The sequence below is a fragment of the Phaenicophaeus curvirostris genome, chromosome 8, assembly GCF_032191515.1.
Source record: "Phaenicophaeus curvirostris isolate KB17595 chromosome 8, BPBGC_Pcur_1.0, whole genome shotgun sequence".
Taxonomy (NCBI): Eukaryota; Metazoa; Chordata; class Aves; order Cuculiformes; family Cuculidae; genus Phaenicophaeus; species Phaenicophaeus curvirostris.
In genome coordinates, this window is record NC_091399.1 from 36,793,490 (window position 1) to 36,903,124 (window position 109,635).

Consider the following 109,635-nt stretch of genomic DNA (forward strand, 5'->3'; position numbering starts at 1 on the left):
GTTGGAGTAAGTTTCTTCCTTTGCTGTTGATGGGCAGCTGTGATTTGTTTTTAACACCGTTGCAGTCTTATGACTCTCAACAACTATTTCTAACAGCGTTGCAAAGCCAAACAGCCTTGGTTCTACTGAAACAGTAGCCAAGGTACTGCAGTGCAGTTTGAGAGCAGATCCTTGGCTTCTCAGGAAGAAAAGGGGGGCTGAACCCCACAGTGAAAGCCACCCCTTATTGCATTGTAATTTGCAGATGTAAAACTAAACTCTGCAATTTCTTCCCCTGCACAGTATGGCCTCCAGTGCCGATGGTTCATTGAATACAAATCAATTAAATAATTATAGACATAACAAAGCATGTAGTCAGGAAATAAATCATAAAGCCAGTCACGGCAGTACAGTTTAACTAAGAGTCAGTCTATCCTTTTTCTTAAATCTGCTCTGATGCTGTATCTGTGTATATATAGATATAAAGCAGCAACCCCATCCCTGTTGTAAAGGCTTCTCCCCTGACCTCACTGCGCTCTGCCGCATACCAAACCCTCGCTGCCATCAGTGCCTTCTGGGCGGTCCCAGCAGCATCGGCTGCGAGTGTGTGAATCAGCTGTTCCGGGAACTTCCAACTGGGCGAGTTAGGAATACTGCACATGAAGGTCTGCACACAGTGTATTTATTCAGTTTTTCCAGCTTTATGTGTTGTGGAAAAAGTAACCATGGCCAAGTTTACATCAGTGGCAGATCACACAAAATACAAAACCTGTGCTTGAATAGTGATGGTCACGCTATCAGGGTGAGTGTGGCTCAGTGCTTTGCCTGCTCTGTAAAGTGCAGGGTTGCTACAAAGCAACAAAACTGAAATATTTTTGCAGAGATTCAGAATTTTTCTGAGGGTGCGACTCTAACCAAGGCATCTGAGAGCTCTGCCCACAGCCTGGCCTTTCTTTTTAGAAATGTGGGCCTGGGAGCACTGATGTGTAGCAAGGCAGTACATAGAAATCTTTGTCCCTAGAAGCTGCAAAAGCTAAAAAATGCAACATTCCCTTCTAGCAGGGCTGAGCGAGACTGCCAATGGAATAATGCGTGAAACAGCAATCAAGATCAAGCAGAACAACTTCAGCTTCTAGTCAGCCTGTTCCCCTGTGTTCATCCTGAGATTGTGGTGCCTTCCTTCCCACCCGTATGAAAACATTAGTTTTGCATGTATCTCTTTTCTTTGTCCTTGAGGTGGCCTCCAGGGGCGATAAACTGCGAGTCACACGATCCACCTCGTGTGGAACTGGAAATGGTTCTTAACAGCCCCAGCTGTTTCTGAAAGGCAAAATCCTCGTATGCCAGGAGGTCAAAGAAACAGTAACGGCTTAAATAGCCAAGGCATCTATGAGGAGTGTTTGCTGCAGAAGCTTAGTCTATAATTTTGTATTTCCCTAAAAATGATTGAATACCAAATTTTACAGTATTTAATAATTGCCGTTGCGTAACAGCTGTAACTTACTGTTGTCCATCATCACCCTTAGTGTTCTTTTCTGTAGAAGTTTTATTCTGGTCTTCTAAGACTGTACTGAACAGCTTGATTTAGACTGGCATGCAGTTTGTTTACAGGCTTTCTTCAGATCAATAATTATTTAATTTCCAGCGACAGAGGTTACAGGCAGGTTATGGAAACTATTGCTGGTTCAGGCTCACCCTCCATTATTGTACAAAGTCATCAGCTGGTGAATCTCACGCATGCAACAACCAATGGCACGGAAGGTGTAAGTGAGAAGGGTGTGGAAATTAAAGAGTAGCTCACAAGTCCCTTCAAACCATTGCTGACCTTCTTTCCAATCAGACCACACAAGCGTTAAAGAAACATTTTTATTAATTAAAAACTCCCAAAGCTTGAGTGCACACATGTTTAACCACACACTGGAAAACATTTATCATTTTGGTTCTCAATGTTCATTGTAAAAATCCATGTAGCTGTTTGAGTAACGGTACTTTGCAGAGGCAGAAGGGCTGCTCCACTGTGTGTGTTTAGGTTGAACCTTCTGGAAAAGAAAAACCCCTTCTGCTGCACTGTCAGCCTGAGGGGCCGGGTGCGCTTCTTGGGAGCGGTGGGTTAGAGGGTCGTAAAAAAGCAGAGACTGTATCAAACAGTGGTGACCTAAAAGGCAAATGTTTTAAGAGCCACATGTTTTAACACTACAGGCTTGAACCTCATACCTTTGTAATAAGGTGCCTTGGGCTGACTTCAGAGGAAACGGCTTCCTGGCTGGCAGTGATGCCCTGGCTGTGGCAGATGCAGACCAGGAGAGAGGAGTTTGTAAACAAGTCAAACATGTTAAGCATTTGGAATAACTCCTTGTAGGAGAGCTTCCCCTGGCTTTTGAGCCCAATCATCATGAGAAGTCATAAATTTGTAGGCAGGCTGTTGCAAAATGATGCATTCATTTAACTCGCGTTATACTGGTTTTTGGGGGGGGATTAATTAAATGAGCATACACGCCCCCGCAGCAGGAAGCAGCCTTTTTCCACTGGAGGCCTAAGATCCAAAGTTCATCTTTTAACTGAGTTTCTCCTCACCCAGTTCTTGGAGGCAGGGCTAGACTGGTTTGGTTTTCTTTTTTTTTTTAAGAATAAGGCACTGTAGTTATTACGTATTTATAGCAAGCACATACAGAAAATACAGTCACGCAGAGAATGCAGTTTACTTTCCATGCTGCAGCAAACCTACTTCAGCATTTTATACACACGCTTACATAAACTGGCCATGATGTATTATTTATATTGAGATTATCTGGTTGTGCACGTTGTTCAGTTTAAATACATGCCAGACATTTTATCTAGATGTGCACCTGCCGAGTGCAACGAGCAATCCTGAGCTGGTATTTGCCAGGGAGATAGGTTTACACTCATTTCTTCTCTCCTTTTAAGTACAGTCAAGCAGATGTAGAACTTCGGGTAGATGTGGAATGCATTTCTCACATAATGCCTGCGTGGAGATAAGGAATGACTGAAATAAATAGCAATTAGGCAATGGCATCACTGCTCATGTGCTCGATGCAGAATTCTGTGCCGGTCCTGTGCCCAGTACCAGCCTCACTGGATAAAAAACGGACACCCCCCTCCCCAGTGGTCTCCCTTGAACTGTGGTAACACCTTCAGACGGTTCAGAGAAATGCCGTCGTTTTCATCTGTACAAGAATTTGAAAAGTAATTGCTAAAAAATCCTCACTGGTGAGAAGCTTGACGTGAGCTGGCACTGCACGCCTGGAGCCCAGAAGGCCAAGCGCATCCTGGGCTGCATCAAAAGAAGCGCGGCCGATAGGGTGAGGGAGGGGATTCTCTCCCCTTATTCCACTCTCATGAGACTCCACCTGGAGTATTGTGTCCAGTTCTGGAATCCTCAACAAAAGAAGGATATGGAGCCGTTGGAACGGGTCCAGAGGAGGCCACAAAGATGATCAGAGGGCTGGAGCACTTCCCATACGAGGACAGGCTGAGAGAGTTGGGCTTGTTCAGCCTGGAGAAGAGAAGACTCCGAGGAGACCTTATAGCGACCTTCTGGTACCTGAAGTGGGCGTAAAAGAAAGCTGGGGAGGGACCTTTTGCAAAGGCCTGTAGTGACAGGACGAGGAGAATGGCTTTAAATTGGAGAGGGGAAGATTTAGACTAGACATTAGGAGGGAATTCTTCACAATGAGGATGGTGAAGCACTAGCACAGACCAGTCACTGCTGCATCCTGTGGGACTCTGGAATTATGCTGAATGGGGAAAACGAGCTGCTAAATAGGAGCAAGCTCTGCTCTCCTGCTGTGACTTTCATCCCTCCATTACTCTGTTCCCAGCCTTTGGTTTGGAAGGAGTAAGGAGTAGAAGGAATCTGTGGCATAAGCAGACAATAAATATCAGGGCAATGCTAGCTCATGGACAAACTGGGTTTTAAAGCTTATTTTTTTCTACTTTTCTACTAGGTTATTTGTGATTACAATATAAAAGTTAACCTTTATTGAGAAACAAAATGCCAGTGAGCTCACCCCCCACTCAGCCTGTAGACCTCTTCCCTACTTGAGTACTTTAACTTCCCAAAGGAGAGATGTTCTCACACCATCCATGGAACTAATATAATCTGCAGACACTCTCATCTTTAGGGACTTCTTTGTCCCAGGAGACTTTAGGAAAGAGATGAGCAACTGCTTTTCCCATGCACGGGTAACACGGTGACAGGCAAGGTCAGTTGCTAACTGGGCTTTTGCTTACAACATGGGAACTAAGACGAGTGGTCAAAGGAGGAAGAATAAAACCCCATCAAATGTGTGTGTGTGTTGGTTTATGATTTCTGCAGGGTGAATGGTAAGAATGCTGATCAGCAGCAGGGCCAGGCTGAGGGGCAGGTGCAGAGATGGAACAGGAGCACCAAGTGCTCCTGGGGAAGAGGGGGTTGGAAGAAGGCTGCTGCTATTCCAACCAGGCCATCTGCCCTGCAGCCCCCTATCCTATCGGAAGGCAGCACCACTTGGAGGCCCCTGGCTGGCTGAGCTGTTCCCGCAGGCTCTGTCTGGCCTGCCAGGAGGGAGCCAAGGAGTCTGCCTGCGCATTAATAACACAGGAAAGAAGGGTGCGCTCAGCAGCTCTGCGGGAAAGCAAGAGCAAAGCCCCGGCCCTCAGCAGCACGGCAGGGCCACCGCAGGCTGCCCCCTTGGAGAATTCCAGGGCATCGGTCGTCGCACTTGGGAAAGAACAATTGAAGTACATTCTCTTGACATTTGTTACGTGTATGACAGCTGAACGGGCAGTCTTCAAAAAACATCCAGTTAGAAACAGGATGAGGAGATGAGGAGAAATGCTGTCAGGTGTTTTAGAGAGGGACAGTTTCTACAGAGTCAATGTCATTTTGCTTAACAACCCAGCAATGAGAAAGCCCACATGGAGGTAACGACTGCTTCCCACTGAGCTACTGCAGCCTCGACTCAGGTCTACACACTGGATCGCCCTGGAAATGTTTTAAATGGAAGCACCTCAGCCCCTCCAACGGTTCTGCCTGCACCGGCAGCTGGAGAAGACAAGAGCAGGCCAAGGGGCCACATACCTCAGTCAAGGAGCGACTTCAGGAACGCAGAGCTACCGACAGTCTGCACATACTCTGTGGAGGAGGAGAACCCGTTTTGATAAACAGAACAATGGTGTTGTTACAGAATCCATGAAAATCTCTCACAAACACGAGTTAAAAGCTCTTAATTTAGGAGGTTGTCTTAATCACTTGCGAGTGCATGCACAGATGCTACATAATCACCAGTGATGACAAAGCAGAACAGAATATGTAAACAGTATTAGAAGCTAGTCCTTCTTTTTTTGCTATTAATAATAAAAGAATAAATAAAAATCCATATCAGCCGATTCAGCAGAATCCAGTCAAGAACTGCAGGAGAGGAGGCATCATCCCAAGTCCTCCGAGAGGAAGGCAAAGAGAGAGGCAACCACACCTGAGCCCCATACTCAAGGAGGGCAGGGCCAGGGTGAAGGGCTGAGCAGATGGTTGGAAGAAGTAGAGGAGAAGGGTGCAAGGGCAGAAAGGAACTCTGGGAATGAGAAGATACAGGGAAAGGGTCTGGAAGCAGGTGCATTTGAGTGCCGAGATTGCCAAATGGCTTTCTGCAGCAGGCGATCGGTACCCTTAGTGCCGGCTGACAGTTCATACTGCGTTTTGACTGCACCACCACAAAACAGTGAAGAGAGAATTCAGAATTATACGTTTGATATTAAACATACTGAGAACAACAAACTGTTTTCAGCGAAGAGAATCACACATCGTGGTTTTGTAATATTTACAGCAGCTTATGCCTAAAAGGACTCCTGCTGTGAGGAAAGGAGCTGCAGATAAACCTAGACAGAAAAGGGGAACGTTCTCCCAGTTTCTCAGTTCTCTCCCTTCGTCAGGCTGCGATCTTGCTTCCTGTTCATGGTGTGAGGAGGAAACCTGGCTGTGGATCTGACAGGAGGTGTCAGGAATGTTACCTGGAGCTACCCAGACGAAGCAGAAATTTTGTCCTAAGCTGGGTCTCATAAGATCACTCCATAAAAAAGAATTCAGCTTTGCCTCGGGTACAACTTTTCAGCCTTTTACCTCATAAACACCATTTCTTTACACAAATTATCATCAAAAAAATACCACTATTACTTAAAATAGGAAGCTGCCCAGTCTTCTATGACAAGAACAGAAAAAGACTGAGATTTAATTACAAGTTGGTTTCTTTGTACTAAATGTAACTTCCTAATTCGCTCTTTATGAGCCCTTCAGTCACTGCTTGCGGCATTCTGACTACGTAGTACTTAGAAGACCCAAAGCAACCATGCCAAGATCTGCATTTCACTCTGAGAAGCTGTCTTAAAAATGGATGCTGCCCAGATTCATATAAAATGTCATTAACTCCGCTTTCTCTCTGAATACTTACCATGACAGCCCATTTTGACAAAACTGCCCTATTAATAGTAATATTTATACAGACAGCATTAAGATTTAGAGATTCAAATAATCAAAAAATATTACTTACTACTCATATATTCCAAAAACTTACAATGCTTGTTGGAGTATTTTAAGCTTTTTGGGGGCTTTTTTTAGGTTTACTGTGGGTTTTTTGTGTGTGAACTAATGAAGATAATGAGCTCTTCAAAAACCTAACAACCCTTCTCTCTCTTGATATTTTTATATGCAGAACTCCCAAGTAAGTTAACTACATAAAACCAAAGAGAACATCAGAAAAACTTCTGTATGAAAGTTTGTTGTGAGCCGAGCTGCCAGGAGAGGAAGGGATCTGGTGAGGCAACCAGAAGGATGTCTGGGCTGCAGGACCAGGCTGCCCGTGCTCTCCTCCTCGGCTCAAGTGCTTTAGGGTAAGGCTGCCCTGGGGAAGTTGCCAGAAACCTCACTCCTGCGCAGGGGCCTGGCAGCAACCCTGCTGCCCTTTGCCGTCCCTGCTCCACAAAAATATTAAAAGGGCAGAATCTTCCCAAATTCCTTTTCCCATCCTACTTCCCCTGCCATTCTTTGCCAAGTTTGACTGCTCTAAAGCATTTACAGATCTAAAAAGCAGAGAGAAAAAAAATGTTCACCTGTCAGGTGATATAAAACCAATCTTCTACTAAATGTGCCAGAATAATTTTTCTCCACCTCAACCACAGTTAAAGCCTTCAGTCTATTCATTACTGTCTTTTTACAGTATTTTTATTTAATAAAACCTATTAAGACTACCATACAAATCTCTTTACTTATGCTTTTATCTTTTAACTGATCAATTTTTATATTGCTGACATCCCTTCTTCACCATTTGCTCATTTAAAAATTCATAGTATATGAGCTATGTCTCTGGAGAAAACGTCTATAAAATTTGTTGCAGCTGGCAAATGTGTATGAGTCAGTGATAGCACATGACTAAATGCTTCACAGAAAATAAAATTTGTTTCTGTAGTAAGCAGAACTGTTTAAATGTTATTTATTTTTATGTTTCAAAGAAAATATATTGTGAAGTGCTGCATTGATTTAATACGCAACAATGTCTGTGTACACGCTGTACAAGGAAAATTTATGAAACCTTTGCACAACTCCTTTAATTGAATTTTCCAAATCTCTCACCACACACAAATAATCAATATCTTCTGCAGAGAAAACCAGTCAGAATTATTACAGTCTTTCTTTTCAATTTTGTTGTCATCAGCACATACAGAGCACCTGGATATTTGTAATGTCTGGATAGCAAGTTATTTACACCTCTTAAACATATAATTGCTACTAAGTGAGTCCAAACTAATGTTTCTTTTCTTTTTTATTTAAAATAATTATATTCATGGGAGAAAGCAGTATTTATTCTCATGCGGGAGTTGCTACGCGTAGCTCTTGAAAGAACTACAATTCTTTTGAATTTTTCATTAAGCTTAATACTCTGAAGTCTAGATCCACTGCAATTAAACATGAATGGCTCTTGTGTCTGTTAAAAGGTACATAGGAAAATAGAGTATAAACACAAGCGTGAAATTCATGAATAAATGTGGCTGACACCTAAATACAAAATGCAGGTTGACAGTTCTGTATGTATATACGTCCAAGGCCTATAGCCATACGTCTCATGTGCATTTCTGTATCTGCCACAGAAGTTAATAGCTTAATATTTCATCTACATAGCAGAGGATGTTAAATCATTGGAGAGGTTTGCAATTTGCCCCTTCTTCCCATCCAAAAAGCTTATCATGTCAGTGCCCTCAGACTCGGAGGCTTCTCAGATCTCATGCTGTATTTTAAAACATGCACTTGTATGGTGCAGGTGCAACCCAGCACACCCAGAACCCACTGGGAAGGAGAGCAGCACGAAGGGTCAGAGACCTGTGCGCCTGCTCCTTTCCCTTTCGGTGGCTTTCTTTCCCTACATGAGATTCCTCACTTGACCTAGGAAAACCACCAACATTGCAGGTTTTTGGTGCCAGGTGAAGTGGGTTTTGTTCCCTCTTCTGGGCCAGAAAGGATTTTGAATGGTTACAAACTAAACCAGACTCACTTGTGCAGGATGAGAGAGGTCAGATTTAGCCCGAGCAACAACAGCTTTTAATCCATGTAATACAAATTAGAACACAACACACGCTTCCTAAAGCTGCACGTTGGGGCAGTCTCATGGTTACTTTAGACTGTAAGTGCAGGAGGTCAGAACCATTTCTCTGGGTCTCTCTGGGTCAACAAATGCATTCTACTTTATTTTAGAAAGAGGTAGAAATATATTATAACATCAATTTACCCTCACTCAGACCCTAGACTCAAGCTATTGAGTTGCTTGTACACAAAGCCCCAGTACAAAGCCCAAATTCAAATGGACATCAATTAGGATAAACTGTGGAATAATGTATTCTTAACATTTTGTCTGTTTTGAGAAGCAACTCTGCTTATTAAGGAGGCGTCTGTATTTTGCAGTGTTAGTGAAACGGGATTATCTCTTTTCACAGCCTTCAAAAAAATTGAATAGGTGAGTGGGAACTCAGTATTCCTCAGTCTCTACTAATGAAAGCAAAGCTGGACAGTTTAATGTCAAGTGGAGCTAAATGAAAATCCATCTAGGTAACCCTGATCTAGTTTCTTGGGAAGCCACCACTACTGTTGCAAAGAGTGCAAACTTCATCACTTGAAAGGTCGGAATAATAAGAACCAAACTTAATAGGGGTAATCATATTTGTCCATGGGCTTGGCAGGATGAACAACACCGCAGAAAAGAAAGTATTTTTTGTTTCATTACAAGATACAGTCTGAAAATAGTTTTACTTAACCCTGCAAGTATTTGATCTTCCATAATGTTCTCTTGTTTCTTTCTTGGACAGCAGACAGAGTGACAGACATGATTTATGTCCATGTTTTTCTTTTTGGGAAGCCAAGTAATTTGTAACAATCACCTTAAGTAGCTTTCTTATTTAGAATGTTATCTTCACTCCTGAAAACTGTGAACCTCTTACATCTTCCTTTAAAATATGCATATCACAACCTACACAGTTATTCCCAGTACACACAAAGCATGTTTTGGACTGCAGCATACTGACTAGATTTCATCTCTTGGCAGCTTCTTTATAGTTTGCTTACATTCTATTCAAAAACATTTTGTTTACTGTAAATGCTAGTCATGGACAAACAATGATGCCATTTTTTGTGCTGGTCACACAAAACGATATACTGAATCCCACATAATGCTGCCCATTGAGAAAGGAATGTTTTGTATTAAGTCGTTTTAAGTAGAGGTTGTTTATGTAAAGTAAATAAATTTCATGCCTCACCATGTGATGAAAATGTGACATTCCGCCTGTATCAAGCCACAGAACAGTCATAAGCTTTAAGTCTTGAGCATAACTAATTAAAAATAATTAGGAAAAACCACATCCAAAACTAAAAGGCAAAGAAAACATCTCCAAATGGTTTCCTTTTATCACATACTTCTTAGTCTCTCCTATTCCTGTTATTTTCAAGACTGCAAAATTGAATTTATTCCTTATTAAAGCAAAATCAACATTGAAACTTTATCAAAATTGGTCAACTTACACTAAAAATTCTGTTTTCCATCCTACTTTCACAAAATATCTCATTTCTCATCTAACAAGACTGGATAGAAGTTTAGTGTTCAGGGCTAGTTTCTAGAGCAAAGACAGAACTATAAATGTATATCCTGGTGACCATTAAAGCGCAGTGCACAGGGGGAGCAATGACTGTTTAAATCTGCAATGGCCCATAGCCTTCACCATTATCAGTGCCAGTCAGGGGCTGTGACTACTGGAACAAAAGGACACAGGGAGCTGTAAATCAGAAACAGCAGATTGCACAAATGAGCCAAATTCCTTAAAAAGTGATGTCACTCCTTTTCATTTTGTGGTAATCTGCTGGAGCTGTGGAGACTTAAGTTTGATCAATTTTCTTTCCTTTAAGAGAATTCCCCACAGCAGAAAGAACCTAGACCTGTGGAAGAGCAGAGACAACCAAAATTAAAGGGACTGTGTGTGATATGAAGCAGTCCTGCTGCTTGGGGCAGTGGGTAGACAGGGCAGCAGAGATGCCAGCACTGATTTTGATTCTGCTTTTGCTCTATTTTAAGATAGAATGCACAAAGGTAATAGAAATATCAGAATATCAGCAGTGAATGTCTGTAGATTTTACTGAGTGTGAGAGAAAAAAAAAAATCTTGTGTGTATCTCCCCGCCACCTTCCCAGCTAGAGAAGGCACTAAAGTGGCTATGTGGACCACGCTATATTAAATGCCACCAACTTCAAATATTTTCACAGCACTAGTTATGAAGAAACCTAATAGTTAAGATTTCACAGTCCCCTGGAGTGTGCTAAATACCTCACAATACATATAAGGTGAAAAAGGTTTTGCTGCCAAGACTGTATGCTACTTGGCCTCCACACTGAAAATACGGGGGGGGGAGAGGAGAGTGAGGAAGAACAAAGATAACTGATACACATAAAACATATGCAAACTCACTAGGACCTGACTGCACATATTTCCAGACTCTGCCTCAAGTGCAAGACCATTAATGGTTCCTTCTCCTTGCACAGTTTTATGCAGAAATACCCAATACAATGAAAATAGTTGCAAAGATGAAGTTCATGCACAGGCGGAGCAAAAGTTTAGTCTAGTCTGCATGCACAGAAGAAACACATTTGATTATCACCATTTTCACATACTAAAGGTTACCCAGCTTATTTCAAGTGGAAAGAACGAATCAACTAAAAGGAATAATCCAAATATCTGTTACACAGGAATTAAAAAAGTTTCTTACCTCGGGCAGGAAGATTTCCCTGGTTTCTTTTCAACAGCTGCAGTTGTTCTGCTTGGCTCACTAGTCAAATAAATAAATCAGAAATCAATAAATATTGCCACAGAGATTTTGAAGAAAATAATACCAAATACTTTGAAAGTGAAGAAGGAGGCATAGGACTTTTACCTATGTAATTATACTCAAAAAAACCTAGCAAAAAATTTTCAAAATTAACACAGTTTTGAGAAGTTGTGCATACAAGCCTCATACCACATTTTGTTTCCATTTCTGTCTTCTAATGCTGCCATGGTACTTTGTTTCTAATTCTAAGATGGGGAAAAAGGATCCTTTCCCATTTTGAAGGCAACAAGAAGCTAACAAACAGTGGACATAAGAGAAGGTGTCAACAATAGTTCTGCCATCTCCTCTGGGCACTCTTACTGCCCTATCCAGAGTATAGGGTAGTAATGTAAACACAGGCTGTCTTCAGAAAACTTCATTGTGTAAGAAAGCATCTGCTTATATGCATTACAGTGGGAACTAGTACACTGTATACACATGCAAAATAAAAACTGACTGAGCATTGGAATACAAGTCAGGAAAGAAATGGTAATCTAAACAACAGGAGCTGCTGGAATTGTGTGGTGCATAAATTCCACTGCATGCATCTCATGCATTAGAAGAGTCACTTGATAAGAAAACCTCCCTAGCACCTGTGGCTTACTGTCGATTTGCTTCCACCTGCAAACAAAGCAGCCGTCCCAGTCACCCTAGGCTTTGCTTTCCTGTAGCTAGTTTCAGCGTGTTCACGCTGCAGAAGACAGAGCAACCAGACAGGTTGTAGAACAATGTATACTGGCACAACCTCACATTTGCAGCAGGTTAAGAAACTGCTTTACTATCTTTGCATGTTTGTCCAGAGACTGGACACAGGGACTACGTATATGTGTACATTATTCATATTCCCTGGTCAGCTGGAAATGAGATTCTCAGAGGCTGGCATGAAATGTCTACAAGAGCAACATCACGTAGGCAAACCTCTGAGAAGTAGCATTAGGTAACTGCTGCCTTAGAGACACACCTGTACCACAAACTTGTCATGTTGGCACAGGAAAAAGGTGTTGCTATTGCGAGAACAAATGAACAAACTGTTATTAGGCATAAAGACTGGGGCGCCTTGAGTGCCTACAGCTACCTTTCACCATGTTAAATTGGAGAGGAATGACCTGGAAAGGGAGATCTCTGCTTCTTCTCCCTGAAATAAATAAAGAGTTTTTCTGCTGCTATTACCCATAATGCAAGTTTTTTGCATTAGATAATATCCCCATCATGCACCCCCCTTCTAGCTGCAGAGGCAGTTGGGAAGAGAAGTATGAAAACGCACTTTTCACTGTTGAGGATTAAATGTCCCAAGAACCTCTGACTTGGAGTAAGGATAAAGAGTTTCCTAAAAATGTACCCATGTAAATGAAAATCTTTGCCTTGCTGGGTTCCTTTGGAAAAAGTATTATAGATGTGCCATCTGTAAAGTGCCCTTATCCCAACACAATAAGCATCTGGTATGTCCATCATTTAAAGACAATAGCGGTTTTTAAAGCCTGGAAACCTATATTCAGCCTAATCCTCCTAACAGGCAAACAAACAAAACAACTTCCTTGCAAAAAGAGAAGAAAGGCAATGCAATCAAAGTGGAACCGTTTAGCCTAATCACTATCTAACTACCCACTAAGTATCTAACTATTTACATAAGAAAAGGTGTTGCTCTTGCAAGTTTTTCCTCCCCATCAGTGCCTGAGTTAGAAGAGCGGGCCGCTGGGGCTGCCTTCCTTTCATGTCCCTGGTCGGATGCACAAGGACACTTAAGGTGTGTTTGTGCTGACCGAAAGAACTCGCACATCAGAGTCCTGGGGTGGAACGCTCGATTATACCTCCGAGCGGGGCATGGTTGTAGGAAATGTCTGGAGTGATCGTTGTTAAACTGTTATAAAGGGGATAAATATTATTGAAAATCCTCCGTACTCAGCACTTCGGTTTTCTGCAGCTCAGCACTCAAGACGGCAGCCGAATCCGAGACACCAATAACATTTCCAAGCTCTCTGCTGCCCTCCAAAGCCTGGAAAACACACATTCAAGACGCGGTTCAATCTCATTGTAAACGACCTACTCAGACGCCTACAACTTACTATAAACATCTGAAGGAAAGAACTGTCCGCAATTTTTCATAAGCTATAAACGATGCGTGAGGCTCCACCTCACAGAAAGTCAACGGGATTAAAAAGTGTAAGGGTGCAAGAACACAGCTACTTCTGAAAATGGCATCCAGGTGCCTTCGAAAGTGTTATTTAAAAATCTCCTGTTATTTACGCTTCATTTGTAAGTCTTCAGCTGTTTAAACAGATTAGCACTTGATCCCCAGAAAGCACTCTTGGCGCATGGACAAGCTTGCCAGAATATGTCAGTAAAATGGAAATCTGCAAGCGTTTAAGATTCCATCAACCACTCTCCTTGGCATTTCATGGTAGACCTAAACCCATACAATATCAATCTCAGAAGAAATAGAAAGAATTTTTCAGTAAGGTTATCTACATAAACATTTCAATTAAAATATTTTAAATTACTGTCAGTCATTTTTTGTAAATAAAATATTGTCAGATCGTGTATGTAAGTAAAATAAATCAATACAGTACTTTGAGTACACTGAATTATTTGTCAGATATTGATATACAGCAATGAACCTTGTGCTAAATTTATCCAGGAAAGAAAAACGTGACTAAAACAGAGAAGTTATTTGCATTTTAGCATGTATTAAACAGACTATTAAATGATGAGGCATTAATGATAAATTAAATAGTGCAATCACTTCAACACAAAGGGATATTTCACCTTCAAGGACATAAAAATCTATGCAGTAATAAGTCATACCTCAAGCTATGAACAACAGTTGATAACTACTTCATATGCTTTTATTCGTGTACAAAACGAGAAGTGATAACAAATAAAAATTGTGTTCTTGGAAAAGCAACTCCTCTACCTTAAAAACAAAAATCTACTTAGTTCTGGGTTGGTGGTTTTTTTTCTTCATTTCTGGATTTCCAAGACAAACGTGTGTGGTTTCAAGTATTTTATTTGCTTCTTTATTCCTTAAAACTCCAATGTTGCATACAATATTTTAAGTTTTAATCCAAATCCTATATTAAAACACATTAAAAAAATATCAGTGTAAACCAGACCTTTAGGCTTCTCAGATTTTCTCTTATTTTCAGAATTCTGACCAATGAACTTTTCACTTTGGACTGCAATTCCATGAACCTGCATAAAGTTAAAATAAAATAATTTAATTAGCCACATCAGGACTTGCAGAATATCAGTGCTTACAATGTTTGTCAGAGTTTCTCCACATTGTAATCAGGATGGATCTAGGTAAACTGTGAACAGATTGGCTGTGCAACCTGATTGTGCCACATAACATCAAATATAACTTGCCTTTGGTTAGGATTTGTATGCGAACAGCCAAAAGTACATATATCCTCATTTTAAGAAAAGCAATACTAGAGGATTTTCTTATGATCATGCAGGAAGACAATAGTAAAACTAGGAATTTAACCAATCTGTCCCTAACAACAGGTGAGCTCACCAAACCCAAAAACTGTTTAAGATCATTCAGTTGTAGCCACAGGGAACAGGAGAAGTTAAAACCAAACCCAACAGAGGTAACATTGCAGGATGTTTTTTGTTCCTATCTCCCCTTTTAAGACACAAATATATTTTACTACCAGTGCAGAGATGTACAGCCTTCAGTTTAATGTGTTTTGCCATAAAAATTACAATAACATGCACTCAGATTAGATCTAAATGGCAGACTTTAATGCATGATTAAGGAGTTGCACTGAATATGTATTGGAAAAAAATCCTTCCATGAATGCTTAAGGTATTTTCTCTGAACCATTTGCAAACCAAATGGAGACAACAGAGGAATTAATCTATTTACTACTTCCTCACACATAAGGGAGAATCAGACTTATAAGAAACTTTACAGTTAGATACAGAACTACAGTATGAGAAGACCTTATCACTTGTATTACAACACTAGAACAGAAGGCTACACAAAAAAGAAAATCCTAATGTCAGTGTCTTGTACAATGTATGTTCCAACTGTAAAAAATAAAGTGTACGAAAGTTCACATAAATATTACCGTGTGGGTGTTATAAGTGTGTTTTACTGGCATGTCACTAACTGCTAGTCTGCTGCAAATCTTGCAATTTTTAATAACCATATTGAATTATCGAATGCAAACATTTACATGTCAATGGAGACTACAATTACTTCAATTGTTCTGTTTACAATTTTCAGTTTTCCACCGGTATAACTGTTAAGATTTTATTTTTCACTACCTAACATGCCATCCAAACAATTCTACTATCCGTCCAGCTCCATCACTTAGAAGATACTTACTGTCCTACACTGAAGAAATTTCAAGCTAACGGTGAGGGAAAACATCCCTTACAAGAAAAAAAACTCCAACACACAGAGTTCAAGTGCAGTCAAAAGAAAGAGCTACAACTTCAAACATAAGAAACATAATATTTAGTTGAATAAATGTCCCAAATATTGTTAGTAAAAATGAAAAGCATGCATAAAATCTCTAGCCTCAAGGGAATTTTCATCTGAGACACCAGGTACAACTATGATACAAATATTTAATCCACACAATACAGAAACAGAATAACAGGATCAGTGTATACTGAAGAACATGATGAGAGAAACCCGCTTAGCTACAACCCCGCGATTATTTAATGTCAGCTAACAAACATGGTGATACTTCTTCCAGTAACACAAGCTGCAGCACCGCAGCTGCACTGCGCCTTCAGTGTCAACAGGACTTAGAGCACGGCCTGTTGTCAGAAGCAGGAACTTGAGGAAAGTACAAAGAAGCTGGTCAACAAAGAAATATGTGGGCAAGGGAGGTCTGCATTACATTGCCAGGTGAGCTCTTCATGACAAACTAGGGTAACAGGAAATGCACCTTAGATTTTGGAAAGAAAGTTTTGGTTTTTTTTTTGCCAGACCTACAGAGAGGAGAATTCAAAGAACAATTTGAATTGGATGCACAGGCACTGGGCCTGAATGAAATACAGGACACTCGCATTACACAGAGTGATAAAAAATATATAATATCGTAGAGGAGAGAAGAAATGTGGTAAAGCTATGCTGATGCTGAGCTTTCAAGACTTTCTCAAAGAGATGTCAAAGACATACATCAAGAGGACAAGTTAAAGTATCATCTAAAAGACAGGACAACACAATAGGATAATAAAACTTCAAGAACACAAAATGTAGACAGTGTTGAAGGATAACAATAAAGAATTTTTTAAAAAATTTTTGCTAATAAGAGATCACAAGAGTCTGGTAAATGCACTTTCAGTTAAATAAAAAGGATGGAAATGGATAGAGGACTATCAAGGATAATAAATACTGTATTAGTAGCAAGAACTATGAACATTCTGTTTGAGGAAGGAAACTTTCAGATTTTTAGAGCTTAAGCTCTAGTCTAGCTAAGTAGTTTTCCTGAGCACATACAACTTCCATATTATAAGAACTGGTAACTTCCACGACTTCCTAATTGGGTACCTTCCCTTAAAAGATGAAAGGCATCCTTGATACAATCCAACATACATGATTCACAGCTTTCCACTTTTTCACCCATTCCTATCAAAGACGAAACAAATATTTCTTTTGTCCAACTCTAAGGGATGGATGTGCTTGTTTTGGCTGAAATACGTAACACATTTAGCCTGACACCTCAGTGTTGGCATGGAATATTTCAATTCACTTTTCAGCTGAGATCTGGCAATGTTATGAACAATGTTATAAACAATTAAATATTTTTTTCACAACAGAAAAGATCAAGCCATACTAACAACATGAGGCACTAGTAGCCTTACTTCTAACATACTTTATCACTTCTCCTTTCTCACATCTATCAAGTTTAGGAAAGCAGTTCATCACATATTTCACCTGAAACATTTAAGTGCTTTACTAACTGAGGACTGCTCAAAGTCCATTAATGTCAGGAAGCTTACAGCTTAAAATAAGATTGTGGCAGAAAAGACAAGAATTTTAAAAGATTTTGCAAAGCAAACACAAGGTTTTGCTATGACCATCTGAGACTAATTTTTAATCAAAGAGTGTCCTGCATTACTGGCTCTGTGTCTTAGCCAGTTAATCTTTCAAAAAATAAGGTAAAGAACGTACACCTGTAGAGGAGTCTGGAAAGGCAAAATGTACCTTCCTTTCAGTAGTTTGATTATGATACCTCACTGTGCAGTACTATGAGTGTGACTCCTGTAACTGGCAGTGCCTTTCACCCTGTGAGAGACTGAACTGGCTGGACCATTGTATTGCGAACCCTGCATGAATCTGTACCTCTAGCTCTAAGCCTGCCACCCAGTGCCTCCGAATATCCAATCCTGTGGAATGAGAAGTATTAAAAAAAGTAATTGCCATGAATTTAATTCTGTATGAAATATAATCTTTCATAAGTAAAAATCACGGCAGAAGACACTTACGCATCCTCCTCTGTTTGAGGCTGCCCTCTTCTGGATAATCTGCTTTTTGCATTGTTCTGCTTAGTTCCATCTCCTATCAGGTTCACAGGAAAGAAAATAAACAACAATGACGAAAATAAGAAACTGAGTACTTGAAGAACTCAAAAAAGGTGTTAGTATGAACCCTGAATGTTGAATGGTCTTTTAGGAAGAGAGAAAACTCAACACTCATGAAGCAGGACGGATGTCCTTGTAAGGAAACATTCTAAGGTCACTATAATTTACTCTTTTGACCTCTCATCACTTCACATTACATTTATATTTGTGGAAAACTTGGGATTATATTGGGCATTAATAACTGGAAGTTAGTATAATTCTGACACAGTCACCACGTTCTACTCGGAAACTTTTTATGCTATTACCTGTCTAAATATAACATATTAGCACAGAGCATCATCATGAAAATGCTGCAATGACTGAATAATGAAACCTCCATATTCCTTTCATAAGAACTGCTTGGTCCCAACTCCATCTTGTAAACAGCTACAAAAAGAAACTGCTAATTATTTCTAAACATTCTGACATGCTATATTGACAATATAAATATTTTAGCTCATCATACTAAGTGGTAAATCCTATGCCAGTTGCCATTATTCTGCATGGTGAGCTGTATTTCTACATTTCAGATCCATGTTTCTGTGAGGAAACAGGAACAGGGTATTACCACAGAAATCCATTCCGATGGATTAATTAATGAAACTGAGGCTCACGTGGTGTTGGTAAACTGGTGGGCTGCCTTTCTGCCACTGTAGGTTGGCCACTCTTAAATGCCTGGATTCCAAGATAAGTGTCAAACACATACTGCTCTCCCAGAGCAGGTGGACAGGGGTATGTTTGCAGTGATGCTGATTAGATGAAGAAAGTTAGTGCTGCATTAATAACATCTTTGGTTCACTGGTTGCTGTCTACTTGAGACTGTTCAACAGACCCTTACAAAGGCCTCATTATGTGTACTGTTAAGTATAACAATATACCTCTTATTATAAAAGATTTTCTGAATTTCCACCTCTTTCCACAATTTATCACAACCTATACAATTCAGACAGAAAACATATTAAAATAAAAATAGGTTAAAACGTTGCTTTAAAGTGATTACATTAGCTTGTCAATTCTGCTTGTCTTCCAACAAGCATATCAGGAGGCTGATGTGCCAGCAGAAAAACTACTGCATCCCTCCTAACTAATATGTAACAAATAGCATATACTGTCTCATTTGATAGGATCTCACAGTACAAGACTGATGAATCTACTGAAACCTGAGTAGCCATAACTATTCAGGGTATTGTGCTCCACAATCTATACAGTCACCTCTTGACACTTCCAAGTGTTCTATCTGCCTGGGTTCCAGCAATAGAGAGGTCACATCTGAAGAGCAGAAATAATTTCTATTCAGTTGCAGCTGAAGTTGAAAACATCACGTAACATGCAGGTTTTGTAACTTCCACCTTAAGGATTTCCCCCCTCAACAGTCACACACTCCGTCTCCCATCTCCTCTTGCAGAGTAAAAGCTCCCTTTCTGGATGCAGTTCTGTTCTTCTGTGCGGTGGATTTCTCTTGGACCCAACTCTCATTAAAGACAAAATGGTGGAGATCTATGCATACATATGAAGTGGGAGAGGCATCATCATGCTTTCATTCTTTTATTTCTGATAACAGTCTTCCCTTAAACAATCATCAGTGCATTCGACAATTAGTGACTTAGAATTGGATACCAGTAATTCAGCTTTAGAGTTCACTGTAGTGAACAAGCAATTGTGTTACAAGCAATTTCCATCTGTCTCCTCAGAGCGATAAACATGTGCAACTTTGTGTACTTCATGCAATGCAAACTATGATTTCATAACTAACGGCATTAACTTTGTAATGATTTTAATTTTTTTTTTTGCTTTTGGTTACAGAAAAATAGAATATAGATTATACTCCAACACCTTACTTACAGCTGATATGCTTAATTATTAAAACACTACAATACTTAAAATAAAAGTCTTTTCAGAAGGATAAAAGAAGTTGTGGGTTTAAAAGGACAACCTGAAACCTGTGATATAAGAGGAAGTCTTACATACCACCACCTTGTAACTATAAGAACACAGTAAAAAAAAAAAAGAGGGCTAGGTGAATAATTATCCACCTAAATGTCAGCCATTATCATGTGATCACTCTTTTTATAGGCAAAAAGAATGTTCCCCTATGTCCATACTTAATATCACTATGGAAATACAGTACATGTTCACCTTTCCCATTGACATCCTGATAGACAGGCATTTTAATGTGACATTTTGGCCCCCTTTCTGTTTCACTTAAGAGAGAAGGCATGCAATACAAATGTACAGATGCTGAAATAAATTTTGAAATTTGCAGTCAATTTAAACATTTGTGTATTGTCACATGTTGCGTCACCAAAAATGCATCTACTAAAGGAAAGAGGTCATTAAAGCGAGGAGTTGCAAACGTGTAGGGATATTCAGGAGAACATATGTAAAGAGCCATCGCATTTTTTATTTTGTATCTGGTTGCCATCACATTATACAATTTTAAAAGCTTTTTGCAAAGGTGTTAAAGTGCAGTGGATATCCAGCCAGGCTGAGGTATAGTTTCACATTCTGCAGACAGCCACAAAATTAAAATCTGCATTTACGCATAAAAAATCACAAGTTTTTTTTCAGAAGTGCTTTTGTGATGTGGCAACACTAGCAGAAAGCTTCTTGCTCCCAAGTGCCTCAGGCTGTAGTCAAAGGGGTCACAGACTGTTCTCATCTGATTCTCCACTCAGGATACAGGCAATCTTAATTCAGCCATCAGCAGCAGCCAGGTACAACATGCCTCACTGTGCTCAAACCTGAATACTTATTGCCACCACTCTGGGTGAGAACGTAGGATGACGCATCATGACAAAACAATTAACTGAAGTTTGGGATGAGCTGACCTTTCCAGGACATAACGGATGGCAGTAAAGGCAAACCAATTCATTGCGCTAACAACAGCCATAGCTCTGATCTGATGGAGAATGCCCACTGGCAGCTCTTCTCATTGAAAGGCATTGAGTTGATGCATGCAAACACAACATTCCCTTCTTACTGATGGAAGCAAACTAAGTCAGAATGCGGCTCATTGAAAGAGTTACTTTTCAGTGTCAGAAAGCCGGAAAACAGTGGGGTTAGATTGCTGCCTGACTTGGTATAAACTCCAAGGCAGAAGTCCAACACATAGCCAGGAGGACCTGTGGGAATACTTTTAACAATGGTTTAAGCAACCTCATTGAAGAGGAAAATAGTCCCGAAGAGAAGCTGTTTATAGTCTTTTAAGAATCCAGGGGCCAATACTTTAAAGGGCTGATTAAATCTCAGTAAAGATTTCTTGATATAAGAGTAGGGGCGTGGAAATACCCATAGTGCCAAATAATCATCTTTTTAGGAATCAAGAAGTAGCCATTAGTTTTGAGAGAAGGAATTGTTTGTAAGGCAGGGAAGGCACTGTGGCAAAGTTCTTTACTGCCTGGTAGACAGAGGTTTACTCCCTCCATCCCAAACCAGGAAGTGTAATAAATAAACTACGTCTTTCATTGCAAATGGCAACATAGTTCTCAAAAGGCCACAAAATTAAACACACATCAAGGGCATATATCTTAAATTTTATGAAGGCAAGGATGTTCTAAAGTACAGATCCCTTTCAAGATATGCGGTTTGCACAACTAGTTAAGATATGCTATCACTCACTGAAAGTATACAGAGGAATTAGTCTAATCCTAAAGGCTTCTTGAAATGTCAGTTGTTGAAATAATAATTTTTCTACTAGTTCCAGGGACAAATACCCAATTCAAAACTATTGCACTAGAGTAGAGGAGCAGCTGTCCTAGGCAGAACTAGAATCAGCAGAGAACTTGGTAGGAAGTTGTGAATCTTCCAGCTGGAAGGGAGTGCTCATGAAAAACTGTTTTACAGACACGTAATGAGGACACAAAGCCAGGCCATAATGAAGACTGGCAGCACAATAAAGGATTAGGATATAGCTGTTCCGTTTAGTTTTCGAGCATGACTACTAAATAGGAAAACAAAACAAAACAAAACCCCTGCACGCAGACCTGTAACTACACATAGCTAAACTGCCAACAAAACATCCAATGCTTCCATGCCTCCTCAAGTACTCGACTATTTTTAAATAAGGAAAAGGGACATAATGCTCTCAGATTGTAGTATTTTCTGCTCTAAGGATTTCAGTAACTTTCATTTTTTAGTTCAGCCAGTTTTGACAGAATCCCAAAATTTCATGATCACATTCTTTAAAACAAAACAAAACAAAAAATCCCCTTTATCCTGGAGGAAAAATCCACTTTAACAGACCCATCATGACAGCACACAATGCAATAGCTAGTGCAAAAATCTGCAGACATCTAGATAAATTTCAAACTGTGGTTATTCTATCCTGCTCAGAATATTTCTGCTCATCATAATTCATGAATGTTAGTAAGGCCTCAATTACTGCACATAAATTCCAAAATATATGGGGCATAAAAGGCTCTTTAACCCAACAAAAAGGCATAACAAGAACTGATGGCTGAAAATTAAAGCCAGACAAATTCAAAATCAGAGAGATTTATTTTTTTAATAGCGAAAGTAATTGAACAAGGAACTTGCTAACAAGGGAAGTGATGAATATATTATTGTTATTGTTGTTATTACTATTATTATTATTATTTGAAGTCTGCAAATCAAGGCTTAACCTTCTTTCTAGGAATTGTATTGCAAGGAAATAAAAAGCTTTTGGGCTCTATAAGGGAAAGATGACAAGAAAGTCTTTTAGTATTTTCTTTTTTTTTTTAATATTATAAAGTTACAACAGGTGACATAATGGTTCCTTAACACTTAAAATGACTGCAACCTACACAACCATAAAAGCAGGTTACCTACTGAAAACATATTTCCTGAGCAGTTATAGTTTGTCTGCATCAAAAGCTGTGACAGTGTAACTAAGTGGACATATATTCTGAAGTGAATTGGAAATAATATAGAAAGCACATTTCCTAAGAGCAAATGACATTCAATGTTACATTAGATTAATTAAAGATTGCCTTGAAGTGCTTTACTGTGAAAAACAAGAGTAAAATATTACATAAAAGAATGCAAACCAGAACAGTTAAGCTAACTACCCTTTTAGCTTTGATCTGATAAAATCTATGTTATTTTCAATATTCATAGAAAAAGACTCAAGAGCTGAGAAACGCTATAGGTATGTATGCGCGAATACAAGCAAGCATTTACCCATGAGAGTCCAGACCTCAGCTGTGTAAAATACAACAATGGATTGAACTGCCTCACAAGAGGGTAACCCGGGACTTCCTTGCAATAATCTGAAGTAACACACAGCAACCTCAGAACATCTCCCCCATGTAATCCAAAGAACAACAAAGTCACCGTCAGTAGCATGTATCAGTTCTGCCAATGGTAGCTGGGACTGAGAAAGAAAGCAAACAAAGGACATTCCTAGAACAAATATGCCTTATTAGTGGAATCAATGGAATTACTGACCAAAATGCCAGTGCAGTTTTTTTCTAAGCCAAAATCAAACATTTTTCATGCTGATCAAAAAGAAGCAATGGTTGTTTCGTGAACACCCAAGATCTATAATGAAAAGATTCATGCTTTAAAAATCCACATCAGCTTCTCCAAAAGAGGTGAAAATTCGTTAAGAACAGAAAGAACTCAAACATACCACATGAGACATTAAGTTACTAAATCAGGTCCGTAACCAGAAAAATATTGCAATAAGAAAGACAGAATGTTCAACTAACCATGTGATGGGTGAATTTGGAAGTCTTGTGGATTCTGAGTTGTGGGAGATGAAAACGGACTCATTTGGCGTGTTCCTGTTGTTGGTGAGTAAGAGTTAAGAGTTTTCTTCCTGGACTTCTGAGGTGTCACATCAGATGGCTAAAATGTAAGAAAAGACAAAGAATTTAGTTGAAAATTGGCTAAAGACAAAGAAGCACCCACATCTATCTAAACCAAAACCAGCTGTAAACTTACTTTCTGCAAACTAAACACATTTTGGCTTCTGCCTTTTCTCTCAGCAGACTCACATACTGCACTTCAACTGGGCAAAGCCTCTCTGAACATTTACTATCTGGTAATTGATTTTTCTAAGTAATTCCTAATTTTATGTACTCCCATTTATGGAAAGCCTGTGACCCACATTGTGTTGTGCTGACCATCACTGTTTGCCGGATGCTCTCCAAGCCTCCCTATCATCTATCATCAGTTTTACTCAAAAAAAAAAAAAAAAGCCTTTCAAACACCAGCCTCCCAGTTTACAGTAACAAAAGTATGCGGTTTTCAGAACTTTGGTATTCTGGCATAACCACACAGGGTTTGGTTTTGGTTTTGTTTTTTAGCTTTTTTGTTCATTTGTTTTAAAAGCAGACAAAACCTGGTGTTATCCTTCTTACAGTACTGGGAATTTAACTGTTTCCAAACAAGACCAGCCACATTCAAAGAGAAGGATGCAAGCAGCATATAACTCATTTCGCTGTATTAACATGCACAGAATAAAGGGTCACTCTGCGCAAAACCACTTTTTCCGGTCACTTTCAAAATTCTCTCAAGGGCTCAAAGAGGGGCTGTCAAAGCAGTGATACAGACACTTTTTTTTACAGTTCAGGGATTTCCCCCCCCCCCCCTGGGAAAAACACAATCAACAAAGCAAATCTCATAGAAAACCAGAATAAGATATTTCTTAATTTTTTTAAATGGTTACAATTCTAGGTATTTAGAGTTTGAGAAGCAAATTGCCTTTTCTTAATTTTTGCAACTGTAGCAAGTAAAGGAATGACTCATCTACTGCCTAAACAACTACCCTTTTATACCAACTTGAGCCTCATTCCATCTGTAAAACCAAGAATATGTCATTTGTCTTCACGTCACTCTTCACAGTCACTCAATGTCATGCAGTATTTCTTCATTGGAAGCTTTATTACACATGATTTTTCTGTAATCTCTTTTAATAAATTAAATAATAAATGGAATTTAATGTTAGAAGAAGCATAATAGACGAGCATATTACACTGTTCCAATTCCATGAGTGAAATAGGATGTGAGGGTCTGGAGTTTATGTTCATTAAAGAGCACACAGTACTTAAGCCAAGCTGGGGGAAAAAATAAAACTGAAATAACCAGACAACCTGATATTTGCATTTTGCTAACTGACATTTCCCCTGCAATTTCAAATTAATAACTATTCTTTTCCTTTCCATACTTAATCATATGTTGTCTTGTTGCTCATGCTACTCCTTTTAAAACCAGATGAAACAAAGGGCATACAAATCTTTACGTCCAGTAAGGATTCCTCAGCACAGGAATCTTCTGCATGCTCTGGGCAAAGGATCTGCTGGGGACATGGTGGTGAGCAAAGGCACCCTGGGTCCAGAGCACAGTACAGAATGGAAAGGCAACTCTGGGAAGGCCCAAACCTCATAGGTTTAAGGTCTCACAAATATCCCCTGGAAAACTGAATTACAGCAATTTTAGATCTTAAAAAGGGGTGTACAGGTGGCAAACCCACTATTTTTAAGGTCAATAATCAGGTTCATCAGGTAATGTATAAAAGACACAAGTCATATCAGGATGCGGGTTATATCAGATTGGAGAGTTACACATACAAAGGGGACTTAAAGGCCTTACAATGCAGCAGGAAAAGTCTGGGAAAGACTCATTTCATTACTGAGCAAATTAATGATAGAAAACATTAATGTTTATATAATTAATCTTAAATTGTTGACTTAAACTTTCTTTTTATCTTATGGGGAGGGGGCAGGGAAGGAACAGCTTTAAGACAGAAAAACAACTGTGTGTAATCTTGGCTGGACTACTCATCTACAAAAGCATTACTACAGCCCAAGAAACAGATGCAAAATTACAGTCACAGCTGCATTCTGAGCAGAACAAGTTGGGTAATGGTACACTAAGCTGCTAATTAAATTGCTAATGATTTTTTTTTTAGTGCCACTGCGGTATTTTGCCACCTTTGTTTCAACATTTTTTTTAAAAGTATCTAGAAAATTTTTAAAATTGCAAGTTGCTGTTTTGCAAAATAGCAGTGAGACCTCCAGATACGCGCTGCTTATAAACAACTTTCTTCAAAATGACACAGATGTGGAGATTTTTTGGGAACTCATTTGCTGACCAGCTATTATCCTTCTCTTTACATACTCTTCAAAATTTTTCCTTCCTTAAACACTGCCATCCTCACAAGCTCCTCCGTATTGATGTCTGTAGCAACACCTACTGTTGGTAGGAGCAGATAACAAACTGACATATGTCATGACGTGCTGGTACTGGGAAGATGCTATAGCTGCATTTACAAAAACAATAGCAACAGTACAATTTTATTTTTATTGTGATAACTGTGGTGAAATTTATTGCAGTGTTAGTACTTTATTGTTTCATTATGCCAGATTAGCTAAGGGAGGTAATTATATCCTTGACATGAAAATGCCTTTAATGTTTTCATTTCAATTTTTGCAGTTTATAATTACGCAGATTACAGCCTTATCATAATTCCATACATGTACAATTACACAGCAGAGCACTGGCTTCCAGGATAAAGGAGCTAATTTCTAATAAATTATTTCACCACGGATCTTAACTCATTCAGCACTTGGTTAAACAGCGATGGCAATAAAAATACGCATATTTCTCCATTATTTCCAAGTGATTCATGCAGATATGTATTACTTAAAGCCAGGCAGCTCTATGACAAATAGAACACAATAACTTTTATAATATTTTCAGAAATAATTTTGTGTCTTGTTTTTCTAGATAACATCCAATCTATAACAATAGAAATGTAACGAAGTATCATGTGTATATACGTGTACATATAGACATATATAAAAACCCATATGTGTATATATATACAGTACAGATTATTCCAAACACCAAAAAATACTTACATCATCTTTTTTAACAGTATCCAATTTTAATGCTCTCTTAACTCTGCAAGAGAGAAAATGGACAAGTTTTAGGGTCATCTAGACACAAAGATTTCTGGTATTAAGGTCTATAATCAGTAATTTTAAAGACATTTGCTTGGTTTTTACATTTTTTATTCTACACAAGCAAAGTAATGTCATGCAAAGCAAAGCGATTAATTGATTAACATACTGTGTAGAAAAAATGCTGCTTGTTTAGACAGATAAAAGTGTTTGCACAAGAAAATCCAATTCTCCATTTTATATTAGAGATAAAAATCAAGACACTGGAGTGAAATCGCACTGTATATTTGTCTCTTTCTCAAAGACTATAAACAATGAAAAAATGCAAAAGCATTTTCATTTACATACCTTCTGAGCAAGGGTTGAAATTATTTTGCCATTAGCAGAAATAATGCATTAGGCATTTAAAACACAGGTACAGCCAAGGTGAAAAAAGTAGTTCTTGCTGTCATTTTAGCTCTTAATATGATTCAGTGCTACCAGACTATGACTTAACTGGGGAACAGATGCTCTATGTCTTTACAGGTCCCCAAACCATAAGAAACTATTTTCTAGTCTTCTTCACTATACTGATTCAGGAACATGCCAAACGCTCTCTGCAAAATCTGCTCTGCTGAACTGGATGCCCAGCTGTTAATGGCAGCGCTAGAAGAGGAAAGCTGAATATTTATAATACTTTATATCGTACAGCTGTCTTCTAAAGAGCAGTCATCAAAATTTTATTGAATGCAGACTAAATGCTCAAAGGAAAGAAAGGTCAACATAAATTAAGCGTATTTTTCCCAGAGACAACTAAAACTTTTTAAACACATTCCTAAATCTTAACAATAGTTTAGAGCATTATATGAAACAATGAGAAAAAAAAGAAAGCTTTATAAAAATGGCCCCCAAGGAACATATATATAATATCAAATTAAAAAAGATTCAGAAAATACATCATATTTCAACATTTTTAATCTTGGAAAATAGTGTTTTGACTTGTAAGGAGTTAAGATGACCTCATCCTAAACACATCTGTTTAAAATTTATATTACTATTCCAAAACTGTAAATTAAAATATTAGAAAAATAGAATGAAAACACATCTTCGAAATATAACTCAGGCACCAGTCTTACATTAATGGTCTTTTACAACTATCTCTATCGCAGAAAGGGGAAGTATTCTACCTTAAAAAAGCCAGATAAACAGGTAATATTTAAATTTGCCCTTGAACTTCTTGCCAAAGGGCAGTTAAAGCTGTAACAGTTTGATGGAATTCTTTACAAAAGTATTTCTTTTAAACAGAATCCCATATTGCTTAAGGAACGGAGACTCCATTATATCTTCAACCCCAGTGGCAGCAGAGAAACATATTTATTAATACATCTACTCTGAAAGAATGCTCTGGAGGGCAATGCATTTGCATGTTATACTAAGGCATGTTATGATGGAAACTTTTATGACAGACTTCAAAAGAATCTGGAAGCCAAAGTGAAGCAGAATTGGGACTCAACATAGCTGTAAGGTGAAGATAAATGAGAAACTACATGAAAATCCCACTAAATTACAAACATTTAGTAAGTTTCTTAGAGAGAAAGTTGTGGACTGGTCAAGACTACATTCTTTAAAGTCTGTCAAGTACTGTGTACAGCAAGAGCTGCAGATAACCCAAATTTCTCTCTGCTGGCCTGCAAAAGCCCTGCAAATACCCTGAGTTATGGTAGTGAAGAGGCATCCTCACTCCAGGCAAGCACTTCAGCATTGAAAGGAGCTGCACTAGCTTCAGGTCAACTTTGCCTTGCTTTTTCCATTCCATCCTATCCAGCAGCCTGGTTTTCTTGCGGGCTTATTTTTAGAGATTCTTTCTGATGCCGTAAGGTGAGAAGGTAATCTCTGGCAACTGCGATTCACTCAAAATCATTTAAAATTTGTGCTCTTGGTCTACACACAGTCCCTGGCTAGGACCACTGAAACAAAATGCATCCAGACATCTAACATGAAGATCCAGTTGGTCAAAGTGTCTTCTCCTAGACCTTCCAAAATATGAACATGGGAAAAACCCAATATGTACATCTTGGGTGCAAACCAAATTCCTGGAGTATTTTAGGAAACACCAAGGAAGAACACCAGCTCTAGTTTGGTTTATCATTTTTGTATAGCTGGAAAAGCCTTGTTGTGGCTATGGAGTAAAATCAAAAGTCAGAGCGTGAACAAGAAAAGCAGAGAGAAAGATGAAGAATATATGATGACAGTACACAACAACTTATTTACCTGAATCTCCTACCCGTGAATTAGTTCAGAATTCCCTGACAGCGCTTATTTTATTTTCTTAAAACTATGGGAAGCATGACAGAACGTGTTTAGGGCTAGCTGTACAACCTGCAATGATTATTTTGCCCATAATATTCATCAGGTTAAAGAACTACCTCCTTCTATAGATTGTTTTTCACCCGTCACTCTAAGTCATACTGTCAGTTCCTTGCTAAAACCAGGAAACTTTTACTCACTAAACTGTGCTTTGATGAAACCACTTATCTGCTTAACAGGAACTGCTTAACAGTGAGGGTGTGGGCAAGCAATTTAAACTTTCAAAAAAGAAATAGATTTCTTATATTGTTTTTAATTCCAGGTACATTTACCTTTCCTTCACAGTTCATTTATGAATGAATGCAATGGTAATGGTCTGGTACAGATTCAGTGCACAAAACCGATGATACAGAATTGAGGACTTGATTATACCATTTAATTAAAAATACCCTAGAGAGTACTGTAGTGTATTTTGAGGCCATTTCAGTTAGCATCCTCTTGAGTTTCTGCTTTCACTGAGGAAAAAAAGAAAACGCCACTGTGCTATTTACATATTGCTTTATCTTCAAAACATGCCAATAAAAATGTCCTATTAATTGGAAAAGCAGAAAGAACACATGATCATTTTAGACAGAATCATAGAATGGTTTGGGTTGGAAGAGACCTCAAAGATCATCCAGCTCAAACACTCCTGTCGTGTGCAAGAACACCTCCCACTGCATCAGGTTGCTCAAAGCCCCATCCAACTTGGCCTTGAACACCTTCAGGGATGGGGCATTCAAGACTTCTCTGGGCAACCTGTGCCAGTGCCTCACCACCCTCACAGTAAAAAACTTTTTACTTAAATCCCATCTAAATCCTCCCTATTTCAGTTTAAAGCCATTACCCCTTGTCCTATCATTGCACTCCCTGATAAAGAGCCCCTCCCCAGCTTTTCTGCAGGTCCCCTTTAAGTACTGGAAGGCTGCTATAAAGTCTCCCCAGAGCTTCTCTTCTCTAGGCCGAACAAGCCCAGCTCTCTCAGCCCTCATATGGAAGGTGCTCCAGCCCCCTCACCACCTTTATGGGACTCCTCTGGACTCACTCTTTGTCCTTCTTGTGCTGAGGACTCCAGAACTGAATGCTTCAAGGGAGGTCTCATGAGACCAGGGCAGAGTGGCAGAATCCCCTCCCTCACCCTGCTGGTCACACTTCTTTTGATGCAGCCCAGCAGACAGCTGGCTTTCAGGGCAGCAAGCACACATTGCTGGCTCATGGGGAGCTTCTCATCCACCAGCACCCCCAAGCCCTTCTCCTCAGGGCTGCTCTCAATCCATTCTCCACTGTATCTGTGCTTCAAACTGCCCTGACCCACGTGCAGTACCTTGCAGCTCAGCCTTGTGGAACTTCAAGAGATTCACACAGGATCACCTCTCAAGCCTGTCCAGGTCCCTCTGCATGGTATCCCTTCCCTCCTGTACGTCAACAGTGCCACAAGCCTTCTCCATTCAGCTTACATGGCAGTTAAACTCAGCACACGAAGCGTGGAACAGTCTTAAAACACCAAAAATTATCAAACCCTGTGTATTGATATTCCTACTGCCTGGCAAGATGACTTCAACTTCCAGGGGTCAAGAGAAAGACTGGCAGAAGCTGGAATGTATATTAACTCTAACAGAAGTTATCTTTGAAACTGCATAAGGAGCTGTAAAGGGGGACAATTTCCCAAGCTTGTACACAGGCGGCACAGGTCTTACGGCCACACCGCACTGCTGTTGAAGTCAGCATCTTCTTTATTCTTCTTCAATAGAATAGAAGCCCACGATTAGCAAAGACACACAGAGACAGCATCAGGCTTACCCGGCTAAGGCTTGACAAATCGCAAAGAATAGGAGAAACAGGAACAGTTTATTAAGCCGAGAGACGACAGGAAGGGACACAGCCCGACACAAAGCGGGGGCAGGACGTGTCACCCCCTGCCAGTGCTGGCAGCGCAGACACCAGGTGTTAAACTGGGCACAACCTGCCCACGACACAGCCCCGTCACTGTCCCGCAGGCTTCATCCAGAGACGGGCAGGGATGAACAACCTCCCCTTGGCCGGGGAAGCCAGGAATAGGCATGGAACGCACAGAGAGCATCACCGCCCCAACTCGCCCGGACGAGGCTCTGCCCCGAGGAGCAGCCCTTGCAAAGCGTCCCAGCCCCATTCAGCGACTGGGAGGCAGAGTGAGAAACAGAGCCCGCCTCCCGGCTCTCCCATCCCCGCCACCTCCCGCACCCCGCCTCGCACCTCCCGGCCCCCCCGGCTCCGTCCTCCCTCTACCCCTCCATCCCCTCCCGGCCCCTCTCCCTCAACCCCTCCGCACCCCGCTCCTCCCGGTCCCTCTTCCCGCATCTCCTCTTCCCGCACCCCTTCCCAATCCCCTCTCCTCGCGGTCCCGCGTCCCGCACCCCTTCCTTGGTCCCTCAACCCCCATCCCCTCCTCCCTCTCCTTCTCCCCCCACACCCGCTCCGGGTCCCTTCTCCCTTCTCCCCCCGGTCCCGGCGCGGGGAGGCGGCTAGAGCCGTGTCCCCGCCATACCCGGTACTTACGACATGGCGCCGCTCGCCGCCCTCACGGATCTCCCGCCTCGCCGCGCCGTGCGCAGCCCAAACGCCGCCGGCTAGAAACGGCGCCGGGCGGGGCGGGGTCCCCGCGGCCCTCAGTGCCGCCGGGGTAGGAAAGAGCTTCCTTGGTGGCGGGGAGAGCGCTTGGATTTGCCGGCAGCTCGGCCGCCGCGCTCCCCAAAGCGGCGTTTCGGCAGCGAGAGCGCGGCCGCCGCTTCCCGAGGGCTCGCTCGGTGGGTGCCCGAGCGCCGGCAGCGCCGCGGCCCGCGGGAGAGGCGACTCGGTAACGGGAGGGGGGAGGAGCGGAAAGGCGAGTTGGGGTGTTATCAACTCGTCACTGGGAGATGAGCGTTTATTCTTCTACCTGGACAGGCTGGAGGCGGGGGGGCTGTGAGAACCTCGTGAGGTTCAGCGAGGCCGAGTGGCAGGTCGTACCCTGGGTCGGGTTTCGATGCAGGATGGGGGTGATGTGACTGAGAGCTGCCCTGCAGAGAAGGACTCGGGGTGCTGCGCCGTGAGGAGCTCGACACGAGCCGGCAGTGCGCGCTCGCATCCCAGAGACCAACCGTGTCCAGGGCTGCAAGCGTGGCCAGCAGGGCGAGGGAGGGGATTCTGGCCCTCTATTCCTCTCTTGTGACTCCTCTTCTGGAGTACTGTGTCCGGTTGTGGAATCCCCAACGTAAGAAGGACATGGAGCTGTTGGAACGGGTCTAGAGGAGGCTACAAAGATGATCAGAGGGCTGGAGCACCTTCCATGTGAGGACAGGCTGAGAGAGTTGGGCTTGTTCAGCCTGGAGAAGAGAAGGCTCAGAGGAGACCTTATAGTGACCTTCCAGTACCCGAAGGGGGCTACTAGAAAGCTAAGAGGGACTGTTTACAAAGGCTTGTGGTGATAGGATGAGGGGCAATAGGTATAAACTGGAGAGAGGCAGATTTAGACTAGACATAAGGTGGAATTTCTTCACCATGAGGGTGGTGAGACACTGGCACAGGTTGCCCAGGGAAGCTGTGGCTGCCCCATCCCTGGAGGTGTTCAGCGTCAGGTTGGATGGGCCTTGGGCAGCCTGGGCTGGTGGGAGGTGGTCCTGCCCATGGCAGGGAAGTTGAAACTAGATGAACTTTAAGGTCCCTTCCAGCCCAAACTATTCTATGATTCTTCTCATTGACTTTAACCCACTTCCATCCTGTGTGGGTAACACCATTGCTTAATTATAGTGACACCCATCTGCAGTCACTGGGCTTTGTCACTGTGTCCCTGTGGGGTCCTTCTAATGCCACTGTAACATTAAAGTGTCAGGCAGGCAGCCTGTGGATTACAAATAGGCACGATAAGCGATTATTATCTTTCTTTCCCAAGTGTAGAAGACCTGTATAACTCAAAAAGGTGTGAGTCATTTAAGCCTCCTGAGTAAGAATCCAGTGAGTCCTGAAGGGGACCCAATGATGTCGTTGTCTTATTGCTGAACTCGAGATATTCAATTTATTATATGGGAATATATTTGCTGAAGTTAACATTGGGTAAAATAGTAAGAGAGGCTTTTAGACCCACAGTACGGCACAATTTAATGTCCCTCTGTGATGGCCACCTAAAAACCTTTATCACCCTTGGTAAAAGCAGAAAGCTGTTGTTAAAGTTCACTGGCTGTTGGTGAGCAAACAGTATTAGTTACTGCTTGGAATAATTTTTATAATTTAGAAAAAATGCATTTCACATCTTTTTCCATTAATTTACAATATGGGTAATGTTCTTCTACTTTAAAAGGCCTGAGTTCCACAGATTTTTATGCATATTCAGACTTATTTATTTCTAATAAGTATATTTAGATAATTCTTAAAAGTAGAACTACGTGTGCTTAACTTCAGATGCTTGAAGGGTAAGGTTTATAATCTTGATCAGTTTTGCTATTAGCTATGTGTTTTATTAAGTTAAAACTAAAAACAGAAACCAAAAGCCCATGCTGGTATAAATTAGCACCAGAAAAAGAAAGCTTGTAATCATTTTGATAGTTATTATGTCACTTTTTTAACACTGAACTATATGGTGTTTATGACATTATGCAATATTTCTGCTTAAGCTATGTAAAGCTACACAGTTTTCCAATAAATCAGTCTTGGAAATACGAAAATCAGCTTCTGAGTGAGGGAGGAGGTACGCAAATACAAATACGCAGTTCAGTACAAACATGCTTATATGTATGTTTCACTGGAGGACAAAGGAGGCTTTTCCTGTGCTGTTAACACCAAGAAATACAGTAAGTCCCCAATGATGTGATCAGTCAGTTGTGACCATGCAGCCCTAGAGCTCTTTCCAATGAGACAAGTACTGCATCCATTCTTCATAATGTTAACTTTGTTATTCTTGTTTGGTGAAAAAGTCCTTTAAATAATTCTGAGCCACCTGTGGCCATGTTTAAATTACCATTTTTTTCCTAATGTGATGGTGATCTGTAGCAACAATGAAAGTGGCACTGGGAGCAAACCATTGGTGGGTATGGCATGTTCAGTAATTTACCATTGTGATGAATTGTGCTGAGCATAGACGGTGGGAGTAAAGTCATCAGAGGCAACAGGTGCATTTCTGTGCAAATTCTCCCATTGTTTCTGTCATTAAGAGAGTGTAGCTAACACGGCAAGAGTAGAAATTCTAGTGGGAATGTGCGGTAAGGACAAGTCCTAGTGGTTTATTTCTAAACATGGTTTTTATCACAGATAACTTGAAAATCTGTTTCTGTACTTTCAAATAACACAGCTATGTAATCATTGTGTTATCACATGTCTCAAATTAAAAAAAAATACAATGAAATGAAACTTTCTACTCCCAGTGAAGAACAAGTTGTGAATAATAAGTAGAGTTCAAGCTCTTTCTGTTTGTGGATCCAGCGATGCTTACATACAAGCCCAGATAAGTATTCCCATCTCGGATTCAGAGAATGGAAACATATGACCTTGATGTTAGGATAATTTGTGCTGGTCTGTGTTTCAGGGGGTAAAGCAGAGGGATTATTAACTAGACAAGACAGTTACAACTTCTAACTGGAATTGTGTTCTTCACAGAATGGCCAGCAGTCCTGAGAAAAACGCGTCCTTCTCCATTCAGAAAGTCACACGCTCAGAAGATTTGCAAGGAAAGAAGTCCCAGCATGCAGAAGAAGCAGTCTTTTACAAGAACTGCCGAGCAGCTTATCTAACTGTTTTTAAAAGCAGTTTAGAAAGTATTAAATCAAAAGAACAACTCAGTTTAGGTAATGATTCCTTGGTTTTTTTTGCTGTAACTATTGGGTGCGATGGGTAGTGAGTAGTTTATACAGTCAGCAGTTCAGTAGTGAGAGTATCCCAATGCATAAAATGAGTAACTGTTTTAAAGGCATTTAGAGTAGTTTTACAGTGCTTTTAGTTCAGATATCAAGTGTTGCTGGCTGTGTCTTTGAAGACATTTCACCATTTACCTGTTGTAAAATGTGTCACGTAGTGATTTTTCAAAGATTATAGAAACTACCATTCCTCATTTTTTTTCATTTTCCTCAAATCCTTAATCATTGTTGCTATTTGTTGAATGACTCGTGAAAGTGGGAATAGTATACAGGGCTTTCCACCTGTAAATCACCAGTATGAATGGGCAAAAGTCAATACCAGTTGACAGCTTACAGAGGACCTAAGTGAGTTGTTTAACAACACCAAATTTGATAGCAGCATTGTTGCTTACTTGAGGTGGGCCTAGGCCCTGCTTTTTTGATTGTGACATTTCTGCAATGAACTCGTTCCTACTACAAATGATTAAGTGAGTTGATCTCAGTTCATTTTATAGTGAGCAGCTGCCCTGGCACAGGAAATCTCCACGATAACTGGCTTTAATTGGCACAGAGATTTCTGGGTTAATAGGAAACGTTTTTATTGGAGGCATGGATATGGTGATTCACCCCTAATAACCAGTTCTAATGCACTTTGTCTGTCTAATATGTGAAAATACTGCCTTTCCTCTACCAACTTTACATGATCAAATGGACTGTTTCGGACACTGGTGTGTCATGAGAATTCTAACTCTTACTTTCCTTAAACTTCTACTGAATTACAGTGTTCCCATAGACTAAAATCAAAACTGTTTATTTTTTTCATCCATGTTATGTTTGTGTATAAGGATTGCTCTCAGTAGTACAACAGCAAAAAAAAAAAATCCTTTCAGTGCTTTAGCAGTACTAGCTAAATGTGTTGGTAGATAATGAAAACTGTGTTGCTTAACAAAGTTTGGTTAGAAAACCTGTGGAATTTTAAAGTTCCTTGCATGGAATTACTAAGGAGAGTTACTAAACTTTACCTGAAAAATGGTAGTTAGGGAGGGTGTATTGGAAGTTGATTTCTGTGTAATCTATCTTAATGACTGTGTAAGATAAAGAAGAAAATAAGGCTGAATAATAACCTGTTTTAGTTGTGAAGTAGGTTTCACTATTTGAGATAAAGTCTCTCAAGCACAGAGAATACCAACTTTGCTATCTCTTGGAGTTGCAGGATTGTGTATTAGGTTTTACTGTGTTTGGGAGTTGTTGCGGTTTTTCTGTTTTTTAGAGTGTTTCTATTCCTTCATGAAAATAGTTTATTTGTATGTGTAGTAGCATGGGGTTGTGTTAGGGAACTTGTGAAAAGTGTCTTTTGGTCCTGTTTTCTGCCTGGAATTTCGTGAGGTGAAAATCTTGGAAAAAATGTTTCCAGCTCACATGGTGGACAAAGAAATCAAGAGAATATAAACCTTCAGTTAGATAAAAAGAACAGAAATGTGTCATTAAAAAACTGATGATTTTTATTTTGTGGGTTTCGAGGTGCAGTTCAGAAAGCGCTTGGGTTTGATGGTAGAACAGGTTGGTTTCTCAAGTCCTGCTCATAGATTATGGCACCAGTAAAAGGTATGTGTATTATGGCATTGCATTTGTTTGTAATAAAAACCCAAGCAATAGCTAACGGCAAACCAGTGCTGAGCTATCAAATAAATTAGTTATATCGTGATTCCAGTCATCATATTTTTTTTTTGTATATGTGAGGAAGTATTTCTGCATAAAGGCTGCATTGCCTGTGCCTAAAATATGTGAGGTCTCTGAGTGGAAACCACCACTGTAAAAGCTGAGTGTGGCTCCCTGTTCCATGGATTGTTTCTAGTGTTTTTCCCTATACCAGTACATTAAATTCTACCCATTAGCAAGTGAATTCCTTCAGCATGTGACTTTGTGTTATCCAGGCTTTCTCAGCTGTAATAAAAGTGCCTTTATAACATCCTAATGGTAGTTTGGGATAATCTGGATTTTAAGATAGGAGTGGTGTGAATGAATGTAATCTCTTTCACATATGCTTTGGCTTTCATCTCTATCCATATGCCACTTCACTACATAGCAAGTGTTTGGGCATTTTGGTTTCAAGGTCAGCTCGGAAAGGGCAGTTAGGTGCTCAGGCTTTCAGTCCTTTCAGAGATATTTAAGAACTGCTTTTAAAATTCATAAGCATTGGGAGTTATTATAGACTTATATTTCATCTCAAATAAATTCTGGCATTTACTGAATAAGTGGTGCCAGTGTTTAGGCATCTTTTGCTACATGATGTTCAGCTAATGTTCTAAACTGTAAAATATTTACTCAGAGATTGGCACTGTGACATTTTATTTATACGAGTTTTACTTATTCATGGATAGTAGCTTCAATTCATGTGTTTTTAATTTTACTTGAAGTATTTAGCAGAATCAGTCTGTAAAGAAATATAAACAAACTCATGAGGCATGTAAGGTATGGCAAGTGCTGATCTCCCTGTATATATAAAAATACAAACTTGTCATATATTCGAAGGATACTCTTGTCAACTGTAAGTGAATACTGTGCTATATTGACATTCCAGGGAACTCAGCTATTCATGTAACCAAACACGCAGAGTAACTGCCCTTCCTTGGCTGACCTTGATGTTGCAATCCTTAAACAATTGCTGTGTGCCCAAGTGTTGCATGGATAAAGCTGTAAACTTTGCCGTGTTCTCTTGACTCCACTTGTAAAGGTGACAGGGCAGAAATCTTTATTTAGTCCTTGGCATTCAATCTGAGATTAGCAACAAAGGTGTCTGGTTTTGTTTGTTTGTTTTTATGGTGACACAGTTGCCTGCTAAGAATTGTAACGATGCCACCACTCATTTCACAGATGCTACTGAACTGCTCTCAGCCAGTATAGACTCGGTCAGTGGTCAGCTGGCTAAAAATCAAACTGCCAGCCTAGGCAGAGATGAAGGATGTCTTGTGTTGCCCTAAAAAACGTGATTATGTGGGAAGATATAAAAACATCCCGCCAGTTCAGATACATTGTGAATTTCAATTTAATTTCAGTTTAATACTATACCTTCTTCACACCGGAAACTGATGAAAGGATGTTTTCAGTAAAGACTTTTAAGAGGCTAACTAGATCCAGCAAATCAATTTTGAGGAATGCCAGGTGTAGGAGCAGTGGAACTGGTCGCGTGTATTATATTGGCTGTTGGCCTTAGCAACGTACGCCTGTTGGTATCCTGTTTCCTATACATTTAAAATTCGTGTTGCGTAATTTGAATTGATAAGTTCAAAAGTAGAGGTGTGACATAAAAGATCGTTTAAGATAAAGTCTACACTAGATCTCAGTCCTTTGCAAAGTAAATGGAAAGACTTGTATGGATCTTAGAAACAGGATCTAATAATGTGCAAACTTAGAAATAATAAATTCTTGATATTCAGGCAGAGTATATAGACACTGGGCTGCATTTTGCACTTGTCACTTGAGGAGACTGTGTTTAAATTCATGTATATTTTACTTAATGAATGGTTTGAATCTGTTAACTTTCTTTATGGAAGACATCCTATTGAGTTTAGTAGAACAGTGCATATGAGTAAGTAGAAGATGCAGATCAGAGCCTTTAATTAAGCAAAATAATTCCTGTGACATTGTCGTGTTATAACAAGTCACAGACTGCTCTCTGGTTTGTTCCTGTTTCTGTAGAAGAAGGTAGGTGTGATTCTTAGCAGTGCGGCCTATGTTGTCTCTGTGCTGGATCATAGTTGGTGAGGGGTGATCTAGGGTGCCAGGCTCTGCCTGTTTGATGACTCCATTCAAAAGTTTCTGTGAGTGAGTTCATCTGCCTCTCGGGCTGCTTGAACCTCCCTGATACAAACCACAGAATTCAAGGCCAGGGAAGGTCACAGTCAGTCTGTATCAGTACGGTAGAGGATTGAAGCTGTAAGTAAAACTGTCCTTCAGACCCACTTTTCCCTTGGATTGATTTGGCTTAAAAAAAAAAAAAAAGTCTGAACACAGAAAGTGAGTAAAGGATGCTTTGAGAAAACTCCTTTACTGACAGCTGGAATATATAGTTAATGTCAAGTTTTATTGTTCAGTACTTCAACAGGCTGGAAGAAATCCATCTCAGAAGACGGTTAATAAATATTGGACTTCACAAACTGCTACACTGAATTTTGATGATTTTTGTGCTATTGTAAAACAAGAAAAAACAGCAACAAAAACTGAACTACTTGCAGCATTTGGAAAAATAGACAAAAATAACACTGGATATATTTTACATGATGAACTTTATAAGATTCTTACAACGGTAAGTGTCAGTAGAAACTTAATAATCCATCTTTAGCCATTAGAGATTTTGGAAACTATTCTGAATGTATAAATGCATATCTATTCAAAAGAATAAATTACTCATTCATGTAATTTTTTGCAATTTTATGCCTACTGTTCTGTGGTAATCTATGGCCTTTCTTCTATTTCTTCCTCTTAAAGTCTTGCAGTTGATAACCTATCAGTCTTGCTCAGCAATTGCACCTTAAAGGTGGAAGCTGGCAGAGAAAATATTTTTCATACTTTCAGACACTTTTTTGTTGAAACCCTGTCTGTACTGCAGTGGAGTAACAGAAGGGGAAACACAGCTCTCTCCGTAGGTTCAGTTAATGCAAATCCCTCTGTTCTCTAGGGACTTAACCCTATCCCTCTAGGGTAAGTCAGTACTTTGATTAGAGACTATGCATTACCAACCCAAAGAATGCAAACGTCATAAGGCCTGGGCACGTTGTTAATATGGCTTAAAATAATGGCATTTAGAAGTATCTGGGACTTCTTATTTAGCTGCTGAACTGCCACCATGTTTTTAGCTTTTGTTGTATAGTCTGGAAGGATACAAAGTTGTTTGGTTTTTTTTAAATGGGAGCTGAGATTTTTATGATGATAGGAGATGGTAGGAGATGGAACTTTAAAGAAAACATTAGCAAGAGTATTTTAGAATGACAAATATTGACAAGATGTTGATCTGCAAGGCAGGCAAACAAACCCCTTGAAACGTAACAGTCTTCCCAGTTGGTGTAGAGTTGATGGTCTGACTTTACATAGTTGTACTTCACAGATGTTTACAGTGATTTTCTTTCTCTGTTCTGTCGGATCTTTTATCTATACAGCCAAACCTCTCCCTCACTATTGTAAAAGCCAATCATCTTGCACAGCACAAGCAATAGGAAGCAGTAACAATTAAAATAGACTATCAGTAGAATTTGAGTAGAGTGCTTAGAAGTGATAATAAAACTGGGTTGGAAGGAACAAGCAATTTACATACTGTGTTGTGGTTGACCCAATAAACAAAATGAAATGGTTAGCTTCAAACCTTGTGGCGGGACCTTCAGTCCTCATTCTGCATGAACAAAAAGATATAGTTGTAACCACAAGGAAATACTCTTTATACAGCAAAAGACAGAAGTAACAGGTGTTGAGTGCTACTGTAGTTATGCCATGAAAAGCTATAAACTCTGTGTTGTTACATAAACTCAGGGCATCAGTTCTTATAGATCCAGACTGAAGAATTTACTAGATGCGCTTGCAGTAGCAACTGGTGGTGGTCAGAGATGGGAGGATAAGGATGCAATTTGTTGCAAGCCGCTGTGGCTCTCGAGCATATGTCCACAGCACATCACAGCACATCACATCACGTGTTTACCTGTTTCATCTGTAGCTGAAAAGTGATGTGAAGTAGATTTCTTATAGCAGTCATATATTGCTCTGTCATTGCAAGCAGCCCTATGACTCTGTGTAGAGGAATTTGCTGGAGGACCTTGTGAAGAGATGCTTACTTCGTCAGGGAAGTACCTTGTGTCCACGTTGTAAGCGTGGCATTTGAAATGGAATTCTGACATGCAACTTCAGACTTGGTTCCGGGAGAGCAATTGCTTTGGCTTCATACTAATGATTCCAAGCAGAGATAGGTGCAAGACAGATTCATGCCTGGGATAATCCTTCTAGTGAACTAAATCACAGATGTAGACTGGTATAAAACGATAGCTCAAATAAGTAAGCGAAACTAATAATCGTGAAGTTAGGTCTTGGTTGTTAGCATGCTACAATATAAGTAAGAATATCCGGAGTTGGGATTCCTCAGTTTATGGAAGATTTTCTGAAGCTGATAGTAGTGTCATTCATGATATGTTTCCATAAGTCGCCACAAAATTGCCTAAACTGATGCAATTCACCTGTCCAGTATCTGGTAGCATTTGTAGAGACATAATTTCTTACAATGCTGACCTCTGCTTTGATGACTCACATGAAAATCTGTTAAAATCTATTGCAAGATAAGATTCTGTGAGGATATTAGAAGAATCTTCCTTTGTGTTTTTATTAAATACGTGCTGTAGGTGAACAGTGTTCTTGTTTAGGAACCCAGATTGTGTTGTATTTTTTATTGCAGAGAGGTGAAAAAATGACTCTGGATGAAGTCAGTACCATTACTAAACAAGCTGATTTTAACTGCAGCGGCAAACTGGACTACAACAAGGTATGGCAGTCAGAATGATAATATTAGTTCCTGTGTTATTGGCTTGATGTTGTTGACAACAGTAGCATTATCAAACGTAATACATACTATTTGCACGTGTTGGTCTGTTGGTAATCTTACCCCAGTGTCCCCCAACTGCCTCTACAGTGGGACGTGGCCTGGTGTCTATTTCTGTTTGCCTCTCTTTATCAGGCTGTTATCCTCAAAAAGGTCACTTGCTGCAAGTGAACTTAGTGTATTAGGCAGAGCCTAGTTGCAAGTACGGAAACCAACAGCATGTGTGAAGTTAAAAGTTAAAGGAATGGTAGGATAAAGAAGACGACTGACAGCAGACTTAGCTAATCAGTGAGAGTTGCTGTCTGTGACATTTCATAATTTCACATGCACGAGACATTATTGTATATGTTGAATATCTGATTGTCAAGGTGCACCGCCTCATCAGTTTTTCTGACATCTGAATAAGCAGTCTAAAAAATCTGTACATAAATATAGTTTCATTGCAGAAAAACCAAACCCCTATCAAAAAGTCTACATTAAAAAAAAAAAACAAAACAGTCTTCAAATATCCAGGAAGAAATATAAATTGCCTCTTGGGTTGAATGTCGCACTTAAATTTCATTCAATATTTTGACTTCCTTGTTTAACCATGGTTCCATTTTACCGTGTCACTTGAGCGGTTACCCTGAAATATCATGGAAATGCAAATTAATATTGTGCTTTAAGAAGAGATGCATTACATCTATCCTTTCCCTACCAATGTTACATTTTAATCCTTAAAACTGTGCATAAGAATATTTCTCTTGACAGAGTACTTTTCTGTGTTTAAAGTTTTGTGACTTGTACATGGCAACTAGTGAACAGTGCTGTAAGACAGCACGAGAGAAACTGGAGGCTGATAATCGATTGAAGCAACAGCAGTTTGGAAGTCAAGCTGAAACTTCCTCTGAAGGGATCACACTGCCGGTGTCAAAAGCATCACCAAGGGTCTCGAGGAAAACTGATCACAAACTAGCACCACCAAAAGGTATTTGTATTTCATAGTGCGAGTTTTCAGTCTGTTGGAGTTCATGCTCTGGGTCAGTGAACAGTTGAGTATTTATTTAAATTTTCTCAGATGAGTGAGGATGTTATTGCCTGATACACATTTCTGCTGTGGCAGTTGCATAAATGTCTCGGTAGAATATCTGATTCCCATGTTCAAATGGACTTTGGCTGCACTTATGAACTGCCGCTTTCAAATTGTGCAGGGTGAATTTTGTTGACTCTCATGTGACACTGCAGAGGGAAAAGAGAAAATGAATGCTCAGGTGTTGTAACATAGCAAGTTATTTATTTCTTTCCCAGATCAGAGATGAAAACTTAAGCATTTATCAATAAGCAGTTTATTTCTTTCAATTAATGAGGCTGATTTTCAATCACAATCAATATGAGAGTTTAATGTTCTTCCTGAAGTTAGAAAAATATTTAGAAACCTTCCCAAATGGGAAAAAAATCATAGGCTTACAGACTGCAGTACCACGTATGAAATATTTGCATGTAGTGTGTGCTATTTACTTTAAGTTGCTTCAATTCTAGTCCTTCAGGCAGATTTGGTTCCAAAGGTTCTGTAGTTTGTGTGGGCATTCACCTGGGATGTACGGTCAGGGAAGTAAAGTTTTTTGACTAATGAATTATTCAGCTGACTTATTTTATAATTGTACAACATTTATCTGGTTGAAGTGCCTATAAATGTAAGGCTTTATCATAAACAGTACTGGGAGCAGCTTGAAATAATGTAATTGTATCTAAATATCTATGTTTATAGGTGATAGTAGAACTCCTTCAAGACCCTCATCAGCTCAGACTTGCAAAGCATCCATTTCTACCACTATCAGCACAGCTGCCAGTAGCAACAGAAACACAAAACTAATTGAGCCAGACACAATGAAGGTATCGTGTAAGCTAGTCCTAGTGAAATTATGCTGTTTTCCTCTAGGCACATATGTTATTGCATTTTAAATAAGAAACCATTTTCCCCTGATTTTTAGCTTATGTTTTATTAATAGTTTGTCAAGGGCAGCTATAAACTAGTGAGAGGTTTCTTGATACATATTATTATTAACATTTTTATATACTGTTGGTTTTGCTGACATCTAGTTATTGAAAATAATTTTTCAGGTGTGAAGGTTTAATAGAACAAAGTGTGTTTTTTATAAATGAAACCACTGTTGGATAAAACATTTAATGACTTCTTGAGAAATTTAAAATTTAATAATTTATTAGGTTGGTGAGAACTTTAGATGCTTTAGTAGTCGGAAAGATTATGTATCATAAACCTTTAGATGAAAGGTAATTGGAAATAAATAACAGATCTCTGAGCATATTCAGTTTGTTGGGCATTAATTTGTAAATACATGCTGTAGCTTGAAAATATTGATTTTTAGTTAGACTAATATGCTCTCTCAGTATTTTCTTTTAAATAAAACACTCATTCAATATAAATTCCTGTGGGAGAAAGACAACAAAGTCACTTTACTAAGTCAATATTTGTAGAGTGTTAATATTGATCTTCTTCCTTTGTTTTCCCTTTCTTGACTGAACCTTTACTAGTTTTCTTTCAACAGAAAATAATAGCTCTGGAAATATAAAACATTAACTGGAAACTGCTAGGAAACATTAAAAACATGCACCTTGAGACTCCTGTATAAAAGGAAAAAAATGGTCATGACCACATAGTATAACTGCTGCTAGAAAACTGAACTGATTGTTCTCATGTGTTACATTTTTGTTTCAAATAACAACTCTGTGTTTGTTATTGAACTCTGAAGTCCTTTATATCTTCGACATTGCTATACAGTGACATTTGTTCTATATTAAAATTTAAAAACATAATCTTAAGGGAATTCTTCGGCGTCTGTTAAGGTATCTGGACCTCCATGCAATTTAACCCGCAATTTCACCTTGTTCAAACATGATATGTAGTATATAAAACCATTGCACAGTTTTACCCGGTATTGGATTCCTCTTTCTTTGTGCAAGCTAGTAAGAACTGGCTGGAAAAAAAGTAGCTGCAGATATCAATTATTATTGATTAGCATCATACAAAACCAGAGATCAAACAGTAAACAAAAATGTGAGTGTAAAGCTACTATTTTTTTTTAAACTATTAAAAGCACAATGCAAATTCTGTCAAATCAATGAATAAATGCACAGTGATTCATTTGTGGTGTGGATAAGAATCTAGCACTTAAAAAATCTTTTTATCTTACATTCAGATTTTTTTTTCTAAGTTCACCTGTCTTCTTGGGACAGTAGGAGAATATTGTCATTGTGAAATTGGACCAATGCCAGCGTTGCACTTGTAACACAAGGGAACAGTGGAAATCAAAACATGGTGAACATCTAAATTTAATAACACATAGAAAACATGGAAAGTATTCACAGTACATTCTTCCGAGTGTTTGCCTTCTGTGGGTGGAGTTTTGTGACGTATTCAAAGCCATATAGAAAAATTCAGAGGGAAAAAACTAGACAGTTACAGAAGTGCTACAGATGTGCATGAGCAGCATGCTGACCTGTTGGATTTCAACTGTCACTGAATCACAGTTCATTAAAAGATGGCAGATAGAGACCTTAAATTTCTGCAAAGTGTTCTTAGTATCAGTTTTAGTCAAGATTGGAAGACATTAACAACAAAAAAAGAAAGCAGTGTATCCAATTCTCAAATCTTTCTACACTGGGTAGCTGAATTATCCCTGGTAAGGATTCTTACCTTTGCATTCTGCTCTACTGAAGTCAGTGAAAGTCCTGTACACACAGCAGGTAGCAAAAGAAATACCTGAGAAAAGTCTTGATCCTGAAATGACTATATGCTCCCACACATATCTGTGAAGTAGCTTCACGCAATTGAACCAGCAAGACTTTATGTGCTTACAGGAGAGGTTTTGTACAAGAGAAAACCTTGAACTGAAGTTCTTTACTTTAAGCATTGGAACAATTCCTCTCGCAAACACTGCATTTTATTCTGAATTATGCTTGAGTGTGTGGACTATTCATTAATAACTTCAGTTGCAATAGCAGTGGAATGCATTATTTGAGCAGCGACTAGCACTGGCAGCAGCAGGGAATCCCTAGCATTTCTTTATGGTTAACATTATGAATACATGCATTTCCTACTATGTTAGCTATTATTTGACAATTTCTTTTTTATACTTGGAGGTAACATACTACGATCAAACAGAAAAAAAATCCTGCAGCTTCCCAAATTTACATCTCTATTTGTAATTGGACTTGGATAATTTAGAGAATATAGCGCCACCTTATGCTCCTTGCTGGAATAACAGTGTTTTGATTTAGCATTTGATTCCTAAAGAATTGTCACACTTTTGCTTGCTGTTGCTTATGCCTTGACCTGTACATTGTTCCTTGTGATATTTTTCCCTGCTTGCTTAGATTGTTTGATAGTTACAGCACGCTTGGACTGCCGTTTAAACTTTGATTATGCTCTTCTGTGTCTCAAAGAACAGATGTGTTGCTTTATGAGCAGACCCTTTGATGTTTTTGAAATGTCATTAATTTTTCAAACAGTTTGGGAAGGTGTTAAAGGTATTAAGCTTTGAAACTAAATGAGTGAACAACCAGTTATATTGGTAATGTCAAGTTTTAAGGAGAACATTTAGTGTACTGCATATTGGCCTCAGATGAAGTCTGGAGTTATGGAAGTATTGGAATAAACTGTTTACTGAGAACAGAATAGTACTAGAAATGATGTAACAGACTAAACTACACATTCACATTCTAGCACCAACTTATTTTGATTGTAATATTAATATTAGCTCCCATTATCTGCTTGTTTGAGAGAATCTTATCAACATCTAACCCTCGCCATTAAGTCTCAGTAACTTTTTGTCTATTCATTTATTTGCTAATTATTGTTTGCGATTGCAGCTCTTTTGCTTTTCCTGTCACTAGAAATCTAGTCTCGTAGATAAAGACTAGTATAAAATTTTTAGCAGCCTCGTTAATTAAGTCTTTACTGCTCCATAAAAGTAGCCAGGACAAGCAGATTCTTTTTGAAAGTGGAGCCTGAAGTGAAAAATTCTTTGAACTGTGCACACGTTTTCTTGAAGAGCATTAATTGTGGTCAACTGAAACAGAGCCATGGAAGGAGCTAGCAGCTGAAATGGAATGGATGACAGGGTGCTGAACACTTCATCTTGCTTCTTGCTGCCTTTTATTTCACAGTGCAGATGTAGCCGGTGAGATGGGATTGTTGTTCTTCTAAAAGCGTGCTGTTCCCTCAGCATCTGTGATGGCAGATAAGATAGGTTTCCACAAAGGTCCGCAATCAATGTGTTATTTTAACTGGAAAAGATTATGTGAGGTTATGGGAGGGGAGGGACTGGAATATTAGTTTCCATCAGGGATTGGCTGTCCCTGTTTCTTGTAGTTGGCATAACTGATCTTTGTCTTTTTGATAGCCTGTGCTCTGAAGAAGAATGTTTACTTTTGAAGTCTCTTAGAAGTTCCTTAACAAACTCTTAATTTCTTTAAAGATCACAAACCTCCAAGAACAGCACAAAATGAGTTGCAAGGTTCATAGTATTTATACTTCAGAGTACTTCATATTGCATACTCCTGTGTGCAAATATAATTAGCAAAATTTGACATCTAAAGGTGGCGTGATGCGTTATACCACCACAACTGTCGGGGTACTGAGGCTGAAATGATGGTTCCTTTTAGATCAACATCTTGGATAGTATAGGATAGTCTTACCGTAATAATAAGTAATTTGAGATTAGGATAGTTTCCAGGCATGTAAAATCTTGAATTCTCAGTATTGTTCGTATTGATGTTCTGAGGTTGATATATTCTAATTCCTTTAGTGTGAGGATTCTTTTCATAGCTGTTTGTACTGTTTGGGTAAAACTGATAAAATAAGAGCAATTCAGAGTGAGAGATAGTATTGGATTCAGCTGTCTTTCTGTGCCAACACAGGTGATGAGTTTGCCCAAAGTACATCTATAAAAAGTTCTTAAAGCACAAAGGAGCATAGTGGAGATGAATTTGGTAATGTTTGAATGAGAAATGTTTAGTATAGAGCCACAGAAATCAGTGGCTGAACTGTGGCACAGGACTGAAGGCTCTTAAATCCATGGTTCCCTGAGGAATTTGTATTCTTAAGAAATGTAGAGTTCTGAAAAAAGAAGTCTAATTCCAGGACCAGAGCTGCCTGTATGACCAAGTGTGTTACTTGGCATTCTGTGTGCACATACAGTAGTTAAGTCCAGTTCTTGCCTGACACCTTTAGGTCACTGACTGTAAAGTACCATCAGCTGAGTGTGAACGTGTTGTAACTGGTTCTTTAAAAGAGAAATGGAATGTAGCAGTCGAGAATGTCTGCCATTTGTCAAGGAATACAACATGCCTATAAGGACTTTAGTTCTCTTTTGCTAAAAAAGTATCTTTCAAATGATGTCTGAAATTAAAAATTGGGATCTGCTTTATTAAAAAATAGAGTGTGTAGCTGTTTTACCATCTTGGCAAAATCACGGCTTCTCTAGAAACCATGTTATTCACAAACACAGCAGCTTTTGGTTTATATCTTTCCAATAGCTTTGACAGAAGTCAAGAAAAATCACTTTATTTGATCAGTGCTTTTGTTTGTTATTTGTCTGAGCAAATAGGTCCTCGTTGCTCAGCTATTAAATTATGTTCTTTGCTTGATTGGCCTGATGAAACTAATGCAGCAAAATTCCAGTGTTTCACTGGTGAATCTCACAGTTCAGAGAATTTAATGAGTACAGTTTGGTTCTTCATGGCAATTGAAATTTAATTTTGACCATTTTGAGCATTGAGATAATCTGTATGTTTTTGCAGTACTTTCACAAGTGAAGTGGTGTTACCAACTGCTCTGCAAAAATTGACTATGAAATGGACTATTGGAGAAAGCTATTTTTTTTTAAAAAGGAGTAGAAGATCAGTGCTGTATCCTCCAGTGTATTTTATACAGGATTTATTAAATTTCCAAATTAATTGATTTCAGAGAAGGTGCTTTTGTCTTGATCAGAGATCAAGGCAACTTCTAATACGCTTTCTTGGTTTCCAGGAATGGCAATGTGCGCAATCAAAAGGATGCTTCTACTTAGAAGAAGATGGTGAAATCATTAGTCATAAGTACAAGTTGCATTTACCTCAAAGGTCTACAGTATGTATTACCATCAAGCCTTTAAACCTTCGTCAGGTAGAAGGTAAGTGTTTCTGTATTTCTTTGGAGAATTTTCCCTCTATAAAAAAGTATTTTCTCTTTTCCTGCTGTTAAATCTCTCCCTTCTTACTTGCAATACCTTGCGATATTCTGATACAGCAATACTTCTCTCTGTTGACAGAGCCCTATTAAAAATACAGTTTAACTTGTCACACCATACGTAGTTGTTCCGGGCTCACTGCATGAGCAGTGAAAATCAGCCAAGTTCATTATCCTTCTCTCTTTAGTCAGCAAACTTCTTACATAATTTTTAACCATGTATTTATGAAGTTTCTTAATACACAATTGAAATGTTAGCACTGTTTGCAGTATCTCTCTTTAAGGCATTGATATACTTTGTGTGGAGCAACAATAGAAAACTTAGTGAATATTGTAGTCTCTGCCTCAAATACTTTTATAAATATTAAAAAAAGTATTACGGCTTTTTATGGCAGTATGATATTTTGATGTTTTGATTATGAATCTTGTCTGAAGAATTTATACCTTAGTTTTCCTGTTTTAATTCTCATCTTAAGAGTGAAGCCTGGCATTAGAGTGACCTGAGCCTTTCTGCTCCTTTTCCCAAATGCTATTTGCTTTGTTTTCTCCTTATCAAGGAGCTTTATCTAGTTGCTGCATTGGAATTATTTTTTCCCCTAAGTAGATTATTTCCTCTTTATCCTGTGAAACAGGAACCATTAAATCTCAAAGATATTGTAGAGTGATCTGCACTGGCTGTTGTGCTACTGGTTGGTAATTGGTTCTGATTGAGGTGGTGTTTCTTATTGAAGGGTCAATATGATGAATACCATAGAAATATCTACTTTGTGGTTCAAGGAAAAACAATTTTGTGCCATTGCTAAGCATTTGTGTTGGGAATGTTTTTCTTTTTAGGAAAATCTTATAATTGGTTGTCAGTGGATACAGCTTTGTATATTCTTAAGGAAAATGAAACCCAAGAAAATCTACAACTTGTGAGTTTTACTGAACAACAAAACAAAGAGGTTAGATATTTTGGTTGTATTCCTATTTTAATTGTTGTATATTTAGTGTATGTGTTAGTGCTGTGTGGGTGAGGCTTCCTGTGTGTTTGGAAGGAATTCAAACTGAACCTAAGCAGACTAAAGGAGAGAAGAAACATTTGTTCTGTGCATGTTCCCCTTCAAAATTGGCAGAACTTACATGAGGTAAGGTGTAATACTGTCTTAGTTATGCCCTTTGGATGAACGGAATTGCAAGCCACATGTATGGAAGTTTAACACAATTCCTGTGAGGACCATATTATCACGTAGTTTGTTGACAAGTATTGCTGAGTTTCTGGTTATCTGTAAGATATTCTGCGGAAACTCACTTGTATTCCTGCATCTTCAAAAGTAGAAGCTCAAAGGTAAAATTTGCTATAATTTAATTTCATTTTCTTTCTCCTTGCCATATATATGATTTTGAACTTCATAGTGTTCTTATCCTGTGGCAGAAATAATGGAGGGGAAAAGACTGCATTAAGTTACTTCCCCTTTCCAGGCCACAGGGTTGCTTGTGACTTTTTACACAGGGAGTTTTTGTTGGTGGTTTGAACAAAGCTGGTAAATCAGGGAGGAAATTAAAAACTTGGTGGGTTTTGCCAGCTGCTTTTGGCTGCTTTTGTTTTAAAGTTTAAAGTGTGTTAGAAATCTGAAAATTGATAGGACTGTTATTAGATGTTTCTAGTAATGGCTATTCTCCCATCATTTCTGGTCCTATGCGTTTTTCTAACTTTTGTGATAACTAAGAGATTCACTAGTTTTTGTGTCTTTAAAATGGCATCCTGTGGTATCTCGCTTCTGTGTGAATGTTGCTAGTAATAAAGAAAAGTGTCATATGAGAATTAACTTATAAACTTGTCTTCCTTTAAGAATAGATGTTTGGATGGAAAGGAGAGCTTGGATCAGGTGTTTACTGGCTACTCCCATTCACAACAGGCTGTAGGTTGAAGAAGGTAAAACCACATATTACTGGAGAAGCAAAGCTGGTGTGTAGAGGTGAAGATGGAGAATTGGCTCTGACCAGAGAGTTCCGGTGAGTCATGTTCCCAAACAGGCATGGTAACTATTTAAAGGTGTGTGCTGCAAATAACATTTAGCTTTTTAAAAGCCGTGTGTTACTGAAATCCTGTTTGTATAGAGTATTCTGAGATAGGCTGAATAGTTTTCAAAATTGCGAGACAGTAAAGGAAACAAGAATTTGGAAATAGTTCTGCCTTTTTCATTTTTTAGAGCTGCTTTACTGGATATATTTGAAACAATTGATTTGGATGGAAATGGCCTTCTGAGTTTGGAGGAATACAATTTCTTTGAACTGAGAACTAGTGGTGAGAAATGTGATGAGGAAGCATGGGCTGTATGTAGGGGTAAGTTCATTGCTGTGCTTTATAGAACTAACTAGGGCTATCGGCATACTTCCAAGCTGTTGTTTATAGCTTTCTACTATGTATATAGTGTAGAACTGAGTATTTTGTAGCCTATACCAAGAACACATGTACACCTTGTTCTCTTCTGCCTTTGTTTTTCTTTTTTTTCCTTTTCCCGTCTTCCATCCTTTGTTTTGCTTCATACTGGCTTGTGTGCCACTGACCTTCTGCTCTGCAAATTCTTCCCATTGCTGATTGCAGTTTTGTAGGTGAAAAATAATATTGTTGCCACAAACTACGAGTTTTCTAATCATGGATCATATTAATTAAGTTGTAACAGGTATTCATTTAATCAATCTCCTTTCTGCAGATAAGCTGACATTTATTTCATATCTCAAAGTGTTGAGAGGGACATCTAATTTGCGTGTGTACATTATGCTTTAAAAAATGACATCTAGAGCTTACGTTGATTGTTTAGAAAATTAGATACTAGAAAATGCTTATTGCAACTATGTATTTTTTTCAGATGTAAGCAGTTTTTTATTAAAACTCTTGTCTTTTCAAGTTCGTATATGGTGTGTCAGTTTGTACATATTGTGTTATATGACAGCTGTGAGATTCTGAGACTTCCGTGAGTGTGATGAGGAAGCTGACAGGCAGTTAAGACTCCTTCAGCTGTACTTTGTTTTCTATCTGCTGATATATCTCATCAGTGTTACTGGACATCTTGCCAGCTTGCAGGAGCAGTGCTAGGCCACAAATGTCAGTTTTTAAGAACAATGGAATTCTGTGGCACTGCTTCAAGCCTGCAAAGGCCTTGAGAATGCACATATTTACCTCATAACAGGACTAGGAGAATGCAACCAGTGACTGTAGGCTACTCTAATAATACAGTGCATGAAAGCAGTAGTTTAAAAGCATTAGCAGTTTAGCTGAAGTGAGTGGACAAACTGGAAATTTAGAAGACATTGTGTGAAAATTAGAAGTTTCTTTAAGAAATGTGTTTTTTCTCCAACTGATGTCTGAAATGCCAGTATGGCATGTCATTAGATACCGGCCCATGTTATGTTTGATGTAGTTCTTTGGCAGGCTGCAACACATTGCTTAATTTGGGCCAAAACACTTCAGATCTGGCAAGTTCTGTTAACTGTTCCTCCCCAAAACCCTGAGATATTGGACTTCTTCCTAAATAATGGAAAGTTTGTACAAAAATACTTTTCTATAAATGAGTTTCCCACCTGTTTCATCCCTGTACAGGCTTTTGCACAGTTTATGACTTGGTCAGAGTTCTGCCTCTCTGCAGTGGTCTTGACATGAGTAGGAGGGGTGTATGTGTGTGTGTGTGAAGTGTATAAGAGAGGACAGGAGAGAATATGGTGAACGTTTTACCAGGTCATTAATCAATTGAAGGGTTCAGAGGAATATCATAAATCTTGACACCAAAGTTCAAGCCATTTATTATAGCATCTGTACCCTTTGATAGATTTATTAAATTGGTAATCCCTTTTTAATAATATATAGTAAAGATTTAGCATTGTTATGAAGGTGAGAAAACCATTTTTAAAAATCTCTGACACAAGGACATTTCAATTATGTGTTTGCTGACATTAGTGGTCAATCTGTGATATTCCATCAAGACAGGGATGTTAGGATTACTGGCATTTTATTGCTTTTTAGGAACTAAGTAAATCATTTCTGTATCAAGGACCTCAAGCACTAAGGGCGCTGGCCCCAGCAGACTTTCATTTCCCATTCTTAACGTACCCCTTTCTGCAAATCTCAACCACAACCAATACTGCTAGCAAAAAGGAGAAAACATCAATATGAGCCCTTCCTGTTTTGAAATCTCACCCTCTTTTGGGTTATACAAGAGGCCAGATGTTTCTAGTCATTATCTAAAATCCACAGGGAAGCTCTATGCAGAGCACTTATCTGGTCAAGGACATTCTTCCCCAAATAATGTTGGAGAGCCTGAGGCTACAAGATGGCTCCGTCTCTTAAACCTCGTTAGCATAAGTGGAGTTTGGCTTTGGAAGGATAAAAGGTATTTGCAGACATAACGGACGTTTAAATGCTGCTACCTTATATTTCTTTTTAAACAGAGAATTTTGACATGAAGAAGAATGAGCTAACAAGACAAGGATTTCTGGATTTGAATCTCATGGAAGCCAATGACCGTGAAGGGGATCCTAGTGACCTTTGGGTCACTTTATTGTCTCTAGGCTACAATAAAGCATTAGAAATGACAGAGGTATGATAGCCACATAACAAGAATAACTGCTTTGCATGTAACTTGCTGCACTTGTTTAATTGCATTGTCTAACTGCAGTACTGCCTAATTTCTGTCTGCTATAAGCTGATTTTGATATGTCAGTGATGCAGTCCAAACACTGTTAATACAGGGTTTACTTTATGACTGTCAGTCATTATGGTATCTTATGTCTTAGGATAACACTGACATTGTCCAAAGGGGGAATTTGTCTTTTGCTTTAGAGAAAGCCAGTGTTCCTTAGGGTTGTAGAGGAAAGAACTGTTGAAAGAATTCATGGACCATGCTGGTAGGAAGTATAAGAAGACACTGATGGTAAACTGTGACCTTTCAGCAAACCTACAAAATGTAGGACTTGCTCTGCTTAAAAAAGTCACTTTCCTGGCTGAAAGAACAGAACCAGATAAGAATAAGATAATCTTTTCTACATGATTTGGAATTCATGATTTTCAGACATGGCTATTTCTGTTACTGTTGCCTTTCACAACAATGTCTGAAGTTGTTCAGCATAAAATTTTAATTAAGGTGCTTTAGTTGGCACACTGTTTACGCCACAGGGCCAGGGATTACTTCTCTGATGTTTCTATGGGCTTACATGGTTTTTTAATTTTATGTTATTTTTACAGAAACAGTGTCAGTGTTGGTGTTAATGGCTCTCACAAAAGAAAGAGGATCTCTTTAGTGAAGAGGAAAAAAATTATGAAAAATGAAAGAAAACACTAAATGTGCAGATAATCATTTAAGTTTTGTTCCCAAGAAAAGCTGATTTCAAAAGATCTGATTATATTATTTCTTACAACTTTTGTTAAACTAAAACAGGTCAGTGCAGTCAGCATATAAAATGTATATGTGAGAAACAAGCATATGCAGATGCAAAAATACTCAGTCTGATTGGGACACATCAGTTGTCCCTCTGTGAAAATATTGAGATTGTGGTAAATGATTTCTTCATGATGAGCACTTTCTCCCATTCCTGTGAATGTGGTTACCAGAGCAACTATAGGACTGTCTTTCTGCACTTCAGACATAAGAGGGAGCTATCCTCTAGAAAGAAGATTTTGGGGAGGTTTTTGTCAAATTAGACATTTAAAAAAGCTGGTTTGTGCCTCGTACTAGCTGTGGTTTATGGTTATAGTCTTTGCTTTTCAAAGTACAACGTAGTTCTCTGAACTAAAGATGTACATCTGCTTAACTTGTGTCTGTAACTTAACCCTTTAATTCCTCGGTTTCATATGATTTAAGAGGTTGAGATTTCAGGGGCATTGAGCCTTTAACAAATTAAAGTCGGCACTTTAGAAACCCTAGGGGATTCCAACAGCCCTTTGAAAGAAACTGAGGTGCTGTTACTGAGTCTAAGAAAATGCAAACTGCTGGTTGTTACACGTACTAATCTTAGCCAAGATACTGTAGGAACAGAGCACTTAATGCAACATTGCAGGTATTTTAAGTCTGTGTCAAGTGGCACAAATAGCAAAACTGTGACAGCTAAAGGATACGGGTTTATTTCAGCCACTGAAATACATTCATACTTTATCTTAATTTCTGTATGTTTTGCTGTCCAGGGAAGGGTTTGCTGTGTTGGAGCCAAATGCACCAAACTGCATAGCAAGTGTACTGTGACTGGCATGAAAAACATTCCTTTGTCCTGAGCTTTCATTTGGTTTAAAATATTGCCACAGCTTTCAAGTTTTGAATATTTAATGCTAGCATTTGGGTAATTCTGCTTCAGAGCAGATATGAAAATACTTGGGAGCTGTGGATGGAAATCTGAGGGGAAAACCAGCCTACAGATAAAATGACAATAACATTTATTTTCTCCATTGCAGGCATGCCCCTTTGTCATTGACATCTATGCAGAAAAATGCAAACCCAGAATTAAAGCTGTATATCTAGAGGCAGGGAGCTGGCAGCTCAACAGGGCCGTTTGCAAGTCTGTTGTTAATAAAGGAGAGGCCAAAGTAATGGATGGCTGCGAAAACATCCTTGTCTATAGCTACAAAGGGGGCAGGAGAATCACTTCTGTTATTGAAAATAAGGTATGGCATGAGACTTCTGTAAAGTACTTTGTGTTATTGTCATTTATTATTGTTCTTTCTGAGTAATTTTTGGGAATTACATTTTCTGAAATTTCTGGTATCAAGTTTCTGTATCTAGTTCATTTAAAAAGTGCCTGATGCGAAGCTCTTTTTGACATAAGACTTGGTCTTAAAAGAGTCTGGAGCAGTGTTTTTGGAAGGGACAGCTTATTATAAAGAAGCAAGAGGTTTTAAGTGTCATGTAAAATCTGAATATTTGTTTGTGTTCATGTTCAGTTTTTCAATGTTTTGATAATTACTGGAGACATAATACGTTCATACTACCAGGGAACAAATACTAAGAACAGGAAATACAGTTACAGAAAGAGCAAAGACTACAGCATTCACACTGCTTAATATTTTTGGTGTGCCTAAGAAAGTAAAAGAGCAGTGGTTTGCATTTTATTGGGTTTTAGAAGTGTATTATGGATGAATTGTGAGTTGGCTCGCCTTACAGGACTACTTTATTACTAATCCAAGCTAAGAATTGTAAATTGTAAAAGTGGTTGGTGAGAAGCAGAAATTTTAAACCTTTTTTTGTAGATCATAATGAACGTGCTGTTCATTCTCAGTTTCACTTATATCTTGAACTGTGAGTAAATAAAGTCAGTGCAGTAAGATGCTAAACTTAAGATGCTTTAAATATTAAGAGATCACAGCAAGAAGTATATTTTTAAATGGACAGACATGCTAAGGGGGGTGGGTTGATGAACTAATATTAGGACCGAATGCCAAACTACGAGTTTAGATCTGCACTTCGCCCTTTAGGGTAGATGTACTGGAGTTATTTATATGTTTGGGGATATGTCAGAGAAGCAGATGAGGTCTCTATGGCGGCAACTGGGTGCTGCCTGATTAAAATCACTGACCACTGCCATTTATACCGTTTGGATTGTGTGAATACCACTCTTCTGTGTTGAAGCAAATAGTTGCACTAACCTGAAAAGCTCATTAGAATTTGTAGGCTGGATACTTTTTGATGTTGTAAATGTCTGAAAAGAAATAATAAAAAGGCAATTTTATGCCTTTCTCTGCTAAGCTTCACACAGTGCAAGCAGTCTGATTATATCTGCAGTTATTGTACTGATTCTTTCAATGGAAATAATTGTTTCTTTGTTATTTTTGTAATTAAATTAAGGAAATATGCTAGTTCCTGAGGGATTCTGTTTCAGTCTTCATATGTATTTAATCACTGGGTAGAGAAAGGTGTCTGTCTGTTAACCCTCCCTATTAGGGTGTGAGCTGGGCAGATTAAAAGGCTTTGCATACAGAGCCTCAAGTTCTTAGTGAGCAGTACCTAATCTATTGTTTGTCCATTTGTGTGCCAAAAGAAATAGTTAATGAGGCATTTCCTATTACCCAAAGCATGAACTTACTATAATTGGTACCCTCTGTGCTTTGTGAATATCTGTGACCTTGTTCCTGTTGTATCTTCCTGTACAGATAATTCTTTTGTTTGCCTTTATCTTGCTGCCCTGTAGAAATGAGGACTTCACCAAAGTGATGCCAGAGCAGTTAGATCAAAGCAATAAGAAGCTTAACACCAGATTGCGTTTACGTTTCTGAAATGATACCACATTTCAAGAATTGCCATATTTACACTTTGCTGTCCACAAACCTTTTGTACTATGAGCACCAGAGAGCTCTTTTTTTATTAGAGCTGCCTTTACCAGTCTAATAGCTTTTTTTGCTGCGTAGGGCTGATTGTGCAAAGTAGCTGTGTTTCTATTCCATTTCTCAGTACAGAGAGATTGTTGGATAACATTGTCTAGGAATCAAACATTTCAGCGTGTCTGCCAAACAGATTTATCTAGAGGCAACTGAATAGCAGGGTGTAGTAGCGTGTCCCTAGGTCTTGTGTCTGAGTATTCCCTGGGATAAACTGAACATAAAAGAATTTTCTGTTACCCAAGCTTTCAGTTTTATATATTGGATCTTTCTTGCATAGCATTAGCAAGAGCATCTGTTCTCTAAGTGATTATACTTATGTTAATTTTGTCAAATGTTTTAAAATGTCTCTTGTTAATGAAGTCTTCAGAAATGGCCAGTAGGGAATGTGGCAAACAAATCTGGGCACACATCCAATGACACTTCTCCAGATCACTGTCCTCACCTACCAGTCATTTGCAGTTCAAGGACCACTTGAGACAATAATATTTTCTTTGTACTTCAAATCTAGTATGAATTTATCCAGTCAATTTTAAAACTATGTAAACTCTTACTGTTTGTAACATTCTGTGGCAAATACTTTTCTTGCTAAGTGGTGTTATTTGATGAGTTTTAAGTGGCTTTTGACAATGGATCTGGGTGTTGATGAGTCTGAGATACATTTGAAACTGTTAACTCTTCAAGGAGAATAGGCTTCAGCATCCCTAAAGCATTTCTATCCTGTAAAATATCAAAGTCAGAGGAAGAAGCATTTGTAGTTGTTTCATAAAGAGTAGCCACATAACCATTAGGAGTAACAGGTTACTTCATGCTTTTTTTCACTTGCAGTCTGAAAACAAAGTGATTATTCATGTCAACAATGAGCAGAGTAAGAACTGCCTAAACAACAGGGGACTTACTGTTTTTGCTGTGGAAGTGGCACCAAAATCCATGATGGTAAGATTTGTATTGTTTGGCCACCTTAAAATCTAAGCAAAAAGAAAAAATCATGTGACATCTTTACAGTTGCCTTTTGCAAGTCTTTTATCATGATAATGAGCATGTGAATAGCGGCACCTTAATCACCAGTACAGATCAGATACAGTTCTTAATATTTCAAAGCGGAACACGTACTTGATGTATCTGTGTTTTCCTGTGGAGATTGCAGTAGAAGTCCATAGCTGTTCAGGGTTTCATATGTGCATCTGTTTCAGTTGTCCACTCAACGCATGCACACTTTACCAATATTTGTAATATTCTTTTTCTAAGACTGTATTATCTCTTTTTTTTCACACAGCAAATTTTAATGAGACATACTGATGTCTGTGAGAAACAGACCAAGCATGTGCTAGTCAGAAACAAAAATACGTGTACTCCACTCCTTATGCACAGTGTGATTTGCAGATGGCCACTTTTTGTTACAATTGACTTATGGATTGTGTTTAGCTACAAGGCAGTTTGATCCTCTGATCTCTACTCAGAAGCTGGGCAGGCTTTAGTAAAAATTCTACATTAAGGTTCTAAGGGATGGAATGAGGTTGAAAGTGCATTATGAATGCAGACAATATTTTTCATTCATTTATGAAGAAAAATCCACGTTTTATTATTCTAGAAGCATAGTCTCTTTCTTTAAAAGATGAGGCACCTAAACTATTTTATATTTCACAGTTTCCAGTGTGGATGCATTCAAACCCTTTGTAAACAGATACTGTCCCATGACAAAGGCAGGGCTGCTGCCTATTCTAGTATTGCTGTTCACACTTTAGATATCTAAAGCCTAATCCTCTAAGGATTTTTATTAGTTTTATTTTGGCTTCATTCAGTATGAACTGTGGGCTCAGCGCTCCATATGGATATTTTGCTGTCATGCAATTAAAGTTGATAGTAAGTTTTGAATACCAGCTTACGTTATAGATGATGAATGTTTGTCATTTAATATTAGCATTATAAGTACTGAAACAGCTCATTTTGCTCACATAGTACCTTAGGTAACATACATGCAGTTCTCTACTAAACACTTATTTCACTTCTGTTTTCTTTCTTGTACACAGGTTTGTCAGCATGTGATGCCACTGAATGACCAGGAAGAATGGCTTTATAAATGTGTGCATTCCCTCTTGCATTAAACAGTTGAGTTGGAGAGCTGTTCCTTGGCAGCATTCGGACTAAACCGGGAATCTTTTTTGTCAGCTTCTAGACAATTTATAGTCTTGTCCTTCTCAAAAAGCTGGCATACATTCGTTCTTTGCAGAGTTTGATTTGTTAAAGCAAATGAGTCCTGTAAGTACTTACTTATTTCTGCCAATGGCTCTTAAGAAACATGCCTAGAGATAGCTTACGGATGGAATAACTGCAAGTATGTAAAATCCTTTGACAGAGTATTCATCGTCTTTGGTGTAATGAAGTACATCGGCATAAGAACATTGAGACATGACAAGAATGAGTGCTCAGTAATACAGCTGACACTTATCTAATTGTATTTTATAAAGACTCGTTTCCCAAAATATGCTCTGGTTTTCTATAACGTAACTGTAGTTACAGCACTTGCTGGCACTGCTTCACTGGCGGAAAACTTGCTTTGTTAAACAGGTCTGCTGGATTCCTAGTTAAACATTCCTGTTGTGATTTTGATGTGAGAAGTATAACGGGCTGGAGTTAATGATGTTATTCTGACACCTGACAAAATACTTGGTTCTTTCCCTTTATTAATATTTTTTTTTGTTGTCATTTGATGATAATGTTAATCTTACACTTGTTCTGAGTAATTACTGACTGGGTTTATATTCTTTTATATAAAATAAAGTTTGTATTTTAATATGCAATAAGGAAATAACATTGAGGAAAATGAAGGTTTGTCTTGGGCTCTTGACTGTTAACAGCCAGTAATTATTTCCAGGGAACTGAAATAAGGAGACTGAAGTCCACCAAGTTAAGGCTGCATTAGGAACAAAAACCAGCTTTGAGGTACTAAGAATATTTGGCCTGTTATGATTTTCTGGTTCCTCTGAATGTCTGTTGGTGTGGAAGAAAATTATGACCCTGCCCGCTGGATGCTTAAAAGTGTCTGAGTTTAAAATAGACGTTAAATGTATGTGTGACCTCATCTGCAGGGGCAGCAAGTAGTCTTGAAAAGCTATGTTTATCTGCCAGCAACTCCTGTGCTCGCTGTCGCTCTGCTGTAATCGTACACTGAGCAAGTAAATGTCAGTTACAAAACGAGAGCTCTGCCAGAGGCCAGGTGGGGTTTGTGCACTTTAGGAATGGGCAGGTTTAGCTGAGGTTCTTCTAGATTTCAGTTATTTTTTTTTCTTAGCAAATACAGCAGATACCATTTTCATTTTCAGGACTGTCTAAAAGAAGTTGTAGTGAGAGGCCCCGCAAACATTTGGTAGTTTCTAGCAAACAACTGAGTTCTGTAAATGCTGCCCCGGGCAACGTGTGGATGCATCAGAAAGAAGTTCCTGGCTACATCTTTAAGAGGGAGCTGGGAAATAATGAGGTGTTCTCTAGGTACAGTACTAAAGCTAACACTCCATTATTTGCATTTCTTTTGTTTAGAAAATCATCTTGTTAGATGTGGCAGGAATCCATATGCTACTCTTTGGGAGAAAGGAGTGGCTAAACCAGACGTACTTAGCTGAGGAATCACTCGGTGTGGAAAGACTTGGTGTGCTGCAGGTAGGGTCCAGTTAAACAGGAGACAGCAAAACTGAGAGGAACATTTTTTCTTTCCTGATCCTCTTGTTGCTAGGAAGAGTTATTTTATCTAACTTTTTAGGTGGGAACGTAGGCTAATTTTCTTCTCCTTCATGGTAGTTTCTATGAACCCTGCCCTGGAGGAGATGGGGATAGGGATCTTGGTTGTATCAGTGGAATCTTTTCCAGTTAGCTCTGAGTCCAGGTACCACCAAGGTGCGTTGGTGGTCCAAAAACATTCTGATGCTTTTTTTAAGGCAGAGTAGAGATGTCAGCTACAGGCCTCTTTTATTCAATGGGAGACATTTGGGAGGAAGAGTGTCTGTCACAGTCCTGATTTGAAATTCTGGAATGTTATCCTTACTTTTGTGAACAGAGCTATGGTGAGAATACGGGCTTCTTCCTGGCTTTGCTCCCCATGGGCTTTTGGTGTCGTGCCCACTGGGGGCCAGTGGGGCCATCCTGCTGGTGGCCCCAATACTGAAAATGCTGGCAAATAAGCTAAGACTCATTTTGGAGTTTTAGAAAGCAAGCATTGTTTATCAGGCCTGGGCAGCCTACGGAAGCAATCTCCATCAATCATATGTAGTGAAACCAGAGCTGGTTACAGGATGGATTTCCCGCTTATATACATGTGTATAAATTCTCCCAGAAATCTTATGTATTTCTATTCCTTTCCAAGGCCTAATTGTAATGTTATCATGAACTTCACAACAGTCAAAACTTGCTAATTTGGAGCTGGCTCCAGCTCTGCCTGACCTTGCCTTTGAGACAGGGGGAGACTGCAAACAGAGGATTACAGGTGAAGACACATCTGCTCACACTGCACACAAGACATTGTCATCCTTAAAGAATGAACAACGTCTGGAAAAACACTGTTTTAAAGAAAACACGGTGTCAGAGGGACATTCTGTCTTACTTTCAAGGAACACAATTACTTAAGATGAAACTTTACTTTAGCTTAAATCAAAATATTCTGCTTTTTGTAATAGTAACTGCTTCTCGTATCAGCCCTAGCGATATGAAGGGCATATACCAGGATGCAGCACCTCAATCCAGTCCCTGGGGACCCAGAGATGCCACGTGAGGATGCTGCACCTCAGTCCTGTCCCTGGGGACATGGAGGTTCCACACGAGGATGCTGCACCTTGATCCCATCCCTGGGGACATGGAGGTCTCATGTGACGATGTAGCACCCCAATCCTGTCCCCGGGGCTATGAAAGTTCCATATCAGAATGCAGCACCTCAGTCCTGTCCCCGGGAACACAGAGATCCCACACCAGGACGCAGCACCTCGATCCTGTCCCTGGGGACATAGAGGTCGTAGGTGATGATGCAGCACCTTGATCCTGTCCCTGGGGACACGGAGGTCCCACACCAGAACACAGCACTTCAGTCCTGTCCCTGGGGGTACAGAGATCCCATGTGAGGCTGCTGCCCCCCCGATGCTGTCCCTGGGGACACAGAGATCCCACAAAAAGACGCAGCACCTCTCTTGTCCCTGGGGACACAGAGATTCCACACCAGGACACAGCACCTAGATCCTGTCCCTGGGACCACAGAGGTCCCATGCGAGGCTGCAGCACCTCAGTCCCGTCCCTGGGGACACAGAGGTCCCTTGCGAGGATACTGCACCTCAATTCTATCCCCAGGGACGTGGAGGTCCCACATGATGCAGCACTTTGATCCTGTTCCTCGGGACACAGAGGTCCCACGCCAGGACGCAGCACCTCGATCCAGTCCCTGGGGCCATGGAGGCCCCACGTGAGGCCGTTGCCCCTGATCCCGTCCCTGGGGACACGGAGATCCCCCGCCAGGACGCTGCACCTCACTGCTGACCCTGGGGACACGGAGGCCCCGTGCGAGGCCGCTGCCCCTGGATCCCGCCCTCGGCCCCCGTCCCCGCCGGCGGCGCCTTTAAGGGGCGGGCAGTGTCGGGGTGGCGGCTGCCCCGCTCCCGCCCGGCTCGGCAGCGGCGCCCCGGCCATGGTGCGCATCGAGACGGTGAAGAGCAAGCCCTACGGCGACCAGAAACCCGGGACCAGCGGGCTGCGCAAGCGGGTGACGGTCTTCCAGAGCAATGCCCACTACACCGAGAACTTCATCCAGAGCATCCTGGCCACCGTGCCGCCCGCCGAGCGCCAGGAGGCCACGCTGGTGGTGGGGGGGGACGGCCGGTTCTACATGAGGGACGCCATCCAGCTCATCGTCCGCATCGCGGCCGCCAACGGGGTACGGGGAGCGCCGGGGGGGGCTGGAAAGCCGGTTGGAATGGCCCTCTGGGAGCGCGGTTTCTTTAAAAGAGGGTTTGTCCAGGCACTGTTTGTTCCTCGAGGGTGACAAGGTCTTGTGTGCGGTGTGAGCTGTGCCGGGCAGACGCGTCTCCTCTAATCCCGTTTGCAGCCTCCCCCCCCCCCCGTCTCAAAGGCAAGGTCAGGCGGAGCTGGAGCCAGCTCCGAATTAGCAAGGGTTTTGACTGCTGTGAAGTTCATAATAACGTGAGAATTAGCCCTTGGAAAGGAATAGAAATACATAAGATTTCTGGGAAAACTTATACACGTGCATGTAAGTGGGAAACCCATCCTGTCCCCAGCTCCGGTCTGGCTGCACAGGATTGGTGGAGATCGCTCCCTCCTGTTGCCCAGGCCTCATAAAGCGTGTTTCCTTTCTGAAACTCCACAACGAGTCTTAAAAGGTTTATTTGCCAGCATTTTAGAATGCTGGAGAAATTTAAGGAGAAATTTCACTTTGAGAGTGGTGAGGCCCTGACACAGGCTGCCCAGAGAAGCTGTGGCTGCCCCATCCCTGGAGGTGTTCAAGGCCGGGTTGGATGGGCCTTGGGCAGCCTGGGCTGGTGGGAGGCATCACTGCTCATGGCAGGGGAGTTGGAATTAAATGATCATTAAGGTCCTTCCAACTGAAACCATCCTGTGATTCTATGGTTTTCAGGATCAGGGTGACACCGCAGCTGGCGTGGGCACAGCTCGTGTCTCACACAGTGTAAACCACGGATGGTTTCACCTCCCTGAAGTGCATACAGGAGCGATCTGCCCTCTGCGAGTGCCGGGGTGCAGTGCAGCCTTCCCCCTGCTGCTTTTCCTTGCTTTGGGTGATAGCCGTGTTCTCCAGCCAACGGCTCTAACCAGGTGCGGGGCAGCATTGATTCCACAGCACTGGACTGCATCTCATTGCTGCTGGAGACTTCATCCCTGTTGATGGGACACTTGACTCCTCAGCGGCAAGCTTTTTTCCTCACAGACCAGCAAGGAGAGTGAGCGAGATGAGATGATTGGTGGTTAGGGTCGTACGTTGCAGTAAAATCTTGGAGTATCTGTTTCGGCTTCCCAGTGCCAATCAGGTGCCTCAGCACCTTTAAATGCCTGACTTCTTTAGAAAATGTAAAATTGAGATCACTGCCTTCTTACCACATAAAGAAGCAATTATTTTTCTGTTTGAGCCACATAGAAATTTGTCTTTTGTGTTTTGTGGTAACTGTTCAACTTCCAGTCCATGTCCCAGCATCCCTTAACGGCACTGGCCTGACTGTGAGCACCTGTGGAAGTGATGGATAGTGCAGCCTTCCGTGATGGGGAGAGCGACAGGCACTGGTTCATTTATTTGTTCTAAGAAGGGGTTAGAGTTGGAATGTACAGCATTCATGCCTGACTGTGCACACAGACAGCACCTTGGATCCCTATGGATAAGCAGGTTGGGAGACTTATTCCTTGGTATACAGCCTTAGTTTGTGCAGGTTTTTAAAGGTGCGCCTGGGGCCTGGTGGGATGTGGCAGCCTTCCAGGCACCAAGGAGCTCTCTGTCATTGACACGTCAGCTCAATCCCAGAAGGAAGCAAGGGCCTGAAGGTGAAACCACGCTGAGATCTGATTAGGTGTCTTCTTGGAGGGGATCGAGGACCAGTCTGTGCTCAAATCCTCCACTCTGATCGTGCAGATGCTCACGTACTCACAGAGTTGCAGCACTGAGCTGTCTGCTAGAGCTGCAGCAGCAGGTCCCAAGGGATGCACTCTGTAATAGGTGTCTACTGCCTTGTAGAATTTTGTCCATGTGAATTCAGAAGTGCTAGGATGTGAAGTCAGAAAAACGTTCTGGAAAGGCAAGAGGGGAAACAGGATGTAGAGGAATAAAACAAGGGGAAGAATAAGTGGGTTAAGAGCCAAGACACTAGTGTACAAAGTAAGACATTTTATTTTAAAAGCTTTTTGTTCTGAATCATTAATTTATAAAACGAGGTAATGACCATGTCCTAAGATAAAACATTAGACTATTTCAAGCAAAAATTTGGTGGCATTACAGCATTAACAATCATCTAATGATGCAGGTTCTCTGTACCTTTGTTGTAACAGAATGGAGGTAGTAGTATACGCTTGCCAGACTGTTGTGGAGTGCCATGAAATCACCTAATTTCTTCCCCCAGCACCCTTCTGAGATTCAAAGAGGACTGGCAGGTGAAAAGCACTGCAAAATTGTAGATCTAAGTATCTCACTTAGAAAAGAGAAGGGAAAAGACCTCAGAAAGGAACACTAAAGAAAAGAGTAAAATATCCCTCAAATTCTGTAATAAATGAACAGCAGGTAAAGCCTGAATAAGTGACAAGAAGGAAGTACAGTGAAGTGATCTGCAGAATACAGAACCATTGAAAGCTTGATATACTGGCTTGATATACTGGCTAAGTTTGAGTAACAGTGCCTTAAATGCACTGCAAGTATTGCATTGCCAAACTCAAGAACGGCAAAATTATCAGGTCCCAAGAAATGAGATGACTACAAATAAAAAGTTTCTTTAGCAAATGCAAAATGCTACTTTGTAATAAATTTCTATGTATCTGCTTTCCTATTTGGGAATGGTTCCATATGCTTGCTTCATAGTTTCTCCCTGTAGTAACTGCAAGTACTAGTTCCCTGACAGTTACCATGTGTGGTTGAGTGAGAGCCTATGAAAATCCTGTTTCTTCATAATAAATGTGAAGTAACTGGAAGTGACCTGCCCTTCAAAGAGAATAATGAACTACTTCATTTAACTGGTAAGAAAGTGTGCTGCAGTACAGGGAACACATGGTGACTCATTCCTGGAGACTGGTTTTGTCTGAGTGCTGGGGTTCTTTGGGAGAGGTCTCCTGCTTCCAGGGAGAACTCCAGAGCTGGCTGCAACTGCTCTGTCTGGACGCTTGAACTGACAGTGCTGTTTAGTCTGTAGAAAAATGATTATTACAATGCATCTAATGGGGACTGGTGTGTAGGTTTAGTAAGAATGTGGTAAAAATGGAAACAAGAAATTTTAGCTTTTCTGACTGCTTGATTGCCAAGGCATTTTATACCAGTCCATATCCATCTGTCTCAAGTCAGGCAGCCTGCTGACTGTCCCAAAGCAAGTGCTGGAAAACTGTATTTCTGGTCCTATGAAGTAAGACATGTTTGGATTAGTAATTTACAATCAGACTAGGCACAACTCAATTTGTAGTTGCATGATTAAGGAATGTTTATATTATTTATAACTTTGCATTTATATAAATAAACTAAAATAGAGACTGTTAGTTTTGCCATTCTCAGTTGGCATGCCCTGTGGCCTACCTGCTTTGTTTTGGTCTGTTGGGCCAGGTTTTCTTGATATTATTCCAACATAGTGAGTCTGAATCCTTAATTGCATGAATAAAAGCTTAAAAGCTCCCGTTGAAGAGCTGCCTGTCAGAGTAAAATTGTGGCTATACAGTATCTTCATGTCAAAAGCATGCAAAAATTACAGAATCAGAGCTGTAAATCTAGGTCTGATCATGTAGCTGGCAGCAAGTTGATTCACTAACATTGTCACCTGCTATTCAACAAATTTAGTGTGCCCTTGGTTCCTTCTTAAATAAGCAGATTTCAAAGTCCTGCAAAATAACCACATTAAAGTAAATTGCTTGAAGGCATTTTGAATGCCAAGCAGTGCTTCGCATATTAAATGCTAGCCTGGTTTTGTTTTACTGCTGCAGGACAAACAGTGCTTTTATTAAAAATACTTCTCTCTGCCCTAGAAAGTCTGGTTTCCTGGCTTGGCACCTATAAAGCTGCTATAAAGCTTTTTCGCCACTCATTTATCCCAGGGAAACCAAGTGTTTTAAGGTCTGTTGCATTGCTCTGTTTGCCACTGCTCTGCTTTTGTAGTTCTGCTCCCTTTTTCTTTGTGCTGTTCTGCCATAGCCTCCAGAGCAGTTCCCTTTCTGATGGTGCCACTGAGCCCATAATAAGCGATATGGTGCAGGGCCAGTCCTGAAAGCCACGTTCTGGTGCCAACTAGAGTGTGCCCATGTTACTGGCCTCAGCATCCCAGCAGGGAAAGCAGCATAGTGGGACTGGCACATCTGTGATCTACTTTGGGCCTGCTGATGGAGAGTGTTCATTATTGCTCCCACCTATCTTAGCCTTACTTGGTTATCTTGTCTAGTTTTTGTGGAACCTGTTGCATCTCTGCTGCTTGTTCCTGGCTCCACACAACACTGTGTGGTCAGCCTTAGCCTTGTTAGTTTACAGGCCTTCATTCATTCAGCAATTGACATCATTATTCTGAAGAACGGACTCCCTCGGTCTTCAGGGTCAGATCTTCCCTTTATATAAAAGCTCCTGGTATTAAAAGCATCAAACTAAAGTGATCATAAAGTTCTTCCAAAAAGCAGTCCCTGTGTACCACAATTAGATGCAGTGATGCTAGATCCTACAGGCCAGGAGGAAAAAATCACTATTTCTAGTCTTTCTCAGAAGGTGAAGGGTAAATTAAGCTCTGATATACGAAATGAGGAAATAGATACCTATTGTGCCATGAGCATTCCCGTGCAGATATATCCTAGCTTCAGATTATGGTGGATTTTAGAAGACAGCCAATGATACAGCAGCTCCTAATGGCTGGAGACTGCTTCTACGCTAGCTTAGCTTCTTTTAGCCTGTGAAGTTAATTGGCTTATAGCGGTTTACATTGAAGGTTATTAAAGCAGTGGTCAGGTTGTCCAGTTTCAGTGCCTTTTGGAATTCCAGACTCTACAATAATGAAACTCCAGCTCAAGGGAGAGCTAAGGTGCTTTGTGGTTAATCTCTGCAAATCCAACAGACAGGGAGTTGAAATTCATACTAGCAGGGGTTTAACTGTAATCTCTTGGAACAATGACTCTGTATAAGCAGAAACCTCAGCTCTGGCTGTGCTGGTAGGGCAGCAGGACAGTCTAATGCTTTCTCTTTGTCAAGGCAAAGTTTGGAATAGCTGGACTGAGTAGTTGCTGCTCACGGCAGGTCCTAGGTGACCTCTCCACAGCCCTTCTAGCCCTCTTTCCTGCTACTGTACTGTCGCTGCTTTTTACCCTGGACCTACAGACAAAGATTTTCTAGCACATCCTAGTAAGTGTGTGATAAAATACTCATGTATGGCTCCCCATCGCCCCTTCTGTCCATGCTATTTCCTGCTATGCATAGCCACCTCCCCATCCTGTATACATGCTGTGGGTTACTAGCTTGCTGCCAGGCAGCAGCGTGGCTCTGTACAGCGCAGGCCAGAGGCCCCATCCTTGATCCTGCAAGGTTTAACCAGATGTGTCTTTGGTCCTCTTGCTATCATCTAGCTGAGCCAGTTAGTGCCCTCCTTCCTCCCCACAAGGTTGTCTGTGTTTTGTAATTCTGGATTTCTTGGGTTCAGGTACTCATTTCTGTGAGGACCCAGGGACAAGGGCTACCTTGCAGTGGGCTGGGACCAGGAATCCCAGAGCTTTCCTGGGACTGCTCGAGGTAAACCAGCTGGAATCCCTCTCCTGTCCCCCAGCGCAGGGCAGGACAGCAACACCAGGGCAGTCCAAGGTAATATGCAGATTTGAGTGTGCTTTGAAGAGGTGACCTTTGAACAGAAAATTTCCGAGTCTGGGTTGTTGGTGTGTACTTCTCTTCCGGCAAAGGGAAGATCAGCCCCTACTGGTGTGACAAACCTGGAGCCCATTACTGTATCTGTAGCAGCCCTGCAGCTGGTGGCTTCATCCCTAGCCCTGCAGAGCCCTTTCTCTGCCACGCATGTAGCTTGTCCTCTAGTTTTAACTGGGATGCTATGGAGGTAAAGAACAGCATCTCTTAATTCTGGAGTTACTCCTGTGTACATGGTTGCATGTATATGCACTTATGGTGTTGAGATGGTGCCAGGTATTTTGCCTCTCTGGAACTCTACAGCGATTTCAAACCCTAGATTTTTAATTAATTCTTATGGAAACAGAGCTTTACAGTTGCAGCAGCACTCCTTGCATGACTAATAGGCTTGCAGTTGGTCTATTTATTTTACATTGGCTCCGTTTGTCTTGGCATTGCCAAATGTCACACAGAGAGCAGTGGCTGCCCGGACCAGAGCTGTACTTGGGCAGAAAGTGCATGTTTTTGGCAGCTGAACAGCAGGATTGTTCAGGCTGTTGGCACCCTCTGATGGTGAGTGTGCAGGCAGCAGTGCAGAGACTGGAACTTTTCTGTGGGCCAGAGTTGGGGAAATTGCAATTTCTGTCTGTCTTAAAGGAAAATGGCAAAATAAGTGTGAAATACCTGATTTGGCTCCATTTGTGCCATGGAGTTTCACGCTGTTTACCTTTTCAGCTAATCACAGAAAAAGAGTTTAAGGATTATACTCACTGAATGGGGAGAGAGAGGTGTGAGAGAGAGGAATAGGAAGAAGTTGAAAGGTGAGGGGAAGGGCTGCTCACAGAGGAGAGGGCATTGTGGATCTTGGAGAAGCCTGACCCAAAGGTGTTTGCAGGGCATGAGAAAAGAGAATTACTGTTCAGTCTGGCTTTTGCATAGTGGGTTTTCCCTCCCTCAACTATTTTGCTTGGCTGAATGTCAAAATATAAGATTGTAGCTCAGAGGAAGGCTGTGCTGAGGATGGGTTAGTGTGTTGGAGTGGTCTTAGGCTTGGGGGGAGGCTCCAGCCAGCCATGGTCCCGTGTGGGTGGGATGAGGGAAGATAGCAAAGCTCATTCATGGGGAGAGGGGATGTGGCAGGAACCAACAGCAAGGAGCGAAAGGAGGACCTGCATGCTCTGCAATGTTTTACTGAAGTGTAAGTCCTCTAAATATAGCCTTGTTTGTCTTTTTATCATTAACCAAAGTCAGCAGGTAGTTCATAGTTTTACCTCTGTTCTTGCATGTCTGAAGTGCAAGACGATAGGACCCAAGGGCCCAAGCTAGTAAATATCCCTGCCTATGGCTGATCAGCTGTTTGGAGAGGGAAACACCCTTACCAGCCTCTGACTGTGGTGAGGAATGAGACCTAGGAAAAGTGACCACGAGGAAAAGTTAGGGAGATTGAGGTTGTTTACTGTTGGAAAGAGAGGGCATTCAGTCTATATGCTAAATCATTTTTTTTTAATGTGTGAGAAATTGTCAGGAAGAAGGTCATGATCAATTTGTTTCCTGAGTCAGCTCAGAGTGGTTTAAACCACAGCAAGGAAGATGTGCAGCAGATTGTAGGAAAACACTTTTAACTGCATGGCTAATTATGCACTGGCACAGCTTGCCTGGAGAAAAAGATTTCAAGAGAAAGTAATATGAGCTATCTGGAGGATGCTGCAGGTGTATTTGATCCTGTACCAGTTCTGGGCAGAGAGTGTATAACCTGCTTAATTCTTTTCCAGCCTGTAAGTGATCTGTAATGATCGGAGTTGTCCAAGCAAAGCTGTCCAGATCATAGATCAAATGCTCTTACCCAGTCTCTGCTCCAGTCCTTAAGGTGGTCAGGATCCACCTTTGGTGAGCTTTTTTCACCTCTGAATGTTCTGGCAACTGTGTGATCACCAACCTCTGTACTGTTCCTGGTTGGCCAGTTATTAGTGATTTGGTTTATCTCAATTAGTGATGCACATGTTGCAGGAAAACCCTGGAACTGGCTGAGCGCCGCAAAGGCAGGGCTGGTGGATGTGCCATTCTTGTCCCTGTGCTTTTTATGTACTAGCTCATCACTGAATTTTATATTTTGCTTGAAAGAATGTGTTTCATTTTATGTGCATAAGCACGACACTAATGACCAGCACCTTCCTCCCCATCTTAGTTTAGTGTGATTCCTCTGCCCAGTACATGTGCACTTAATTACAGGCACAAAGCCTGCATAGGCGCTTTCCCTGCCAGTAAGTCTATATGTGTCTCCATTCGGCCTCCGGAGCTGGTAGGTGCCTGTGCCTCCCTCCTGACACTTAATGCCGTGGCATTTCACAGGGCAGTAGGTTTATCTGGCCAGAAATAAGAACGAAAGAGCTTGCTTCAGCCTTTTCCTGCTAGGGGACTGTCCAGTGGGAGACTCCCTGTAGCTCAGTTTGGGGGCTGGATTTTGTTTTCTGTGCCACTAGAGGGAAACCTATGCCTTTGCCTGAAAGTAAAAGGCATCTCAGCTCCAGGATGCTGAAATAGCATGGATGTATAAAATACAAATGAATTTGTTTTAGCTGCATGAAGGACCCAGGCAATCTCACTGTTAGTGTAAAGTATGTGTTGTCCTAGTTCCGCAGAACATCTTTGGTGGTGAAAAGAAAGGACTTAAAGAATCAAATTAAATAAATCAAATCAAATAAATTGCTTCTGGGGCACTAAGACAAGGTCTCTGGATGGGTCAGGCAGGATGGATTGGTTCACATGCAGTGTATTCAGGTTGGCACCCTGCATTGTCCTGGCTTTTGTCTAAGCCAGTGCTTTCCTCTTGGCAAGCCTGAAAGGGCGGCTTCGTGGGGTGGCAGCCTTCGGGGTTCCCACAGGTGGCTGAAATAGCTTTGCTTTCCAAGAGCAGGCCTGAATTAAATTCCTCTTCCTTGGGAATTAAATCTCCTCCCTATTGAGGAGACATGAGAGTTTGCCTGCTTCCTTGGCTCCCACGCAGGACCTGGCCGACACCTTTGCAGGAGGTCAAGTAGAATCTTTGCCTCCAAAAGTGCTTTTCTGCCTTCATTGAGGTTTCTTCTCAGACTCATACAAATTATCCAGCTCAGTTTGGATGTAATGATGAATGTAACAGGATCTCTTTACTCCTTGGAAGAAAATATTTCAATTTTTGGAGCAGTGACAGAGTCAGGACCTTGGGAAATAGCCTTGTGAGAACATTTGTAAATATGTTCACAGCTGAATTGTGACTATCTCCACCCCGCCCTGCTTTTTAATAACCAGGCAAACTGAGTCATTATGAAGTGTGTGTTCTTCAGTTATTCCAGTGATATCTATAAATTGTTTCCAGCAGCTCGGACAGAGGACTCCGAGCGTTATTGAGGAGTTTTGGAGGAAACTCTGATTCAATCTCGCATTCAAATTTACTTTCTCCATGTTCACAAAGATGATGTTTCACGAAAGTTTCTTGGTATCTGAGTCTCTTCTGCTTGTATTTAAGATGCTCCAAAATGAATAGCTTTATCCAATGCAATTTTCCAAAACATTTAATAGGATTTTGGTTTTTGTTTTTTTTTAATAACTCTGGGTGCCCTTGGTGAGACTTGTGTGAGTATTCATCTGAAACCACTGCTTCTGTGGCTTTTAGGCACTCTGGATTTTAATCTAGTCAAAAAGAAGTTGACCCAGTATTCATCATAGATGACATCTCAGTGTTTGAGCAGAAGTCCATGAAGAAGTCAAGTTGTCAAAGCAGGAGTTGTATGAGTAAAATGTAGGTAGCAGATCTGTAGCCTTCCATTTTAAGAGTGACCTTTAACTCACCAGACTTTGCAAAATAACTCCCACACAGCACTGCCATGCCTGCTGGAGGCTTACCTCCTGGGGACCTGCTGCCCCAGGGAGCTGCACAGCCTGGCGCTGCTGTGCAGATCTGCTTGGCTGGCGAAAAACGCTGGGCTCCATGCCAGGGCAACACGTCGGTGCATCCGAGCAGAGGGCTGAGCGCGCCGCTCAACACCTCCCTCATTGCTCCTGCCCTAAGGGAGAATCAGATGGATTGACAGTGCTGGGCTCCGGTGGGTGATTGCACAGAATGGCAAGGAGCTGTGCCTTTGGAGAACAGAAGGTGGTAAAGATTACAAAAATCCCCTTTTCCCAGGCCTTTCAGGAGGGACTGCGGTGTGGAAGTCTGTATTTTCCATGACATTGATCCTCCATAACAAGTGCAAGAAAACATCTTCAGTTACAGAAACTACGTTCAGCTGGAGATTCAAGGAGCTATTTTTGGGTGCTCAACGGCTTCACTGAACTTCTAATAGGTGGGCCATTGCTGGTGTCAAGATTGATTTTTGTATTTCCATGTAATTTACTTTTTAAATGCATTTGTATGACCAAAGAACATGGAAAACGCTCCTCTGCCTCTGTTGACTGTGCCAACAGCGCCTTACAACGATCAGAAACCAGGAACCAGTGGATTGCGGAGGAAGACCTTTTATTTTGAATCCAAGATGAACTATTTGCAGAATTTTATCCAGAGTATATTTTATTCTATAGACCTAAGAGATCGACAAGGATCTTCTATGGTAGTTGGAGGTGATGGGAGATACCTTAATAAGTCTGCAGTGGAACTGATAGTCCAAATGGCTGCTGCCAATGGGGTTGGTAAATGCTAAATCACTAAATTCCTATAGTTGTGGAAAACCATAAGAAATTAGTCACTATGAGATTTGATTTCCCAAGGACTTTATTCAACTGCTGGTAGTTAACTTTTTAATGGAAAATCAGTTTGAAATTACTGTTTTTTTCATTTTTAAGTGATGCAGTTGGATAGAAGTATGTGGGAATATACTTGCAGCAAAGAAAATAAATCTGCTTTGTTTTTTGTGTGTTCTCATTTTGTGTTGTGACATGCACAAGCTATTGGCACCTGTGGATTTCATAGTCTCCATCAGATCATAAAACCCTGGTATTGTTCAGAAGCAATACCTGGTAGAAAAATACCTGGTAGAGCCTTCAGAAAAATACCTGGTAGAGCCGTGGCTCAGTGGCAGCCCAGCAGGAGCTCTTTCAGCATTGGTGTGAGCTCCTCATCAAATGAAGTGGCAAAACATGGTTGTTTCTTTCTCACCATGTATAAGTTGTGCCTATGTGATAAGTACTCCTTGAGCCTTTGAAAGCTGAAATAAGATGAGAGTTAACAAATGAGTAGTAACCTTTACAGTGGTCTCCAATTGTGCTGGAAATCTGTGTCTTAGAAGCAGAAGAGAAGGCTTGTCTGTTTGCAGTAGAGCGCAGCTTGTGCACTGTATGACTTTTGGACGCTGTTTTTTTGTCTTTGTTTCCTTCTTTTTTTCAAGAAGAAAGGACTCTGCTGTCTGTCCTGGGTCTCTTAGCGCACAGCTAGTGTTACGCTAAGAGACCTGACTCTTAGGAATTTTTTTGATAGAAAAGCTTATCCGATCGCAACAGAGTAATTAGTAGTGAATGGGAGAATAGGAAGAGAGGTTTCTTTTTTTTTTACATCAGTATATTTTCTATCTTGGGGAAAAACATCCTTTGACTTTGCAAATTAATATATTCCTCTTAAGTTGGTGTATGGGCTGAGCGGAAGAGCTGGAAAATGTGCACCAAGAGCCAGGCCTGCTGCTTGGACTGCTTGCCACTAGGACAGACTTTCTGCTGGTAAAGGTGAGATCAGACTGCTCTTCACCAGCTGAGACTTTTCTCATGCATTTCTTTCCAGCAGTGTAGCCCATGTCTGGCTAAAACCTAGTTTCACTGTTGGTTTTGATGTTCTTTGTTGATTGTTTTTATATAGTCTGTGATTATCAGCATTGTGCTCATCTTGCTCTATAGCATAGAAGGGATGAGTCCAAGTTTGTTTTCAAATATAAAAAAACACATGAGGAGACCATACGTATCGTGTTTTGAATGTGCAAAAATTTCTTTGTCGCTGTGTGAGTGAGATGGGTACTGTTACCTCCAGAAATGTGGGATCAGCAGGATTTCCAAATTGCGCCAAGCACACTTGCTATGTCAGTAGCATCACATTTTACGTTTGAAATGATTGACCAAGGTAGTTTGTTTGCCTAACCTGACTCATAAATAGAAGTGTCTCTATTCAGAGACTAACTGTGACAGTATAAAGGATTGGCACATCTTGTGATGTGTCTCTCTTACAGAAATAGAGCTGGAAGGGTGTGCTGATGACACAATGAAGCTGTAGAGACCAGCGTTCAGGATTTCGTCGTGAAAGCATCAGCCTATGTTACTGGAGGGAGGAGGAGGGGGACAACGGGATGCCTCCTTTATTGCCCATGTGCATCTTAGTGGGGCTTTAAGTAAAATGAGGGTGAAAGTGTTGCCTGGATTGCTTTGAAGAGCTGTAGCCCCAAAATCACCACACAAAGTGGGTCTGCTTGTGAATGGGTCTATTTTGAGCAGTCTCTGAAAGGTATTTCTGCATGACATCCTTAGATTTTACTCACAAGAAATTCTAGAGAATAGATGGAGAAATTGCTCAGCACGCTGCTGCACTGAGCAACCTTTTCCAGTGGTTACTGCAAAGGATTTAGCAGGTGGGAAATGACAGCTGAAAACCGCTGAAAGCCAATGAGGACCCTAAATCAGACAGCAGCCTGTATGAAGACAAGTTTTTGCTTTTTTCCCTTCCTTGTGGCGGGAACAGAAATGCACATGCAAAAGCCAAGTCCAGATGTGCAGGGAGGACGAGCTGGGTAAGGATTTGATGTGTTCACACAGCTCTCCTGCAACTGCTGTGTGGTTTGGGAGGGAAACTCCCATCTTTTGCAAGACCTCTGCAGCATCCCTTGAGCTGCATGTGAGGCCTGGCAGAGCATGGATGCGGAGGGGTGTTACGGCTGGACGTTACTCTCTAAGGGAAGCTGTGAAACAGAAGATGAAGTTCTGGAGAGGAGCTTCCTGGAGACTGCATTGATTCTTGGTGAAAGTGAAGGAACAACCCTTGGAGGCTGGAATAAAGCACAAGACAAGGTGTGCTGGCTTGGTCTGAGATGGGGAAAAAACCAAAACCCATGTAGGTTGGGCTACTTCAAATTAAATATGTGGCATAATAAAGCAGTGTGATCAGCCTGCTAGATGGGCACTGTGAGGGCTGTAATATTAGCTATGATGGCTAGCTGAAAGAAGAGCATTGGATTTGGGTTTATAAACTGCTGCTTCATGTTTATGTTCGTTGTTTGCTGGAGATCCAGTTCTTTTAGTGGCACCTTGTTTGCCCAGCTGGTCTGTGACAGCTGTAGCATGTAATAACTGATGGGCAGTGAAGCTGGGACTTAGCACCAGGCAGTGCCACAGGAGAAGAATCACAGTCATCCAATGCCCTTGGCTTACCACCGAATGTGGCCCTTCATTCTGGGAATGCTGCCTTTTGTTTTCTGGTTTATCTTGTGTTTGAATGAAATTCCTTCTCTTTTCTCAGTTATGTACAGGGTCTGATCTCCTCGCTTGATGGAGAGTAGTCTGGTATTTTTTTAAATCTCTGTCACCTCATTTGGGGCCTATGGTAAAGAACAAGTTCTTCCAGAAAAATATTCATCTTTTGGTTTATTACATGAACTCCAGCAACCAGATCCTGATTATTTTGTATTGCTTAGCACATTGGTCTGGTTTTAATCTTGGTGTATTACTAAATTTATGGGAACAAGGTGCGTTACCTGCTGCGAGTAAGAGAATCTGCAGCTGGTCCCATGGGAGTAGTGATGTTCAGTTTTTGTTTTGTTTTGGCTTCTCTCAGTCCAATTGTGTCTTCTGAAAGCTCGAGACCATAGCCAAAGGGCGTTTTTTGGGGGGAATTGTTGTTTAGATGCCTCTGGAAAGCTCAGCTGCCATTTCCAGTTGAGCTGCAGCATTCATAAAGGAAAATGCTAAAAAGGCACAACAGAGTGGGGTCAGATGCTGACCTTTGCTGTACCCAGTGGAGAGCTTCGGCAGCCGTCCAGGAACAAGCTGTTTGCTTGTGGAGAAGCAACACCTCTCGTGGAGGCTCTGGTTTACCTATTGCCGGCATTTAGGGGATTGGTGGGTTTGCTGAGTTTGGGACTCATGGTAGTTTGTTTCGCTCTTTAATTTTCAGATTGGCCGCTTGGTCATTGGGCAGAATGGCATTCTCTCCACCCCAGCAGTGTCCTGCATCATCAGGAAAATCAAAGCTATCGGCGGCATCATTCTGACAGCCAGCCACAACCCTGGTGGGCCCAATGGGGATTTTGGCATTAAATTCAATACTGCCAATGGAGGTAAGGTCGCTTGGTTAATTTTGCTTTGCTTTGTTTCTATTTGGCTGTTTCTTGTTTTGACCCCAAGGAACTTAATTTAACTGTCTTAATACCACAGAGGCTCAGTGCCCTGAGCCATGGGTTTCCCTAAACAGAAAGACTGATTGATCTGCCCCCATCATACCCTCACGTTCCTCTCCAAGTGAAGTATCCCCCCAGCCCAAGGCCTTTTGCTGTACTTCTGAAGTGCACTTGTCTTGCATTCTGATTCTTTAATATCTTCCCCTTTGATCATTTTGTCTTGCAGGTCCTGCTCCTGAAGGCATTACAGACAAAATTTTCCAAATCAGCAAGAAAATCGAAGAGTATGCAATCTGCCCTGATCTCCAGGTGGACCTGAGCACCATTGGGAAACAGCAGTTTGACTTGGAGAACAAATTTAAACCATTTACAGGTAAATGACCATTTCTCTTGGAAACTTCCTGTTCTGGTGGAGTGAATGTGGACCTACTGTGAACAGGCAAGGACATTTGGTGTTTCTGAAGGACAGATGTGGCCATTCTGACCTCTCAGAATCACAGAGTTGTTTAGGTTGGAAAAGACCTAAAAAGATCATAGAGTCCAACCAGTAACCTAATGCTGCCAACTCCACCACTAGACCATGCTCCGAAGTGCTATATCTACAAGTCTTTTAAACACCTTCAGGGATGGTGACTCTAACACTTCCCTGGGCAGCCTATGCCAATGCCTGACAACCCTTTCAGTAATGTTTCCTGATACTTAGTTTAACCTCCCCTAACAGAACTTGAGGCCATTTCTTCTTGTCTTACCCCTTGTTACTTGGGAGAAGAGACCAACACCCACCTCACCACGACCACCTTTCAGGGAGCTGCAGAGAGTGACAAGATCTTCCCTCAGCCTTCTCTTCTCCAGACTAAACAGTCCCAGTTCCCTCAGCTGCTCCTGTTATCCCCTGTGCTCCAGACCCTTCCCCAGCTCCTTTCCCTTTCTCTGGATGTACTGCAGCCCCTCTGTCCTTGTAGTGAAGGGCCCAAAACTGAACACAGGATTTGAGGTGCCCCTTCTTGTCCATTAAATAAGCCAAGCAAGGACATCGCTCCTGGCATCCTGACATTTTTCTTTTGGCCTGCAGCTTACCTTGTGTAGATACTTTAGTTATATCATTGTTCCTGTCCTACAAAAGGTCATTCAGTAGGTAAATCTGATCCATCAAACTTCACTAAAATCAGACTGTTTTGTCTGTAAGGCTACTGTTAACACGTACTTGCAAAACAGACAACTCTGCAGTTCAAGTGCATTTTTCTGATTAAAAATTATAGTGTTAGTGTTTAATCTTCGTAACAGATTTTTTTTTCCCTGTGGTTTCACATATAAAAGCTCTCTCTGTAAGTGGAAAGCCATTACATTTCACATCTGACTTCTGTAAATTAGCAGTGAAATATGAAAACACTTACTGCAAGTGTTTTTTACCATCTCCTGGTGACCTGTGCTTGTAATTAAAAAAAGTAACTAAATCAAAGGGTTATAAAAGTTGGTATTTCTCTTAGTCTCCATTTCTGTATAGTGGGATCTTTATGTTAATGGGGTTTATGTGGCTCTGTCTTTATAAAGCCTGTTAGCTGTGAAGGTGCAACTTTTTGAAACTGTGAGGTGCACAGTTCACGATGACTTTAGTGGAAGTTGGAGATCTCTTTTTATATATATATTTTCCATTTTCCTTTAATCCCACTCTCCAGGTAGCAAAGTGGGACTGAGCCCTTTCAGAAGAAGCCCAGGGAGCTGTAGCTGAGAACAGTGCTTGTCTTAAGGATTTTGTTGGTCCATTTGGTCTGTAACCCAATTAGCAATGACAGCCTGTAATAAAATTCTTAATATAGGACCATTATTATTGTCTTTGTGAAATGATTCTATGGGATGTTTAAAGGCTTTATGCTGAGTCCTGGCCCTTTACACTCAGGACTGTCAGCACGCTGCCGTGTGTAGCAAAATCACTTTTGTGCAAAGACTTCAGACTCTTGAGAGTTGGTCTCTATTTAACTTTTTTTTTCTTTTTATTGCAGTGGAAATTGTGGACTCTGTAGAAGCTTATGCGAATATGCTGAGGAACATCTTTGACTTCAATGCGTTAAAGGAACTGCTTTCAGGGAAGAACCAACTTAAGATCCGTATAGATGCTATGCATGGAGGTACGAGTGGACTTGGGTTTGTGGGATTGCAGGGCACCAAGTGTCCTTGGGGCTTTGGCACCTACTTCAGAGAGAAAGCATTTTTCTGGTATTTATGTCCATCATTTGTAAATCTGGTTTTTGTTCTTGTTGCATTTTTCTTTTTGCAGGTACACTTTTTATGGCTTTACACTGTTTTGTCATGTATTTGGACTTTGGAAGTGTTTGTGGTTTAGGGGGGATGCTGTGTGGCTCACACATGTCAGTCCACACCTGAGAGAGAGAGGAGGTTAGCAGTGATGCTGTGATCCGAGCTGCCCTGGCAAACTTTACATTGGTCGATGTCTCACAGAGGTCACAGCAGTTAGGCAAAGGTCTGCCCATAGACATTTGCGTACAAAACTGGGACCAGACTGTTTTATGCAATTCAATATATATGCCAAGCTTGTGAGTCTCTTTCAACTGACATTTTCAGGAGCACTCTAGCTGCCTTAGCATCTTGTTTCTCTTGTCTCCAGGCCATTCCCATTCCTATGCTCATTTATTTTTTATAGTCTACATTATTAACATTTGAGAGCAGTAAATCCTACTGTACTGCTGGATGTCTGTGAATCACAAATGCATTCTGTTCTGCAGTATGGGGATGTTGTCCTAATATCTCAGTGCATGTGGTGCGTAAGCCTTGCACAGTGGGGTCCTGGCTCATCTGCTGAGCCCTTGGCATGGGTTTATCCTCACTTCTAAACCTATGAGTGGTCTCACTTATTTAGTGGGACAGCCCCTCAGCTGAAAAGCTTGCTTTGGCAAGAGATTGTGTGCCTGCATGGATCAGGCTTGAGCACACCTATGTGCTGCCTTTGTTGTGAACGCTTGTGCTTTAGTACCATAAACCACATGAACTGACTGAAAGTGAGCAGAGTGGAGGCCTAGGTGGTTATATGGCTGATGCAGAGCTGCCTGAGTGCAGAGCCTGACTCAGTTTGTTTCCTCTCTATGTTTTACCATGATAGTTGTGGGTCCTTATGTAAAAAAGATCCTGTGTGAGGAGCTTGGAGCCCCAGCAAATTCAGCTGTGAATTGCACCCCGCTAGAGGACTTTGGTGGCCACCATCCTGACCCCAACTTAACCTACGCTGCTGACCTGGTCCAGACCATGAAGACAGGAGAGTATGACTTTGGAGCTGCCTTTGATGGAGATGGGGTAAATAGGCTGTTCTGTATTCACGTTTTTGCCCTCTAAGCAGCAATCAGTCACTGCTCAGGTGCTTTTAAGCAGAGAAGGGTAGAGGTGAAGACCGTTTTTTTTCCTTCCTTTCTTTCTTCTGTAATTGTGAATGGAACTGAACCACTTGCTGCAGTTTGACATCACAGCAATAGTTGGCTGCCGTGTTAATAATGAAGTCCAAGCTACATTTGAATACCTTTAATTGCTGTGAAAAATCAGCAGGAAGGTACAATACTATACAGGCCTTGCTATTTAACTTTTTCAGAACTCTGTTTATTTCAGTACCATCAAAAATCAGTCCAAATGGTTGGGTTTATAGACTGTGTCTGCCAAGTAGAACAGCTTCTGCCATTGCAGCCTTTGTGCGCTAAGCAGGGGTGAGAGCTGTTTCTTTCTTGTCTTCATCAGGATCGCAACATGATTCTTGGGAAACACGGCTTCTTTGTGAACCCCTCTGACTCCGTCGCTGTCATCGCTGCCAATATTTTCAGTATCCCTTATTTCCAGCAGACTGGAGTCCGTGGCTTTGCACGGAGCATGCCCACCAGTGGGGCTCTTGACAGGTAGCATCTACCTCTGTGTGCAGTGGGAGAGGGGAGGGGAGCCCTGCCAAGGAGAGGGAATGTCCCTTTTCTGTGGTTTAACACATTTTGTAGTGGGGAGTGAGTGCATGGCCTGGCTGAAGGGTGAAGCAGTGCCAGGGCTGCCATGGGCTTGGCTGCCAGGGGAGATGGTGAAGTTTAATGAATTAAATCCTGATCAGGTACATGGCAGAGCTGGGCTCTGCTTTTGGATCTTTCTCTTCTCTACAGATAAGCCCAAACAAATGATCCTCCTCACCCTTTTAAAAATTATTTGATATTGATACTTTCTTTGTTAAATGCTTTAAGATCTACAATTTAAAATTGCTTTAGAAAGAGCTATGTGTATCTGTTCTTCATCTGTGCATCACACCGCTTTCCCAAACGTTACAGTGGGATAGAGGATATTGCTGTACAAAGAATTGTTAGCTGTAAAAAAACAAAGCAGTGGTGTGACCTGCCTTCAGTGTTACCCCAAAGGAGATGCTTGGCATCAACTGACACTCCTGCTGCAGTATTTCATGTGGGAGCACTAAGAGTCCAGCTGTGATGTAACGTAGCCTTCTTACCTTTGAAGGGTGGCCCATGCTACAAAGATTGCTTTGTATGAAACTCCAACTGGCTGGAAGTTCTTTGGAAACTTGATGGATGCAAACAAGCTATCTCTGTGTGGAGAGGAAAGTTTTGGTACCGGTAAGTCACTGTTCCTGATTTCACCAATGATGAAATTATTCCTCCTCTTAGGTCTTTGTTGTGCTGGGTAGCTTGGAGTTTATCTTTCATGTGTAGCTGCCATGCTTTTATAATAATAACATTTAAAAGCTTGCAAGAATCACTGGTGAAAATGAACACAATACTAAAAGTTTTGTTGGGCAAGAGCTAGTTCTCCTTTCAGTTATTTGGGAAGGCATATGTAGATATGCAGGAAGTTAAAGGGCCTCTTTACTACCCGGTCACTGAGTCTATGGGGATTAAGTGCAGTGTTAAATGTATTTTTCAACTCTTGGTGGCCAGGAAAACCTTCTAAATGTTTTCATTTCTGGAAAGAAATATGGTTTGGAGCATGCAGTTTTATTAGGGAAGGTTTCAGGTCACTATTAAATCTCTGAGCTTAATAGGGCCTTCATTTTCCTGTTCTAAAAACAAGGTATGATTTATAAAGTTTAAATTAACACTTGCCTTTGAACAGTCTAAGCAAGTTATTAGGTTACTGAGAAACAAAGTGAACATCATAAGGAATTTACTAGGGATGTGCACGTGACACACAGCTACTATTTGTGCAGGGAAGTTAAAGTGAGCAGGTTTTGCTCTGCGTTGGAGAGGTGTGCTCAAAATGTGCAGTGTTCCCGGGAGCCCTCAGCAGTTTCAGAGTTCTCCCATGGCATATACCATGTGATTTTAACATCCTGACTGTGGAAATGGAACCTTCCCTGCATGCAGGAGGTCAGCACTTAATTAATGCACAAAGGCTGAGTTTTATCTGGTCAGAATTCTCCCCAGGCTCTTGTTTTTCCTGTTCTCTAAAGGCCTCTGAAGAGGGATTTAAGTCACAGGTTCTTGAGGGACTTTGAGTTGGTTGATTTCAGGCTCAAACCTGGTGTGTTTTCATTCCACCACCCTATACTTAGCAAAACATTTTAGCCTGTGCATGGGTGTCTTGCAGAGCAGAGATGGCTTTAAATCCCCAAAAGCCTGAAATTAAGTGCTTTTTGGAACTGGGGTGCCCAGCTTGACATGAAAGGATTACTCTAGGCTTTCTGTAGCTAGGGAACTGGCATCAGAGGGACTGGTTGAAAGCAGTTTGCTGTGAGGCTGAATCAGTCTTCAGTGGCAATATTTTCACAATCAAATGCTATTCTGATACACAGGATTTGGCTTGGGGTTGGAAGGAAAGGGGAATTTCAGAAAATGTGGCATCTCTGTAAAGAAATCTTGAATAAATTGTGAGTAAAGAAAGATTTTGGAGTTCTGCCCTGAATGATTTCAGCATGTGTTAAGTTTATGTTCTGGAGTTTGGCTAATGAGAGGGCAGTGGCATTTCTGTAAATAAATAATAACAAAAAGCAGCAAGTGATTCATGGAGCTGCTGATAGGAGATGGTCTCTAATGAGCAGCTCTCTCAAATTGTTTCCATCTTTTATCGTATGAGCAATGAGCTCATAGTTTCTCTCCTTCCCCCAATAGGTGAGTGACTCGACGTTACAAACAAAAGCAGACTGATTCCATTTGCAGCGGAGGCGCAGAGAGGGCTTTGAGATTTTGGCCATGCAGCATCCTGTCTGAGTGGCCATGGACTGAAGCAGTTTGGGGGAGGGGAACAGATTAAGAAAGAGCCTAGGAGTGCTGGGTGCCCACCACAGTACAAAGAGGGGTTGTCCATCTGGCAAATGCACTTAAAGGAATGAAAAAGGGCAAGAAAGGTTGTTTGGTAGTAAGTTAATGAGGAGTTGTTTGGAGCTGGACAGAATGCGAGTGCTGAAGGGGATAGAGGTGAAGGAGCAGGCAGACAGACCCAGTAAAGATTGAAACAAACTGTGACCCGATGGGACTGGCGTCCAGGAGCAATTAGAGTAATGCAACATGACAATTTCTGCTTGCTTTCTTGGGTATTTTATTCCAGCAATAAGTTGATACATCACAAGGGACTTCTGTTTATTTAGCATTCCTCTCCATCACCTCTGTACAGCTCTCTCTGCTGCAACGGACCACGAGAATAATTTATTGCTGCGTCCACAACAGTGGGATTTGTGTAAAGCGCCACGTAACCTGTACCCAGCCCCCAGCCTTTTTCCCCAGACGATTGCCCACTCTGGCAATTCTTGAGAGGGTGAAACAGCAGCTCTGAAGTGCTCTCTGCATTAACAGGCATATTCTGGCTCCTTGGGATTTCATTAATACCTGCTTGGAGGTTTTCCAGAACTCAAAGGATAAAATTCAGAAGTTGTGCATCTGGGGCACAGTGCTGAACTCACAAGCCAGAAGCGTGGAGCCTGGGTTGGGTGTATTCTGGGCTGCCATTTGATCCCTTGTTTAATTTAGGTGTTCAGGGTGCTGTCTGAGTTGCAACACCCTCTCAGATTTCCTGAGGGCTTTGGGTGCTGTGCAGTCCCTGCCAGGCCACTGCCAGCCCCTGTCTGCTGTGCTCCTAGGGCAAGGCTGGGCTGGCCTCTGACAAGGTTCCTACTCTCCGTGCAGAGCTTGCTTTGAGGGGAAACCTCTTCTAGCCAAAACAGGGTCTTTCAGAGCCTTCCAGCGCCTGGTGTCTGTGAGTGAGAGCAGGCGTGAGGCGCGCTTTTCTGGTTTCCGCATGTGAATGAAGTCCCTCCTCGCACTGCTGTTTGCCATCCAACAGGCTGCTCTTCTCTCCATTGCAGCATAATTTTGGAGTCGTTAGGGTTTGGCTTCCTCAGCGAGGGCTGACATTTTTCTTGGTCCTCAGCCAGAATATGTGCTGATCGAAGTATGCTGACTTGGCAGGCAGTCCCTGACAGCTGCTTGAAGAGGTTGATGTTCGTCCTTCCTGAGCTGTTCCTTTGCATATGCCTTTTTCTTTTTTGATGACCTTTTTACTGTGCATTCCCCATTACTTCCTTGGGAACAGAATTAAGGATCTGTGAACAATGAGGCTGTGTGCATATGTGTTAAAAGGGGCCGAATGTTTTATTTGGGCAATGGCTAAAAGCAGATGGTATCTTGAACTGTTTTAACAATGCAGCAGGGATCAAGCTTGTGAAATGCTTTCCATTTGTAAGTTTATACGGCTGCCAGTTGGGTGGAGGAGAGAAGAACAGGTAGGGCCGTAGCACAGACTCTTGTGTGAAAGGAGGTGGGAAATGAGAAGCTGGTGGATGAGAAGCTCAACATGAGCCAGCAATGTGTGCTTGCAGCCCAGAAAGCCAACCGTATCCTGACCGGCAGGTCAAGGGAGGAGACTCTCCCTCTCTACTCCGCTCTGGTGAGACCTCACCTGGAGCACTGCGTTCAGTTCTGGAATTGTCAACACAGGAAGGACATGGATCTGTTAGAGTGAGTCCAGAGGAGGCCACAAAGATGAGAGTTGGGCTTGTTTAGCCTGGAGAAGAGAAGGCTCCAGGAAGGTCGGATGATCAGAGGGCTGGAGCACCTCTGTTACAAGGCCAGGTTGAGAGAGTTGGGAATGTTCAGCCTGGGGAAAAGAAGGCTCTGGGGAGACCTTAGAGCAGCCTTCTAGTACTTAGAGGGGGTTTCCAAGAAAGCTAGGGAGGGGCTCTTTATCAGGGAGTGCAGGGATAGGATGAGGGGTAATGGTTTTGAGCTGAAAGAGGGGAGATTTACCTTAGACATTAGGAAGACATTTGTTACTGTGAAGATGGTGAGGCACTGGAGCAAGTTGCCCAGAGAAGTCATGGATGCCCCATCCCTGGAGGTGTTCAAGGGCAGATTGGATGAGGCTTTGAGCAACCTGATCCGGTGGGAGGTGTCCCTGCCCATGGCAGGAAGGTTGGAATTGTATGGTCTCTAAAGTTCCTTCCAACCCAAACCATTCTGCGATTCTATGAAATCTGTTTCTGCTGTGGCGCTCTGCAGGCTCCGACCACATCCGTGAGAAGGACGGGCTGTGGGCTGTCTTGGCTTGGCTGTCTATCCTGGCCACCCGCAAGCAGAGCGTAGAGGACATCATGAAGGATCACTGGCAGAAATACGGCAGGAATTTCTTCACCAGGTGGGGAAAGTGCTCCTGACATCTCACATTTACCTCTGTCCTGTGTTTGACCCTCCAAGCACTGCTGTCACCAGCATGTGCTCTCATAGTGCTGTTCCTGCCTTGCTACCCTTACTGTTTCTGTGGTGTTGCAGTTGTTTAATACTCCCCAAACAGCTTGCTGCAGTATTCAACATATCTAGGTTGAATAAAACAGGGGCTATTCACCTTAACATTTCATTATGTCTAGTTAAGGATTTGTTATTCTCAACATAAATCTAGTAAGCTTCAAATTCTGCAAAGGCTGTATTATATTGCAGGGTGTATTTTTTTCTTTTACTGGCCATTTTTTTAATGCAAGAGTCTGTTTTGCCATCGGACCACTACGTTTCTTGAGACCACAGATCACAAGTTAATTTGTAGTATCTTCAGTGATGGCAATGTCTTATTGAATGGCCGCCCAGCTCCTAGCTGTTATTTTCCTGGTTGAGTTTCTGTCCAGGCCCCAAATACTCTAATTTTAACTGCAGTAAACATGGAAGATGAAAAGGGAAGAAGTGAGAACCAGCCTGCACAGAAGCAAAGGCGGGAATGCTCTCAGGAGTGAAAGCATTAGGCAGAAATCTTTAAGCTTGAAAGACTTACATGAAAATTCTGTCTCAAATTGCCAAATGAAAGGTCTTGCTTCCCCAACAGCCCCACCACAGAGCCAGTGTACAACTGAGGCGTTACAACCAGTGGAAAAAATGCCAAATTCTAGAATGAAAAGGCAGTCGTTTCACACTGGAGGTGTGTCTGCGTAGCAAACCAAGTGCAATGGTAGGCAGGTTAGCAAGCCTGTGCATGCTTTATCTAGCCAACCAAGCAAATAAAAGTAGCACAAATCACCCTGGCAGTCAGAGTACAAAGTCTCGAATCCCTGATGTGTGCTTCAGCTGCTCTCTGCTGCCTCTCTTACCTGTGGTAATGAGATCAAAGCTGGCACTGGTGTGTTATCATGGCCTGCAATTACACCTGCCTTTGGCTGTGGGGACACAAACAAGGATGTTCAAGCAGAATTGGTATCGTGAGGAACCTGTTCAGATCCTATCGGTAGAATTAGAATAAATTCTTTGCAGTCAGAGTTGTTGGAATCTAGCCCTCTGTCTTCGATATGCCTGCTGCAAGACAGCACAATTTGTGCTTTCATCTTTCCTGACACTGAATATCTGGGATATGTTGCAGTACATCACACAGACTTTTATTGTATCATAGCTATGTTGCTGCACACAGATCCTCCTCTCTTTTCTTCCTGTCTTCTTCTCCAGTAGGGAATTAGTGAACATTTATGGGGCAGACCACAATGTTTAAACAAGGGCATCACAAAACATTCCTACTCATTACAGCCTCCCCTTCCTCATCTTTGATTTGTGGTGACTGATTGTAGATATGACTATGAAGAAGTGGATGCGGATGCAGCTAACAAAATGATGAAGGATTTGGAGACTGTGATGTTTGACCGCTCCTTTGTGGGGAAGCAGTTATCATGTGGTGACAAAGTCTACACGGTTGAGAAAGCTGATAATTTTGAGTACAACGATCCTGTGGATGGAAGCGTATCCAGAAACCAGGTGGGCCTAGAGCTGAACATGACCTCAGAGAGGTGTTGCACTGTGTGTTCTGGGCTTAATCTTTGTCCATTGCATTTGCAACTACTTTAAGGTCAAATGTTGCATTTGTCCCTTGGAAATTTTTTTCTATCCTGTGTCTGCTGGTGGGATCCTGCCCTGCTTAGGAGAATTTGCTGCCTTGTAGAGGGAAGGATCTGGAGGCTGCTTCAGCAGCCCAGCAAGGCCCAGAGGGGGAGCAGAGCTTCCCAACAGCCGCCCCAGAAGTGAAGGAGTGTCAGGTTGGAGCTGAGTTGAGGGGAATCCAGTCAGTTGAGAGGGTCAGCAGCTGAGAAATGTGTTGTGCTGAATGAAGGGTTGAAACCCCACTGAGGTACGAGGCACAAACTCTCCCGTTCAGGTATCGTTGTGTCTCTACCACTAGACCCCCAGGTTGCTGCAAGCGAATCCTTCCTAAATGCATTTTTCCCTGAGCTGATGGCTCTCCTCATGTGCTTGTCCCTAAGAGGACAGGCAGTAATGCAGAGCGGCTGTAGCAGGGGATTGAGTTCCAGGCTCCAGAAGTCACGAGGGTATTAAAACCATGTGAGATGAGTACTCTGTCACTGGAGATTATGGAAATAAAAATGTCCTGCAGATGGATTGATTTGACAGCATAGTGTGAAGGCATAGTAAGTGGGAAGAAATAATGGAGAAATCATCAGGAATGATTGCCTTGCCTGTGGGAGGACAGGAGTGTTTTCTTTAGGTCCTGTTTTCATGGAAGAGTGATGGTCTTGTTTCCAGCAAGCACTGGGGTGAGGGACCTTACAGTGGCAACATCCTTTGTGTTCTGGAACTCTAGCAGTTCTCCAGAATTGGTGTAGATGATCGCTAACCCCTGCAGCAATAGGGAGAGGATAACCAAGGAGCCTTCTGTAGCTCCCTAAAGAGGAGGAGTTTGGGGATCATGCAGGTCAGGTGTAGCCATGCTGGGTCTCATGAAAAATACTTTGAGTACCCAAGAGGTGGCGTAGCTGAGAGGCTCTTCCCTCCTGTCTTACCAGGGCTTGCGGCTCATCTTCTCTGATGGCTCCCGCATCATCTTCAGACTCAGTGGTACTGGCAGTGCTGGAGCAACTGTGCGGCTGTACATCGACAGCTATGAGAAAGATGCTCAGAAGATACATGAAGACCCACAGGTAAGTATTGCATCTCAGTCTTGGCACCGCTGGCTCCCAGCTTTCCCAAAAAAAGCTTAAATCTCTGCTTAGTACTGCTTCGCTTAGAGATATGTGGGTGTGCTACGTACTTGGAAGCAAGGGCTGTGTTATCTTTAATCCTAGTATAAATAGATTTAAAAAAAAAATAAATCTCTGTGTAGAACAAGTGTTACTTATTTGAGATCCCTCCCAGCTACTCCTGCAATCACACATTAGTTTTCCTGTTTGTTTGTGTTACATGTGTGACTGGTTGCAGGTGTGGGAGGACACTGTTTCAGTCCTGAACTGACCTTCTAGTTGAAATGTTGCATCACTAGGGATGAAACGAGCTCATTCCCATACCAAATTTGGGAAAGACTTGTTTAAAATGAATAAGTAGGGGTGAAAGGATGCAGGTATGTATAAGATGACACTGATGTGTTCCATACTACATTTAATGCATGTTGTTTACAGTATCATTTCAAAATGCTGTTGACCTCTCCTGTAGGCGTGGGAGGAGAAAAATCCTCATTTTATATTCCCCAGCAAACAGTCTTTGAGCTCTTTTTGCATAACTTATTCTTTTTATCAATAATAGCACAGTAAAAAAAAACCCACATTCTGAGAGGCATGAACTAAACTTATGAATTAAGTGGCCTGTGCCAAGGTTGCAGTGGAGTTTGGAGTGCGGCACAATGAAGGTGGCAGCAGCAACACCAGAGCTTTATTCGGGTTTCCTCTCTGAACCTGCATGTGCTCATAACACCATATCCCTCACTGTGCTGTTCCTCTCCCTGGTCCCTCAACCAGTCCCTTGGTCAGCAGGGCTGGGCTGTGGGTGTCCCGGGCTGACACAAGCCACCCGCGAGGGAGGGGTGGACTCAATGTGTGTAGGCTGCGTGTGCTGCTCTGCTCCGCGGTTCTGAGCCATCTCTTTCCTTTCTGCAGGTCATGTTGGCACCTCTCATTTCTATTGCACTGAAACTTTCACAGCTTCACGAAAGAACCGGCCGCACCGGTCCGACTGTCATAACATAAAGGCTTGGTCAGACACTGTGCTGGAGTGCACACGGAGTGAAGGAAGTCAGCCAGTCTCCCTTTCTATTGTTAAATCTGTTGCTAAAAGAGGAATATTAATTTTACCTCTCTATTTAAGAACACTATTGAGCTGCTAAGAATAGACAATAAACCCCTACCCCTGCCAACACTTTGTGTGCACGTTGCTGTGCTGTTTTTCTGTGTCACACAGCACTGCTGGCAACTTGTACGGTGCTCGTTAGCACAGCCTTTTGGGTTAGTGTATGCACTGGGTTTTCTTTTTTTGCTTAAACAAAAGGCTCTAGAAATAACAGAGAGAGAAAATTCTTCAATAATACAGAAGTTTTTTCCTGTCTTGGAAACTTCCCTGGAAAAGAAGCATAAATGCTTTATCCTTGTTAATACAGAGTCTTTTAAATGGGATGTCTCTGAATAAGCAATGGCTGTTCATTAAGACTGAGTATTTTTTTGCTGACGTGGATTATTCCCTTTCAAAAACAAATTATGGAAACTGATCTCCATTTGCCTTCTGTATAAGAAAAAAACCCACAACAAACCCTCCACACAGAATGAGCAATAAAAAGCATAGCAGGATATTAAAGTGATATGGGCTGCAATTACTGTTCAGTGCTCTTTTATTTTCTTACGTTGTAAAAGGTTCACTTCTGAAGAATAAAAGATAGCTTTGGTGAGCTCTCGTTTGGTGAACGTGGATAGTAAGATCCTTGGAATAATCAGATTTGCAGGCATTAATGTGCAGTGTCTTATCCAAGGGCACAGAAGGGGTGACTTTGGAAACAGTTGTAGCTTGTTCCACGTTAATGCCCTGCAGCTGCACCTCCTGCCCCTTTCCTGGAAGCTATTTCCCTGGAGCTGAGCCCTATTCCTGCTCCTGGTTTGACCACCTGCTGTTGCCATGGAGAGGACCCTCTAGCAACCGGTGGACTCTGGAAAATAACCTCAGGTAATCCACAAAGCCCTGTTGATTTATTCCCTCCATCTCCAGCCTGTTAAGGCTTAAACTGTGTTAACAAAAGTAGTTTGTGTTAGTGGGAATGAGTTCAGGGGACTTTCCCCTTGTGGTTTGCTTGCCTTTGTCACCCAAATCCCTCAAACATCCATGCTCTGTCTTGCCCTCTGTCCTGGCTGGGCTCAGCAATGCAGAGTCTGGCTATACAGCTGAAAGGCAGGCTGGGTCCCTGGGCAGGCCTGAGGGAACAGCTCTGTTTTCCAGGAATGTTAAACATCCCATCACCCTAACCAGGACGCTGGCAGCAACACTTCTGAGGTAGATGCAGATGTGCTGACAAAAAGCTCTTTATCTTATCTTCCACACAGAAGTGAGGTGTCTCTTCTGAGAGGGGGACTTCTATGGTCAGTCTGCACCAACAGCTTTGCTAGCAGAGCTGCTTTGGTGGGGGGCATATTAAAAAACAAAAAAAATCTCACAGCCTTTTGCTGCTCTTTGCTTGCCTGTGCGCTGGTGCTGGATGTCGCTGGGTCAGTGGCACAGACCTCCTGTCCCTACTCACTCTCCCAGCCCGGCTCCACTGGTCAGCCCTGGCCACGGGGATGCCGTGCTGGTGGATTTCACTGTGCCCATGGAGAAGTATGGGGAAATGGTCCTGGGGCAAAGACGCAGCTGTGCCATTTGCGCTGCAGCACTCTCCACCCTGTGCTCTGGTTCTGGACCAGCCATGGCCTCTGTGTTGGATGGATTCAAGTCAGCAACCAGGAGACTCTTTTGGATGAACTGTTTTACCTGTCTGAGGAAGCAATGCTTGTGCTCAGGGCCTGGCCACAAACTACAGCAACAAGAATTCCCATTTACATTGAAAAAATCACAGTGGCATATGGGTTTGTCCCAGTCTAAGCAAAAAGGGAAAACCAAACCCAAGCAACCCACGTATATGGAGATGGATAAGAGTTTCCACCTTAGCATGTGCTGGGCAGGGTCTTCACAAAAACCAGATTCTGAAGGTTGGCCTCCAAGTCCATGTGTTGAAAGTTCTGAATGATCAACAGCTGTCGCCTAAATCTCTGTGAGCTGCGTGGAGCTCTGCCCACACGCCTGGGCTCCCGTGGGACTTATTCCTGCACCTCTTCCCCCTGCAGCTGCCGTGGAGCCATGGATTCCTCCTGCTCACAGTCTGCTGAGCAAAAGGAAGACCTCCCAGGAGGCACTACAAGTGCAGAGAGCAGCAGGCAGGGGCTGCTCACAGGGAGTGCAAACTCTTACCCGGAGCAAGCTGTGCTGCGTCATTTAATAAAATACAACTAAAAAAATCCAAGATCTCAGCAAACACTGTGGCATCAGCATTAAGGGGAGAAAGGAGAAGAGAAAACTATAAATCAAAAATGAGTTGTGCATCAAACCCAGGAAAGGGCGGTTAAAAACAGTCCAGCCCATATTCATGACTTATGTCCTTGTGTAGGCGAAAGGCGTATCAAAGCGAAATTGCGTAATGCAGGCACATCCCTGATGTGAGCTGGGTGCTATACTCGACTTTTATCTCCTCTGACAAAAAAGATGCATGGCTGAATTTGGAGGCTGGCAATGAAACATAGAGCCTTTCACTTCTCGGTTGTTGCTTCCAGCCTTTCTCTGGGTGGCATCAACCTTGCGCACTTTCCCATGGGACACTTCAGCCCCACTCTTGTAGCAGGGAAGCATCAGGGGCAGAGGACCAAACCCCATTGATTTCCACCACTGCTGCCAGATCTCTGCTCCATCCCTTTTCCCTGGCTCAGCTTCTATGGGTGAGCATGGGACTCACCTGCTTGGTTTTCTATTCAAGCAAATCACTGCTGTAAAACTCTTCCTGCTTTTTTCCCAACATTTTTACTGGCAAACATTGATTTTGGTTTTATACTAAAAGCTCTTGCTCCCTGAGAGCGCTTAGTGCTGGACTATGATAAAAACACCTTCTCTTTGTGGCTGCTCTGCAGCACGATACCAGCTCACTCTTCCCTTTTAATCTGCAGAAGAGGCTTGTAATTGTTTTAATGGAGAAAATGTTTGCAGTATTAGGGGCTCTAATGAAGGACTCCATTTCCATACCACGTGTCAGGCATCGTTAGCATGGATGCTCCTGTGACTTTTGCCAAACAAGTTGGTCTGGAAGTGTGAGCTGTGCGGCCAGGAAAGTGCAGATGCAGTCAGCAAGGAAGATTCCAAATTAATCAGTGGAATCTCCTTTCTTCTGAGCACTTGAAAGACTGAGCCTAAATCTACTTGACAGCTTCTTCTGTAGGGACGCATATGGCATGGGACCATTTGATCTCTCAGTCAGCTTATAACAAACCTGAAAACAATGTAAATTGGTGATTATAAAATACTCCAACAGACATAAGAATTTATATTTGTGTCATAGAGCTTCAGTCTGATTTGGTTATAAAAACAAATATGAATAGTGAATAATACATTTTTGTAAGTTGTGTTAGCACCCTAATAAGCTGTGTTAGCACCCTAATGGTCTGCTCAGTCTTAGGGTAAAGAGAAAAACAGCAATACCAGTACAGGCTAAAAGCCCAGGTCGGAAGCGCTGCTGCCTGCGGGCGGGCTGTGCTAAGCTGCTGTGCAGCAGGACCCACGGGCTGCATTCTGCAAAGCGCTGATCAGACGGGGTGTTATGTGCGTGTGCAGCATCATTGCCCAGCGGCTGCCGACCCGGGGAAAACTTGTGCCCAGATTTGGGAGAGCTGTGTCATCTGTGCCGTGACCCTGTGCCTGTGAGCCCAACGCTTCGCTTGGATGGGCTCTTGGAGGCTTTCCACCTCACCAGCTGCAAAGCACTAAACCAGAAAGCTAGGATTAGTGGGGAGAAACCAATTTGGCTGCTCTAGTTTGCCTTTTAAGCATTGCGTGAACAAGTGACCCCATAGTTTATGGTTGGCCTCTTTTAAAAGCGGGTCAGTCCCCTGTTCCTTCTACTGAACCATGGGCACTTTTCAGTCAAACTCTGTGTATTAAAACCTGCTCTCTTGCCCATACTGGTGCTAAGGGCTCAGTGGCAGCATGCAGCTCTCCTCTGGGGCTCCCAACTTATTTCAGCATCTTCAGAATGCAGTGCAGAGCTTCCTGCTCTCATAGCTTTATCTCAGCCACAGTTACTCCAACTGTACCTTCCCATTGCCCTTACTAGTGCAGCTCAAACTGTTCCCCTCATCAATAACTTTTCCCCATGACACTTTGTACCTGTGCAGCCTCTTCCCATCCAGCTCACAGAATCCAAAGCTTTGCAGAGGGTGATGGCTGCAGGCAAAAGATTCCCCTTGGAGAAGCCCAGGCAGATTTGCCCACTGGGTCGCTGAGCAGGACGTAGCTCTTGGCAGCTGCCTGAGTGCCAGCAATTCTCTGAACACACAGCAAATGGAGGAAAAGTGTCTGGCGGTTAAGGATAACTGGTACAGCTCTGAATACAGGAGACTTCCCTTCTCCGTGCCAAGGTTCAATTAACCATAACTTTCTCAGGAAATTTACTTTTACCCCTAGGCTGTATTACAGCCGATTCCTTCCAAGTCAGTGACTGTATGCAACTGCAGAGAAACATGGTCAGACCATACAGCATTTAACGGGCTACCTTTGCCAAAGATGTGGCAACGGAGGTGTTTCCAGAGACTCAGCTCCTCTGTGCAGATGGGTATTTGCATGAAAAATTACTCCCGCTCTTTCTTTGCTTCTCTTCAGGCTAAAGCTATCGACTCCTGTCCTGGAGGAACCCAATTAGATCCAGATGTCTCACCAGTCATATGCATTTTAATCTTTACCCTGAGTTTACGTAATGCAATATCTGATTTCTGCATGCAGTTTCCACTGCACAAAAATGAAAATACATTACAAGCACTCACCAACAAAAGCAAGTGCAGCCGTACACAGAGCAGAGATCGGTCCAACCGTCGAACTGCCGCATGGTGATTTCTTATTCCAATCTGGTGGGTCTTGCAGAGATGCCGTTGCCAGAAGTCAGGTGAGCAGGCAGCAGTGGCCAGAGTGACTTCAGTGCGCGAGGTGATGGTTTTACTAGCTGCTGTCAGGAAGCACGTGCACCAGAGGCTGAACTCTTGTGCTAGAGGCAGAAAAGCTCTGAAATCATATTCTTCTGCAGGATCTGACAATGCTCCACCCATGGAAGATGGGCTGTTTCTCTCTAGATGGCAGCATCGGTAAAGGGTCTTGCTACGCCTCACTTTGGCATGATTTCCTCTATAGTCCAGGATTTGTTCACAATTCAGAATTACTACAACTTTGAAGTCTTTAGAGAGTACACAGCCTGCCAAGCTGTTCCCCAAGTGTGGTCTTCTAAGTATTGGCACAGCCTGGTAAACCAAAGGTGACTGAGACTAGCTAAAGCAATTCCAGAAAATGCTGCACAGTGCTGTTTTCGTGGTGTATTTCCATATGATAAATTCAAAGTCTAACCCCCCAGATCTTCAGCATGCAGAGTTTTAGGCAGAATTTCCAGTTCCTACTGAAAAAAATCTATTCCCTCAGCTTTGCCATGAAGAGCATGTGTTATTCAGCACGTTTCAGTCATGGCACTGGCAGATATGCCCAAGCTTAGGCAGGGAAAATGGCTGCAAATGAAATAACCAATTATCAAATCAAATTAACCAATTATTTTCTTTTTTCCTCAATGTTTTCACACACTGTCCAGACATGGGGGCCACCAGCATGTCCTAGTATCTCTGTGCACTTTCTCCACCATCAGAAGAGTTTCTTCTCATTCCTTCCCCTAACACTCCTAGCACTCCTTGGCTTTGGGAGGTTCTGGAAGGATCCCGGAAATTCTGAGCTGGGACCAGTGATGAACAAGGCTCAGCTGAGGTGAAGGAGTGTGGATGAAGGAGCAGGGCCAGGGAAACATGGCAAGAGCAAGATGGGATCGGGAGCTGGCACTGGGAGAGTGGAAGGTATAAAAGCTTCAGAACAGTGATGGATTTGGTTTTACTGCCTTTGTTCTCACAGGCTGTGAAACACGCCAGAATTAACAGAGATAATGGCCCTCTTCTCCACTATGGGAAATGGCTTTATATGCCAGCGTGGAACCTCCTGTTCACATCATCCCACCCGCACTTTAATTCTGCAAACTCACATTTTCCTCTGTGGCTGCACACTCAGATGTACTCACATGCAGCTTGATCACAGGGAACCAATGAAGTTCTAATTAGTATAAAGAATCCTAGCAAGGGGCAACAGTCCAGATCTGAAATTCATCATCATGCGCCAGTCTTGTGTAACAGCATGTGAGAGGAGCCAAACCTGCCGCCGTTAGAATGGATTCATACACCATCTGAAGTTGCTGTTAAATATCCGTGCCCCCGTTTCCAATGGCATGGGCTATAATTTGCATCATCTTGGTAAATGAATCCAGACTTATTTATGTGCACAACAGTCCTCCACGCAAAGAGGTTGGGCACTGGTAACATCTCCTGGCACCCCACCAGCTCCTGGGCAAAGCAGCAATATTGTGCACTTCACCAGTGAAAATACAGTGAGGCAGAGGCCGGGGAAGAAATCTTGCCTGTGGCACATTTAATTTGCTGTGATTTCAACCTTTCTATCCACTTGTTTATTTTCATTTTACAATAGCAGGGACTAGTCATTGAGTGCAGGGCATTCCCTAATGGTCAGGGGTTAAACATTGCACTTCCATCAGTCCCTTCTGGCTGTCATCCAACATAGAGAATCCACTCACACATCTGGTGTTACACCCACCCCCAGTCCCTAGAAGTGGCTGGGATGACATGAACATTAGAGAAGTTCGGCTGTATTTAATGGCTACATTTAATATCACAACATTGCTTAGAAAGGTTTTGCACCAACTTCAAATCAATTCAGCTCCCCTGCCTCCTTTATAAAAGCCACTCTGGAAGGACTATTAAAAACCTTTCATACTCTGCTCCCTCAAGGTGGCTGTTCGGGTGTCCCAGGGTGACTTTTAGATGTGCTGTGGCTGCCATACAGCATAGAGGAGCCTTCAGGATCATTTCGCCCCTCTTTCAGGTCCCAGTGTACCTCCTTGCATCCACAGGAGAAAAGAAGGTAAAAAGAGCAGTAAGTAGTAGAGGGAATAAATGGGCAAGGGAAGTCCTGTATCACAGTGAGTGAGAGCCAAGCTTTTAATCATTTGACTATGTTTATTTACTGCTCCTGGGAGATGGGGGAAGCTGGAGGGAAGTGGAGGAGTTTAGGAAGTTTGCAAGCAGAGTGCTTGTGTTGTTTCTGGCACAAAAATTTCAAGTCATGTGTGTCCCTTCACAATGCCATTAACCTCCCAGGATGAGGCCAGGAGACCTTCCAAAATGATCAGCTCCACCACTTCCGTGAAGGATGATTGAGGCAGTCCCTGGCAGCAGCAAGCCTTGAACTGCTGGTAGGAGCCTTGAGCAAGGTGAGGCAGCAGCCAGCTGCGCAGAATGAACCTGATAAATGTGGGTTAAAATGCTGGAGACAACTGCTATTGAAACGAGAATCAGTTTTTCTCTCAGATCAGTGCTGGGAGATGCGGAATGGCTCGCTTGGAGGAAGGGACACGATCCAGCCATGGGGCATTAAGGCAGCAGAAGCCAAAAACCTGCCCTGGCCAGAGCATCCCTTACACAAGGAAGCACTGACAAGGGGGAGCAGCGTAGGGGGCTTTGCCTTCTTTGGGGTCACCTGCCTGTGAGGATCCTTACCAAGAGAGAGGCTTTCCTGAGTTTAAGGCTTGTTTCAAGGCAGGCAAGCCTCTAAGCATCTTTCCCTCAGGTCACTAATGTTGTTCCCTCCCTGGACTGAGCATATCGCTGACGCCTGGTTTGGGTTACGCTAATGCTACAAACTGGTCCTGAAAGAGGGGAAGGAGAATGAAAGCTTTCTGTATTTTTCCTTCTGACTGTGCAAAAGTGGATGAAACAGAAGACAGAGACTACAAATCTGTCTTGTCCCAATGTAGCCCAACGATAAAAGTGTTAAAATACTCTGTAATTATAGCCTCAAAGAGGAAATTTTCTGAGGGCAGTAATCAGATGCCCAGCTCTAATAATCCATGGCACAAAATGAAAGAATGTCATTTCTAAACAGTGTTGGGGTTTAATTTGGCTCAGCGGCAGTTTAGAGGTGTATCTCCCTTCATATGAAATTTGAACTGTTTTAGAGTCTGACCACTTGGATGGCAGAGAAAAACAATACATGTTTAAAAGACGGTCCTGTCTAGTTTCAGACGCCTACATCTTTCTGGATGAAGTGTAGCCTTTTAAAAGCAAAATGAAAGCATCAGTTACAGGCAGCTTAAGCTGAAGAAGTTAATTAGAATGTAGGCGTTATTTTAAATAGCTAAATTGGAGTATATTAGCGTGCTACAATGGTTATGGCCCACTTAGGTGCCAATTGCCTTTGTCAGGAGTAGATGAGCTCCTACTGATTTTGAAAGGTCAGTTTATCCCATGTTTAATGGTTTTCAGCTTTGAGTGTCCTCCTCATAATATTGTTGCTTTTGTGGAAGTTGAAGTGCTAGCTTATATGGAAAATGGAGAAGTAAGTAAGTTTAGATAACTTAAGGACAGATTTCCTAATGCAGGATGGCAGCATTCCACACGTGTGTTGTAACCAACTAGTCAAGCTTATTAAAAATTAAAATAATTCTGTTAAACATTCATAAAACATTCTGATTTTCAGTGTTAAAATGAAAACCGTATTATCAGAGATTCCCTCGCACTTTCTGCAATGAAAGGAAACTTATTTTCCCAGTTTAACTTCTTAATGTGCAATGCACGGGTAGCACGCCTGCCTGCACATCACTACTGTGAATTTTTTTAGCCTGGTTTCCTAAAGAGTCCCATGTGGCCACCCACCTTTACTTGTCTTTTCTAGGGGACACCAGGGAATCTGTTGGCATGTGTCAGATTGGATGTAGATTTAGAGTTAGCAAAGGTGATAAACACTGTTGGCTCAATGGTATTTTGCAGCAGAACAGCAGAGAGAAACCCTGGTGAGGCCTTTGCTGAAGAACAGCAGCTCTGGGAGATCAGCCCTTCCCAGACACCAGTGAATCCACACAAGACTCCAGGTGCCCAGACACACATAGGAAACTTGAGTACTTCCATCTCTTGTGCCAGTGGAACTATTTGATTTAGAATGAGGCTCTGGTGCTTCTCCACAGAAATCCCAAATGACTCTCGCCTCTCCTCTCAGCATGCAGGGCAGAGCTCACAGAGGTCTGGGTCATTGCAGAGGTTTGGCTCATCCTGTCTCCAGTCACTGTTGTTAATGTCAAGTTTCTTTTCCGTGATCCCTAACACTGTAGGAAACCTCCAAACTCAGGAGTTTGATACTCTTCCACATGAAAAGGGATGCTATAGCTCCTTAGTCCCAGAGCGACAGCAGCAGCAGCTGCACTTAGTCAGCCGTGGAAAGATCTGCTGGAAAGCTTTATTTTAGTTCATTCCTTCTTCTGCTTATTTTCCTAAGGAAAAAGTTGTGGTGTGACCTCAGCCTCTGCCTGCTCTGCCCTTGGTGAGCTGTGTGTGTGCACAGGCACTGCACCTCAGCAACAGCCACACCAGAATACTTTGGGGCAAGGAGGGAGAGGGGAGATAAGCTGGAGTCACGATGGATGCTGGAAAGACAGTGGGAGATCTTTGAGGTGCAAGTATAAAGGGTGAGTGACACAAAACTGCTGGATATACTTACTTGTGTTGTTTGTATCTTGCTTAAAAATACGTTCTGGGATTCTGATATTTGTCAATACAATCACAACACAGAAAGAGAAATACAGCAGAATATGGCTAAAGCTGTCCTGGCAGAAGTAAAGGGAAACTACAGGGCATGCAAACTGGTTTTATGTTTCTATAACACACCCAGCTAGTTTATAATGTGCTCTGTTTATAGCAACATGCTGTTGGATCCAAGTTGATGACACTTTAGACACCGAGTGTGTGTGCTGTTAAAATCTGTCTGTGATAAGAGTCATGAAGATGTCCCCCCCAAAAACCTGGGCATGTTCCCTGCAGAGCTGTGGCGCTGGGCTGGGTGCATCACAGGGGGGCTGAGAGAAGTTCAGGACTTGTGCTGTGGGTTGACAGGCACTGTGCGCAGCTGGGACTGTTCTTCTCCGTATATGCACCCCGGTGAAGACGGATTATGATTTGTGATGCTGCAGATACCAGTTTGCTTCAGCAAATTGTTTTGATTTAAGAAAATCAAGGAGGTATTTTATTATAAAAAGCTAATCTTTCTGCATCTGTATCATCAGGATAAACTTCCTCATTTTTGTACTTTTTATATTAATTGAGTAGTGTTTAACATGAATTGAAGCCATTTGTTTTTTAGTTTATTGCAAAGAAAAATTGCAAGCAAAAATGTGCTACCTGTACAGGGCTACTAATTACCATCTCACTTGAAGAAGCAGGTGGGGCAGGAGAGCTTCTGGCAAACATTTCAAGCATTTACTGTTGATAATATTTATGGCAACACTAGCAATGTAAGACAGATACTTTTTCTGTTTTCACTAAAAAAAAAAGAAAGAAGAGATGGAATAGATCCATGCAAATTAAACAGCAGCAATATTAGTGGTTTCAAATACCCAGGCTATATATATTACCCAGGTAAGCTCTCTATCATAGAGGGAATCAAAGTCAATTTTTAAGCAGCTATTGTATGTTCTACTTTGCACTGATTATTGTAAATGTCTTATAAAAAGCAGCTGAGCTGCATTTTTCAATTTTATATACGGGCCTTGAAAAACCACTAAGTAGCTGAATACCCCCTGTGCATTTATGTTAGAATTATTGTGTGGTAGAGAGAAGGTACAGAATATACCTCATGTCGGATATAAATAACAAACTGCTAATTTTTTTCTGCCATTACTGTATGGGTTGATGCTAAACAGCATAGCTGATGGGTGTTCCTTAAATCCAGGAAAGTGCTGTAGATTCCTCTCATTATTCATTAATTCTTGCAGAATTATGCATAGTGGTTTTGTAGCTCAGTGCTTGCATATCTTTCTTTCACCTGAACTTTTGGAGTTTCTTCTATCTTTTTCCCCTTCTTAGTTTCCAGCTTTTCCTACTCTTCAGTCTCCTTCACAGTTTTCCAACTTGCCATCTTTTCCATACATAATATTCCTCACCCCCAATTTATTTTCTTTTTTGCTACACTGTGTGGGAACACAAGACTTGAAGATCAATATTTAACTTCAATATCTGCAAACCCTCCTCTGGTCCACGCTTTCAGCATTGACTAGAAATCTCTTTGTGGAACTCCAGCATGGATGTCTGAGGAGTTACTGTGTGATCCAGTGAGCTTGCAGAAAAGGTAGACAGTGTAGTTTTTGTAACATCCCCAGAAAGTGCTCATGGAGGATGAGTGAGACAGTGGCCCCTCTGGCTCACCTTGGCTGCAGTGGCTCTGTTTGGGCTGGCTGATAGCTGCTGCGGCCTGGGAATTTTGGCCATGTAGCCTGAGTTTTGTCCTACTAAAAGATGCTGTAATGTGTACAGCTACATTAATGCAAAGAACAACTTCCATAGCAACTGCACTGTTTGTGGTAGCAACAGCATTTGCGACTGCCTCACTCCTGCACTTTACAGCGCTGCAGTGATTGACCCCTGCAAGAAACACCAAAGCAATGAAGCACTGACTGGGATAAAAAGGACATAACTCCCAAATTTCAGAGCTGGTATAAGCAACTTATAAATTAATCACACCAGGAAACAAAGAGAAAGAAGCTCATCAGTGACTGCAAACAAAACTTGTGTGAGTGCGCAGCAGCCTGATGGGAGCAGCTGGGTACTCGCCCACCATAGAATATGGGCAGAAGCCCCAGCGTGGATGCACCAGGGCACTCTGGCACCACTGGGCAACAGGGAATATTTAACCCAAAAGCAAAAGCAAGGGGGTTTGTGCTATGTATGTGGTATTATTCCCCAAGCTCCACCACTTCTGCCAGCTGCATGGATCAGTGATACCCCATACCAATGCAAACCCCAAGGTCTTAGAAATTAGACTTGTTGTGGGACTCATCTCCCTCAAAACAATATTTAAAAGCATATGAAATGTGCTTCAAAACTAAGTTTTCCTTCTCTTGACCCCTTCCTTTTTTTTTCCCATTAATAATGATTAGTATTATTTTATAGCTATGCAGAGCGATCTTGAGTGATGGCCAAACAGAAGACGCTGGGGTGAATACCAAAACCAGAGACCATGTATCAGTGGTACGAGAAGGAGATGATGTAGGGAGGTGTAGGCTACCTCGTAAGAATTTTCTTAACAGTAAGGGTTATTTGATGCAATTTGCGATGGAACACACTGGAAAAATCTCTGATTTTATGCATTTAAAGCTCTGTAGATTTTCAGTTCCATTTAATCCACAGAAACCAATATAAATGTAAAGAACATTTTAATCAACATCTTTTAGCATAAACAATACACTAGAAACATTAAATAACATTAAGTGTTCAGTTACATCCCAGGGTCCCATTGCTTTTATTCCACAAACAATAAAATGTATGAAACCTGACACAGTCTGAGAGGTAAAGGTTAAATTATAGATATGTATTCAGCATTTCTAAAGTCTAAGAAGCTGTCAAGCTCTGTAGTCTCTTTTACATGAAAGGCTTGTCAGCACTTGTTGCTGAGACTGGTGGGAGATCTCTGCTGGTGACCCAGAGGAGACAAGCAGACATGGCATAAAGAAGAGGAGAACTAATAGCGGTCTATAAAACCAATATAACTTGTATTTGTTCCTTCAGCATTGCAATACCACTCCAAAACAGAGGCCAACTGTTAACAGAGGCAAAGCCAACTTCAGCTTTAGCAGGCTGACAAATGGTCATGTAAGTTATGAAATAACCCAAGACCTCAGGATTAAACTTCTCCAATTGTTTTCACATGATGCAACTTTAAATCTCTCCTTTGAACAGTATTAGATTTCCTTTCATTCCCATAAACTTCAGAAAAAGTTGACTGCTCTCACATTTCAGACTGTGACCCAGCTAACTTGCACTTTTCCCCTCCACTAGTCTGGAGAACAGAATAATGAAATTCAGACAACAGTGACCAAATGTTGCTCCATAGAACTTTCCTTTTACAAAACAGATGAATACTCCTGGGCTCCAAAACACTGCAGGGAGCAAAACTTTCAAACCTTATGGAAATAAAATAGTAAGCCTAGGCAGTGACTTCATCTCCTTTATCAGATCAGAGACATTTTCACTGGAATTGAAATGGATTTTAAAAAAACCTCTAAATAGAGCAAAAGAATTAAAAAATCCCACTGAAGCCATTATTGAAATACAGCTTTATTTAAAAACCCCACACCCATGTGAATGAAAGCTAAGTCTCACAGAGCAATAGAGGGAAAAACCCTCCGTCATCCTCATAATTTACATAATTCTTGTTGCAGATAGAGGTGTGATTTTATAAAAGCCAGGGAAATAAATATTTTAGCTTTTGCGTATGTGATTAAAAAGATGATAAGCAAATGTATTGTGTACTCTGATTCAGACAAAGGTCTATAGAAAATGACCACAGACACACTGTGTGGAGGTCCAGTTGCTGCAAGGTCTGGTGTTTCTCCCTCGAGGTGCTGAGCACTCTCAGATCTCACAGAAACCCAACCAAGTCAGTCCACTCAGCATCTTGCCAGATGAGGCCTCATATTTATATAACAAGAAATACCCACTGTGCTGCAAATTTGCTGCTAGGGTGAGTGGAATTGCATTCACATAAGCCCATTGCAAATTTAGCCACTAGAGTCAAAATAAAAGGAGCCAAAATATATAAATCCAGGAGACAAAGCTTATGGAGGAACTAAACCAAACATTCAGCATCAAGATTTAGTGCAGCCAAATTGTTATAACTAAGCAGGGTACCTTACATCATTTTGTGTCCTAGGGGCATACTCTTCGTTTTAGTGGCGTGCTACGCTCATGCTGATATCAATAAAAGTTTTACATGCAAAATGAGTGGAAAATACGAGATGTTAGATAGTACGATACAAGTCTATAAACCTGATACATAAAACCTGCTACCATGGCTTTGCCAACCCCATGCTAACTTCCATGCAAATTCCACCAATGGATCTCTAGTTCAGTTTGTCTTAATTGAAAGTCTTAAAGGTGAGTTGAAATGTTGTTGGAATAAAAACCTGTTTAAGATGCCAAATCCCTAACAAAATCCCCATACAGACTTACAAGCAAATAAATCGTAAAGGCAAGTGTACAGGCCTTCTTATTAACCTGTCAAACCAAGAATTCTGGAATCTATTTTTCCTCTGCAAAAATGGTGACATTCTTCCTCTAATGACTGAAGCATTTTATCGCTTCACATGCCTGGCAACAAAAAAGATATTGTTTAGAAAGGTGGTGAAATCTCCCTTGTTCATGCTGATGACTGCCATGGCCCTTCCTAGCAGGTCGACATACAACAAGCTGGGCTGGGAATACCTGCAAGTGGCATGAAGTCATGGATTAAGACAGTTGAGTGTAATATCAGTTGTTTTCCAAACTACTGCCTTCATAACCTGTTGATTGAATCAGATTTTTGGGGATTGGATTGATTCCTTTTACAAAATGCAAACGGACTGCAAGAGGAATCATGGCCCTTTTGAAGTTAAGGAGGAGTTTCACCTGAAATTATCTGAGATATTTTGCAAAAGTACAACCTCATCATGCCTGAACTAAGCTGTAAATCCAATACCTTCTTTCCAAGACTTACTTCTGGGGCTAATGAGAAAGCAAGAGATAAAACCATTGCACCTCTTTCCTACCAAAGGATAACTACAAAGCTCAGCATCTGAAATGTAAATAACCAGCCTGTGTGACTATTCAGAAGCATCGCTGTTACATGCTTCTCCTTTTGCCCATCCTGCTCTGTGCCACATGTGGCTGTTAGATTAATGCTTTGCAAATGACCAGCACAATGGATATCAAATTTAATGAAACGCTGGGGTGCCAATACAGAATTACAAAACCAAAGTAATAACAACAACAAAACCAATGCAGGATGAACATGCCAACACTTGCATATGATATTAAATAGTTGCCAGTGTTTGTCCCCCATTCTATCAATCACCCTCATTTTTCCAAAAGAGTAACATTACATGTTACGGACATATGTAATTCAAGAACATAAAGAACAGAGTCCTTCTGCCATATGTATAAAATTCCAGTGTAATACACATATGAAAGGGAGAGAATTGTGGTCTATTTCAAGGCTTTTCCTTTTATCTTTTCCACAGTCTCCTGCCAATTTTCAAAGTACTCCCAGATCACAGACTGAACTAGATTATCTGAACAAGATTGTACTGAACCTCCTGATAGTCCTGCCATTCCCCAGGGCTACAGCCTGTCCTCTGACCCCTGACGATTCTCTCTTCCACCATTCCCTATGGCTATCCAGTCCTTTTCTTTCCTCTTACAGCAAAGAAAAATTTTCAGCCTTTGAAGGAGACAGAGCTGGTGCAACGTCTGTCACAAATATACCTACTCATCAGCCTAACCCATTGTCTTCAAAATAAAAAGAGGCCCAGGGAGGGAATGCATCTCCTAATGACTATGGACATACCTTAAGCTGCAGCTGACCTGCTTGACTCAGTGAAAGGTACATCAGAAAACATCCTGACAAGGACCAGCACTGGATTTAACTCTTAAGTAAAACAATACACCAAGTACAATACATTACCTCCTTGTCTTTGGTGCCTTTTCTTACTGCTGCTGAAAACACAAATACTAAAACCTGCCTTAATTGCTTAAGGGTCTGTTATGATCTGTCATGATCACCAGGTTTATCAGCCATTTCCTCATGCAATTATGAACAAAAGGGAAAGCTTTTGCTAAATGATCATATAAAGTTTTTCACAGGCATGTTGCCCAGTATCTGTATTTCTTAAACTGTCTGCAACAGACTTTTACAAGACATCTAACTTGCAGGAAGAAATCACATAGCAGGATATACGCCTTTCTTGTACACTGTATACAGTGGCTGATTTTTTTAAAGACTTCAAGAAAATTTACACTCATATCTCCTGTTCCTTGCATAGAAATATGTTATTATTTGTACTGCACTTGCTCTTGAAAACTCAGCTAGAAAACGAAGGATGCATCAAATGAGACAACGTCTTCACGTTCACACAGACTTTCTATTCTAAAGAACTGACATCTTTAAAAAGTACCAGCAACTGTTGTTTTCCATGTTATGTCACATGAAAAAAATCAATGGTGAAATCAGATTTACCCATGGGTTTTCCATGGATGCACAGATTCTAGGAATTAATGGATAGTTCTAACCTCATCTCTATGTTGCACTCTGGAAGCCTTAACGCACCAGTGTAAGTCTAGTTGAATTTCAAATGGAAGAAGGATGACTTATGCAGCCTCAAATGGCTGAATGAAAAAAGTCTGGTATAGATTAATAGGAGTATTAGTGAAAGAGGGAAAGGAAAACAAGGATTCTTTTATAATGGAACATTATACTTAAGAACACACATCAGTAATTGCAAATGTGTAATGTTTCTTTTCTATTTTGCTGTACTTGTGACACTATTCTCTTACAACATTCTGCTTATCATCCTCTTGTGAGGTTTATTGTACTTACAAATCATTCCCAGACAGTCAGCTTCTTTGCTATCTTTTCATTAAAAAAAAAAAAAAAGAATAAAAAAGTTTTGTGTATAATACACTTTCCCTGCAGGAACTAATTCCACAAAGATATTGACTACAAGCCTTTCATTGTTTTAAAATATGTAGACATGCATCAAACAGCTGATTCTTCTCCTCAGAGTCACCTTCTGAAGCTTTATCTGTGCATTACATCTCTGAAGCATCCTGCAGACCATGTGGGAGAAACTCTAATTTGTCCTCCCAAGCCAGTGCTTATCCTTACCTCGACTACTTTTTGCCATCAGATCCTTATGAATACTCTGTGCTGTTAATTTTATGGTGTTTAGGGCTGTGTCCACTCTAGTTCCTTTGTTCAATATATTTTTAGTTCTTCCGCTGTGGTATGACTGACTGCATCATGTTAAAGGAAAAGTAGGGAGAATATTTGTATTTATTTAAAAAAGCTGCAGATTGAGAGCAGATGTACCATGTATTCCCAAAACGTATGTTTTAACTTTCATTTATGTGCTGTGCTGAACAGTCTTCAAGCCAGGAAGTGATTTATATTTGCTAATTGCATGCACTTTGGTAGATCTGCAGCTAAAAATAAATGGTTTGTTTTTTAATTATAAATGATGTATCCTTTCACACTGCATGTATCCAACACTTAGAAGCTAACTGAAGACTTGGGCAATCTGCATTTAGTTTCCCCATCTGCCATAGACTTCTTTTGTACCCTTAGGCACTCTCTGTGGGTTATCCCAGTGCCCAGCTCAGAAGTATCTGGACCTTATGGACATCTTGCTTCGTTACACAACAAACAGATAGATGAAGGAAACAATTTTGTGTTACAGCTAAACAAGTCTAATGGCAGGTTGCTGCCAAAAGCAGTGGTTCAACTGCTCCTATGCCACCCCTGAACGAGGTTCCCACTTGCCTTTGCTGGATCTAACACCCCAGCAGCTGTGGGGGGAGATGTCCCAGCTGGCTGATCTAGAGGAACACTATTCTTCTTTTCTCCCATCAGAGGGTTAGTTTTCAACAGGACCAATTGGCTGAATGGACTTGCCTGGATGAACATAGAAGAAACAAAAGAGATTTTTTTGTTGTTGTTGCAGGCAGCTTGTTGTTAGATCAGCTGAGAAGTAACTTGAAATGTCACCTTAGAGGGTCAAGGCAGGCAAGTCTGGGCTGGTGCTGCAGAAATTCTACCCCAGCTGCACGACCTGACCTTCTCACTGGCATTAGCTCCAGTATTCCTGTATCTAAATGATAAGTGTCAGAAGCCTGAGGGCACTCATAGCTCTTAATGACTGACCAGATTCATCTGTGGCCTCCAACCTCACCCTTGCCCAGGGGCTCTATTTAAGCTCAGCCCTGGGCCACCCTTTACTTCTACTTGAGCTGTGTTGGTGGGGGTAGTGTTTGGGGTAGAGGATTATTAGACTGTAATTTCATCATTCTTATGACTGTATGCTTCTCTGCTGACCTGGATGTATGGCCAGACTTACCTGCTTAACCTCAGACCCGTTTTATTGCTATGGACCCTGATCTGTGCTTGGTTTCTCAGCTTGAACTTGGACCTGCCTCACCATCACAAGCTTGCCTCATCATCTAGATGCTTGGTTGGACCTGGGCCGGCCTTGTTCACTTTGCTTGGGGATGCTGGGATGGGCTCTGGCCAATGAGGCCTGTGTTCTGCTGGCTGTGGCATCATTCAGTTGCCTGTCCCTTATGGACCAAAGAATATTTGCTGTGCCCTAGGAAAAATGTGGTTCAAGGACCTAAATTGGCAGAAATATCTCCACTCAGCTTAGCCCTAAACTGCCTCAGCTCCTGGTTCTTTGTGTCAGAAACTATGGGCAGGTCTGGAGAAGACCAGGTAGCTGCCTGAGGAAGCCAAAGGCGTAGGTCCTTCCTAACCCTGGTTTGAATCAGCTCTGGCTGGAATGGAAGGGCTTGGCTTTGTGGTGGATTTAAGCTGGCCTAAGCTTGTGCTGGTGCTGAAAGGGCAGGTCCTGTGTGAGTGCACAACTACTAGAGCTGACACAAAGAATGTATTAGGAGTGCATGACTAGAAAGGAAAGGGAGGTGGAGTGTGACTGCCTTCAGCCAGTGGTGAAACTGCATCCTAAGGCGTTCTGGAGCAAGGTGGCAAAAAGTCATGCACCTCAAACAAAGACATACTTTGTCTAATGCTGCAGAAACTATACCACACTATGCTGCACACACAGGTACCCACGTCCCAGAAATAGACAGTCCCTTCTGTGTGTCACACCCAGATACTATCCTAGGATAGGAGAGCTTGGCTTGCCTCTTCCATTTCATCTATGTTTGTATATTGGGCAGTTTTCACTAGGAAGTGGATGATCTCTTGTCATTGTCCTTGGTCTGAAGAGGAATGTTTGTGTATGTGAGGAGGTGGTTTTAGACCTCAATCTACTTCCCTAACGTGAAGCCAGATGCTTATCTGGGTTTGTTCCTCCTCCTGAAACTCTGTTAGCGTCTGACAAGAAATATAAGATTCATATGGCAGAAGGCAAGCCTAAGAGGGGTGGGATCTGCTCTAGCAGGAAGTGAGAAGGAAATTCCTTTAATCTTGTCCTTGTTTCCACTCTGCTTATGAACTTGTTATTAAACAGTTGCTGACTCTTGAAATCCTAAACATTTAATCAAAGCATCCCAGGAATGTGGTCATTCTCCTGAATGCAAAGTAGTTATTCCTCCTAGTAGCTTAATCCACCTTCGGTAGTGTCCTTCAACTCCAACAAAACAGTGCTATCCACTACTGAATCTGTCTGACCGTAGTTACTACTGTGATATGATGCACGGTGAACTGGTACTTTGTGGTGGTGGGAGGGAGCTGCAACCCCCCTGACCACAAAGCTCAGCTTCTTATCACCAGTGACAGGGTAAAGCATGTTTGGGGTTTGTTTGTGGGGACCGTCCCCACCCTGGGGTGAGATGTGCTGGAGAATGGTGGAAGGAGAGCAGGATTACAGTGCTGCTCTAGACATTGATATGATCTTAGGCAGTAGCTCTACTTGACTTCTTTTCAGGTAGGTTGACTTTATTTTTTTGTGTAAAAGTTGAACTAGGAGAAATTAGTACAATAAATATTGATTTCACTAAGTTAGAGAGGGTTGAAAAATTATTACTAAGATGCAAACTGGACTTCTGAGAGCCTGACTGACAGGAAACAGAGAAGAGACCCAGTAAATGTGAAACCCTGTGAAGGGAAAATTAGAAGCTATTGACTATCAACCCACACATGAAGAACACCTGAGAAATCATTTCCCCACATTGCTAGTTCTCAGTTTCTTTGCTTTGTTTCAATAAAAATGATCTGAATTGGAATACTACATCCACAGAGCTCAGCGGGACAGACTTTAAACGATGTTAAACCAATCAGCTGCCCTCTCATAGCCATGGCTGCTTCTGGATAGTGAGTGATGCCCTCCCCGGGTACAGGAGGCAGCCAGCATGGGTCCTGCCCCTCCATCATCTCCCAAGCACTCCCTGCCCCATTGCTATGAGCCCTCTGTGACGCTTCGGGATGGAGGCAGGTACAGGCTGAGCCATGCTTGCAGGTGTGAGT

The 109,635-nt window shown here is 41.6% G+C and overlaps 3 protein-coding genes across 8 annotated transcripts; 2 read left to right on the forward strand and 1 right to left on the reverse strand.

Moving 5' to 3' along the window:
- Window positions 1–1,831: 1,831 nt before the first annotated feature.
- Window positions 1,832–31,789, reverse strand: ITGB3BP (integrin subunit beta 3 binding protein). 2 transcript variants are annotated; one of them, XM_069861941.1, is made up of 9 exons: window positions 31,698–31,789; window positions 26,796–26,838; window positions 23,640–23,778; window positions 17,815–17,887; window positions 14,478–14,556; window positions 13,267–13,360; window positions 11,269–11,328; window positions 5,060–5,113; window positions 1,832–2,962 (listed from the first exon to the last, which is right to left on the reverse strand). In XM_069861941.1, the coding sequence occupies exons 1-8, from the start codon at window positions 31,700–31,702 to the stop codon at window positions 5,061–5,063; spliced, it is 546 nt and encodes a 181-aa protein (XP_069718042.1). In that variant the 5' UTR covers window positions 31,703–31,789; the 3' UTR covers window positions 1,832–2,962; window position 5,060. The 2 variants fall into 2 exon arrangements, with proteins under 2 accessions (XP_069718042.1, XP_069718043.1); XM_069861942.1 differs by lacking the exon at window positions 5,060–5,113 and having other exon boundaries at window positions 31,698–31,788.
- A 34-nt stretch (window positions 31,790–31,823) lies between these two features.
- Window positions 31,824–59,977, forward strand: EFCAB7 (EF-hand calcium binding domain 7). Of its 5 annotated transcripts, none has more exons than XM_069861882.1 (14): window positions 31,824–31,945; window positions 34,767–34,954; window positions 39,097–39,308; window positions 41,436–41,522; window positions 42,351–42,546; window positions 43,327–43,451; window positions 48,610–48,751; window positions 49,642–49,751; window positions 50,645–50,802; window positions 51,000–51,133; window positions 53,236–53,384; window positions 55,229–55,438; window positions 57,974–58,081; window positions 59,176–59,974. In XM_069861882.1, exons 2-14 carry the CDS (start codon window positions 34,768–34,770, stop codon window positions 59,248–59,250), a joined length of 1,893 nt encoding a protein of 630 aa, XP_069717983.1. In that variant the 5' UTR covers window positions 31,824–31,945; window position 34,767; the 3' UTR covers window positions 59,251–59,974. The 5 variants fall into 5 exon arrangements, with proteins under 5 accessions (XP_069717983.1, XP_069717979.1, XP_069717980.1 ...); XM_069861878.1 differs by lacking the exon at window positions 31,824–31,945 and adding an exon at window positions 32,120–32,140; XM_069861879.1 differs by lacking the exon at window positions 31,824–31,945 and adding an exon at window positions 33,958–33,964.
- A 2,802-nt stretch (window positions 59,978–62,779) lies between these two features.
- Window positions 62,780–90,073, forward strand: PGM1 (phosphoglucomutase 1). Its single transcript, XM_069861913.1, has 11 exons — window positions 62,780–63,053; window positions 76,816–76,978; window positions 77,265–77,411; window positions 79,039–79,164; window positions 80,154–80,344; window positions 80,777–80,931; window positions 81,527–81,642; window positions 85,516–85,651; window positions 87,057–87,240; window positions 88,284–88,418; window positions 89,367–90,073. The coding sequence occupies exons 1-11, from the start codon at window positions 62,808–62,810 to the stop codon at window positions 89,454–89,456; spliced, it is 1,689 nt and encodes a 562-aa protein (XP_069718014.1). The 5' UTR covers window positions 62,780–62,807; the 3' UTR covers window positions 89,457–90,073.
- Window positions 90,074–109,635: the final 19,562 nt, after the last annotated feature.

What these genes read in the sequence shown, in the direction of transcription:
- PGM1 (XM_069861913.1), top strand. Translation starts at nt 62,808, where the DNA reads ATGGTGCGCATCGAGACGGTGAAGAGCAAGCCCTACGGCGACCAGAAA. An exon ending in CTGCCTTTGATGGAGATGGG is followed by an intron (nt 80,345 to 80,776) that starts GTAAATAGGCTG and finishes TGTCTTCATCAG; the next exon opens with GATCGCAACATGATTCTTGG. An exon ending in GGCAGGAATTTCTTCACCAG is followed by an intron (nt 85,652 to 87,056) that starts GTGGGGAAAGTG and finishes GACTGATTGTAG; the next exon opens with ATATGACTATGAAGAAGTGG.
- EFCAB7 (XM_069861882.1), top strand. Translation starts at nt 34,768, where the DNA reads ATGGCCAGCAGTCCTGAGAAAAACGCGTCCTTCTCCATTCAGAAAGTC. An exon ending in AAAAGAACAACTCAGTTTAG is followed by an intron (nt 34,955 to 39,096) that starts GTAATGATTCCT and finishes TTTATTGTTCAG; the next exon opens with TACTTCAACAGGCTGGAAGA. An exon ending in GCAAACTGGACTACAACAAG is followed by an intron (nt 41,523 to 42,350) that starts GTATGGCAGTCA and finishes CTGTGTTTAAAG; the next exon opens with TTTTGTGACTTGTACATGGC.
- ITGB3BP (XM_069861941.1), bottom strand. An exon ending in ATACTGTTAAAAAAGATGAT is followed by an intron (nt 23,779 to 26,795) that starts GTAAGTATTTTT and finishes CTTACATTTTAG; the next exon opens with CCATCTGATGTGACACCTCA. An exon ending in GCAGAAAACCGAAGTGCTGA is followed by an intron (nt 11,329 to 13,266) that starts GTACGGAGGATT and finishes TTATTTGACTAG; the next exon opens with TGAGCCAAGCAGAACAACTG.